Source organism: Odontesthes bonariensis, chromosome 12 (assembly GCF_027942865.1).
Source record: "Odontesthes bonariensis isolate fOdoBon6 chromosome 12, fOdoBon6.hap1, whole genome shotgun sequence".
Taxonomy (NCBI): Eukaryota; Metazoa; Chordata; class Actinopteri; order Atheriniformes; family Atherinopsidae; genus Odontesthes; species Odontesthes bonariensis.
The window spans coordinates 33,227,231-33,349,126 of record NC_134517.1 but is presented as its reverse complement, the minus strand read 5'-3'; the positions used below and the strand labels follow the sequence as shown (position 1 = coordinate 33,349,126).

Sequence of the window (121,896 nt, the reverse complement as noted above, 5' to 3'; positions counted from 1 at the left end):
ATATGCAGGGAGGACCCTTCTGCGAGTGGTGTGGGGGACGGACAGCGCGCCGACAACACCACCATCAACATCCGATATTCTATGCTTAGCACAGTGCAGTGTTGACTTAGTGCTGCATGCAGTCCAAAATGCTTTCAAACAAATCTCAAAGGCAGTCATGTTTCCTCAGTGCAGGCATGTCACTCTCCCACATTGTTTCTTGTTTTTTAGAGCAACTAAATAAAATCAAAAGGCAAACAAATCCTCCTGAGACAGAGGAGCAGAGAAAATAGTTGTGTCGGATACTTTTCTCATCAGCTTTCTTCAAAATTGCATTTACCATTCGAGCTGGAGACCAAAACTCTGGCAGGTTCTAATAGGCGGATGCATCTCTTAAGGGCTTACTGCCATCTGTTGGTACTGAGTGAAACTGATTATCAGTTGATAACGCCTTTAGTGCTCTGCAGTGCAGGTTTGTTTCTTTGTCATGTGGTGTTCCAAAAGCACAGTAACAAACAGAGAAAACAAAAACTACGAGGTGGGCATGATATATGAACTTGTTCAAACCTAACAACACCAAATCAATGTCGAATACTAATACTAAACGCTCCTTTCTTCTTAGGTGGGAAGGCGTCCAAATACTTTCAGGCTTTGTGAAATGCCTTTGCCCTAATGCATCTGTACCAACCTACGTTTTTTAATAGCATCTTGAATCACCATCTCTCTCTCATTTCTGCATGCTTGGCTGCACCATAATTACCATTTTAAGTGGGATAGGAGTGAAGTGACTGAGATGGCTGTTTGCAGCTCAGGTTACAAATGCCAGGCTGCTTGTGTTGATTGGATGATTAGCTGAATCAAAAGGAATGGAAACATTGTGAGGGAACACAGGTTCATCTGCAAGACAGCAGATGCATGACTATAATTTGTACAGATTCAACTTTTTCATACAATTGCCTGCTTATAGCGTCTTCTAATTGATCATGATGTACGTCTTTGGTGCGTTGACACTGAGATAGTCGTTTACCACACAAATGAACACAATGAATGAAAGTCATTACTTTCCATTTATTTTAAAATGTATGATAAAGGATAAAAACCCTACAAAGTCAGCATGATTCTATTACGTGTCATTTTCAGGAAAAAAAATCATTTTTAACGAGGCGGCATTACCACCATAACCGTTGCTGTTTTTCACGGCACAGCTTCGTTACCAAAGGTGGAGACGGATGCGGCAGGAAATCTCACACCGTCACAGAACTGGCAGATTTGCAAAATGAGGTCACAAACGTGGTTTTCTTTCAGACGACCAGCATATCGTGCTTACGCAGATGGACCTCCTGCAAATAAGAGTCCCAAGACTAAACACAGTAGCTGTGAAATCTGCTGTCAAACTGGCCAAATTTAAAGGGAACTGCCTTTCCAAAAACGTTCCTTTTTTTGTTACATTGTAGACGTTTATATCCATTTAGCGAGATGTGGCACTGAGACTGGCTCCTAAAGGAGCATAGAGAAATACAAGTATTGATTTAAACATAGAGTAAGTTCAAAGAATAGTACAGCCCTTCCATGACAGATGAACAAGATATGTGGAGGTAGGAAACAGACAAAGAGAAAACTGTACACAGACTTCTGTTTGACAGCATCTGGTGTTAAATTCATTCAAAGATGTGCATTTAGATGGTTGTTTAAACTGGAGATCCTCAGTCTGCATCCTCTTCCTCGGACTCAGACTCTGGAAGAAAACAGGAAAACAGTCAGTGGAGTTCTCAAGCATCTGTGCGCAGTAAACATGACCCCCCAATGGCACTACAACTTGGGAGGGAGTGAGGGCGATTACCTTCCTCTGCATTCTTGAGCCATTCCACAAAGGTTTTCATCTGTTCAAGGAACATGCTTTTTCCTTTGGCTAAATGGGCTTCGTTGTACCACTTCAGAATTGCCTCTTCACTCAAAACGTCCGCTTAAAAAAACAAAGAAAAAAAATATATAACCTCAAACAGGATAATACAAAAATTGAATTAAATAAAAATAAGGAAAAACTATTCAACATGATGCCAACATCACAGATGCATCCACAGGTGCTTTAAAAACACATGCTGCCAGGCAGGTTGATAACATCAATTAAGGCAAACTTTCTGGCAATAATCTACAACCATCTGGCATCATTCATGCATGGCAAAATGTGAAGACAGAAACATAAGCCAAACAGGCATCACTAACTCACATCGGTACAGCAGGACAACAATTTTCTGGAAGGCCTTCATGAAGTGGATGTTGTCATAACAGTATTCCTGGATCTTCAGCAGGAGGGTGTATTCCGAGAGGCCCTGGGACGTAAACGCCTTCAACAGTGGGCAGTATTGCTGAGAATGTGAAGCAGGGCAAATTAAGACTTATAACAGTTTTGAAGCCAATAGTTCCACACAACAGGTGGGTGGGAGGTTCAGATATCCCTCATATGTCTTACATATCCTTCACTTCCCTGGTGGAACTGCTTCAGGTCAACAGTAGCTTGGGCTTTCAAACTTCTCACAACTAAAGACTGATACATCACTTCCTGGAGAGAAAAAGGAACATCACAGCCATCTAACGGAGTCGTCACCTTTAAGTGTTTGATGGCTTGTTCTGTGACCAGCTCCTCCTTCTTATTCCACTCCACTGAGCTCATTACACTGGACCAAATTAGTCCGATTATCGTCTGCTCCGCGATGTTGTTCTTCTTGACTTCCTCTCGGATGTACGCTATAATCTGTAACACAAGTTGTTGACAATGCTCACAAACCGCAGCCCGCACATGCTGAAGCTTACTGCTAATCAAATGCTGAAGAGGTGAAGAGGAGGAGCACGACAACCCTGGCAGGAGACAGATATGGAAGTTTTTCTGTGCCATCAGTTTGAATACGAATTTCTAATATCGAATTTTTACAGCATCAAAATCAGACTCTGAATTTGAAAAACCAACAGTGGAAAAAAATTCAACTTCAAAAAATTCAGTGGAAAAAGAACCAGACTTAACATCCGGGTAAACAGGGAGAAGCAATTGATCCCCGTCTCAATTCATCCATCGGCAGCCAATCAAGTTACGCTCCATTGGACAGATCAGCCATGTCCACCAACGCGGGTGATGGTGCTTCGGTGAGTGAGTTTACTTTATTTGCCATTTGTGTGAATAAAATTGAGTAATAGATATTACTCAAGATCTACCGAGCTGATCTGATGAATTGAGACAGGGATCGATTGCTTCTCCCTGTTTACCCGGATGTTAAAGGGCGGTTTATGGTCGGAAACCAGGTCGTCTGCGTGTGTGTCGCAGTTAACGCAGACATACCCCTCCCCTCCTTACACAGACACTCTGGTGCACCTCCCCAAAATTGTAACTCACCGCAGACAGTGCCGCAGATATCGTCGCAGGGAGGAGAGAAAGGAGGCCTCTGATTGGTCAACTCTACATCCGCTCTACACTATGCGTATTTCCGGTTTGCTAACCGGCTAATGGTAGTGCTGGGCGGTATGACCAAAAATACATATCACGGTATTTTTTCACGTTATCACGGTTTCACGGTATATCACGGTATTTTTTTTTCATGCATAATTAGGTGTTCACAGCATTTTCTACAGATTGAGAACAGAATTAAAAATTTAAATAAAAATTCTTCAAAATAATTCCTTCGTTAATAATTGGTCACACAGAACTTTAATGTATTAATATTCACATTTTCATTGTAAACAACTTAATAACATTAATTACACTGGTCGGACTGTTCAGCTGTTTCAGACTGATACCTCCGGATCAGGCTGGTCCTCATCCTCAACACGCGTCTTTTTCAATCGCGGAAAATATTTTTCAATACTCATCTGGATTGAAGCAGCAAACATTCAGTTCAAGAGTTTAAAAAACCTACTTTATTTGATTCACAGCTGCTAGTGTTTAGACCTCGACAACCCAACTACATTTTGTTTTTTACGGCAAACTTGCGACTAGTTAACTTTATAAAGAAGGCGTAATCGCTTGTTTGCTATGGGACAGGACGGGACAACATCGTATTAAAAATATTTTTATAGGACTTTTTAATGTGTGACTTTATAAAGTTGCACCTGATACCAACCTTTTGTGAATTTCGCCAGCCGTCTTCTTTCGGTTGAGCTAATCTAACGCGACGCTGAAGCTAGCAAGCTTCCAGGCATGATCTCGCTGATGGAGACACACGCGGTGTGCACGGAGGGGAGGGGCTGTGTGTGTGTGAGTAGGCTATGCGAGAGAGACGCGTGACTGACAGAGACGGAGGGAGAGCAGGAAAAGGAAATGCAGCTTAATGAATACAAGTATTTTTTAAATAGCGTTAAAAATAGACAGTAAACATGCGTGTTTAGAAGCGCAACACTGAAAAGGGTCCCGTCTCAAACAATGTCGCGCGACGCAGCGTTCCCCCCGTTGTGTAATCAAATACACCGGTATGGCGGTATATTAAAAATTCATATCATAATGAAATTATAAACCGGTATTCGGTGTATTCCGCCCAGCACTAGCTAATGGTGACGCTAATCGTGACGATTCTTTCGCCTCTCTGCCAGCTCCAGTAGTAGCAATATTTCTTCTATTTCTAGATCGATCAGCTGCATCTCAATCAAAGTGCGCATTCGTCCAGTCACCATTGTTGTTGAATGACCTCCGTAACTGGAAGATAACCGGACGCCACCCACCACACCCACAATCCTAGCTTGTTCGTGATTGTCCCTCTTGCGTTGTGGCGTGGGATTAAAGGGGAAGTTCGCCATTTTGCACATTAAGCCCTGTTTTTAGGTAGTCTGGGGTGAATTATAGATGTTCTGATCACAATTTGGACATTTGGTGCTGAACGGAGCATTTAGGTATCCACTGCTGCAGCCCACCCACCTTTGCATTGAGTCAATGACCACTCAAGCAAACAATCATAAAACGGCATTAAACTTTCGTTTGCAGAGACATGAAACTCACCGTGTGGTCTGTGGTGGACAGCGATACGTTGGCTCGAAAATCACCGCGAAATACGCTTCCAGAGAAGTTATATTACCATTATTGTCCGTCTTCATTGATTTGTATTGTACACAAACAACGCACTATCGCCACCTAGTGGCTGGATGTCTTGCTGCTGCTATTCAACGGTGTCCGGAAAAATAGGTCCACCAAATGCTAAAACAACTGTTAGAAGGCACATTTCGCTGCGAAGGTGGCGATAGTGCGTTGTTTGTGTACAATACAAATCAATGAAGACGGACAATAATGGTAATATAACTTCTCTGGAAGCGTATTTCGCGGTGATTTTCGAGCCAACGTATCGCTGTCCACCACAGACCACACGGTGAGTTTCATGTCTCTGCAAACGAAAGTTTAATGCCGTTTTATGATTGTTTGCTTGAGTGGTCATTGACTCAATGCAAAGGTGGGGGGGCTGCAGCAGTGGATACCTAAATGCTCCGTTCAGCACCAAATGTCCAAATTGTGATCAGAACATCTATAATTCACCCCAGACTACCTAAAAACAGGGCTTAATGTGCAAAATGGCGAACTTCCCCTTTAACATAGCGCAGACAGCGCTTCAAAAGTGGGCATATATCAAAAATAACTGCGTCATGTCTGCGACAAGCTCACTGCGACACACTGCTGCGAGAGTATACACGGCCCTTTAGTCTGGTTCTTTTTCCACTGAATTTTTTGAAGTTGAATTTTTTTCCACTGAATTTTCTTTTTCCACTGTTGGTTTTTCAAATTCAGAATCTGATTTTGATGCTGTAAAAATTCAATATTAGAAATTCGTATTCAAACTCTGATGGCACAGAAAAACTTCCATAGACAGAGGCACGCAGGACCTGATAATAACGCCGAGGTGGAGAGTATTTTTTACTTCTTACGGATTATGTGCATTTGTTTCTCCACCATTCCTCAAGACAAAAGGAGGCAGAGGTCAAGGAGGAAGCAATCTTCAGTGCTACCCTCAGTGGCGTGCTAGAGGAAGGAACTTAATTTGAATAAAAGAAGCAGAAAGCTAATGGGACTTACATCCTGCAAGGGGTCCCCACACGACATCTGATCCTGAATCTCTTTCTGCAGCTCCTTGCGAGCACCTATAGACTCCTGGTTTTTGGCAAAGTCTGAGATCTCCTTAAGCCCGGCCTCGTTGAAGTATTTGGAGAATTGTTCACAACTGCGCTTGTTGGCAGGAAACAGTTCCTAAAAAATAACACAGAATCAAACAGTGAGGCCTACTCTGTTCAGTAAGCCAAGCAAGCATCTGCAATCAAGTAGCATTAGCTCGTTAACAGCCCTACTACTGAATGCCACAACAGTTTGCAACTTAAGATAACAGAGGTTATTAACTTTATTTCCTCAAATATTCATAAAGGAGTGCAGACTGTTAAGAGTCACTGCGCTGAGAAACAATGCTTCACATAAAAAATTGTGTAGTAAAGAACTCATTCTCACCAGAAGCCTGTTGTCCATACAAACTTTTCGAAGGCTGGCAGCAACTGAGCTTATGTCCTTCTCAGAAAGCCAGGATTTGAAGAGTTTTACGGCGAAACATGCCGAAACACCTGAACAAATGAATGATAATGTGAGACAGATGTTGCCAACAGAAGCGTTGGGATAAAGTCAGGCATCAGAAATACATTAGTGAATACAACTTGGCAGCTTTTCACTGGAACAAAGCCAACAAAAAAACAGTTGGGAGTTTGGTAGAGTAGAGATGCATCGATATATAAACAATGTATGAAAATGAGAAGCAAACATCAGCTCAGTCCAATCCATCATATCCGTCTCAGGGTCCCATGGCTATTAATGGGCAATGTTGGATTAATTGGAAATAGCCATCGGTTATTGTGTTTGTGGCAAATAATTTCCTCCGAAGCAAAAGACAAACAACTGATAGAGCTGAGTCAATGCCAGGGAAAAAAAAACTCTATCACCAGTACCATCTGCATCTTTTTATCAACAATTCATAATTGAGCCAATAATGAGAACACTTTTTCACCCATATGATATGCTGGTTCATTCTGACTTTACTCGAATGCTGTGTCATCACTGCCTCCAGACAACTGACAGCATAATATCCTAATTAACACAGAGTGAACAATTCTGTGGTTTGAGAACATATCATAAAGCTGATGAAGGCTTTTCTTGGGATCATTCTTATGAACAAATACAGGAAAAATATGCAAGACAAACAGTCAATTAGCTTCATTGGATCAGTTACAAAAGAAGACATCAAAACTCCTAAATTTCAGCAAGGCCTTAACAATTGCAGCAGTTCTTCAAATGTAACCGGACGTGTCACAGCCAAACTCCAGCTTCTGTCTTTGGAATCAGTCTTTTTGTTTGTTTACTAGCAACTAGGGCTGCACAATTAATCGAATTTTAATGAAAATCGCGATTTTGGCCACAACGATTATGAAAAATGAAAATCGCGATTTATTTACATTTATTTTCTTAATGCCGGTTCAGTTGCATTATACTTTAGCATGCAAGCATTTAACCAGTAGTCCGCCAACAACCATCGGGTGAACATGGACCTATTCCTTACGCCGCCTAACTGTTCCACAAGCAAGTTAAGCGCGCAGCTCCTCACTAGTGCAGCCAGCAGTGGTGTCAAGTTCAAGTGGTGAGAGCAGAGTAGTAGTGATATAAGGGAAGACAAAACTGGTGGTGAGGATGATTGAAATAACCGAGAGCCAAGCTGAAGCTGCGGCAGAAGGTAAGCCCACAGCCGGTCTCTCTGGTGAGAAGGACGAGCTCGTCCCTCGAAGGGGCTCAATTTCGGCTGTGTGGCTACTTCGGATTCAGGGCTAGCGATGTCCAACAAAAGCAGGTGTTGTGCAAAGACTGTGGAAGAGTTGTGTCGGCACCGCAAGGCAACACAACTAATCTGTATAACCATTTAAAGAAGAACCATGTTGAAAAATACAACGAATGCATGAAAAACAAAGTTTCACAAATGCCCCGTCCCCATGCCACTGCCCAGATGCAGACAACCATAAATGCCACCCTGCACCGTGCAACACCATATGCCCGGAAATAAATCGCAATTTATTTAGCAAAGCCATGGCTCCAATAAACACCGTTGACAATGTGGCATTCAAACAAATGATCAAAACGCTGGACAAAAGATATTTTGTTTATTCCTTACATACTACATTTGTAAGCCTGCCTAAGCGTCATGCTATTGCCTTTATGCAATAATAATTGCATTTCAGTTTTATTTTGTTTATTACTTACATAGTACATTCTTAGCTAGATTTCATTTCGTGATTTTAAATTACATTCTGCACTGAAAATTGTTTTTTATTTGGAAAGAAGTGCAATAAAATTCAGTTGTTTATCGTTGTTCCATAATCGTGATTAATAATCGTGATTTCAATTATGATCCAAATAATCGTGATTATGATTTTTTCCATAATCGTGCAGCCCTACTAGCAACTACAGCTGTTTATGGAGATTTCCCCAGATGTTTAGTTTTTGTAATCTCACAAAACACACTTGTTATCGGAAACGCAAAGCATGAGGTTCACTACGCTTCAGAAAAATACAGTAATCGAGCCGCATGTGGGGCTGGTTTTAGGCAAGTAATAAAAACAAGTCAGGCGTCATTAGACTCCACTTACAGTTGCAGTATTACTAACCATCATCTCCAAAAGAATCCTCAAGTTATGAGATTATTTAAACATAGGAGAAATAATTGATCTCCCTTCATTGAATGCATTTCCAGCCCTATTAAATGACACATAAAGCCTGAGATTTAAACAGCATTTCATACCCTTAATTAATCATTCTCAGCAAATGAGAAAAAGACACGACTGCAGGCATTTACAGTTTAAAATGAAGCATAAAACGAAAACTATCACACTCTCAGCACTTGTTTGTATGCTTGTCCATCCCTTACAGCTACTCCCGGCCCAATAACGGAAAGAGCATTTCAGCCGACTTAAGGAAGAATTATGACCCTATTCTTGAAATGTTTGATAATGATGGGGGGGTGGGGGGGGGGGACAAAACAATAAACACAACCTTGCACACAAATGAGGCATTAAGCTGGATACCTTCTTTGACCAGGTTCTCATTGAAGAGGCTGCTGAGAATGGATGCTGAGACATTGCCGTTGGCCAGCAGAATGCCTGCTAGCATGGCCAGCTTGTTACGCTCAGACTCTGTGAAGCCCTTGAGGAACAGCAGCAGCTGCCAAACAGTAACATATGAACATAATTCTGTAAGCTGAAGCTGAACCGAGTCACGCAGCATTTTCTTTTTTCTGTCAAATATTGTGTTGGAAAGAAGCCGTCCTGGGCTTGACTTTGGCAGGTAAGGCACGTATAAATGTCTACGATGCAAAACACACCTTTTTGATCTCCTCCTCAAACCCCTTTTCTAAGTATTTGTAGCGCCTGATGAGCTTGTTGAAGACCTAAAAACACAAAACATGTGTCACTGTTTGCACCAGCTCAGAAATGTGATCTTTAATGTGATAACAAAGCCGAGGGAGCAAGAATAAAACAGTACTCACCTGTGCATATGCCTGCATGGTCTCCATGTCCTCTTGTGCTTTGAAGAGACAGAATTCTGTGCAGGTCACGTCTTCAGACAGAGTTCCTCCCGGGGCTGAAAAAGGAACACATTTCTTAAAACCATCTCACCGATGAACTGATGAATGTGTCTTCAATACCATAAATCTTGTTAAACGTATACGTTTTTTTTGCAACATGCTTTACATCATCATTGACCCTGAATGGCATCGTTCTGATAAAGTAAACTGACGCAGGACCACTACAACGGTTAGACGAAATCTTCAGGCAATACAGGCCTATGAAAGACAAACTGGTGTCAGATATGATCCGATATGAAAAACACGGTCTGCAGAGCACACGTAGGAGAGGGTGCATCACAGCTGAGCAGACGACAGTGGAGTCAAGCTCTGTCTTCATGTTGCTACCAAGTTTGTCAAATATTGGCTGGAAAGTTAAAAAGTTAAAAAGCCCATAATGATTCACATCATTGCCAAATTTTTCCATGACAGGATGGTACCTCGTGGTTTTGAAATGACGTGCACAAGTTAAACATTGTCTTAAAGGATAAGACCGGTTTTTTGACATTGGGCCCTTGATTTCACATTATAACATGATGTTCTACTCACCCCTGCTTGTTGTTGGTCATTTGGAGCTGTTCCGAAGATATTCGCGAGGCGTCTGGCTGCTCTCTTGAGATATTCGGCCATGAAACGGTTTCCTATGGGCAAGTTTATACAGGCACAAACTATGCTGTTTATAATTTATTAATTACTGTACACTAGCACTGATAACGTGGAGGTGCGTCGCTTACTTAAAAAAATCCGGGTTACTAATTTTGAATTTTAGCCGAATGAATAAATAGGCAGCAGGTCTGTGGGCTGTCTGTGGTAGTAGCACGACGATGACGTCAGTAACACCCACTTTACGACAAAAATTCAAAATTACAGTAACCCGGATTTTTTTAAGTAAGCGACGCACCTCCACGTTATCAGTGCTAGTGTACAGTAATTAATAAATTATAAACAGCATAGTTTGTGCCTGTATAAACTTGCCCATAGGAAACCGTTTCATGGCCGAATATCTCAAGAGAGCAGCCAGACGCCTCTCGAATATCTTCGGAACAGCTCCAAATGACCAACAACAAGCAGGGGTGAGTAGAACATCATGTTATAATGTGAAATCAAGGGCCCAATGTCAAAAAACCGGTCTTATCCTTTAAGGATACCGATGACAACAGTTTTTATTGTGTGTGTTTTTTAGGGCTGACGGCAAATAATTGATTGGTCGTTGGTCGACCAAAAAAATTACCAGTCGACCAAATTCCATTGGTTGATTGGTCACAGGAAAAAAAAAGCCGCGTCTCGTCAAAGGGCTCCCGGGACTTTTAATTTGAAGGGCTTGACAAAGGAAGACGTCAAACAAATCAAAACGGTAAATTCGTGTCACAAGGACAGAACGATCAGTTAGCGCGTAACCCGTCCTGGGGTAACGGTCAAGGAGTTCGTTGCGCAGGGCACACTTTGCAGCTTTACATCAATGCGGCTCTTAAAAAAGATCCCATTTGCCGTGTCATAGCAGCTGCCAGACGTCTTATTGGACATTTTAAGAAAAGTGCCAAGGCTACAGCGTCTCTCACTGAAAAACAAATACACCAGGACGTCGTTGAACACAAACTCATCCAGGATGTCTCCACGAGATGGAACTCCACTCACTGCATGTTGGAGCGCCTTCTGGAACAGAGGTGGCCGGTCACCGCTGTACTTTCCGACCCCGTTACCACACACAGATCACGGCCGCGCTGTCATCCTCGCGCAGCAACAGGTGTCTTTTCATGTTTATGAGCATGGGCAGCGTATAGAGCTTAGATCGGGCCTAAAAAAAATAAATAAATCAAACCCGACCCTTTCCGAGCCCGTGCACATTGTGTCCGAGCCCGGCCCGGCACATTAACTGTAATTATGAGCCCGAGACCGCTTTAAACCCGACCATTTCTTAATATGTGGGCCGTTATAGCTGACGTTGTCAACTACAACTTCACAAAGCCGACACATACATTGTCACTACCCACGACTTGTTTAAAATATGTCCACACCTCCGACTTTCCTTCAAACTTGCTCACTTTTAATTCTCCCGTTTTTATTTTTTTCCTTTACTTCTTCAGGCTCCATGTTAGACGCCAGCCAATTCAGCACAGCAGGGCAGGCTCGGTGTTACGCTTGCCAGTGGAGGAAAACTGTGCATGACACATAGCCTTTTGCAATTTCGTAGTCTGACTTGTGCAACTTTGTATACATTAAGAATATTGTCTATATAGAATAGTTCGTCTAATTATTACATAATTTCGCCCGTACCAATTAAGCTAATAGTGATTTAAAAAAAAAAAAAAAAAAAAGCTTGCTCACGCCCGGTCTGGTCCGACCCGAGGATAGTGGCATGAAATATCGGACCGGGTCGGTTCAAGTTCGGGCTCGGGTGCGGGTAGAGAATCTAAACTCTAGCAGCGTGGCAGAGAGAGATGCATTAACATCTTGTGAAAGCAACTCGGTAAGTGTGACCATCGGCTTCAGCACCGACACTGTCTTCTGTTATCCTCCATTGCACCGTGGTGATAAGATCCAAATTGCAGTAAGAATGTTCAAAGTCCGTCTGTCTTTCTGATTATTTTTGTGACACATTCAGAATGTCAAAATTTGAAATAATTTGCCCGTGTAAAGAGAGGGCAGACTTGAAGCACCCGGCTTGTGCGCTTGTCAGCCAATGGTCACTAACGTCGGGTTTTTTCTCACTCTCCGACAGAAGAACTGAGCAGTCAATTGATTTTTGTGTAGGCTATAGGCCTAGTGTTTAGATGAACCAGGAAACATTTTGTTAGTCACACAAGGTTACTCCCGGCCTTAGTGGTAAATGCGCATTGATGCTACCCAGGCTCCGCCCTCGGAGTGACGTAACACCTTCGGCTCTGCTGCACTACCTCAGGCAAATTGCTTGTTCAGGTTGATTCGAGTTCCCCCTGGCAGGGGAAGCTCCACCCACTTTGTCGGGAAGCAATCAACTTTGAGCAGCGCCAACGGCCCAGGGTAGAGGCGTGTTCAAGGTAGTGATGTGGTTGAACTGCGACTCAACCCATGGATTGTACACAGAAGCGCTTCATTCAATATCAACATGGAGCAGCATCAAGCTTTTGACACTGCTGTAGATGCTGTAATGAAAGTGTTCGACGGGAGATTCTCGTTAAAAATCGAGCAAAGAACAGCTCTTGAATCATTTCTTGACAGGAAAGACGTTTTCGCCTTGCTCCCTACTGGCTTTGGTAAGAGTTTAATCTACCAGTTAGGCCCGCTGGTAGCTAAAGCTCTTCTTCCTGTTACTCAACCAGTTCCCGTAGCGTTACATACGTCAGAGGAAAGAGTGGTGTGATTGGCTTAAGCTTAGGCAAAACCTTTTCCGGCCTCAACCAGTAGCAACCCGAGGGAGGCGGGTTGACCAGGCCATTTCGAATCGTATTCGTTATTGTCTTGGTCAGACCAGAATCTCGAAGAGATTTGAAAGTCGATGTTAATCAGGCTACATAGATGCGGCAGCCGGGCATGAAAGGTAAATGTTTTTTTTTTGGGGGGGGGGGGGGGGGGGTCGATTAGTCGATTAATCGGAGTAAATGACTACCACTGGTCGACCAACAAAATCCTTGGTCGTGGACAGCCCTAGTGTTTTTACACTTCTTTGTATAAAATATCATGCCCGATATGATTCATACACTTATCAGAACAATGTACAAAATTGAAAACGACTTTTTTTTTAATGGCTTCACTTTTCACTTCACAAAGACTTTTGAGGGACTTCTCCAATCTTTTTTTTTAAGGTTGTAAGCCTTCCTTGCAATGACTCTGGTCAGCTGTTCCCTCTACAGATTCTAAGTAGGATTCACATCTGGACATGTGAATCCCACATATTGGACATATTTGCTGTGGAGGTCAAATCGCTGTGTTGGTGGAAGGTTCATTGGAGCACAAGGCCATATTTTTCTGCAGGCTCCCTGGTGTTTTTTCTCCAGAGTTTGAAACAACCAAAAATAATTTATGAGAACTGCTCCGCTGCTGTGATAAATAAAGGCTTTGCAATCTATTACTGAGAAAGTGTATGGGCATGGCATGGTTTAGGACATAATGTTCAAAGAAACTTATTGATAAAAATATGATGCTATAGGACTCTTACAAATCTTTGAGGGCATCTTAAATGCTGACTGAGAAAAGTACACACTTTTTAAACAACATTTGCTGCCAGGGTGATGGGCTCCGCTTATTTCAGCCCAACTCACTACAACAGAATGGATCTGCGGAAAGAATTCAATATGTCAAGCTGGCCTCCAACCAGTCCAGACCTGCCATTCACCAAAAATAGGGAAAAAACAAAACAAAACTGACAATGGAGGCTGAAAGATTGGCAATACATTTTAGTTTCAGAACTACTTACCTCAGATATTTCTTAAGAGAAGAGGCGATGCACAGCGGCAGTAAAAAACCTGTCCCGTCTTTTATGGACTGCATACCTGATCAGTTTAAACAACTAATATTCTATCTAAGCACTACTCTCAATCAAATAGAGGATTAAATCAATAGCAGATCACTTCAATTTCACTCAGTTGCACTGCCACCCCCAATGTGCATGATCAGACACCCTCTAAAGAAGGGGCGCTCAACTCTTGAGCAGACAGCCTTCACAGTCAAAGTGAAAATGCTACTTTTAAAATCCAGCATTTCATCTCACCCAGCATTCCACCGGCCACCAGGATGTCGAACAGAGTCTCAGCATATCGCCGGTAGTCAAGCTTGGCACCGGAGGCGTCAAGGAACTTTGCCACAGCTTCCAAATCAGTGCCACTTTGGTTCAGACCTTGTATGATGCTTTCCTGAAACTGGGAAGGGTCAAACCTCTCCTTTTCATCTGTGGGGGAAAAGAAAATTCATAAACAAAAAATAGATATTTGCTTGAGTCAAACCCTGTCAGTAACTTATAATCAGAGAGGAAATAAACCTTTTGACAGGTACATTTTCTAATTCACCATCCACTCGACTGTTAAAAGGACTTTATATCTTACTAGCCCATAGCTGCTGATCATTTCTGGGTTGATAAGAGACATCCATAGTTAAAATAATTGAATCAGAATTTATAGAACTGCATACGAGTCCAGCACATGTGTTCTATGCTAATGTGTTTCCTCAACGTTAGTTGCAGTTAATAAATAAACAAAATAGAAAGAAAAAAAATCAAACCATATGCCCAAGCATTTTAAGCACTCTTGAAGTGTACTAAATACTTAATCAGTGTACAACAAGCATTGTTTTTTTTTCATATTCTCCTCTGTGATCAGTACTGATAAGCAGTAGAAAAAGCTGTAAATCCTGAGAGTCCAGCTTCTTTTGAAGAAACAAAAACACGGCATCTTGTATGGGTTGCCTCAAAGTTTCTCACCTCTTTTTCTAGTTTTGAAACGCTGGCCTGTTAGCGTAGGCTTCTGCTGCCTTTGATTACTCATAAAAGACACTCTGGAAGACAAAACAGATGAGTCAGAACTAAAATAAATAAACGAATAAATAACAGCCTCGATCACGCAGTGACACACAAAGTGAATCGTGATCGATGGCAGGCTTTAGCCACCATCTTTGGCCGACTTTTAACGCTGAGGTTTTTGTAAGGCTAGAGCGCTGGGCGTAAATTACTCGTACCAACATTACTGTTACATCCCTGTTATTTTATGATATGTTTCAATGCAAACACGAATTTATTATTCCCTCTCGACGCACGTGAAGTAGGTCCATAAAAGAAAAAAAAGAAACTTTAAGCAGCAAGCAATACAAAATACTGGCTCAGCAGGAACTGACAAAAAACTGCAATGAGACACTCGGATATTAGCATCGTTGAAGATGACAAAACTCGGGAAATCTGACCTTACACGACACGACTAGTTGCTAGCTAGCTAAAAACTACCGTCCCTTTTAGCTCCATTTGTTTTTGTGACGCAGTGATATATTTATTTAGCTTAAACATGTGACCAGCGCTCGACACACGAAGCAAAAATCAACCAGACACTCACCGAAATCCTCTTATGGATCAAAAACAGCCCGTGGAAAAAAAAAGTGTGGTAGGCTACTATTTGTATTCCAGCACAATCTGATACGAGGAACAGGAAATGGTATGCGTAGGCGCGCATGCGTACTAACATCATCTATTTACGTCCACACAAACTAAAGTTGACAAAACACGATCGGTGTTAAATGCTACAAATATACGTTTTGTTTCAGTTTTTTGTTGTAGAATACAAAAAAAAAGTGACGGCGACGCTTGCAAATGAAACCCAAATGACTCCAGTCTTTAATGGAAGAAATTTAGACCAACAAAATATACCGCTAGAACTAGTCTCAGGGCCGAAAAAAAACTCATCCGTTGTCATTATACGGTCTTAAACAAATCGTTGCTATCTAAAATTAAGACGCAGGAGGGGGGTATTGTGCTTCGGGGTGGACGACGCATCTGTCCATATGGGATGAATGGAAACTTTCATGTCGCATTAACATGCATCTCGTACATCTGACTGCAATCCCAGTTGTTCTTTGATAGAACAAAAATGTTTAAGCTTATCAAAGACAAAAAAATAGAACTTAATGTGTATTATTAGGATATTTGATAACGGTTATAGTGTTTGAAACACCCCATCATAGCTTATCACTGGCACGCCTGTTTTTGAAGAGACAAAACAACGTCTCATTTTAAATCATAATATCATATCTTACTCAGAATAAAACACATTGCAATTGTAAATCACTTGCACCAACCAAAAAGAGACCCAGAGAGACTGAAAATAGTTAGAGGCCAACTCTAAACAACTCCAGGTGGGATACAATCAAATAAGGCCCCCAAAAGCTACAAAAATTGAAACAAATATAACAAGGAGCTACTCGGAAGAAGTTATTCTAAACAGTGGCAAAAAAAAATAAAAAATAAAACGTTTTAAATTTTTAAAACAACAAGATAAAGATGAGAACCAGCAAAAATGGATGCTAATGAAGGTGGGGAAATAAGGTCATGACAGAAAATAAATGGCAAAGAAACAGAAATAGATTCAAAGCCACCCAAAATGTGCACAGACACACAATGACCCAAAATTAAGAGATATAAACAGGTAAATATATTAATAAATAAATAATATCGCTGTTGGAGGATGCTTTTTTCAAGCCTTTTTCAAATCTGTGCCTGGGGCTCCAAATCCCTCTTTGATCCCACATCTCCTTCCCACATCCATAACTAGATGATTTTATAGTTCTCTTGGAAAGCCTATAGCCAATAAGACCTGTCTTTTTTCCCCCACACAAATAAGGCACGAGGTTTAAAACTTTGAACCTGCTCGTTACAGAATAGATTTGCTTTTCGCTTTGGATCCCCAGGTATTGGATTTCAAATGATGTATTTAGTGCTTAGGGGAAACTGAGCATCATTATTTCCGACAGCACATGAAGGCACCATATCCCCACCTCCCTGCAGCGCTGGAGGTGATTAAAGTCTGCCAGGGACGCTGCTCCAACCACTCCCTGCGCCCGGCAGACCCTGAGCTCTCACATCCATCCGGAGCTCCATTCAAAGTGTCCAGATCCGGATGAGAGCTTCGTTCAGCCTCAGCCAGCACAGCGGACACGAGTTACACCGAGGACAGCCGGAAAAGGGCTTCGGGAGCCGCTCCAGAGTTGGAGAATCTGACCGGGACCATACTTTTGTCCGGAGAGTGGATTTAGGACAAGAAGGAGCAACTCTTACAGTCATAAAGAGGCAAGTTGGAAGTTATTTTTGGCTTTTTTTTTTTTTTTGAAAAACGGCAAGTTTCCTTCTTTGTCAGTTTGGTTCATTTGTTACTTTGATGCATTCGCTGCAACTTTACAAAAGTTAACTTTTCATTGTCTGTCTGTAGCTTCCCCAGCTCCCCATCTCATTCATTTCTCCTCACGTCTTCTTTTTTTTTTTTTTTTTTCTTAAAGGGGGGGGGCTGTTTTTTCTTTCTTTTTTTTTCAATCTTTCTTTGTGCACAAACGTGGAATCTTTTAGAAGGAGGGAGAAAAAAAGCAAAGTGGGGAAAAAAACTGGATTGATTGATTGATAATCTGGATTGATTATGTGCTATCCGTGCCTTTCCTGATCCAAGTGCTCGCGCAGCAATGTTCGCGAACATCGTGGTCGCTAATTGCCTACATCTGCGATCAAGAACCATCTTTGAGTAGAGTCGAACCGCTGCAAACCTCGACACGGATGACAGCAGCTCGACTCTGCCCCACTCAGAGGGAACGCTGCAAAAACTATCATTGGGTTGCCATCATGTTTTCACACAATGTGCGCTATGATTTATGGATGGGCTCCACCTGGAGTTACGACGAACAGGCGCGTTGTCAGTTTAAATGAAAGATAAACCGACTAAAAGTGGGGTTTTACCCTCTGATCCACCCCTGGTTTTAAGAGATCCTGAGGCCGCTCACTGGAATAAATCACCGCTCAGCGTGGACTGCATGAATAAAACTATTCACCTCTGTACTGAGAGACATTCCAAAGATCCCCCTTGACAAGTTGACCTGCTTTACTTTCCTGCTGGGTTGTCCCGAGGGGTTTCAGTCTGCAACTCAGAAGAAAATGACGTGTGAGAGGAAAAACCATAGTAGCTTTGAGGGGTAATTTAAAAAACAAACAAACAAAAAAAAACCTAGTACCATGCAGTGTTCATTATTATCATTATCTGACAGGATGCCTCGGTCTGTCAGTCAGCCCTGTGCTGTGAGTTGTTTCTGTGCATAGGTTGTCTTTGAATCCTCCATCTGATCAACTCTTAACTTCTGTGGTGAACTTGAAATCAGAGGGGTTAGAGGATTAGATGAGACCCTTTTCTTTTTTTCTCCCCCATCTTTTTAGAAAATGAAAAGTATTTTTCTCTTTGTGGCCTTCCATAGACATGTCCCTCTTTTTGGCCAGCCTCCCAGCCGGGAAACCAGATGGGAACTTTATTACCCGCACTGATCAAACACGCAGTGACGTAAGTTGACTCTGAAAGGTAGTAAGCTTTTGGAGCTTTAGGGAGTCTGAAAGAAGCAAGTTGGCTCGCTTGAAAGACGGCAGCGTGTGGGACTTTTGGCCAGGATCTCTGCTCAGCGGGAGCTTGTCAGGCAGCATGCTTTAGCTTGCCACATTATTTTCAAACGTGCCAAAAACCCCTCTGGAACACTGTGGGGTGACATGCTGTCTAATGCAGGGACTATCCAGGACCAAAGTCCCTCCACCCAGTGCCATGGTGATGAATGGTGTTTGCACTTGTCTGCCTGTGTAGTGAGGCGTGCGCCTCGTGCTAGGCCTGCGTCAATAGAGATAGACGAGGGGGGGGGGGGCGCACACACACACACACACGTGCAGCTCTGCCGACGGCAAAGCCTTGAGCCGCCTCTTCAAAGCCAGGGAGCATCAGTAGGCCTAGTCCTCTCAGCAATCCCAGTTCAGCAGGTCATCTATATTCCAGTCTATCAGATCTCACAAAAAATGTAGACATTGGTTTCCAAGTTAACGGTCTCAACAAAGAACTTCTCTCTGTGCACTCTGAGTGTTTTTTTTTTTTTTTTTTTTTTTTTTTTAATGTCCACCAGTTGGGTTTAACTTCTTAAGCCTAACTTCCTTTACCTCCCCAAGGAGCCGCAGTAATAATACTGTACTTTGTGATTTCTCTCCCTGCTTTTGTCAAGTCCAGTACAGCTGCTTTCTTCATTCACTTATATCGACCCCAGCCAGAGCAGGCCTTTGAACGCCTCCTGTGCAGAAGAAAACTGAATGAAATGCAATGATCCCACACTCCTGTTCTGCATTTCTTTTGCATTTAACACCTCAGATGATGAGGATATAAGAGAGTGGAACAGTTTTTCTGGACTTTCAGGTGTTTTGCAGCTCTGCTTCGTTTAAAGCAGCCCACGCTAACTGTGCTGACAAATGCAAACATGTTCAGTGTTCCACTCTTTGCTAAAGTGATTTAATTTTTTTTTTTCCCCCCTGGTCAGTCCATTGTGTGAGAATCGTATTCGGTTCTTGGAGTGTTAAAAGCTACTAGAGGAAAGTTAAGTTTGCATACGGGATCTCCTGGCACACTTTAACAGTGCTGATAAGTGGGGGAAGAACAGAAATGTATCTCCCAACTGTAAGTCTGTCTTCATTAGCATTTCATATTTATGACAGAATGAGCTAAAAAGCTCTTGAATATCATTTATGTAGACCCAAACCTAAGCCGACCTCCAGGACCTGGACAGTGTGGCTGCTTTTTAACATATTTGATTAATGGTGGCCTGCCACCTGAAACGAACAACCCCTCAGCACTTCTCTGGAATTGTCACAGTTAGAGGTAGTAGGCTAACTCTTTGCAAACGTTTCACATCCAGGGTGCAGGCCTCATGAAGCGAGCAGTAGGCTAGCTCTGCTTCACTTTCACATCATGTGTTGGAGTATTCTGGGCAAACAAATTGTTTGTTTTGCTGGCGATTTATGAGATTAGAGTCTGTGGTACAACTGCATTTCACTACTAAATTAAGGACTGTCTGCCCATCAAATCTACTTATACTTTGTGTGATATGTTGCAGGGGACCATAGTAAGCCAAGTGGTGAGTCTGTGGTCCTTTTTAAAAATAAAAAGAAGGATCTTAATTTTAGGGCTCTACTGCTGTCAGGATGGAGCCTGAGTCACCCTCGTTGCTTGGCAACATTGTCAAAAGAACTCTGACATCATCTGTGAGGTTTAATTTCTATAGTTCCTTTAAAAAAAAATCAAATCTCACTGAGGTCAAAAATCCTTTCAGGGACTTAGTCCTCTGGAAATGTCAAAAATGCCTCTGTGTATCTGTTGTGTTCTTAAAACACCCACAATCCTTTGTGTGCATCTATGCTGCCATGCATTAAAATTTTTGGTTTTCACCTCATTTGTTGTCACTGAATAGTTGTTAAGTTCGTAATGTGTTCTGTCAAAAGACAGTATGAATGGCTGCTAGTTAAACAGCTGTTAGCGGGCGAACAGCGTCATTAGTTTTTCAGCTGTTTTGTGTGGAGTGAAATCGAGAGTTGTTGCACATTGCTGTGACGTATGTCCGCCTGCTGGGACTTTTTTATTCTGTGTCATCAGAATGTATGGAGCCTTTCCTAGCGTGAAAAGAATAGAACCTGGAAGGAACCCATCTTAGCGTGACTTCCAAGAAGTACCTGACAAGGATACAAAAAGGAAACCAAACTAGGGGAACAAAAAAAAAGAATCAAAAGAAAATGTCGGAAAGTTGGACAAAACTCAAAAATATCAGCTCTGAGAAAACAAAAAGGAGTGTCGTGATTATCACAAATACATCTATCTAACACATTAGCTTATCCACTTGAAATCAATAAGAAATGTAGAGAACAGAGTTAATGTGCTCGGCCAATTAACTTGGGTTATCGCATTGATTGTCAGCTATGGGCTCACACTTTGCCAATCTCCATGCACTTTGAGCTACTTTGTGACTAAAAGGAGTTTGTCTATGCTACAGATTTGTTTGACCTGCGGGGACTCTCGTGCTGTATCACAAATGTAACTTTTCATGTAACTAAAAGCAGAAGATAAAAGTCGAGTGCCAGCCTTGTCTGTGTCATGTATGCTCTGCCCTGCCCTGCTGTGCCCTGCTCTGCTGTACCCTGCTCTGCCCTGCCCTGCTCTGCTGTACCCTGCTCTGCCCTGCCCTGCTCTGCTGTGCCCTGCTCTGCTGTACCCTGCTCTGCTGTGCCCTGCTCTGCCCTGCCCTGCTCTGCTGTGCCCTGCTCTGCGCTGCCCTGCTCTGCTGTACCCTGCTCTGCCCTGCCCTGCTCTGCTGTGCCCTGCTCTGCTGTGCCCTGCTCTGCCCTGCCCTGCTCTGCTGTGCCCCTTGGCACTGCCCCACGCTCTGCTGCTGCTCTGTTAGACAGGGCTTTAATCTTCATCGCTGGCAGCTGCTCTGATGTTGTGACTCTTCTGCCTCCTGCACAAGGCCACACTGATCTGCGGTACGTTTGCAGAGTATTGTGCCGCATGATAGATTTTGTTACTAGTTGTTTTTACACCGACGCCACCGTATTCTCAAACAGCCGCTCCCAAGGCAGTGTGACCGCAGTCATCTCTCATTGTGTCTGGGCGCACCTCACACAGCTGCTTTTGTCCCGGATCACAATGAAAATATTGTTGATTTTTAAAAGATTGTTAGCCACTCGGAGCTGCTTTATATTTGATTAAGTACATGGGTCCTTCCGTGTAGCAGCTGATCTGCTGGCTCCACTTTTTGTCTTTCAGCTGCTCATGTGTTTTGCATCCATGTCAGTGGTTGCAAGGCTGTTAACCTTTGCTTTGAATTTTCCCCTTTTGTAAAGGACAGAAGAAAAACAAACACACGTTGGCCAAAGTCTAGGACCTGTTAATAATATATGTGCATTTAATCGTGTTTTTATTCATGCTCTCCTGCATAGCTGCATCTTTGCTGGGAAATGTGGGTCAGTGTTGCGGTCACGAAGCAAAGCTTGTCTCATATTACTGTGACGTGTTGAAATCCCAGCTCCAGTCCAGCCGTCACTATAAAATCTCACTCCCGCCTTATTTTCATGTTGAGCAACTTGCCGCCTCTAAATGTAGAGCTCTAATCTGTGTGAATTATGGATCAAATTCTGATTTATGAAGTAAATTCTTTGCTGTTTACATGTCATGTTATAGGATGACCCTTTGAGCCTTTGCGTGTTTGACATTATGTAGAGATAGTGGCGTACCCACCGGTATCACTCAAATGAAAATTAAAGGACATCTGTACCAGAGGGTCTTTGCAAAAAGTAATGTGGAGGGAAGTTGTAATCCTTTTTCAAGCCAGTTTTTTGCAATTACATGCAGCCATCACACTCGTTATAGAAGCAAAGGTACAGTTTAGTAATCTGTTCTGTCCAATCACACTGAATGATAAGAGTGCCGAGATGAAGACTAAATCCGTAGAAAAGTAATGAGAAAATGTACACGGAGATAAATTTAATACATGCATTTGGAGTTATAGTCATTCCTTTATTTATATATAAAACAGTTTTTACATTTTTTTTTTTTTTTTTTTTTTTTTTTTTTTTTTAATGAATCTTTATGTCAATGATCTTTTTCTTGTTCTATATTTTTCTTTAATTCTCTGTTTTCCTTTTTCTTTCTCCTTTTGGTTCTTCCATTTCTCATTCGTCTTTGCTTTTTTTTTTTTTTTTTTTTTTTTTTTTTTTTTTTTTTTTTCCAGCCAATCCTGTTCGAATATGAGTCTTCATTACTCTGCTCTTCATTACCTGTGTTTTTTTTTTTTTTCTCTCTCTTTTCTTTCTGTACATGAGGTCAGCGTTTCGGGTGCCAATAGTTAATGATGTGTGACTCACAGCATCTGCAGCACACAGACGCTCGCTGTGCCAGTCAGGGAATGGAGCACATTTAAATTGGGTGACACGCATGCACCCAGACTCCTGCCATTTGACCCAAGGTCTCGTCGCATCATTCCTTTGTGAGCTTCACTTTTTAAGATTAACGTCAGCTAAAGGATTTGATGTTTACCCCCCCAAACATGCTAAATGTAAAACGCTTCAGACAGACTCATCGAACTGGACGCTTCTAATCCGGTTTCTCTGAGTAATTTGCCAAAGGTTTAGACAATATCATTTAGATTCAGATCATGAATTGCATTACTTTTACTTCAAATTTACTTAAAAAATCTCAATCCCCAAAAATTGACGTTAGTGGCATTGACCTGTCGAGATCATGTCGCATTCCTCATCTCTGCACGACTCTGCAGTGAGGATAATCCCCCCCCAGTTTAATCAAGGCTGTTAGGGTTTGTTTTTTTTCCCCCTTATTCTCCCTTCTTTGGCTGCAGTAGAACATGTAGCAGCAGGGAGCAACTTTTATAAATGGGATTGTGACTGTGCCTGCCTGGAAACTGCTTTAAAATCTGGGGTAGTAGGTTATCAAGGGGGCGAAGGTGTTCCAGAAAGCGGACAGATGCGCCATGTTTTTGGTCAGAAAGGCGGGGGCACTCGGGGAAACATTTCCACTTTTTGTTCACCACCTGGTCAGCGAGAGGCTTCAGCATCTGGTTTCACTGAGGAGGGAGTTTGCTGTGCCCCTAAACACCTGCCTGTACCACAGACTCAACACTTTGTTTTAGATTAGACTGGGCAGTCAATTTGTAGTACATAAGGACTTAGCTGTTTTGTAGTAACTGATTAGCCTGATATCGATTGCTGGCAGCTAGTACAAACGTAATCTGATTCTCCGGTTAGTCAAGTGAGGTTATTTGACTTTATTTACATGTAGTGTAGTGATTGTACAGTATATGATAGACTGAAACTTGGGGAAACAACCAAAATTGCACTGTAATAACAGCACTAAAGGCTAAGATAGGAAAAATATATGCTGCTTCTTGTGAAGCTCAAATCATACACGCACACACACATAAAAGAACCCCCCCTCCCCCAAAAAAATAAACATTTAGTGACATCACAAAGCAGCTCAGTCGTTTCTTCCCTTCAGGGAATCATTGACTGTGTTTAAAGGAAATGGTCGGCTTTAATAAAATGAAAAAAAGGTTTACAGGAAACTTTCTGGATATAATTGGTGGGAACAAATTAGCGGACCATAACCAGCTGAAAAGTCGGCAAATATTTATCTCTCCTACTTGGATCTTTCTGAGCTTATCAAGCTTCGGACATCCTTAAAGGTGTTTTTAAATATGTTTGCAAACGTACATGACCCATTTGTACCAGTGTTCCTCGTTTTCCTCGGCCAATTATTGGCAAATGTTTGTTTTCATGGTTGGTGTGAATAAGCGGGTTAGGGAAATCGACTGCTGCCCATGAGTAGGAGCAGGGCAACTTCTTTATGGGCCAATCATGCTGTGCCCTGCGGGGGAACAGAGGCCAGGGGAAAAAGTGAAGCAGAAGTCTACAGAGAGAATCCATTTATTTCCAGAACGTCATGCTGTTCCGAAGCTGCTGCTGGAAGTCGACTGCTGAGATGGGGTTACAGCTCAAAAGCAAAGCATTTTTTGTTTGTTTGTTTGTTGTTTTTTTTTTTTTTGTTTCTTCATTGCTATAATGTTGGAGCTTTCTGTCTGTGCTGTGTTTTTGAATCCAGATGTGAAGTCATCAAGCTCGAGTCTTGACTTTATCAAATATTAGTGAGGGAATAATTTCGGGTCTGCTTTTAGTTAACACTTCCATCGCAACTTTATTCATTGATGTCTATAACACTAGACTGCATTGTGAAATATTTATTGTGGTCGTGTTTTAATTTGACTTCTGACCAGTCAAAGGAGTGCCCTTCTTGCCCAGCGGCAGCTGGGATGGATGATTGTATTTATTGCAAACCATCTGCCTGTGCAGAATGAGATGTTTGTACAATAAGATCAGTGGACGGAGGATGAGCACATTGCCTCATCTACTGGCCTTGTGTGGACAGTCCGTTACAAAAGCAGACTTTAGATTTTTGGTGTGGCAAAGCCCCGCATCAAGCCCTTGAATGTATCCTAGGCCTTTTTTTTTTTTTTTTTTTTATCTCCAGCCCTATAACAAAAGGATTATTGCTCTAAATGGAGATGGGCGGCAACACTGAACTAAAATCTGCAAACTCCAGCACTGTCTCTGTCACGGTGTACTCGAGCACAGATCCTCTGACAGCCCCAAACATTAGATTGCTGCAACAAGCAAGCCGTACAGGGGGATGCTTTGGGGTGCTGTTTCTTTGATTTATAAGACGTTCTCGGGGGGGCAAAGTTCTTTAGTTATGTAACTTCCTAGGACATTCTCGTGCGCCGCAGGGGACTGAGGTCACATAACCAATGGAGCAGCTCTACTTTTTCAAACCCTTGCTGTTCAAACTTTTTTATTTTTTATTTTTTTATTTATTTTTTTTTTTTGATCAAGTTTAGGGCTTTTAGTTAAGTTTTTTTGTATAAAGAAAACATGTATTCTTTTTCTTAACTCATGTTGTTATAGCGCTTTCCTTCTTTTTGCATGAATCAGAATCTAGGTTGTCCTTGCATATGTTGGAAAAGAAACAATAGCCCACAAATAAGAATGCATAGATGCATTTGTAAGGCAAAACTTAACTTGGTACATTTTATTGTTTTCATGTGTAATATATTCCTCACTATCTCCATGTTTCTGTGCAGGGGGGGGACGCCTACAGCCAAGATGGAGGTGAAGACGTCACTTCTAGACAACATGATTGGGGTTGGTGATATGGTCCTCCTCGAACCCCTCTCTGAAGATTCCTTTCTGGAGAACCTCAAGAACCGCTTTGACCACAATGAGATTTACGTGAGTATGCTTTTTTTTTTATTTTTTATTTTAAATTGGGTTAACTTGCTTTGAGGTCAGTTGCACCGTGACCAGACTTTGTCACGCACCACATCTCAAAGGCAAAAGCAAAAATGAATTGAATAGCTCTCCTTCCCTCACTTGTTACATTCATGGCTATAGTAGATGCCAACCAACCAATCAGTAAATCTGTGGAATGGTTCCTTCATGAGGCGTGAAATCCAGAGCTCAGTAACAAGCATGGACTGGCAGTTTGACTGGCTGCTTATCTTCAGAAGGGTCGGGGGTGTTGTTGAACTGTCATCTCTGCAACAGACAATTGGTTTTTGGCTTTGTGCTGAGGTACCCCGCGATTTCTCTGCTCTGCAGGTTGGCCGCTCCAGACATCAGCCAAGATGATTAGAATTCTGCTCTGGCTGCCGTCGGCTCACATGCACAGGGCTGATGTCACCACATTACCTTAGTGACGCACTCGATATTTTGTTGAGAAGCAGCTTGCATCCTGCTGAGTAATGGGGAATGATGTTTTCACGTCTCCAAAGCAATACTTTTCTGTATGGTGTGGAATTGATCTAACTGGTGAGACTCTTAAATGCCCTTTTTTTCTTTCCCCAAGAGATGCTTTCATTGCAGTTGTGCAAAATCTCAATATATTATTTTCCCAAACCGTATGTGAAGTGAGTGAAAAACGGACCGTTTATGGAAAGGTACACAGCATGGCTTTTTAGTTTTGGTAGCATGCGCTGCAGCTCGATAGCGCTGACCAGGAAAAGCACTGGACCCTATATTTATCCAATAAATCTGTGGTGTACAGTACTTGCCTGTGAATGTATTTTCCCCTCGTGGCATCATTCCTTACAAATGGCCCCATCCCCCCACACCAGACTATCATATGACAGCTCACAGTAGAAGAAAACATGGCTTTGTCTTTCAGGGGGACAGCACATGATGTATCCAATAACTTTGTAAAAAATCAAAGCGACTGAGAATCGTCCAGTTAAATGTTGGCCTGATTCTCGTGTCTGAGAAAAATTGGCTCACTCAGGGATTCATCTTGTTGGCCAAAGCGCATAATGTTCCTGTATTAAGTTCCAACTTATCATTGCAAGTTGTCCAATTGTGGTGCATCATCCTCTGTCCCTTGCTTAGGATTTGCTTGCATGCATTTGAAGTTGTTGGTGGAACATGGCTCAAGAGGGGTTCTCTGGGAAAATTTCTCTTAACACTGAGACTTGAGTAGGATGAATAATATCAGCTTCCTGCTTGGCATTTATTATTTTTACATTCAAAGGCGTGTTATCACTCAGTAAACAAATGTAAAGTTTTTTTCACCGATCAGCCATAGCATTATGGAAAAAGTCTCATTTTAAATTTGGCCATGAGTGTTTGTGTGTAGGGGGAGATTGAAGGAGTTGCATTACGCATGAAAGTGGGAGTATAAGTGCAGAAAAATATACAGAGCATCAATGGTGGGTGGCAGTGTCCATGACTGGTCTCAGATGTACATGGCACTCTTATTTTCACTTGTAATTTTAGACTAAAATGGCCACCTGAGCTTTCTGTTTTGCCTGCTTAGAGCACGCTTAGAAACTTCTGTGAAAAAGATTCTCTGTGAAAACAGTGAAACTTCAATAATGAACACCTATTTTCTGGTCTGCCAGAGGACTCAAGTGATCCACGTAGTCCACTGTAAATTGAGATTATTACTTTTTTTTTTTTTTTTTTTCTTCATGATTCACATTGAGCTCAAGAGTTTAGTATTTATTTTTTTTTCCCTTTTCTGTTTGTCAAGAGAGCCTCTCATTAACACGTGGATTCTTTGTTTACATTGCACACACTCCCTTTATACACAGCCTCCGCATTTTAAAAGGCTCCACTCTGCCTCTGCTGTGCGGTCGAACAAGAGGCTGTGGGAGGTTGTGGTGTTGCCACAGGGAAGGCCATGATCCACTCCTGTCAGAGTGGCTTATGCAACAGCCATTACCATGGAGAGCAAAGAGAATGTTTCAGGTTGATGCTTAAAAGTGCTATCTGAGCGCTGTGTGTTGTATGTGGGCGGATGGTGATGGCTGGTTGCATACCCTTTCAGATGTGTCTGTTAAGTGTTATTTGTTGATTAGGATCTGTTTGGATGTTATATAAAGGTGTTTTCTTATGTAAAATGTAAGTATATGTATTATTTAAAAAAAAAAAAAAAAAAACTGCCTACATTTTGGACTGTAATGACATATTTAACTGATGATACTATGATATTTTTTGGGGGGAATAAATGCACAACTGCTTAAACAGCAACTTGCAGGTTAGCATCCCAAATGACCCCAGCTGGCCACTGTTGGCTAACAGTTGTGTCCACATTAATTGAAGTTTGCCATCACATGTCAGATTATAAAACTACAAGCTGCTGTTTACCATTGGAGTATTACGCCTAGCCAAAATGGACCTAATACAATAATAAGGGTTAGCTGATAGGCTAAACTTCAACTTAAAATTACATTGCATTTCATGATCCCATGGAATATTGGGACTGAGAGAAAAGGAAGGTAAACGAAGAGGAAATTTAAAATAACTGTTAAAAATCAATAAATGGAGAAGATTTGCCACACAGTTAACATTATTGTTTAGCTGAAACTCCGACCAGGCTGTCCGTACCTGTTGTTGGTGCCAGTATCAGTGGCTGTTCCCAAGGTGGCAACAAATGGCTTTTTGTTTTTAAAAGAAAATTTCACCATTACACAGTATAATTAATTTTTTTCTCTTCTCTAAATGGTACTATTTAACTGATACTAATTTTTTGGTACTACTTCAGTCAAAGTTCAAAATGAGCTAAACGATGATGACTCTTCATCTGCTGATTGGATGGAGAATCGTTGGTTATTGTTACCCCGATTTATTTTTATTTTTTTTCATGGGAAGCCGAGGAACAAACCGGAGAAATCTTCAGTTAATCAAACAAAGTATTTATTATTGGTCACAGGTAAAGTGTGGCAGCGCTGGGCTCGGAGTGACAAAGCTCTCGCAGGAAATCCGTCAGCCCGAGTTCCGATATCCGGAAATAGTTCATATTCATCTTCTTGGGCTGGGCCAGCCCCGTACAGAAGTTGGACTTGCACACAACCGAATGTAATTGGCTAGTTATTAGTGACGTGAACAGGCCAACCACTGTCCATGTCATGTTCTTGGGATGTGATAAACAACGTGTGAGTGTTTTTCTTTTTAGGTGTGTATCTAATGTAATGGACCTGTCTGACAAGATGTAGAAGCTTCATCTGACCCAGTTATTTAGTCCAGATATGCCATCTTAAAGTCTTGGACCATTCAAGGACATACATTGCATAGTAAGAGCAGAGTGGAAAACATAGATTGTTTAGAAAAACACAGAATATGAATACAAAATGTTTAAGAACAAAGCAAATTACAGGCTAACACTTATGGATGTGACATACAAAGGCAGCACATTATATTTAATGTGATGGTGGCTATCAATCAGTCTTGTGGTTCTGGTTCTATCAGACACTCGGTTAATCTATTGATATAGCATTCCCCTGTCTAAAATGAGTGCCACACATGGTTTTATTTTTGGTTACAGAGAGGCTGGTGTAGTCTCAGGCAAAGCCAGCTTTGTCAGGGTTTTTAGGAGCACAGCTTTTAATGCTCTTTTTCTTGGATACTTTTAAGATCTAAATGTAGATTGTTGTTGGTCTTTTTTGCTAACAGTTCAAGTTGGTCTTAATTAAGCCCCCGTGAAAACATGCACACAACCTGCACATACACTCACTAAAACTTTCCCTCGGCACCGTGACCTGTGAACTCCCCTGTCCCACAACTTTACTGTTTTTACACGCCTTCACTTTGACTTAAGGCATTGCGTGCCTCAACATCACACAAGGAATTACTCAGCTGGGAAAAGCTTTGATTTACTTGCAGTCCAAATGGACAAAACAAAAGGGAAACTGGGTGGAAGTTCTTATGTTAAATAAGCAAATGCAGTTTGCAATCACACTAACTGTTTTCTTTTGTTCCTTCTCCCCCCTCAGACGTACATTGGCAGTGTGGTAATCTCGCTGAACCCTTATAGGTCCCTGCCCATCTACACGCCAGACAAAGTGGAGGAGTATCGCAACAGGAACTTCTATGAACTTAGTCCCCACATGTGAGTTCACCTCCCAGATCTTCTCTATAACAGCTAGTGTATATACATGTCATGCCCTGCTTAGGACTTAAGTACTTAAGATTTTGATGGTGTGATATTTAGATTATGCCTCCGCCTGTGAATTTGAGGATCTCTGTTGTTCTTAAAGGCTTTGTTCGTCCGAATGTGATTAAACTGTTCTGTCCATTGAGAATGCAGAGTATTACAAACCTTTGTTGAGATTAGCACTTTGACTTTGTTACTAATGCCAAAAGGTGTTGGAGGGGGGGGTGGCTCAGAGGGATACCATCTCTCGTAGGCAGTTATTGTGGCGCTTCTGCTAGCCACCGTGGCAAGCCATCTGTCCATGAGCACCATTAAATCAGGATTGTTGTGAGTCTGGCAAGACGAAAACAAAGCCCAGCACTCCTCAATTAGCCTGCCGTGACTCCTGGCTGCAGCAAAAGCCCTCTGAGACAAAGGCTGGAGGAGTGAGGGCCCACTTGTCCCAGAACAGACATAATCCCTGCATACAAAAGTGAACTGCTTTGCTTTCCTTTACAGTCATCTAAACTTTGACAGAGTTTCATGTTTTTTTTTTTTTGTCTTCTTCCATTTATGCTGTTCAGGCTCCGTCTCCTCGGCCTACACTGAGTGGATAAAAATGTTCTCTGTCAACGTCTCTTAAAATTTAGATGAACTGTCCGTCAAGCCAAACAACTATGGGGTTGGAAAACTGGTCAAAGGAAAAAAAAAAAGTTTAGTCTTTTTTTTATACTAAAAATTGGTTGGTGTCATCTTCATGAGAATGATTTATTTCTGTCTGAGCTGTATCAGCTGATCTGACTGCAACTTTGGAAAACAGGCAACGTCTCTAACTTACTTCAGAGTCAGACTGCTGGAGTCTAGTCGACTTTTTACTGTGGATCACAGCCAGAGGTCCAACTGAGAAGGGGCCAGGTAGTTATTGACATGTCTTTGCGCAATTTCCTCATGAAATGCTGCCTCTTTTCAAAGCTGAACCTGATCTCAAAGCAATTGTAAAATGTCAGAAACTCTAGCTCTGCACAAAATCACCCACTTTCTGCCTCTCAGGTAGATCAAAGCTAAAGGAATCAACTTAAATGTTAATGCTTTAAACAGGTTTAACATCACCTTACCGTTAGTCTTACAGTAAAGAAGATTTAGCCCCGTTTGTTAGGAGAGGCTCTTGTAGTGGAATGAAATGCCAGTCGGAGGCAGATTGTTTTAAAATGCTACGTAAATTGATCTTAATCCTCTGGTCAGACCATCTGGACGAAGCTTTGCGGCTTTGCATTGACCATTCTCAAGGTATGTTAAACCCCCAATGTGGATTGAGGCATTAAACCAGTTATTGTCAACTCTATTTAATTTTCCTGTTGCCTTTTTAATCTCAAATGCAAGAGCAACCCAAACAGTTACGTAGTTCCATCTCTGTGGCTCACAAAGGGGAAATGAATGTCCTACAACTCACACGAGTGAGAATAGTCTGTTTCTCCATGTAAGATTTGCCCTTTAACTGTTTAATACATAGATATGTTTCTTTCCAGCCTTTTTACTGCAAGTGCTGTGTGGAACCCTTTGCTTCTCACAGAAATTTCTCAAAATTGAAAACAAAACTTTAGGTTTTACTTTATTTGCATTAACATCTATTAGCTTAAAGGCGGCTGAATAGCTGCCGTTCAGAAACTCATTTGTAGATTATTTTAATAAATTTGACTGGACTATGTTCGAAGCAGAGCAGCTAGTGTTTCACAATCGCAAAGCAAATGTTGTTAGTCACACCAGAGTCCTGGAAACGGGAGGGAAAACAGTTCATACTTAGGGCCATTGGGAGTCAGCCACACTATACCTCCAAAATCTGGTCTTGTTTGTGTCTTCCAGCGATTTTTAAACCAATGGGAGCAGCTTGACTTTGACACTGTCTAGTGAGTCCAGAGGCTAGTCAGTCTTCAAATTATTTATGTTTCTAGATAAAATGATCCTAAATAAACCATGGCCCTTTTTGCATGGCTTAGCTTGCTCTGACTGTGGGTCTTTTCATCAGCTTCAGACATTTGCTGCAGTGTATGTAATGTGTAGATCTAAAGCAGACAAGGTCATCCCCGTGGAGTTGCCCTCATAGATGCTCTACTTACTATATGATGCCCCATTAATTAGTTTAATGGAGCAATTCTGTCTGTCAAGTCTATGTTCAAATAGTGGACAACTATGGGATTGTCATTTATTGAACATTATCATTAGTTATACTGAATTTAAAGATAAGTTCGTAAATATTAAAAGGGTAGAAAACTAAACGGGTATTTGAATGAGTTGGAGAAAACTTCATATACAAAATGAGTGGTGCCTTCTAGAAGGGTAATGGAATACATTTTAAGTCAGAACTGTTACAGGGACTAGGTTCAGCATGATGGGTTAGGGAACATCTCTGCTGAGCACACTGGATGCATTTGGCAGATAAATGTTGCCATTTGTACCCTTTTTTTTTATTTATTTATTTTTATTTTTTTTTTCCCTTCTCCCTTGGGTCATGATCTCAATGCGTGTCATGACACTGCAGGCTTGACTTAAATCCTCACTCTGCTGTCACTTCAGAGCTACTTGAGAGGAAATAAATAACAGCTAACTGATAATGGCTCAACCCTTCACTCAAATACAGACCTGCACACGGAGGAAATATCGCTTCTGTGTTGATCCGCAGCACCTATTAGGGGTTCAAGGACTGAGATTTGTCACACAAGTAGTGTGTGTGCTTGTGAATGTATCCTGGGCTACATTGAAGAACTTCTTGCCCACTTTATGTGCCATCATCCACTTTAAAAAAAAAAAAAAAAAGAAAAGAGAAAGAAGCAGATTTAACTGAGATTACTGAGAAACTGTGTCACAGTTTGGTTGCAGTACTTTACTCAGTAATGCTATGGCGCCAAGTTTTATGTTCATTGATAAACTTATATTAGACCATAACTTTTATCTTTCACTACTTTAGACTGAAAGTAAATGGCTGCTTTTTATTACTGCAATTGTACCCATTGCTTTAAACTGTGTATACCTAGTTCATGTTAGGCAATGCTGTAGAAAGAGTTTTTATGTGTGTGCGTGCGTGCATCAGCCTGTTCCCATCTGTGAAGTTATTACTGGACTAATTGCCAGCATTACATTTTGATCAAAGTTATTGCAGACATATCTTGGCTTATCGGCTGGCAGTATCAATCAGTTCAGGAAAAGCCTGTCAGCAGATATTTCAAATCGGATGCGGGGCAATATGATCTAAACTCCGGAAGATCAGAAGTGCTTGAATGTAAATTTACTTGAGCTCATTAATTTTTTCCAAAGAACCGTGCAGCCACACCCATCTCCAATAATCTATATGTGATTCCCTCTGCCAGCCAATTTGGCACAATGTTCTCTGCCCAGATGAGGCACCTCCATAATTAAAAGGCAGGTGTTTTCCTCTTTTCTAAACACAGGCGGCACTTTAGAGATTAACTAATCAGTGGCCTTTCTCCATGTGCTGCATCACAGATGGCCTGCGGTCCTCTTTTGTATGTTGCTTGCCACCCAAGCCAGACACGGATTGAGACTGTTTAATGAGGTATTGAGACCCCCAATGCTCTCAATACTTGCTCTCAATGCTGCAGAGAGACATCAGGACTGGCTAATCGCACAAAGAGGTCCTGTGCAAGGTGTACGTCAAGGCTTCAGTCTGTAAAATTAGTCTGTTGGGAAGGGGAAATAAAAACAACCTTCAATAAGATTAGTTTTCTTTTGAAAATATTAGATTATTTTACTGCTGATGGACATGTTTTAGCAGGCAACAATGAATAATTTTGTCATATCTCTAGAACAGCAAGTCTGATTTTGGAAATCCCATACAGCTTAGTCATAATAAATGCAGCATGAAGGAAATGAAAACATTTACACGTTCTTGGTGAAGAACATTAAAGCCTGATTAGATGAAGTCATTGACTGCTCTTTCTGCTGCATTTTTCAGGGTGAGATCTGTGCCCTCTGTGCCAGAAGCAGTGGCGTTTAGAGTTCACACGTGGGAGCAAACTAATTGTATTGATTGCTTTCCAGACAAACATCACATTGGATGCTGTCCCTCATTACGATCTGTACCTCTGTAAAGTGTGATACTTCTGAACATTTTTTCTAGCTTTCATTGGAGTCATCACACTTGGGTTTGCTTTTTCTGTGTCACCAGCTGTAACACAAAGGCCTCTGTGTCACTTAGAAAATTTACAGTGCTTATTTATTACCAGTGTAGATTAAACTGTTTTATTAGCTTGAAGTAACCACTGTGACGTCACTTCTGGTAGGCGAATTGCTCTTTTGAAGCCTTGAGCTTTGCAAGGGGGGGCTGTCCATGCCGTGGCTCTGCATTGTGCAGTTCTATTTTTTTTCTTCAAGCTTATGCCCATTATACACAGGTTTGGTGTTTATAAGACTGTTTGTTTTTGAGGAGGCCTCGATGCGGTACGGAACCTTTGCGTAGGTAGATGTAGTGGGCACTTCGTTGAAGTGGCATTTTGACACAGGTGGGCAGCTTCAGTCCTCCGCACCGTGTGTTGGCGTAATGGGGAGCTCTGTGAAACTAGTGAGAGGTGAAGGCACAGCGCTTGTTCCTTTTTCCCACCCACCTCTTCAACCTAAGAATAAAATGCAAATGGATTTTTATTGGACAGCAGAGTCACTTGTAACCAAATGATACATGTGTGCATGCCTGCAGGCAGTTCTCGATCCCTTGGTCGCTCTTTATGGCACAGTACATTTACACACACGCAGTCCTGGTTTCTTATAGTTCCCAAGCTGTAGTTGGTGTTAATTCTGGAAAGGCATTTCTTGACAGATATTCATCTGCACAGCAGAGGTGGTGTGATTTATTTGGTTTGCCTGTTTGTTGGCAGAGTGATGTGAAAAGCCAGAGATATATTTGCATGAAAGTTTTACCAGAGTTTGAATGGCCCAGCTCAGAAGCCATTAACTTTAGATTTCAGTTGGGATCTGAATGCAGCCTCGTCTCTGTCTCGTAGAGCTCTTACTAAGTCATAAACCAAACTTATTTTTCTGCCTGTGTTGGTAATGTCATTCCCTTGGCTCTTAGTTGAGCTCTCCAATACCTCACGCAGTAACCACAGTGCCTCTGGATTAAGTTTTGCGCCTCTATTTGCACGTTGCATGTCGGTACACTGACGTCACACTGTGAGACTGGGAGGAGGGAAGCAATAAAATGTGTGCTCTGTGTAAGTTGCAAGCTTGTAGTTGCTATATGGTTCTGATGCCTGTTAAGAAATATGTATTTAATCATTCTTAATATTAATTCTTTTTCCTTTTTTTTCTTTTTTTTTTCTTTTATTGATTGTTTCAACACTTCCTGTTTTTCCCATCTTATGCAAACAAGTGATAGCTAAAAATGCTTTCCACACTGGCAATGTTTAATAGAGAGAGGTTATGCATTCATCAACTGTTTTCAAAGATGACGCATCTAGCCTTTAACATGACACTCATTAAACATTGCCCGCCTTATTATTTATTGCCTCTGCAAGCATAATACCATATTTTATGGATTTTCTTTTGTCTGCCGTCATTGTAAATTCTTTTCTATTCAAAGTCTGAACAATTGGGACTGAGCTTTTATCTGTGTACACAGCTTGCATAACATGCGAGTATGATTTCAAAAAGGGGCATGGGCTGGAGAAGCTGTCCAGAATGTTGTTCTGCACTTTATATCTTCGGCAATAAAGATATTACAGTTGACCACAGTTGTATTCTATCTATATTTGAACTTCTTTCCATTTTTGGAGAGGGGTAAGAATTTGGAATATGAGCCTAAAATGCCTGTCTTTGATATACCTAAAGAATTATTTAAAGCTGTTCTGTTCTAAGTTGTTAAGCTATAAAGCAAGAAATCATTCCGGGTGATAAGTTTCTTATCTCTTTCTCATTTCAGTAAAATGGTACAAATTTAAGGCAAGATTGATGATTAGCATTTTATTATTATTATTTTTGAATTGATTCTGCCAGTTTATTTGGTCTCAGTATTGTTATGAGTCACATAAATCTAACCATAGAGATCTCTGCCTTCCAACTGTTTGTCACATGTGTATTTAATTATACGCAACAATGTAGGGAGCGAAACTTTGTAGAACACTGCTGACAGCCCACCAGCATTGTGTACATAACTGTTCTGTAACTGCATCCATCCAATGCAGAAACTGATGGCAGAGCTATTACATTGCCCTACCACTGCTTTCACTCTTTAGCCAGCCTTGTGGAACCAGCTTGTAGATGGTCAGAAGAAAATCAGTCAAGTTGTCAAGCAAATTCGCAGACTATTTGTGAGGACTGAGCATTTATTTTGCTTTGGAACTGGGAAGCTTGCATATTACACAAATTGCTAAGCTTGGGTCTATTGATGAGCTAGCTGTGTGCATGGGGTTTAAAACTGGACATTTTCGAAAGAAAACATTCATTTTGAGTATTCAGTCTAGAAATATAGGGAAAATGGGAAGGAGGAAAAGGGTTGTAATTACCAGGCCACTGCCTTGTTTTTGTTACCACTGCAGTCCTAAGAAGGTGGTGTGATCCACCAGTGTCTGGCAAAGCGCTGCCCCCTTGGTTGAGATGGTCACATGAACATCCTTGGGCTACTTTGAAACACAATCATTTGATTCGACTTCAAAGTCAGCTGGACAGCTCATTTCTGTGCAGCCTTTGTGCACAAGTGTGTAAACATGGTGTGTTGTGATCCCTGTATGGGGCAGGAAAATGGTAACATTTTTAGCCATGGCTATAGAGGTGGCAGTGTCTGTCGGATCAAAAATTATCCATGATTCCGCCACTTCAGTCCTGATTGGAAAAACTTCAGCAAATATTTGATGGATCCCCGATAAAATATAGTTGTCATCACTGTGATCTATACTGCTAAATTTATTCACCTGACTTTTGCTCTAGTAGTGGCACAAGATCAAAATAAGTTATGATTTAAAGAGCATCAGCATTAATGACAGATACCTAAAATGCTTTTCAACGCTAATGGCATTGAAAACTATCAAAACTTGGAATAATGTGCTGTTGAGATTTAATCCTTTGACAGCTATTGAGCAGAGTAACAACCATCTACCCATCTGCTGCTCCAACCAGAAACAAGACGGTCTTCCAGAACTCTTTCACGGCAACATGTAGTGCTTACCCAAGAGTTCAAGTTCCACAGGCTTTTCTTTGTTTATATAGTTTATCTGAAACCTTTTGTGTCAGTAGTATTGAGGTGTGTCTTTGCATTTTGAATCTCTGTGAGCCTAAAGTGACCAGAGACAATGGAATGAAGAAAGGAAGTTCTCAAACCTAACTTGACTTGTGCTTTCTTAGCTATAAAAAGATGTCTTGCTCTTCTTTTGCCGTCATTTAGTCTATGGTCATGTGTTATTTATATTTATATATATATATATTTTTTTTTTTTTTTCCCCCTAAAGTTTGTCTTTTTTTAAATGTTCTCTTGCTAAGGACAGCATTTAAGGTTCCACCCACAACCTTTACTTGTTATCTTAAAGGCTCAGGCAATTTGGTCAAATCCTTTAGCCCTTTTAACATGGGCTATCTGGGATTGATTAGGATTTTATGTTTTGTTTTCAACCTGTACTTTACAACGAATAAAGCTTACGAAGTGGCATGAACTTGCTTAAAGGGGCTCAGAGGAGAGTCTGTTGCTGCTTTGAGGATGTTTTGCTACCTTACTCAGCATGCTTATTTCCTGCTTTTCTAAGGATCACACAAACGGCTCGGGTCGGTGTTTTCCCCTCCTTATGTGGAACACTAAATTGCTGTGTAGTAAAGTGAATTAAAGCTCTGGACCCCCCTCAAAGTTTGAGGTATGGCTTGAGGAGTATCAGTGAGCAATTTAGCTGAAGTCGTAGACAACCTTGAGAGGATGTTGAATTAATTAGAGATCTCTGGCAGATGTACTTCTTTCTGAACTTTTAATTTAGAGACTTGTAGGTACTCTTTACTGCACCTTGCACCCTGGGTGCACTCCTTTGAACATAAAACTGTCATTATGATCGTGTGTCTTATTTGTTAGCTTCTTCTCGTCTTTGCTCTTCTTCCCCCTAGAACCTGCTTCACAGCAGAGATTTGTTCTAACGAGTGCACAGATGGTCAACATCTGTCAGAACCAGCTCCTTGTTTGTGTGTGTGTGTGCGCACATCCGCTACTTCCACAGCAAGCTGGTCTTTAAGCTGTCTGGTGCCACTGTATTCGTATGTGTGGGTTTTTTCTATAAGCCACCCCCTCTTCCACCTGGTCATCGGCATCAGGAAAAAGTTGTTTCCTTGGCTGCTCCTTCAAAGCCAGGCGGATTTCCTGAGGGCTCAGGAGGAACCAAGTCACACTGAGATCGGAGGCCACTGTGCTGCCCCTCATGCATACACGCACATAACAGAACCGTGCTTGTATTTAGCATCCAAAATCTGTTTCTATTAATGCACTTGAAGAGAAAGTGCACAAGCAAATCTGCTACGTGCCTTTAAGAAGACGTGCTCCTGAGGCAGATAATCATTGTTTTCCAAAGGCCTGTCATCTCCAAGTAGTTGGGCGGGCTTGTATCCAGCCCATACATTACAGCTTTATTAGCATCTACAAATTATTGCTTTAAAGTGTGCTGAATCTGCCCTCAAGGTACTCCACCCTTTTTAAAATTCAGGTCACAAAATGCAGACCCATCATCTTCTCCTGTGCCCCATTTACCAGGAGTTGGTGAGTAAAAAGAACTGACGGGACTATTTTCTACTGCTTACCTCATGCCAGTGTGGCTTTGTGCTCACCGCTGCCACGTGCAAGACCAAATTACAGCCTGCAGGCAGATGTGAAGGGGAGGTGCCAGGCAGCACTTGCAGTCCAAGGCCTTATCCCAACCTAACCCCCACACACCCAGCTATACATTCTGATCACAGATCTTTGGGCACAAAACTCTCTGCTTCCTCTAACTTTATAAAAGGAATTCTATGTGATGAAGCACCAACATTTCCTTTTGTCAGTCACTGTCCCAATTTTCTTTTTCAGGGGCCCTATGTGTGCATAAAACAGGGCTGTACATTGTTTACAATTATGAAAACTGTATTTCTTGCTTGTGTGCCCATTTAAGATAAAATACTGGTTAGTTTAACGATGAAGAGTCAGTGATAGTTTGGTTCTACTACTTTGTATCATTTCAAGATTTACAACCAAAAAAAATATCTTGCCTTGTGTAATCTCGCCAAGGCTTGTTTCTGTTGACCTCTATTCATAATCATGAGTGCTGCTTAGTGTGTGTGTGTCCCAAGCAAGGAACCTCCCACTCCTATTTGACAGCCCTGGCCCCTCATGTAGTACCCCCCTCCCTGACCAACTCTGACTGGCCCATAGGCCTCCTTTGGGGACGACATAATTGCATGATGGCCCGCTCATTGTCAGGATCAGGTCAGGCAACCGGAGTGTTTTCACAAAGCAGACATCTGCTGCGCTGTGCTGTGCTGCCCTTTTTAGCGGTGACGTAATGTCCTGTGGCAAGTCTCATCAATACAAAATTGGTGGCTTTGCGTACAGGAGAGGGCAGGGGCTCGGCTGTGATCAGAGATTGTGGGGGTGGGGATGCAACGAGAGGTTTATCCTCGCATAAACAGAAAAAAAGAGACCAAAAAAAGCACCAGATATTCACATTTTTCTCTCTGGAAGGAAGCGGGCCAAGGTCATCAGTTCGCTGTAAACATTTGATTTTATATTCAGCGTATGCGTTGTAATTTGAATTTGTATGACGCAGTTTATGCATGTCAAGCTTACATGCAGTGCCATATATTTAAAAACCTGCTTTCGAGACATTTTTAAAATGTACAAAGGCATTTGAAACTGTAAACACGGCCAGTCATTAATCTCTGATGTGAAAGATTTGACTGTGAAGGTTTTGTGATTTACCTAACGTTTTCCAGAACTTTGGAAAGCAACACATTGAGTAAAAATGTTTTTCTAAGTCAAGTTTCTGCCTGACAGGGCAGAGAGAGGTTGAGTTAATTGTGTGCTTGGTTTGAGTCTAGTTTGTGTAATTGTTTTTTTTTTTTGTTTTGTTTGTTTTTTTTTGGAGTTGGTAGGTATTATATTATGCTATAGAGAATAAACTAACAGGGACACAATGGCAAAAATGGTACATTTTAACTTCAGTGGTTTTAAAAAAAAAAAAAAAAAAAAACCTCATAAGCTACCTTTTTAAAAAAAAAAAAAAAAAAAAATACTTCATAAGTACATAAATGCACTGCACCAGCCTGAAAGAGGGAGAAGTTCTGCATTGGTGCACCCCTTTACATCAGGGATTGGTTGCAGGCTCACCCCAGGGGCTGATGAGGTAGTAGACTTGGTGGCGGCTGAATGGACCCTGATCCAAAACGGTGACTGATGCAGAACCCTAAGCTCCATTAGCCAGCCTCAGCTTAAACTTCGCATTGCGGTCTGGAATGCATTCATCTGGCGGTTCATCTCTGGCCCCTCTTTGTCATGGCCTCCTAGTAGCAATCAGCTACTTTACAAATCGGGGGTCAGTGTTAGTTCAGTATGTGATTATACGCTTCCATTTCTGGCTTCAGCAGCACTGACTTGACTAATATATTTATTGGTGTACCCTAAATAAGATTTCTACATGAGTTTCTTTTTCCACATCTTAGTGTGTTTAAGGAAGTCTGAGTTGATCATGAAGAAGTTGCACAGTGATTCTGCACAACCCTTTACGCAGATTCTAATGCAGACCGAACACTTCCCTTAGAAATCCCTGTGAACACTTTCCAACTAGTTATAGAGCCTGCTGGTTGGTGCCAGGCTGCATTTTTCCACTGTAGTGGAACCTGACAACAGTTTTGCCTTTCACAAGTAAATGCTATCTGCGCCTCCATGGATCAAATACTGTATCCCAAGTCACACCCAGCACTGATAGGCAGATCGGCATGAAAAATCCCTGTCGGCATCTGTGAATGTCAAACATTCCTTCCTGCACTCATGTCTAGTACACTTTGAGCATATAAATACTTAATTAATGATATTACGGAGACCTGGGAGATTTTAAGTGCTCCTACCCTCCAGGCAAGCAATAAGACCAAATTAGACACCAGGGAGAGACCATTTTGAAGCATTCCACCAAAATTACCGAAAGCTATATTTGCCCTGTATTCAATATTAAATGTAAGATGCTCGTCTCGGCCTGATACTTAAAAAGCAGCCTTTTGATGGTTTTGAAATTACCAGAATAGTCATACGGTGTTAACGCTTGTAATTTTTGCAGCTGTGGAACTGCTTGAGATTCACTGTCTTGCCAAGAAGCACTTCAACAGGGTGGAGAAATCCTTTCACCATGGGTTGTTTCTACATTTTCTGTCTGTTTCTGTTAAATCCTATAGCCTAGTTTACCACCCTCCATGCATTTATTGTCCAGATTAACTTAAAGAGACTCTCTTTAGCTGGCAGAGCTCACCAGGGAGGTCTTGGAAGATGCATTTCTTCAAGTCTACTGCATCTTGACTCATCAAAGGTGCATTGCATGTATCATCAAGCAAAAATAGCTTTATCGTAGACTTTACAGTCCGAGTTTAGCTCTTGCTCTTTTCCTAGCCTGAAATGACCATATTTGAAAAAATGTCAGGGATTAAAGTGACACTTGAATACTAATTGGACAAAAATATGTATTTTTGATGGCTATCTGATCTAAGAACTTCTGGTGGTTACACATAGGGGTGCAGCTTTTTACCATCGGGCATTTTATAGATTCCCCACTTGAAACCGCGTGTATACACCTAGTTTTCAGTACTGTTCATGAATTCTGGTTACTGGTTAGAACTGTATTGACAGGACTCTGCAGCATCTCTCTGGTTGTGGAAAACCAAAGCACTTCTTGTACTCAGTGATGGTACATAATGATGGGAATCTATCTAATCTGCTTCACATCTGGCATTAAATGACCATGTTTTTTTGTTTGTTTTTTCCCCTTTCAGGCTAAGAACATTTCACAAAATTTGAGTGCTGATTTAAAAACTTACGAGATACAAAGTCTACCAAATTGATATTTCATTTTGAGTCCTGATAAAGGGGAGAGAACATAGTTCTGGCTGCTGCATACACGACAGCTTGCCAAAGGGAGGCTACAAAAGCATTTTTTATTTGTTTGTTTCTTCTCTGCTTTGTGCTTCTTATTTATAGACCTATCATGATTAAAATTACAGACCAACATGCCACACAATATAAAAAGTCGTCATTGTGAGGTAGGCCTCTCATCATCCACACCCTGTTCTCAAATCATCATAAGGGTTTCTGCATAAAGAGAACAAATGAAATATTGTTCTGGTATTGAGTGGGAGTGATACTGCAATAATGAGTCCCATTTTCCCATTGTGCAAGTGCTCTGGAATGTATGACAATGGGCAATAGGTTTTATAAGATGCTCTCTCCTTTAATCATTCAATCATTCCACCTAGGGTTATTTACTTTGTCACTGATTAACTAAATTTTTCAGAAATCTACAAGGGTACCATTAAAGTAAAAAGAAACCCCAAAGTATGTACTTGGTTTTCCTGTTATTTTGATATTTATTTATACTGGGACAAATGTGCGTATTGTGAATCTGGGCCACATGCTAAAGCTTTCATGGGTCTTGTTTGACTAGGAGATTCAGTTGAGTAGTTACATTTCAGAAAGGCAGCAGGAAATGGTCAGGTAATGAAGCCAAATCCCAAATATGAACCAGCCAATGTTGCTAAATAAAGCTGCAAGTCGCTCCAGTCTTTTGAACGTCTTGCAGATTCAACACAATTTCCAATGAAGCTGCATGTTTTTCATTAGAGGAGACGCCATTTGGCCTGGTGCAAAAGTGTACTCTTCCTCTGAACCTATTTTACACTGTTAACATACATTTCCCCCAAAATATTCTTGAAAATGTGTTTATTTTGACAATTGAAGCATGAAAGCTTGCTTTAATGCTTTTTGCCATTTTGTGTTCCAGCTATGCTTTGGCAGATGAGGCCTACCGCTCTCTGAGGGACCAAGACAAGGACCAGTGCATCCTTATCACAGGAGAAAGTGGAGCTGGGAAAACCGGTGAGGGTTCCTTTTCTTTCGGCGCTTTGACACTTTGGCTTTTTTTGTCAGAATTTCTAAACATCCAGATAGATTTTTGGAAATAATGGACAGACTGGGAAGGGGGGGGGTCTAGTGAAATGCGACTCTTATCTTATTTCCTCATCGTCTCAGTCTTTATGCTCAAATTGGACTGCTGAACCAATTTGTGTGTCACAACAGTGATTGCAGTGAAGAGTGAAGTCAATTCTGCTACCAGAAAAAGGCTATGATGAGAACATAAAGATCAAAAGTCTGAGGACAGAAGGCAAAATAAATTGGGTTACAGACACTTTAGGGAGGGCTTTTACACAAGCAAAAGTAGAAGGAAGCTACCAATGGAAAGCTATGTCTTAAGTGTAGCTGTATAGCTGTTGATTCCTACATCATCACAGCAGCAACCTGTGTGTCTAAACACACAAATTGGATTCAGTAACTTGGAAATGACTTGCCCGAGGATCTGATTTGACATGAATCTGATTTGGGCACAGCCTGAGCAGAGGCTGTTTCTTTTTTTTTTTCCTTTTTTCTTTTTTCCCATATTTATGCTGAGAACAGCTGTTTTTCAAAAGCTTTGTAGCTATTGTCTATGAATCCCTGGAGGATAAAATATATACCTTGTTCTTTTTTGCAATGCTTTGTTCAAAGTGTAGACAAAACCTATTCCGGAAGAACGCTGAAGGATAAGGGTTGTTATGTATAAAGTCACATTACAGATTCAGATCAGGTGGAGCATAACAAGCTTGAGGCTAGTTCTGTTTGAGATCATCATGTTTGCACATGAAACATGATAACAACTCTGACCTGTAACGGGTGTGCTTGTGAAATGATAGAGGCAGACATATCAAAGTAGAGCAGCAGCATACTGTACAGATGGTTGCATGGTTCACTCCCACTTCTGTACATTAAAATCAAATGGACAGAACCCATACTTGGCAGTTGGAAAACTTAAACTTCCCCTGCTGGTATCCAACCAGAAATGCATCTCTGCTGGTGGAAGCTATGTTCGCATCCCCGGCTTGTTTATTTTTGTGGGGTTTTTGTTGTCGTCTGGCCATGTTTTGAAGCACATACCTAAGAGATGCCTAAAGGGAATGGTATTTCCTGATCTATGTCTGGTGCTACTTCACAGGTGATGGCAATATTGAGTTGGCAGCGCACACACACAGTGGGAATGCACTTCTAATCTACTCATAAGATATCTTCCTGCACAGTGCAAACACAAACCTTCATATTGTAAGAAATAAAAAAAAAGGAATTGCCCCCATTGGTCTCACGCCAAACGCTCCTGCACCACAACACCTGGTGGTAAAACTCCACTCTTTCACTCTTGGAGGAGGTTAATTTAGCTGTTGATTTTTGTGGAGAGGGAAAAAGACTAATGACACAAAAAGTGTGTTGAACATTCTGGCTCTGTACAACATACCTTCAAAAAGTTGTAGTAGTAAGTGTAACCTCACCTCCTCTGCCACCTCGCTTTCTTCTGTTTTAGATGTTGGGGAGGATTTTTGTTTGGCTTTACTGTATCCGCCCATTTCCTTCAGCCAGTTTCTTACATTTTGGTCACAAACATTGTCTATTATTTCTACCCATTTGTGTTTGATTTCTTTTGTTGTGCATTTCTTATTCTCTAGCATATTGCTTTGAATTGCCCTGATGCTTGGGCTTCCTCCTTGGGCTCCCTGTACGTTTCCCTTTTACAACCTTTCCGTTTTGTTTGTACTCCAAATTTTAGATGCAGCTGACTCGGAAGAAACATGTTTTGACACAATCTTAGTTAATTTGGCTTCTTGAGGGAGTTTTATTATCCTTTCCATTGTTTCCACTGACGGTTCTCATGTATGGAGCCATGATTCCTGCCAATCAGTCACAAACAACAGCTTGTTCATTTGCATTTTTAGACTGGTGCAGGTGTGTGTTTTTATTTTTATTTATTTTTTTAGAAATGAAAATCAAAATATTCACAACTCATTTGTTAACAACTATTTTATTGTTTATCTTACAAAGCCAGAAAATTCAACATTCAAATGAGATGTTTTGTGTCATGTCTGACTTTTGTTTTTATTTTTTTTTTATCTCTTTTCTTTTCTTTTCTACAAAACAAATGACCATCCTCCCGGAATAGTTATTCCATATTGTTTGCAGCTTTTTGTCTTTGGCTTTTGACTGAAATTTGACTTTTTCTAAAGTATTTTATCCTCTCCAGAAGCAATTACAGCAGCGCTGTGTTGGTGGAGATTTTGACTTCAGAGTCGGCAAAATCTAATCCACCATGCCAGATTTGCATATGTTTGTCTCGAGTGTGAGAAGGACTCAGAATTTATGTTCATTTGGTTGCAATTAAAATTCATCATGTGGTCTTAACAAAAGCTTGGCTGGATGGACAAAGTAAATGCATCAACAATAACTGCATCACAGCGTGAAGCTCTATAATGTCTTAACTGAGAATTTTAATTGCAGTATTTATTTTTTTTAATGAGATTATAAAGGATAATTAATGAGCCCTTTATTGAAAGTGCCAAAGTATTCATATCATCACATGAATGAGAACAAGGATGCATTTGTATACTGCATACCAAAAACGTCTTTGTGTTGTGAAGCTGTTAACAGTTTGAACTTTTGATCTCTGGCCGCAGCTCAGATTTTACAACATGGCTTCCCCTACAGCGCTTTGGAAGCAAACAGCAAAAGCCAGAAAGCCACAAATTTGTTTTAAACAAAAGCTACTTTTCACACTGCATAAAATCATTTGAATTTCTGAAGCGCTGTGATGCAACAGCAAAAAACGGCCAAAATAAATCAAGCGGGCACAGCTGAGTTTTGCAGAGAATATTTTGCGTGATGCACAAGCCTTCCTTTGGACTCTCAGCCTCTCATGTATATTAAAACCCCAACTCAAAGAAGCCGTTGCTGTGGTCCAGTCCAAGAGATGAATTTGGATTTGGTCTCATGTATCCTCGAGCTTTTTAAGTGGAACATGGCCATCAAAACCTACCCCACAGATATGGGTCATTGACATTCAAGTTTGAATGGGGGTTTTCTCATGTTCTGTTTCATTGTGGATTCTATAAAAGTGAGTAGCTGTGACCAGAATAATATTATTTTAGATGCCTTGTCCAGTTCAGAAGCCATAACACAGCTTTGCTGTCCACGAGACTTGACTAAAGAAGTTTATTTTGCTGCACTGAGAGATGAAGAAAAAATTTGCAGATTAAACTCCTTACACTGCGAATCATCAGCTTCATAGCTTTTTTTTTTTTTTTTTTTTTTTTTTTTTTTTTTTTTCCCTTCCTCCTTACTCTAGCCTAACAAAATGTATAAGCATGTCCAGAGCTGCTTGTATCCCAAACTCATCAGCAGCTTGTACCAAAAACTGCTGCTGGGCTCATTTTCTATCCACTTCTGGCACATATGGCACACCATCAGTTCTGGGTCACTGTCATTTCACCAATCACCAGAGATGATCCTGATGCCAGCAGTCATCCCATGAGGCATGTAAATGGTTCCAAACAGTACGGCTTGCTTTTGGACTCTGTTCGCTCCACTTACAAGTTGCTCTTAGAAGCAATTACGATTGAAGTTGGCTCGAACACTGGCTGTTCATGTCTAGATCCAGATAGTTTTTCCTGTGCTTTTCTTTCTTCCCAATGAAATCAGTGGTTTGGATGATGATATGATGATGAAATACTGGTCAACATCGAACTTCACAAAGTGGGCTTCTAAAACTGGGCCCCCTTTTTTTTTTCCCTGATGGGTGTCAAGGGGGTTGACATAATGGGAATTTTTCTGGGGAATGGTGCAATGGGTGGGTGTGTTTCACTTGTTCCTCTGTCATCTAATACTTATAATGTGTGTGTGTGTGTGTGTGTGTGTGTTCCAGAGGCCAGTAAGCTGGTGATGTCTTATGTGGCAGCGGTGTGTGGGAAGGGCCAGGAGGTGAATAAGGTCAAGGAACAGCTGCTTCAGTCCAATCCCGTGCTGGAGGGTGAGTGAAAACACTCGAGCCACATCTCAGTTCCAGAGCCGGATCGTCTGAACATCACATTTCGACAGAAATCTGTGTAAATGGGCTGCTCTGAATTAAAGTACAGCTGCTAAAAGCATTTAAAGTTATGAGGAAAATCAACAGACTTGTGCAAAAGTCTTGAGCCGTTCCTTATTTCTTTTAGAATTTGCTTCCCAGGAGCCAGGCTTCTTTGAAACCTTTGAAAGTGGCCCCAAATAGTTCTTGAGGTTTTCAAAAGGTCTTTGAAAGTTTTTCATTAGAAGTTGACTGCTTTTTCTCTCCTTTTAGTCCAGTTCTTGAACTCTTTTTAGAGAAATTAGTTTTTCAAGATTATATTTCTTGACTTTCAGGCTCATTAGAACTTTACAAACTCAGCTTCTGCCTTGTAAACGGTAGTTCTCTTCTGATAAAAGCTTCACCTGTTTCCCTTTTTCCTGGCATTCTATACAGAAGTGAGAGGTGGCTCAAGACTTTCACACAGTACTTAATGTTTATATCTCGGCTGACTTGTCGGCTCGTTTTCTTAAGTTAGCTGTTCAACAGAATTTCATGATGATTTTTGATATTTAGAGTTTACCTCCAAACACACAACACAGCGAAAATTAGACGTCATCTCTGCAAATCCTCATCACTGTTGGCTATCAAATATGCGCAAGTCACACAATACAATACTGTCACTGTAGCAGAAGTAACAATAATGTTTAGCACACTCTTTATTGCTTTGACTGCTCCGTACACTACACACTCTCTCGTAGTCATCCCCGCAAGTCAGTGCCGGCACAGAAATGGCTGTTTTTTTAATTGGGGGTAGCGGACAGGAAATGCCCATGAATGATGAAGCTGTACGACTGACTTGCTGTGGAAAACCCTGCACATCTGCAAGAGTTTAGCCCCTGCTGATCTAATTGCCCCAAAACTTAAAAAAAGTAAAGAATAAGAGGCAGCGAATTGGTGGGACCAATCTCATATAGAACAATGAATCTGTCATCATTGCTCTGTCACTCTGCTTCACTTTCTTTATTAATGTAATTTTTTGTCACCCTCTATTTCTTCACTTCTTGCTCTGTCTCTTTAGCTCTTGATCTACATCATCTCCTCTTATCTGCTCCCCCCCCCTGCAGTTGCCATTGTATCGGAAGAGCAACCTGCACATTCACATCTCCATACACTTATTAATCAGCTGTTATAGGCAATTATGCCGACAGCGTCATGATATGTGTCATATTATTAGCATTACTATGTTGAAAGCAATTTCAAAATCATGCAATTGAGAAATTTTGCAGAGAATCCTCTTCTAAAAAGATTGCTGAGGCATGAATTACAATGCATTTAACGTGCTCCAGAAAAGCAAAGCTGTGTTTCCCATTTTGTTTTGTTTATTTATAAGCGGGGGCACATATTGAAGCACTTTGGCTTGAATGTGCCGTGCCATCCAGGTTCAGTCCTTCCTAAGCCTGAAAAGCCCTGGTGCTTTGCTTAATCCATGCAGAATTATGGGGCTTCATCAGCACAAATGGCTTTGACATTCAGGCTTTTTATGATTGACAGCCGGCTGGATTGAGGCACAATGTCAGGGGTCATTACTACGGTTTGGAGTATTTGCAAACAGGCTCTTATGGGTTGACTGTAACTTTTTACTAGCCTGATTATCACAAACCTTATCTTTACTGATCTTTATTCACTGATATCTTTGTATTAATATTTTCACATCCCTTTTTTTTTTTTTTTTTTTTTTTTTTTTTTTTTTTTTTTTTTAAGCGTTTGGAAATGCCAAGACGGTACGAAACGACAACTCTTCGAGATTTGTAAGTATCTAGAACTTGAGCTTTTGTTATTTTGATGAGGCCATTGCTTCTCTTGCAAGCTTAATGTGCTGACTGTTGCACGCATCCAAAAGTGGGCACTATCTCGCAGATTTTCCCATATTTCTTTAAAATATCATTTTATTTTCCACTTCTTTATTGTGGTATACTTCATGCAATACTCTGGCTCTCGATAAATAATTCTTTATGGGATGTATGACCATGCATTTCCCTAGCTCCTGCTGTTGCTTTAGCAGGATCAGTGCTCATGACGATGTGTCATCACTTTTTAAATCGCACCATGGCACAAATACAGCTGTTGCTGATAAGTGAAGGCAGCATTTGCTACAGATTGATGGTTAAAGCAGTGGTCACCAGGTGTTCATATACATGTAAACGAGTGTGTTCACAATGTTTTGTGTATAGATACAAACACTTTAGAAGAGATGCCTGTTTTGAGTGGGCATTGGGGACTGAAAGCACAAACCGGTATTTATAAAGGCCTGTGACCATCTGTGTCCGTCTACCTTTGTGTGTTCATGTACCTTTCTTCTACCATGTAATTAGAAGACATTTATTGAATCTGCACATTATACGAGCCCACACAAAACTTCAGTTACTGCACTGCTTATGCGCTTGATATGTTAAACATTTTGCATGGTCTGAGTGAAAGGTCTTTGCAGTCAGTAAAGTGTGCAGTAAGAGGCCTTTTTACAGACTCTGCTGTTCAACCGTTGCACAATATCGCCTTAAATGCTGATGCGAATAAAACCACAAAAAAAAATCACATTTTTCTAATTTTCATTCATGCATATATTTCTATAATGTTCTCATCCCTCAAAATGTCCCAATCTTGGGTGGACTGAGAATGCAATGCTCATATCTATCACCGAGATAGCATCTTAAAAATGGTTCAGTGTCTACTTGGGTCTCAAATCCAGACAAGTTATTTCCAGGCAGTGGCATTATGAAAGGAGATGGGTGTGTTTTTTGCTTTTTGTTTTCCCAGGAGGGAATTCTCACCCTCCCCTCCTCGGTATTTTCAGGAAGGCCTGGCCCAGCAGCAACTGACAAGCTCACATCAGATAACACAACATACTTATGTTCATATTAATTTTGCTAACCCCTAGCCTCAATATTTTCAAAGACATTTTTGTCTATTTTAGGTCCCACCTGCCTGATGCCACAAAACTGAAGTTCAGTTTGTTTTCTTTTCTTTGTTTTCTTTTTTTCCCCCTCTTCTGCCTGAATTATAATTGAAACTGATTATTCCAGCAAGCACCAGCATGCAGGTAGTCCCCTATGAACCTATCCTGTCCCAGTTTTACCTGCTACACAATATTCAGTCATCTACCTACATCGATGGATACAAACATGTGCCAGCACTTGAACACGCAGTTGTAACAGAGAGCATTATAATGGATTATAACTGTTGATCTGGTTTTATTTAGGTGACCTTGGCATCATCCTCAAGGCACAAACCTTAGGCCTACTCGTCAAATAACACTTCATCAGAGCTGCTCCATTTTTTTTTTTATCAGAAAACCATGGATAGAAGCATCACTTCATTCTGCTGAGTGCAAAGGGCTTATTGAGTTTGGCCAGATTCCGCCGCTCACCAGTGGTGCTTTGCCTGATCTGAGGAATCCGTTTGCTATTAATACATCAGAGGAGAAAGGAAGAAAAAAAAAATCACACAAAACTTCCTTTTTTTTTCTTTTTTTTTTCCCCAAACAAAGAAGACTAAAACCATTAGAGTTAGTCCTGCAAAAAGAACTTTGGTGCTGTAGTTGTAACTTGATAGGGTTTGTGCAGAAAATCCTCTCTGTGAGCTGAACTTATGAACTGTTTGTTTTTAAGCCTCTTTTTAAAGTCGATGTAAGAATAAAAGACAAGTTCACATCTAACTTTTGCACTCTGACCCTCAGGGAAAGTACATGGACATTGAGTTTGACTTCAAAGGAGATCCACTGGGAGGAGTGATCAGCAACTGTGAGTAACATTTGAACAAAAACGCCGTCAAAATCGGGAGATGAGAAATGTTATAAATGTTGGGAGAAAATTCTCGCGCATTCTGTTAATCTTTGCTCCATTTTGAGATTATCTAGTTATCGCTTTCAACTCGCACTGCTTTGTAGACCCTTTGTCCAGATACACAGTTAATTCTATTATAAAGTGTCCACAGGTTTTAAGAATAATCCTTAATTATGCTCACACACATACATGATAAGCAGTCAGAGTTAACTCTTCTAAAACTGAACACTACTGGTCAAAATGCCTTTTTCTTAATGGATATATTTAGTATCCTTTATAAATACATGGTGGAAGATACCTCATCAGGCTATGTTTAATAAAACGCATATGTACCTCAAAAGGCTTTGGAGTGGGAACAGAATGGTTGTTTTTGCCCATTTCATGAAAGCTTTCTTGCATGATTGAAATCAGACTGAACAAATAGCAGAATTCCCATTATAGACTTTCTCCCGACACCTTTTTTTTCTTTTTTTTTCTTTCTTTCTTTCCCTCCCTTCTGTTTTGGTTTGAGCTGGCCTCAGTGTCTGTGACCTCTGGCGGAGAAGCCGGCACAGACAAAATATTGTGAACAATGACGAAAGCTGATGGCTGCGATACAAATGAACCTCTGTCTGCACGCCTGAGTCAGTCCAACACAAGGGACTGCCTGTGAAGAAGAGCCTCAGACCTCAGACTTGTGACTTGCTCAGTCAAAGTTGGCTGGTGAGCTGGCTGGCTAGACAGATGGATGTGGATGCTGTTGCAGGGTAGACCTGGACTGATTTTCCTTTGCTTCAAAGCTCATTATTCTTTCCATGTCTAAAGCCTTCGCACACCTGACAGAAGTTTACAATTTTTGACAAGGGACTACCTCATAGCTTTAATAGTTATGGTATAACATGTTTGGTAGACAATATCATATGATATTCACAGATTATGTGTATGTGTGTGTATGTGTATGTATATATATATATATATATATATATGAATGAGAAAACAAAACATTGTTCAGGTGGGAAACTGTGCAATTTAAAAGCAAATGCAAGATGACTACATCGTATGGCTGGACTTAGCTCAATCCGGGGCTCTCCCTCTCTCTTGTGTTTTCTGCCCGAGTGGTGTCAAAAGCTCTCTGCAGATTGTTGAGGAAAAGAAAGATGGCCTGAAATTTAAGAAGTGGCATTTCTATGCTCTTTTATCTTACTCCCTCAATCTTTGATCACAGTTTCACATCGCTGCAGCCATCTCCTCTGTCATAGATGTTGTATTATTGATGTGCTAGCTCCTAAGTGCCACTTACGTGATTCATGGCCAGTGGGTGTCACAGAATCACATTGGCTGGAGCCACAGTGAATCTGTGGGTACACTTCAAAATGGTACTTCTGTCCTCTCAGCGCCCACCAACTGGTGAGTCAGTTTAGTCTAAATATTAAGAAGGAAGTTGAGGAACATTTTGTGTCTGTGGCTTGAAGTTTGATCATGGTTACAATGGTGGGTCATGTGGGCATTCTCCAAAGCACTCCATGTAGAGTCATTTACATCCTAAAATATGATTTCTCATATTTAGCCAGACTCGCAGTGAGGAGGACTTCAAGAAGTCTTTCAGATCTGCAGTTGGTCTTTAATTAAATCATTTTCTGCCTTATGCGCTGAGCAGATGAGGTCCCTTTTTAATCAGATACTGTTGCACTTGGTCAGCAGCCCAGTAAAAAGGGCTGATGATTGACATTGTTGTTCCCTGAACACTTCCTGTGGCATTTAAACTCAGATGATTACCAGCATTGGCTCTTTTTGGCAACATAAATGTATCATTAGACTAGGAACTCCTTTGAGTTCTGATTTAAATATAGACTTGATACTGCAGGTGGGGTCAGCCTCATGTTTCCTACTCAGAGACCCCTGAGAGACTCCAGAGCAACTCTGCCTGTGAAGAATTTTGTGTTCATGTGTCATTGTTTCCTTTTGTTTTATTTTAGATCTGCTGGAGAAGTCACGTGTGGTGAAACAGCCAAGAGGAGAGAGGAACTTCCACATCTTTTATCAGCTCTTGTCTGGAGCCTCTGATGACACGCTCAGTAAGTTGTGGAAATCAAGAAACATTCATATGAAAGCTGAAAATTACCCTCAAGAGCTCAGACCACAAAGTGTGATTGGGATATATTTGGCACTACTTGCCAGGGATAATTTTAAGCATCAGATTATACTAATCTCTGTTTACAGGAGGCAATGGATCAATTTAAAGACTATCCTCTGACTAGTATTGTTTTGATATGGCTGTACATTTTGTTTAATCTGGACTCACCTTTGGTCTGTCGCTTGTGTTAAAATCTTATGTAAAAGCATCCTCCAGCCCAGCTACAGCTGCAGGAACACATGGCTTACACATTAATGACTCAATCTTCCTGCCTGACAAACATTATACAGAACAAAGCTTGGCAATGAAACCTGTCCCGATCTATTTACTTTTCTGTGGACAGAAGGCATTGTTTTATGTCCTGAACACAGATGAACAATATAATGGTCATCGACCCCTAGAGCCCACACATCAGAGGGGTTGGGTTTAGCTGTAGTTAATGCAGTCACTGATGAAATCTGACTCGTGCACCCACAAGAGGAATAGATTTTTTTGTTACTTCATAAAGGGGGGCTTAGAGTCTGCTATTTGAGCTTCAAGAACAATGTGCACAGCAGTAATTCAGATTTGTGCATACAGTGTGGGCAGTATATTCTGAAGGTTTTTGTTCCCTACTAAATCTAAACCAACAAGTATATTTCTTTAGATGGTAATTGGATATGGCAGCATTTCCCAGTCATGGGTGTGCAGGTGTGTAACTAAAGTGGATTAAATAGCAACCGCATTGTTTGTGTGTCACAGAGAAACTCAAGCTGGACCGAGATTTCAGCAAGTACAACTACCTGAGTCTGGACTCGGCTGCAGTCAGTGGGCTGGATGATGCAGCCAACTTCAGGACGGTCCGAGTGAGTACTACAAACCTATATTCTTCTTAATCTCAGTTGATATTTTGATAAGTTTTAGTTTCCCCATAGAAATACTATAAATCTTTTAAGAAAGGGGGAAAGACAAAAAAAAGGGGGGGGCAGGAACATGCCATGATCACACACAGCACCAAGTTCCAGTTGCTTTGACTTTCCTTTTGTTGGGTCATGCACAGTTAATATGAATCAAAGGGCAGAGGAGGGCATATTTATTTTTTCCTCCTTTATCTCCTTAACGGAGCAAACATTTAAGTGTATGAAAGTCACTATTCCTGATTGTGAAAACCCTTCGTACCAATCTTTTACCCACCTGTTGCAAAACCAGGTGAACTTTGAACTGAACCTCATCCTGATAGTAAACTAAAATGTGAATGGGGAGGTTTGTATTGATTAAACATGGAAAATTCCACGTGCATTTGCATTTACCAAACATTTCAGCTGTGGTTTCACAGCAGCTCCCTGGAGAAAACCACTGTGGAAAATGGCAGCTGCTTCCTTGTATTTAAGCATGTTTGTGCACATATTTAATATCCTGTGTTTGCATGTACAGTGCCACTTCTCATCCTTATTGAAGGGGACACACAGTATACTGTGTCCCTCTACTGCTCTGCATGCTCTTCTTGGGCCTTCGGAGTCTGTTCTGTCACAATCTTACTGTACTCATTCCCCTTCTTCTTACATCCTGCCTCTCATCAGCTCCCACAGCATTCCCCACACAGCTGCATCCCACCACCGGAAACGTGAGGGGACTGTCCTTCTAAACAATTGGTCCCACCACTTTAAATTCTCCGCAGCAGTGCTAGCTGGCCACTTGGCCAAAATGTTTAGAATTCTGACTTGATTATATTGTCACTGTTTTGTGAGCAATAAAAAAGGAAGTTGGCTTATTTGGATATTTGTAATGGAGAGGAATAGAGGTTTGTTAGTTTGTTCTTTTTTACAAAATAACTTCAATTACAAAAAGTTGGTATCCTTTGTCAAATATAAGTCGATACCAATATTCTATTTGCAATAGAACGTTAAGAAATGTTCCATCTTGAAAGTGAGTTGTTTTTCTTTTTGAGGAAAAACGTGATCTCATCTTGAATTTGATGGCAGCAACATCAAAAAAGGTTTTGGGCAGGGCCATGTTTACCACTGTGTAGCATCCCCTCTTTTTTTTATTATTATTATTTTTTTTGATAACAGCCTGTAAACATCTGGGACCTGAGAACACCAGTTGCTGAACCTTTGGGAGAGGAATGTTGTTCCATTCTTGTCGGATATGGCATTCGAGCCGTCTAAGAGTCTCCTGTGAAGCTGATTTTTGATAAATGCAGTTTAGTATTTTCTGAAATATACAAGGCCTTCCTTAAAAACATGAGGGCTGGATGGGCGCATGCGTTGCTCTAAAACCACTATATACCTTTTAGCATTAATGGTGCCTTTCCTGATGTGCAAGTTGTCAGTTTGCTTGACACCTATGCAACCCTATTCTATTAGAAATGTAGACTTTTGAACTGAGTGCTGATAATAAGCTGAATGGTCCCTCTCCTTTTTAGTCCCAAGGACTCATTTCATGTGGCTTCTTCTTTACATGATGGAGCTTTGACCTGCATTTGTGAATGGCACGGTGAACTGTGGTCGCAGACCACGATTTCTGGAACTGTGCCCATGCAGTTATTTCCATGGAAGTACCATGCTTGTTTTTAATGCTTTGCATGCCAATGACCTTTGGGCCCTCAGGCAGCATTGTTGTTGTTTTGTTTTTTTGTTCGTTTTATTTTAATTTTTTTAAACGTCCTTGCTAATTCAGATTTCTCCAGATTCTTTTGAAGATGTAATTTACTGTAGACTAGATTTACATTTTTCCACGGTGTTCCTACTCATTGGAAGTTTTACAGGTTAAGCTATCTGATGTAGTTTACTGGGTGAACAAATTCAGGTTTGAGTGGTGGTGTGGATAACAAGAATGTGTGCTTAAAAAAAAAAAAGGTATTTGTGCTGAATGCATAGCCTTGTTTGTCTAATTTGTGACACTGCACTCACAGGCTGTTGTGTAATCATTTAGTCTTATAGCAGTGGTGTGTTTGCAGTCACACATTGGGAAATGACAATATAACTTAATTTTCTGCACTGTTTGCATGTTGCATGCCCCCCCCCACCCCTCCCACAGAATGCAATGCAGATCGTGGGCTTCATGGAGGATGAGATGCAGTCGGTGCTGGAGCTAGTAGCTGCAGTGCTGAAGCTTGGCAACATTGAGTTCAAGCCAGAGTCGCGCTGCAATGGCATCGACGAGAGCCGCATCAAAGACAAAAATGGTGGGTTTGATCCTTATGCCTGTGATTACCAATTTATGTGAATTATTATCAGCATGATGTAGGGATGATAAACTGAGCTGCCTGTGTATAGTAATGATTAAACAAATCACATGAGCGGATATAATTTTTCATGCTCTTATTTCATTTTGATATTATACTCACTCAAACTTGTGACCCGCAGCTTGCCATAGGGCACTGCCCCCTGTTGGCTGGTAACGCCCTCTGTGATCCTGCTCACTCAATATGGGTTTTATGAAATGTGCTATGAGAAGTGTGTGTTAACTCCTGCAGTTGTAATATTGAAAGGTGTTTTTTTTTTTTTTTTTTTTTTTTTTTTTTTTTTTGCCAAGATTAATGTTTAGCTTTATGATAAAAAAGAAGGGATGTCAGTCTTACATACAGCTCTAATTCAGTATTTTATCTTGACAGAAGTCCTATTTTTGATTAAGCTTTCCTGTCTCTGTCTTTAGATTTGAAGGAGATGTGTGAGCTGCTGGGGACCGAACAATCAGTGCTGGAGAGAGCCTTCAGCTACCGAACAGTTGAGGCTAAGATGGAGAAAGTGTCCACCACCCTTAATGTGGCCCAGGTCAGATTCAAAGCTACATCTTTATGTCAAACTGGTATGAACCGGTCATCACTGTCCCACATGTGGTACAAAAACCTGCACGCACTCGATGCATAAAAAGATAAAGTGACGTTTTTTTCCCCCCGTCTTGACTCGCTCCACTGGCTGCCGACTCCGATCCATGTCAATGCTACATGAAAACCACTACATTATAAATGAGCTTTATTCCTCCTGGAAACTCAAATGTAGGTCATATTTGAGGGTTAGTAAGTTCACTTAGACTGATCATATAACATGGACACTGTAGACGTGGCCTTCGCAAAAGCTAAATTAACCTGACTTTTGTAAAGATTTTATTTGCTGTATCCTTTTGATCTGTTTTGCTTCTGCAAAAATGTAAATAAAATTAAATGATGCATTTTTTTCTCCAATGTTTCATTGCCATCATGAATAATGTATTTTTGTAGGCCTACTACGCCCGTGATGCCCTCGCTAAAAATCTCTACAGCCGCCTGTTCAGCTGGTTAGTTACCAGGATCAATGAAAGCATAAAAGTAAGTAAAGTCAACAAGATGTGTGATTCAAATGAATTAAACTACTTCAGTTTTGATATTAATGAGTAAGTAACGTCTGCATCACACTGTCATGCTGACTATATTGTCTTCCTGCAGGCACAAGCTAAAACTCGCCACAAAGTCATGGGCGTACTGGACATCTATGGCTTTGAGATATTTGAGGTAAGAGACATGGCAGATCAAACTGCCTCTTTACAGACAGACTATTGCAGACAGACCACCCAAACACAGAAAAGAATTTTGCTCCAGGCTGCTTCCGTGCTTTGCTACCTGTGTAGAGCTTATCGGCATCTCTGAGCTGATGAAACCACACTGACATCACATTAGTTAAGCTTCATTCCCCCAAGAGAGAAATTGTTTTGTTTTTTTTTCTTTATGGGGCAAATTTAGTAAAATGGCCCCAACATGAATATACTGGTCAGTGTACATGAAACGCAAATCTTCAACTCGTCGTATAAATGTTGTCAAATGTATCAAACGGTAAACAGCATGTTTTATGCATCTCATATGAGTAAGAACTTGTATGAGATTAAGCGCATGTAAACACGTGAGGCGAGTGCACTGTAAAATGGTTTAACATGTTTCACACTCTATTGCTTGATGCCTCCAGTCCCCCATCCCCCCCATATGTTCATGTCTTTTGCATTTCCCTGCTTGTTCATCCCACTCACACTCAAGTCCTTCCTCTCCTCTCACTGTTGTGTCTGGGTCACCAGGAAGGAGTAAGTAACGCCTGCACCGGCTTGTTTGCTGTGCCACTGAGCATGTCGTGATCCTCTAGACTTAATTCAGCTCCTCAAAGGGCTTCTGATGTGCGGCATAGCCGCGAGACTGAAAAGATGCTAAAGAAGCCTTTGCATCATTTGATTCATACAGTCAGTTGCCAGTTTACTCAGTGCACCTTGCTGAAACTAGTGCATTTTAATGCTACCAGCTTGCATTAAGAATACAGTAGAATTTTTTTTTTTTTAGCTTTTAGACGGCTTTTCTTGGCTGTAGTTTGTTGTGTTGTTAAACTGTGATGCATTATGAGGCATTTCTAATATTTCTATCCCATTCATATTGGTTGGTGTATAGTAACTTCTGGTCCAGGAGGATTTATTTTTTGGCACACTTTAAAGCAAGGTGCATTTACTAAAATGGCAGCTAAGTGTATTTTTGTAGCTTATATTTATGTTTTGGTTTGTGGTTGTGAAGAGTGGAGGAATTTTAAAAGCTAATTGTTTAGAAGAATAATTTCTTATTCTTGACATACAAACACACACACAAACATTCTTTTTTTTTTATGTACCCTAATTAATTTGGAGCAGAAGATCGAAACCACTCACATGCTTGATCAATAATTTGAAGCCATTGCTAACAGCCAGTTAGCTTTGATTAGCACACAGAGCGGGAATGCTCTATCGTAAACAAAAACAATTGCAAAAAAAAGTAATCTAACCCCTGTTAAACTGTAGCGTGTCAATTTTACTCTGAAGTTGTTATGCTGTGTATACAAACACAGACTAGCTGTTGATCTATTGATCTCACTGAAAAAACATTTGCAGATATTTTTCTTATACCATCACAGATGTGACCTCACTGACAAATATTTATGTGTAATAAGATGATATATTGAAGTGCCATTTTAATAGTTGTGGTGACTTAATATATATGATATTGAGTTTGATATCTGCTAGAAAGATGCACACAGATCTAGAAGAAGTCAACAGATACTCAAATCAAGAAAAACAAGCTTGTAGTGCACACTGTGAACCATTGCAAGCAACTCTACTTTCTGCCCTCTTTGAATTTAATTTGGAATGTATATTGTTCATTTTCTGGGGCTTTCCCCTTACCCTGGGGAAAGTGAACAATCACCTCTGTGAAATGAGGTCATTAGATTCAAATGCAGTTTTAACATGGTTGCTTCCTCAAGCTGCTTTTAACTGCTTGTCATAAATCAAAGTTTTAGCTGCAATACATACAGAATCTATTTTTTTATTTATTTATTTTTTTTTTAATTTTCCGGGTGGGAGTTTCCTTGACACATTTCAGTCTGGTATCTGGTGCCACTTGGGAAAAGACGCGTTTCAATTCACATGCGTGTGTGTGTGTGTGTGTGTGTGTGTGTGTGTGTGTGTGTTTAAGGGTGAAGAGGACCTTTTGGTTTCTCAGTTGAAGGAAATGGAGTTTTTAAATGAAAAACTATTCTCCCTGTAGGCTTTGTCCCATTTCCTGGTCACTAAGAAACTTTGTGTCCTTCACTCTAAGTGCTTAAATTAACTTGCTACAAAACTCTAACCATACTTGTGTCCTTGGCAAATGAATGTCAACCTTAACCCAGCATAACCTTCTGCCACAAAGTATGACTCACAACTCAATGGTCATAATTGACCATAATGACAATTGTGTGACAATTGAGTGATATGGGGAATAAAGGTGAATGAGGCTATTGAATTGTTAATAATTCATCTATGATCAAGTAAGTCTGACAACTTACAGGAACTTGCTCTGATAAAGGATTTACAGTCACGACTATCTAGATATGACTGTCCAGATGGATTAAATGTTTGCTCAGGGATGGTTGTCAGAGGGATGAGGCAGTAAATCCCACCTGCTGCAGCCTCTAGTTTGTTCAAAATAAACAGTGTACACAGTCACATGGGATTGAGTATTATTGAAAAAAAAATAATGAAGTGATGTTTGAGTCCATCCATGAATTGTCAGTTTTGAATTTTCAGATTCTGAAATGTCTGTGATTGGTGGTATTATTGTAGATGCAGTTGTCTGTTCTACAAACCTTGTTTTGTAATGAAAAAGTCCCTCTTTCTTAAGAAGATACTAAAGGGAACTGATGTAAAATAGCCAGCTGTTGGACTGTGAGGCAGAAATCAACATTGGATATACCCCTAGAAATATTTCACCTGGAAAAAGAAGAGTTTAAGATGGTCTTTGCACTTATCCTCCCACTTTTAAAATTTCCTAAAGAAATGAAAAAGACAAAAACAAAAAAAAAAACACAAAGCTTGGAGAAATTTCTTAAAATTCTGGACAAATGAAACAAACCCCTCGCGCAGGGCAAGTTGTGTTCCACCCCCTTCAGCATTGTGTTAATAGTTCCTGTTGCTGCTCATACAGGACAACAGCTTTGAGCAGTTCATTATCAACTACTGCAATGAGAAGCTGCAGCAGATCTTCATCGAGCTGACCTTGCGGGAGGAGCAGGAGGAGTATATCAGAGAGGTAAGTGTACACCTTCGACAAACTCCAGTCATGTAAAAGGTTGGAAATTGTTTGAATATTATTCTTTCTGATTCCAATATATCCCTAGATCAGACTCTGATGTTTTGTCATGCATCTTTCATGTACTCTGGTGTTTCTTTCACCTGAACATCATTCAAGATTTCAGTGCTCAATTTATTGTGTTGATAGTTCATCATGGCAGGCCCCCTCAGAATTGTCCCAACCTGGTCATGTCACTCATCTGTTTAACCCCTTCTGCTGTTTCACATAAATCCTACATTCTTGTCCTTGAAGCAAATGCATCTCTGCTTTGTTTATGTTTTCTATCTCATCTCTCCCGCCCTCCCCAACTTCTCCCTTCTCTGGACTCTCTGGGACGGAAATGATCCCTCACTTCATTGAGAGTAAACACTCCCCGTTGTGGGCCTTTAAGAGCTGTTTGTTTTCAAAGCTATGTGTATGAGTGCAGCAGTGGTGACCCCCACACCCCCTTTCCTACTAACGCCACAACCAATGATATTCTACCCCTGGCTTCTGTCCAGTATACTGCATGGGAAAATACCACAGAGCTGAAGAAAAGGGTAGGGGGGAGGCTACCAATCAGGAATGTGGCCAGTCACCCATCAGTTTAAGCCACACCTTCTTTTGCATCCTCCCCCTCAAAATGTCCGTCACTTTGCCTACATGGATGCATCTTCCCCACCCACTTATAGCTGTGAAGTTTGTGGGGCAAAAATGTGTTTTTCAGTGGCCATTAGCCTTTTTTAGAGGGCAGGATTTAAAGCGTACTGTTCCTCCTTTGTCTGTAGAGAATGAGGAGAGATTTGGAGGAGCGGACCTGTAAAACATAACATCTAAGCAGCAGAGACGGTCACACCTTTGAAGTTTCACAGATGTTTAGTAAATGCACATCAGTGCATTTCTTAAGTTTTAGATCAGAGAGAAGGACGTATTGGAGATGAATAACTGCAACTGTTATCAGCTGTCCAGATCCATTTGTTTTCTTTCTAGTTTTTTTTTTTTTTTTAAAAGAATTAAAAGGCAGTGCACAAAGCAGTCTTTCCCTTTATTTCCTTACCACAGAACTTTGTTAAAAGTTGTGAAGCTTTGCAGTTTGTGAAATCAAGGAACATTAAACCCTTCATTTGAAGCATTAAGCCACTACTAAATCCTCAAAGCAAAGCGTCACAAAACTATATTTCATGTTAAAAGATTATATTATGGGCACGGGTGTGTTAACAATGCAGTATAATGTATAAATTCTAACTGATAAACTGTGCAGAGTTGTCTGTAGATACCCACAGAGTCATAGCGGTACCAGCGTGGAAGAGGTGTCTGTCAAAGGGCCAAGTACTTGACCCGGTCCAGAGTGTTATTTCATGAGCCATTCAGCGCTGTAGAAGTCTGTCTGGTGTTGGAAAAATGAGCTCTCTGAAAAGATAGAAAAGCTATTGCACCCTTTGACCCTAATGTTTTATGTTGCAGGACATTGAGTGGACCAACATTGAGTATTTCAACAATGCCGTCATCTGCGACCTCATCGAGAATGTAAGTCGGCTTTCTTGGAGACCATAAAACCTTCACTCCGCTTGATTGTGTGCCTTAGAAAATACCGTAGTCTTGAATAAGTGTTTTAGCAAGGTCAGCCTTTTGTTTGGCAGAGTTTTGGAGCTCAAGACCAGCTAGAAATAAAACATGACATTTTCACCATCGACGGTTGTCTAAATTAGACCTGTGCTACATCTTATGCTTACAGAATCAAAATGGCATCATGGCCATGTTGGATGAGGAGTGCCTGAGGCCGGGGACAGTCACTGATGAGACTTTCTTGGACAAACTGAATACTATTTGTGCTGAACACCAACACTTTGAGAGTCGCCTGAGCAAAAATTCAAAGTTTCTCAATGACCACAGCCTGCCACATAACTGCTTCCGCATCCAGCACTACGCTGGCAAGGTACTGGAGACGCTGCACAGAACACCGATTTCTAAATGCAAATGAGTCAATTTTAGCAGGAACTTAAATTCATGATGCGATTAAATGTTTAAAGAGTTCTTGTAATTATGCCACGTTTTATGATGAAAGAAAGGGGGAAAACATTTAGTCACCTAGTGTCTTCTGTTTTTTCCACTTTGTGTCAAGGTGCTGTACCGTGTCGAAGGCTTCGTTGACAAGAACAATGATCTCTTGTACCGGGACCTGTCTCAGGCCATGTACAAGGCCAACCACAGCCTCATCAAACAGCTGTTCCCTGAAGGCAATCCTGCCAAAGTCAACCTAAAGAGACCACCGACTGCTGGATTCCAGTTCAAAGCATCTGTTGGCACGCTGATGAGTAACCTTCAGACCAAAAACCCAAACTACATCCGGTAAATTTGGTACCCTCATTTGTACAAAATTGTTATTGAAATCTGAACAGTTATGTCGCATTGGAAAATGTATGAATGTGTTCACTGGATAACAAGAATTACAGTTGGTTGGATAAATGGGAAGTATTTCTTTAAGGTCCCACTACGTTGCAGTATTTCCTCTGGTTTAAGCATTTGTCCTGACTTCCTCCTTCTTCTCAGGTGTATCAAGCCAAATGACAAGAAGGCATCCCACATCTTCACCGAGTCTCTGGTCCGCCATCAGGCGCGCTACCTGGGCTTGATGGAGAACGTCCGTGTGAGGAGAGCAGGCTATGCCTTCCGCCAGGCCTACGAGCCCTGCCTCGAACGCTACAAAATGCTCTGCAAAAAGACCTGGCCACACTGGAGAGGGCCTGCCAGGTAATTGGTGTGCTTATCCTGAGCCTGTGACATTAGGGGGCAGCTGGTTAGAGTGGTTGGGGGGGGGGTGATGCAAAGGGTCTTGTCACTGGAAGCTTTCCAAAACAAATTCCTCCAAGGTTTTGGTGAGAAAAATATGACCTTAGCTAAAGACACCTGGGAGCATTTCTAAATTCTTAGGTACTGAAATTCAGACTACTCCCAGCGGAGTGTATGTGACCAGTGTTAATAGGCTGTAGCTGCATTGGTCAGCTCCCAGGTGTGACTGGAGCTGTGACTGTGAGGCAATGATAATGAAGGAAAAGGGCTTATTTGGCATTCCCAAGATAAACAAAGCCTATAGGGGGAAACGATTAACTGAATCAACAGATTAGATTTGCTTTACAAGTGACTAATAGTCTAAAGTGAATGTAAACAAAACAAAAGTTTTTGAAAATGACAGCACACATATGCATTACTGAGAAAAACAGAGTTCAGGATAGTTACACATGTGAAAAGTTGTCCTCACAGAAACTAGCAGCAGGCGTGTCACATACCAGTTGTTCATCAGAAATGAATCATTGCCTCTCTGAACCACAACATGTGGAGACGTGTCATTCTTATCGGGCTCTTCCATTCCATATCGGCCAGACTTGCCTGCTTCATCCACTGCACTGGTAAAATCACTGATTCCTATCTGCGCTTCCCCACAATGGCATCTTGTTTTTCTGCCATCTCTAAGCTTTTTGAAAGGTTTTAGTCTTTGTCTCCCTTTTATATTTATCCAGGTATGTTGATATAATCAATCTCTGCCTCTCCCTCTTCATCCTCAAACCTGTTCTCCACACTATGTTAAGGGCCTCTCACTGCTTCTGTACCTTTTTTATTTTGTATGGCCACCCCCTACTTTCAAGTGTGCTTTGGATGAACCCTCTGATTCCACTTTCTTCCATTAGGGAAGGAGTGGAGGTGCTGATGGCTGACCTCCAGGTTCCAACAGAAGAATACTCTTATGGCCGTTCCAAGATCTTCATCAGGAACCCAAGAACGGTACAGGACATCCATTTTTAAATAGACTAAGCAGGCCTTTATCCCTTAATCTTGTGGTTTTCCCAGCTAGTTTTGACATCTGCTGGGTATTTCAGTAGAACAAGCTACGTTTCAGTCGAAAGGTTGAATCCAGTGTGCTCAACCACCTCATTTTCTCACAGTAAGATGTTTGTAAAGCCGGGTGGGCTGCACTTGAAGCCCCCCTAACACAGCAATTAGCATGCAAACCACCACTCTGAAAACACATGGTTTCAATTAGTTATCCTGTATAACATGGGAAATGAGTTACTCTCTGCTTGCAGGCTCCTTGACTGTTTGAGCCTGCAGGATTTGCATGCACCTTCTCTCCCACCAGAGAAAGCCCAAACAGAGGCTGAAACAACATGATCTCATGCTGGGAGAATTATTATTATTTTTTTTTTTTCATCTGAAATTGCTTGCTCCATCTGATCAGCTTATCTCCTTCTCATATCTGTAGCTGCAAAACGGCACACACAGAGTTAAGTAAAGCAGATTTTAACCCGGGGGGGAAGGGGGGGAGATTTACAGTCGCTCCACCAGGTGTTAGGCCACTACTGTGCCATGATATATCAATATTGCTTATTATTATGATAATCAACTGATAAACTGTAATATTACTGAATGCAGGTTGGTTTTTGAACAATATTTAATGCCCCTTAACTCCCATCTGTTTTATGTAATTTGATCACATCAATTAGTCTTATTGCACTTTATATATACATTTAATAATATATCATTATATTTCTGTAATGATATGAAGATAATTTCATTATCATACTTGTAGGAAAAAAAATCCGATATCATCACAGCCCTAATCCTGAAATAATATTTATGAGATTGTGTTGTTTTCCAATGTGGACTGAAGTGAACCGAAAGGCATTAAGTCCAAAGACGGACAAATACGGAGTTACAGCAGCCGATAAGTGCTATAGATCAGTCATATCAATCTCATGCTCATTCATTGTTTTCTGGCTGTAAGCCCAAACACTAAAGAGTTCTTTAATCTATAGATGGACTGGACTTTGTTCTTGTTATCGCGTCTTTGGTATTTGCTCAGATTGCAGGAAATATTTTTATTGATTGACGGGGACATTTTACGATCCAGAGGAGATATTAATAATCGACAGCTTTTCTCAACAGCCATTACACTGTATAAATGGTTCCTGTCTTGTGTACTTACTTTTTGTGTCTTCTCGTAGCTCTTTTTCCTGGAGGAGAGAAGAAGGCAGTGCCTGCAAAACCTTGCCACGCTCATTCAGAAGATCTACAGAGGCTGGAAGTGCCGCACTCATTTCCTGCTGCTGAAAAAGAGCCAGATAGTGGTGGCAGCCTGGTTCCGCCGATACACAGTGAGACCATTTTGTTAATTACACTCAAAACTTAAAGTCACATAAACACAGAGGAACACTTTGGTTCATAAAACGTCTGTTTTTTTTTTTTTCATGTGACAGCAACAAAAGAAGTACCAGCAGGTCAAGAGGGCCACCACTGTGGTGCAGTCCTACACCAGAGGCTGGCAGGTGCGCTGCTGGCTGTTGATTCACTCTTTTTGGAATGAAATTTAGCCACAAGGAAATTAGAACAAAGGCTAAATGAAAATGTTTGCTGGTTTCCCTCCAGGCCCGCAAAATTCTGAGAGAACTGAAATACCAGAAGAGATGCAAGGAGGCAGTGACCACCATCGCAGCCTACTGGCACGGCACACAGGTACGGTCTAAAGTACAGAGGGATGTCTGAGAGGGAGCATCGGCCTCTCTTTTTATCAAAACTGAAAAAAAAAATATGTATGTATTCTTCACCACATGGCTGTAAACACTTTCTTTTATTTTTTTTTCACTGTACAGCATTCCTGTCTAATGACACCTCAGTTTTGCAAGGATTTCATTCTTAAAGCTAACTTTAATGATTTTGCTGCTGTTTTTCTCTATAATCCTGCTTCTTTTGGTGATCGCACAACATTTATCTTTTGTTTCCCTACTCCTTTTCAACATTCCCTTCTCAATTTACCCCTTCACACATCTTCAACCTGTCTTACTTAACGCCCACCGCATCCCACCAGGCTCGGATGGAGCTGAGACGTCTAAAACAAGAAGTTCGGAATAAACATGCCGTGACAGTTATTTGGGCATACTGGCAGGGAACCAAGGTATTTCCACCCAGCCTTGGTGTGTTGCTGTCCCAGCTGTCTTGTCATCCCTGTTCACCACGTTCCATCTCATTCTTAGTATGAAACTGCCTAATAGCATAGCACAGCACTGCTGCTGAGTGAACCTTGGTCAGGTCACTGACCTGATATATCAGCCTTCCCGATCACTGTTTTCTGTGTTTTGGCTGTTTCATGTCAGATTGTCACTTAGGTGTCCCATTCTTATGCATAGTTCAATAATATATTGCCAATTGCACATATGAATTTGTGCCACAAACCCTTATGTAAAGACAGAATTAGTCATTTATACCAAAAATGTGACTGAAAAAGTATAAAGTCCACTCCAGATATTGAAACAGAACAAATACTATATGACTTGGTTTGAATTTGACACCAGCAGTGTGGTTCCAGACGTTTGGAACGGGTGCACCTTTACTTTTAACAGTGCTGTAAGCACTTTTCTGACAAAAGACCCACTACTGTAGTTTCTGATATTGAGTATAAGCCAGCTAGCACCTGGATTCTTTAATTATAGAGCTATGGTGTAGCAATCTGTGCACAGACAGTGTCTTGATGACATAAGTAAGACAGCTTGACTACAGCTTTTTCCCAGAAGCATATGTTGCTCGGAAACCTTTAAATATCATTCAGCATTAAATGTCCTTTGTAAATTGAAGTTGCTCATGACTATATTCGCTAATGCTTGCGCGAGAACAATTTGATTTGTCAGACCAAAATACAGTTTGTTCCTTTGAGTTTCTTGAGCCTGTTATTGTTTGTTTGTTTGTTTGTTTGTTTATTTATTTATTTATTTATTATTATTTTTTTATTAAACCCCTCTTTGTCTTTACCTCCTAGAAGATTCATCTTCTCTGGGATGCCCTTTTTATATCCTGTATACGTGCTAATTTGTTGTAAATCAGTCAAATTACTGATGAGCTCTTTTTTAGCAGATTATACCCCACGTATTGTGTTAAAAACTAAATCATCTGGGTCCTATTCCTACAAACAATTTCCCTGTTTAACCTCTGTTCCGTTAGATATAGGGTGTAAATGATTTGTAAACCGCAGCAAATCATTTGCAGTTTTTGTTCACATTTTTCACAACTTTGTTTGCAGACAGAGTGACAGCGACTTTGCTGTCAGAACTGACTAAACTACATGTTATTATCTTGCAAGATATAATTTGTTGTTGATAATCCACATTGTCTTCATATCATCATAAATGGTGTTTAAGATTGATCTGTTTTTGGTCAAAGTGTGAACCTTGCTCTTGCCAAACATGAAGCCTCGTCACTGGACAGCAGTTTTATGACACTGAAGATAACATTATCTATATACTAGGCAATTCCATTGTCGTATGTTTTCCTTTTCTTTTGAACATGGCCATAAACAGGGTTACAGAAGTGATTGTTGGGAATTCCCTCCCTTGACATCATTTCATGTTATCAGTCAGTGTTTCTTTATGATGCCTTGTCACACCAGCTCTCCTCAAACAATAAAGTTTTGACTGTCGCTGAAATAATCCTCACCCACAACCCACTTCTCATTAGGCTCGGAGAGAGCTGCGTCAGCTGAAGGAGGAGGCGAGGAATAAACATGCCGTGTCGGTCATTTGGGCCGGCTGGCAGGGCACCAAGGTATTTGGGATGCCTGTTGACTTGACTTGCAGTGACTCTCTGACTTGCCGCCTACCCCCCCTCGCCCCCCTTTCAACTCCCCATTCCACAAAAATACCTTAACATGTCCATCAGTCTGCTCGAGTCATTCCAAACATTTGTTTAGCGATATAAGCCACTTTACCATACATCTTCTCACATACTCGCTGCTAAAGTGATGAGGGGTCTTGCATATGGGACCGAAATGTTCATGGAAGCTTGTCTTTTCAGCTTTGATAGACATACAATACATCAGGGAGAGACGTGTTGTATTTTTAGCTTGTTTTCAGCTTCTTCCTCTGAGGTCCATGCCTGACTCCTGCACGCTGCCTGCTCTTTCTGCATGATTTCTTCTTCTTCTTGTGTATCTACTGCATGCTTTTGAGTTGACTTGTACTGCCTCCGTTGTGACTTTTGCGTGCTATGCAAAAAGGTTTCACTTAAAAGCACAAACTTTGTCTTTTTTACAGAAGTCTCCCTGATAAATGTCCATCTGACCAACAGTTTTCAGGAGCAGTAGCGAAGAACTTTTACTCTGTCAATGGCCACACAGGGCTTGTGTGTTTGTGTGTGTGCTTTTGACATTGCTGACCTCATTCAGAGAAGCGTTTGCCTCTTCTTCCTCTCATCTGCCGCCGCTTCATTTTTTTCCACTCTTTCTTCCCGCCCAACCCCTGAACAGGCTCGCAGGGAGCTCAGGAGACTGAAAGAAGAGGCCAGGCGTAAGAATGCTGTCGCTGTGATTTGGGCCTACTGGCAGGGACTGAAGGTACCTACCAGCCCCATGGCGCGGCCATCATCACAAAGTGTGCCACCTACTCCACACCTCTGACCCTCCTCATCCTCCTCAACCATCTTCACTGTAGTCTTAAGAAAGCCAGCCTCTGCCCAGTGTTGCAGCCTCACTTAATTCACTATTTTTGCCAAATTCTGAAACTTAGCTGCTTTATCCACACATCAGAAAGCAGCTATAAGAAGCAGATACGTACACTGTTACACTGACACAAAGATATTTGAAAATGCCTGCAATATTATTGAAAATGTTTTAATTTTGGTAGATTTATTTGAAATAAGGGAATCACCCTTATTTCACAGAAGTTAAGTTTTTATGCCGCAGATTCTCATGCAACATTTTTCTCTTCAAGACAATCATTGTCATAAAAACAGTCGTTTGAATTGGGATGATCAATTGTGGAACTTTTCTTTTCACTTGAAATGCTTTGCTGCAGATTTAAAGCAACAGAGTGCGGCAGAGGCTGTCTGCCACTCATCTGTACCCAACTTCTTACTGTCCGCGTCTCCCGTTTCTCTCTATCTAACCCACATACCTGCACTGTTTGTGTATCCAACAGTATTGGTGCTGCTAATTTCTTTGTCATCAGGTGTATGTCCTAGTTTTGGTGATTGTCTGGTTTTAGACGTAAAGGCTGCATATTGTTATGTATTTCAAAGTTAATCCTTTTCATCATAATTGACCATGTGCCTTACAGTGCACCCGTTTACAACTCAGTTTGGACCATGACGGGGAGCACGAGCGCTGTTCGTCATAACCATCATCACCTGTTCAGTAATTAATTTGAAGCAGTCCTAATTCAGATTAATTCCAGCAGAACGGAGTTCACTTTGTCTGTTCCAGTTTTTGTTGTTTGTGACTAACCAAATGTCTTGTTATTTGAATGTGCTGTTCATGTTGCTGTCATCCCTCCTTCAGTGTGCTCTTTTTCTTTCCCACTACATATGAAACTAAGAGGGGTCTTGAAGTGATTGACTGCTTATTTATTTTCATGCTTTTGCTCCAACAGGTCCGTCGAGAGTACAGAAAGTTCTTCAGGGCCAATGCAGGCAAGAAGATCTATGACTTCACCATCCAGAGAATAGTAAGCAGAGCTTGAGCATGTGCACTTTTGTAGTTATGCTTTTGTATGCATGTTTTAAGGTTTCAATGTATTGTAGAGAAATAAAAATGAATTTCTTTGTGCGTGTGTCCAGATGCAAAAATACTTCCTTGGCCTGAAGAGCAGCTTGCCCTCCATGTCTCCCATCGACAAGAGCTGGCCTGCCAGGCCTTACATCTTCTTGGATGGAGTCCACAATGAGCTCCGGAGAATCTTTCACCTCTGGAGGGTTTGTCTGACGCATTCAGCCACATTGTATTCTATTCTCGTTTTCTTGTAAACTGAGTGCAGCAGAATGTAGTCGGTATTCTTGACGCGTCAACTCTCGCAACAATGATCCTCTCAGCTAAGTTATAAAAGATGTGTAGGGAGGAGCATGTCATTACAGAACACAGTAAAAACCTGAGAAAAGAAGTGATGGATTTATACAGTTGTGAAAAAGACGGGACACCCTTTTACACAATTTTATTTATCAGATAAGAAGAAAATCTGTCCTTACAACTTATTAGAATAAAGTAGGAAAATAACCTCAGATGAATAACACATGACATATTACACTGTCATCATTTATTCAACAAAACTGAGCCAAAATGCGGAATGCGTAAAGAGGACACCCATGATTCAATAGTTTGTAGAACCTTTAGTAACAATAACTTGAGGTCATTCTTCACTTTTATATCGGCCTCTCACATCATTGTGGAGGAATTTTGGCCCTCTTTCTTTACAACTTTGCCTTAGTTTATCGACGTTTGCAGACATTAATTTATGCACAGCTCTCTTGAGGTTCCGTCACAGCATTTCAATCAGGTTGAGGGCTGGATTTGAAAAAAGAAATTAAAATGGTCCAGTCAGTCATTCTGTTGTGGATTTGCTGATGTGTTTTGTGGCTTGAGTTTTAGCCGTCGCATTGACTCTGTCCAATTTTACTGTCATAAACTTTAACATGTTAACAGAGGCCTGTAGTGTCTGAATTGTAGTTCTTGGGTTTGTTTGTGAGGTTTGTTTGATTGTTTTTTGCCATTTCTCTGAGCATTGCACAATAATATATTGGGGTGTACTTGGAGCTGGGGTGTTCACTACTAGTAAGGCTACCGTGAATGTTTTCCCACTTCTGAATAATCTTTCCCACTGCTGAATGATGGACTCCACATTGTATTAAGAATATCCTTATACCCCTTTCCAGATTGATTAGCAGCAACAATTGCTTCATTTCCATCATTGCTAATGTCTTTCCTCCTTGGCATCGTGTTGGTACACAATTGAATGCTCCAGACAAAACTTGCTCAGTTAATAATGTGCATCAGATTAGCTGCACCTGGCTTCTACTTACCCTCTTGATTCCTTTGGAAATGTCCTTAATTTTTTTCACAAACTGCTTCTGCATTTTTGGCTCATTTTAGGTCAATTGAATCTAGCATTCAAGTCACTAGTAAAGACCCAGTAAAGACAGTAGTCTCTTGTGTTTTCTTGTGATGTGTGCAGTGCAAGAAATACAGGAGCCAATTCACAGAAGAGAAGAAAACTGTCTACGAAGAGAAGCTGGAGGCAAGCGAGCTCTTCAAGGGTAAAAAGGCTCTCTACCCAAGCAGGTACCTTAAATTCACTCTTCATTCCTGCTCTTTCATTTCATCCAGTATTATATAAAAGTAACATCTATATACGTTTTGATGACTTATTGAGTGAGTTGTCTAATTCCACGTTCAGTGTAAAGCTTCAAACATCTCATGTTCCCTGTGATGCAACCATCTTTGGATGCCTTTGACTTTGTCTTTTGTCTCAGCGTGAGACAGCCTTTTAAAGGAGACTACTTGGAGATCAGCAAAAACCCGAAATATCAGAAACTCGGCAGCGCTGTGGAAGACAAGATTCTGCTGTCTGACGTGGTCAACAAGATTAACAGGGCTAATGGAAAGGTAAGGGAGCTCCAAAATATAACCCAGGGCTACAATGAGACTTTTCTGCACAGACATAGTGCATAATAATAATAATAATAACGTGTGTTTAACCAAGCTGCTCAGCAATCTGATGTTTTTTACATGTTAAGCTTATAGTCTTTTTATTCCAGTAGATGGCAGACTTTATGAATAGGTGGCTTTAATCAGAACGCTGTCCAATTTTCTAGCTCAAACATGCATTTAAAAAAGACACTTTAGTCTTATAATTTCTTCATGATGTTACCACATTGGATTGACAGATCATTTTACTCACACTTACAGTCTTCAGCCCGAATCTTCCTGCTAACCAAGAAGAACGTCATCTTGGCTGACCAGAAAACGGGCCAGTTGAAGGCCAGCGTCCCACTATCAGACCTCGCCAGTGTGTCCGTCAGCACACAAAGTGATGGCTTCTTTGCTCTTAGACTCAAAGAGGTGAGAGCGTAATTGTTTGTGTTACAGTCTTAGCAGAGTTTTATTTCTTTTTATCCAAGTTATTTCAGGAATTTGATTGCTCTGAATATAACTCTGCAAGTAAAGAAATGAATAATACCTCTTAGAGCTTGCTGAGATGATAAATTTACTATGAGCACATGAAGTCGAATTTATTTTTGCTTCAGGGGTCAACTTCAGCCATCAAAGGCGACTTCTTACTCAGCAGTGAGCACCTGATTGAAATAATCACCAAGCTGCACCGCATCGGGGCCACGGCTGCAGACAGGGAGCCGCTCAACATTGACATCTCAGACGAGTAGGAGCGCTGATATTTTGAAATACAGATCAAAGCGCTACATCTTCCTCCTGGATGATACTTCATGATTTGGCTTATGTCCCCTCTGTGACAGGTTCCTGGTGCAGTTTAAGCAGGACAAGGTATGCGTGAAATTCATCCAGGGGGTTCCAAAGAACGGCAACAGCGTTTCCTGCAAGCGCAAAAACAACCGCCTACTGGAGGTGGCTGTACCCACGACACCATAGTGCAGTCGCTCTTCTCTACTCCTGCTATTGTTCACCACTCCTCGGTCTAGGTGATGACTTGACACCAAACTCCAAAACTCTGGATTTGAAAATCGCCACACCGGTGCCCACCCTGAGTCCACAAATGTGCTGTTATTCGACCTGTTGAGTTGATTTCCTCAAGTCTTTTTTTTTCAGATTTACTATGACACCACTATAGCTGAAACCATGTGCCATTTCTTAAATTTTTTTTTGGCAGAGAAAGCCCCAAGGTGGGTTGCATGCCACAGAAATATGGTGTAAAGGTGATTTGGGTGCACAGGACTTTTGTATACCAGTGATGTTGCTAACGATTGTTCTGCCTGTATGGGAAGTAAGTTTTCAGAGAAAATTTAGTCTTTTTTTTTTTTTTTTTTTTCACAAGCTCCAGCGTCAACTAGTCTGGACTCATCTGCTTTTAAGCAGCTCTGGTTTTCAGCAAGAGGGCTTAAAATTTGAGATGAACCTTGACAGGAGATTTGGGCTTTGAGCCTGTCAGATTTTCTTCTCTGGCGAACTTGAATACTGCACTTGATTTTGCCTCCGTTTAACAAAAAGAGGATGACCTGAAAAAAAAAGAGAAAAAAAATGATTGTATGTTGTACTATTTTCTATTTTACTTGGATAAAAGCACAGTGGGCAGCTGGGGTAAATCAAAATTAAAGCATGATTGTTTTTTTAAGAGAAATTGTGAAACATTTTCATCCATTCTTATGTGCCATTGAACAGGACTTGTCATGTGTTGGTGCACAAATACAAACCATGTGGAGAACCATACAGGGGATTCATGATGTTAAATAACCAATTGATAATGATATTGATGCCAAAAAAAAATCCAAACCTGTGAATAAGAAGTGTATTAACCTTATGGCCACTGTTTGTATTTTTTGATTGCACTGAACATGTGATCAATGCTATTTCCTCCTCATAGTACTGATTGTTAAGAAAAAAAATGCCAAGCATTATTTCATCTACAGAGTAATTTTAAACTGAATTAGTATCTTAGATTTCCATGTACAAATTAAAGAAGAAAAGATGCTGACAAAGGCATTAGACCAAACACAGGAAACTGAGTTTCCCACATTAATTCTGCAATGTTTAGTAGGATTTAATGTTTTCTGACCACAAAGCGAAACCCTTGAAAGTCATATTTTGTGTGCAATACTGTCAATTGTTCTTTCTAGCAAAGCAGTAGTGAGGAACCCACAACAGTTGCCCCTCCTGTGCCATATGCTGTACATAGGCTCTGTAAGCTGTAGTCATGACACGAACAAAGGCTTGTTCAGCATCTTAGCTTTAATAGCCGTGTTTGTGAAATGGCTGTTTTTTTTTTTTAGTTTTTTTTTTTAGGTATCTTAGTGCTTGACCCACACTCTGACCTAATGCGTACTTTTCGAGGGGAAAGACCAAATATTAAGGGCAAAGGACTCTAGATTCCACATGTATCTGAAGAAATGGACCAGTTTTAACTTTTCCCACTTTCACTTCTGTAAAAAGCTCTTGGTATATTTACACAAGCCACATTTGACTATCAAAGAAGCAGGAATGCTTTATTCTCATGCATGTTGACTAGAATCTATATTCCGGTTGAGGTTTTTGTATTTTTGGTCACTGTTAGCGGGAATAATGTAACCAAACCTGGTCAAGTCATGGTTTGCAATCTGGGATATCTTGGTGTGTAACCTGATGTTTTCTTTTTTTAATGTAACGCACGACACGGGGGAAATCTAGTTGTTCCGTGCATGGAAATGAGCGAGCTGGATGGCAGTTTTGCCATTTCTTCTTGTGTGGCTGCTCTGTCTTGGTGCACTCTTGCTTGGGTAACATCTTCCTCCCAACTTTTTTTTTTTTTTTTTTTTCCCTGTTTTGTAGTTGAACAATGACTAAAACTGCAAAACATGATGTCTGCATTCTTGTGTGCCTAATGTTAATCTGTGCTAAGAGACAGAACACGGATATGTTTTAGTCGAGCTCATTGTAACATTTACAAGTATTCTTTTTTTTTTTTAAATTAAATAAAAATCAATAATAAATGTTATCCTGGATGTTTTGTGTTTTTATGCTCGAAGGACCCTATTTAGCCTCGTTGCATATCCAGCAGAGAAAGCCATATACATCACACTCTTAAACCTCAAATTCCCTCAACAGGCCATGATTGCTGTTTATCAGCATCAACAGGGGGGGTTGGTTAGAAGTCTTTTGGGGGTGAGTAGCTTTAGGGGCTGGATAGCCAAGCCTTGCATTCAAGCAGCTGGCCAGATGTTTTCCATCACATCTGGGGAGAGCTGTCCTAGGGTTAAATTCCGCGGCTTTGGGAGAGCTGCCGGCAACAGGTCTCCAGAGAGCAGCCCTCTGATTGCGCACAGAGTGGTAAAAAATAGCATACCATTTTGGGCTGCCCAGTACCCGGTTCCCACCACTCTGCAGGCTGGGAAAGGGAGGCGGAGTCTCGGCCTCCCAGTGGATATTATTCAACTCGCTGTGGGACTGTAAAGGAATTGGACAATGCAAAGTCCCATCCGATGTAAGGCCTGCAGTTTGCAAACAGTCGTGCATGAAACCAGTCAAACGGAAAGGCTGATTCAGACACAAACTTGCTTTAGTGGTGCATCCATGGCAAAACATTGCATCTTGATTACTTTTGCTATATCTTGCGTTAAATTTAACAAAGATTAAATTTGTGGTTTTACTTTAAATTTCTTTAAATCCCCCACAACAGCTTTAAGATGTATTCGTAAAAGATTGCAAAGACATTTACTGCATATGGCTGAAAGGTAGAAGAACACTATGGCCTCTGGTTTAAGCAAATAATGTGGTCAGTGCTTAATGGCACTTCAGGGATTGGGAGGTCTCTGGCGACATCTTATGGATATTATATGTAATTGCTGTTAAAGAGCAGCTGCGATTGCTGGTTTTTGTTTTAGATGCATAAAGCCTTAATAAATTGTTTTGCATTATAAAGCATTTGTTACAATCTTTACCACTTTCTTTGTGGTAAACCCATGATTGTGACTGGATTTTAGATAACCTAGTAGTTTCTTGCTTTTTCAGAAGTGACATGAAACCGATATGACAAACTTATAGGCTAAAGGGACAAACCTATTTCAATCACTCTAATTATGCTGAAAGGATAACTGAAGTTGAGCATTTTTACAAAGGACTAGTCATGCAGAAAATATTTTTCTGCGGTGCCTGTTTTAGTAAAATTTGTTGTGAAGTGATTGTTTATGTTTGTGTGTTTCAGAGCAAAATTTAAAACCAAACGGTAAAAAATGGCAACTGCAATCTACAGTACGCGCTCTCTCTTGTCTTAAATGACAGCATTTATAATTGCCCAAAGTTGAACAAATAGATAAATACATTTATGTGGTGTAATACTGGAATCATTATAGTATTAGAACAGAGTATGGTAACATACACTCTTTCAATAATTGGTTTCAGATGTTATTTATAAACTCTGCTATCCGAACCAGTGAAATTATCATGAGGTCAACAAAGGCTTGCAACATATTGTATGTGTGGTCATAATATTAGAAGTACCTGAAAATGAGACCATTGGTTTTAAGCTTGACTCTGCACTCTCGGAACACACCCACGAGGTTTGAAGTAGAGTGGACAAATGGTTGGAAAGAGCAAATAGATTCCATATCAAAAAAGTGGGACGATCTATGCTGTTGAACTGTGAGGCAAGCCTTTTTACATTTTTTTTTTTGTCTTAATGAAGTTAATTTAATTAACATTCAAGTTTTAAAACTGTACATCCCAGTTATGCCAGTAACCCCTAACATCTTAAAGGTATTTGTACAGCTTTTTTCAAACAGCAGTGCAACCCAATTTGTTTTATAGAGCAAAAGTAAAACTTAAAAGGACACAAGCATGGAGAGAAAAAAAAGAGAGAAAGAATAACTTTTAGAAAGGAACATTTACATAAAGCAGTAAAATAATGGCGAAATGGCATCAAAAACAGGCAAATTAGGGTTAAATATACAAAATACAAAAAAGGCATTTTAAAATAAGTAGTGTACAAAAACCAAACAAAGCTTTAAGCTTAGTCTTAAACGCAGATCGTGTGTAATGACCATGCAGATGGAGAAAGTAATAAATAACCAGATTTTTCTGTGTACTATGTGAGAATTTCAAAATTTGTGTAATAAGTCATTGGAACGGACAGAAGTTGCTTACTGAACTGGCATCTCTCCAAAGCTCCAGTGCGTTTAAGTGTGCTTACAGGAGTAAAAAATGGCACCAAATGTGACACAACCGTGAGTGTACAGAAGTGTGCTGCGGCATCTGATTTAATGACACCTTTTTCTGTTGGCAGGGTATTCACACACTCGTTTCCAACACTCCTACCAAATTGTCCGTGTTGAGCAAGTGGTAAAGCAAATGGTCATTGGACATCATCATCTTACTCTTTCATTCTCTCATGCACAGTGGCTGCTCGTTCCTGGCTTGCCATGGCCTGAGGATAAAATCTGTCTGAGAAATGGTTTGTGCTTTGATGCTAAGATAGAGCTTACCTAATGGTGGTGGTCAAGATGAATGGGAGGCCTGGGGGGACAATTGATACAACTGATAATGGTTTGTACTCTTTTCAGCCCCTTTTGTGGAGCTGATCCTCAAAGCATGGCGGATGGCCTCATAAATGGTGACTGGAGGGTGGGGGCTCTCATTGTTCCCAATGTCGGTTGTCGTTGCTCAGCGCACAGCTCGCTTTCTTGAGAGCAACAAAAAATAGTTTTTTTAAATTTTTTTTATCCCCCATAAACCTGTGATATAAGATATTGTTAAATCTTGGTATGTGTCATTCATCAAAAGTTGTTGCTCAGGTCTTTTGACCGGTATGACAGCAGGCACTTGCGGCCTCCCACTAAAGGAGTTGTGTAGCAGTACAGCTCAGACACTAGAGGACAGTCCAATCCCAGTCTCCAAGACATTCAGATCACCAACTTGTCCAGATCTGAACATTGAGCCCTTTGACATGAGTTTTGTTTTTTGTTTCTTCAAAGCTGATTTAAAATTGTTTCAGCAATCAGAATCAAGTTTTTTGTGTATGTGGATTTTGTGTATGTGGAAAAATGTGGATTTTTAATTTGACATTAAAGTGAGTTTGGGATGGAGGTATTGACATCCTATCATGCATGATAGTGCGCAGCTTATTATTGCTGTAGGTGCTAGAGGAGAAGCTTGTTTGAATATCTTACAGTTTCAAATACAGAGACACACTGAGTTTTGTTGAGTACCAATGAGTGGTTGCTCGCCGTAGCAGAGCGCTCCTACAGACTCAATGTTGAAAGTTTCTTAGAGGGCTGCCATGAGAAGTGATTTTTTTTTTTCTCTCTTTAAAATATCTCAAACCTCCAAAGGTTCACAGCACTTTGAGCAAATGCTACGCTGTAGATTTTACCTTGGGGTCAATTCATGTCACACAGTGTTGCAACCCAAACCATTTTGACATTCACTGCAGATGATCTTTCTACATGGATGCTTTGCAGTTGGAAAAGTGTGCCAAAGTAAACACCTGTCTGATAAGAAAGTGACAAGGTGTAAAATCCCCTAAATGGCTCACACTCAAACTGCTAAGAATATTTTGAGGTTGGAGTTGTTTTGAATGGCAAAACATTTGCTCCTTTCATGGCCTCCTTCTGGAGAATTTCTGCCTCTTTAAAGATTGCTATATATACACACACAACCCTACTTAAAGACAAAAAAAAATCCCTCAGAGTATTCTGTGTCTCACTTGCAGTAGACTGGAATCACAGGGCTCTCAGTTTGGAGAAACAGGGAGAATTAAGGTGGAGCTAAGCTAAAAGCTATTCAGAAAAGCAATTCATTTTTTTGGAATCTAAATCAACTCGGACCCCAAAAAAAAAAATAGTGAATAGTTTGATTGGCAGTTATTACTGTGGATCTTAACACAGCATGTATTCTGAGTTAGACAGTGTTTTACTTTCTAAGTGCATTGTCTCAACCGTTGAATATCCACGTAGCAACACCGTGTGGCAACGTGGAAAGTGTTACACAGACATAGTCCTAGTAACTGTCTGATGCAGTAGTAAAAATACACATATGCACTGCTTTGTGAATTTTGAGATTTGACTTGTTTTAGAGGTTGAAAAATTTGCTCTTCTCATGGCTCTATTTTGAGTAGGTTCCAGTAGGTAACGTCTGACAGCTCTCTACTTACAGTTTTTTTTTTTTATTGCTAACAAGCATTGTTCAATACTGAAACTACCTTTTCAAAACTCTTCACACAGTCTGCATTCAACACATGCATCTCAGCAAAACACTTCAGCTCTCCTCCAAAATGCTTTCTTAGCAACAAAACACATCATACATGTCTCAAAATGACAAAGATTTAAATGTGGCGAGCAGTAATAGTTATTTTTTTTCCTCATCATTCTGTTTTGATTGTGTTTTGTTGTGTTTTGAACAAAGTGTGTTAGCATTTGAAAAATATGCCACGAAAGTATAGTGTTTTGGAGGTGGTGCACTATGATTGAGATGCATTTTGTATGAAAGCAATGAAAAACGAATTCACAGTTTGCTCCATATAGACTACTGTTGTGCAGACTGTGTGAAGAGTTTTGAAAATGTAGTTTCAGTATGAACAATGCTTGTTAGCAATCGAAAAAAAAAATGTAAATGTAGCCAAGGACAGAGTACACCGCCTCTGCAATGTTGTGGACTGAAAGCTAAAAAAGGAGAAACTAAAGTAAATTAGTTACTTTCCTTCCCTGGACTTGTCATTTCATTTCAACCATGAAATACACCAAATTCAAATCTCATTTTGCTGTAAATACATCATGCAATTAAACTTAGTAAAAGCTAAAGAGTTCAATAAAATTTAACAGCAAGCTAATGATAGAGCCTCACCAGCTGTACACTGACAGCCAGGCATGGGGTTAATTGGTCTAATTTGCCTTAATTGGCTGCACTTGTGGAGGCATGCATAAAGCACCCTCCTTGTAGAATGTCAGTCAATGAGTCTTAACACTAGCTTTTTAAAAAGAATAAAATAAACCCTATATTTTTGTAAACCTGTGTGTTCAGTCTCTTTTTAAGCTATGGCCCAATGAGCCCGGTCATCACATACGACCTACGTCGCTCTTAATTTAAACACGGAGTGGACTCAATTTGAATATTAAGCAGCACCAATGTAAAAGAAAATGTGACCCGTAAACATGCTAAAAGACACGTGATGACAAATTAATTTGATACTAAAGTAAGCATGAGGGCTTCCTTCACACCTTCCTAACGTATCTGAAATAACATGAAAAGTGCTCAACCTTTACAGACCAGTCCCGTGGCAAAACAGGAAATAGTCAGGCAAAATTAATCTGCTGATTTGTGTCTATAGAGATGATTGAGTCCCATCCTGACCACTAGTGCCTTCAAGTCACTTTGTTTTGAAATGTCTTTTTTAGTTAGGTATTAAAGGTTAAGTAATAGAAACGAGATATCTAAGGTCCAAAATTGAGGTGGTTAGGGCTACAAAAACTTAACAAAACAAAAGCAACAACTACAACAAAAAAGGAATGTTGGATCAAAATATTATTTTCATGACTTAATGGCTGCCAAGTCCAGCCCTCAAAGTTTAACACAAAAAAAACGGCTAGACACACAAACCACAGCATGTCCTACTGATTTTTTAAATTTCTCCTAGATGTTTGTGATGGATTGTCTCTGTCAGCTCAAACTGACAGTTTTCTGTTGCATGAAAACAATGCATTAGTTTTTCTGTGAGACTGGGCCCACCAGATGTGTGTTATTCAAGATAGCTTCGTCATTGACTAAAAGAATAATAACTGATGAGAGACATGATTTTTGTCACAATCTTAGAAATATTTATTGAATGCTCATTTGAGATCATCTCAGAGTTTATATAACTGAAAAATGCATACATTAAATATGATGTTGCACCAGCCTCAACCAATTGTCCATCTGCTTTAACTTTGACATGCGAAAAGGACTGTGATTGCTTTGAGAACACAGAAAAGCATGAACTATGGACTAAGACATCAAAACTGTCCTTCGGCAAGTTTTTATTTCTTTTCTTTACTTGACATCTTAGAAACAACTTGTTTTTAGAAACTTGTTTTTAGGAAGCATTAAGCATATGACAAGTTGGAGTGAGAATGTGTTTCTTTTTCTTCCTTTTGACCTGGTGGCATCATCAGTGACGTTCTAAATTAAACATATGAGCACTAACTATGTCCTTTGCATAATGTTGCAACAAAGCTAATTTATCCTCCAGCCTAAATGTCAGCAACCCACTCAGCAGATCTGATGGATCTAATGAGCACTAGTTAGGAGGGGTGAATAATAGACTAACTGATGTAATGATACATTAGATTGCATGTTCCTTTAACAGGTTATCATGGCATGACTTGCTTCTCTGCCTGAAGGCTGCTGGCTGGACAGAATTGCCTATGTCTTAGTGACATAATGTAAACACACAGCTTCAAACATTTATAGCATTCAAATGTAGAAGTATTCGTTTGTATTCCTTTTGGACAATTAATACAGGGATTTTTCAAGTCCTTAATTTACTGCTACTCAGAGTCAGTAAGACCAAAGTGCAGTATAAACTAATGAGTCTCTAAATTCAACATGCAGCGCCCCTCCTACCTTTCTCCTTCTGCCAACCTTTATTTTTAGTGCCATTAATTTAACGTTCCATATTATTGGAGATGAAACCTGTGTAAGTAACCCTTTGCCTGAAATATGGGATCATGAAATATTGCCATATTGTACATTCACTGTTGAAATTCAATTAGCATATTGTCTGTTTGAAATACAATTCTAGAGCCATGGAATATGAAGCGTTTTCCTGATGGTGTTTCCCAGCACTTTAAAGCACATTGACTGACACATATCTTTACAGATGCATCTTTCTATTATAAAGATTAGTTAGCCAGTAATTTATTTATTTATTTCATTTAATTTTTTTCCTACAATCAGCACTGATGCATTTTCCCTATGTCTACTAGGAGTTAGTTAATCATATTGACTGAACTGAGGTGTCATGGCTGATTTATTATTAGGTGCAAGAGTTTTGGATGTAAATGTCAATGCACTGGCCGCCAACCTGCTGATTTACTTTGACATAAATCTATGCACTGATTTAAACGAAAGCAGTACTCAAGAAGGATAGTGAGTGGTTGTAATGAAATATTAAGTCTGTCTCTTTTTGAAGGTCATTCACTTGTTTTGTTCTCAACTCTTTCAGCTTGTGCCATAGCCGTCCAATAAGGCCCATACACAGGTGAACCTCATATCTTGGATGTACCAATGATATAATTATCTGATTTTGTCTATGGTCTGCAAAAGCAGTGTATTTCTAAGTTCTAAAAAAATCCTTGAAGCCCATTTCTTTCGAGGCATTACCTGTACAGAGCCTGCTGTGGTGTAGCTGATGCTGGCATAAAGAGCAGACATATGCAAAGTGAACAAGAGCACAGAAAATGAGGTCAAATACAGGTAGAAAAAGGGGAACACGCTCCGACCAGGACAGACCCAACAGATTACATTTCTGCCTCTGGCAGTCTGTCAGGCAGTCTGGAGGGAGGGACGGGGGCTGGAAGAGATCTGATTAATGAGTGTTACTGGGTGGTGGAGAGTTTGTGTCCCCACTCACCCTTGTGTCACCAGCACACTCAATGGCTTCATCAATTTGTAGCCATTATCACGTCAATGGACAAGAATGGAGGGAGGAGGGGGAGAACAGGTCGAGGGGGAGAACGGGCTTCTGCTGCACCATCTGTAGATGGCTCAACATGGCTGAGGATAAAAGTAATCACTTTGTTCTGTTTGAATATGTGTGTGTTGAATCTGACAGATAACATTATATCTAACAAACTTCAGGCAAGTGAGCCATCAGCCAAAGTTGCATGTGAAAAACGAGGGTGTTGAAAAAAATCAACAGGTTATTTGCCAGCATGAGTCATAAACTTAAAACATAAAACATACCATGGCTGTGAGTATTTTTGCAAGACTAATGTGGGTTATAAATGTATGTATATATGATCATTCACATGGCTATTGGGGTATTTATAAAACCTGTATAATATGAAAATAATAGTTCAGCAAAAAATATTTTTTTTTCATAAATAAATTATTTTGTAAATTTCTCAAATATATTTACATAAAATGTTAAAGAAAAACAGGATTATTTTCCTCTCTGTGGTGGGACTAGAGGCATGCAACAGGAGGCAGAAAGTATCTCACAGAAAGTAAGCATTATGATCCATTGAGTGTAATGGAAGTTTACACTGCGAGGACAGCTAAAGGAAACCCCATGCTCATCTGTGCAGTCAGCGGAAACTTTCTCTTGGGACCATGAATATCTGTAGAAAGTTTGGTATCCATCTTCTAGATGGAGCATTATTGTATTTCACAGTGAAAAAAAAGATTTTAGTCCGCAGAATATGGTTTCTGACCAACATCGATATAGCATATCAATGCTGCAGATATCATGGCATTCCACCCATTACCTGTTTGGATACTCATTGGATACTAAGTGTATTATCAATACATTATCAATACCATCAAAGTAACTGGTTCTCATTTAAAAGAATCCTATAGTAACAAAGATCTTGCTAATATCTTTTTTTTTTATAACATGTTTATTAGGCAAATCACAAAAGTAGAAGTCAAATATATAACACATTTACAAGCCATAGTTTTTTGTTTTTTTTGCCAAACAACTTAACCCACACACCCAAAACACCCGCCCTCCCCACCCCAACTCCACCCATGACATGAAAGTAACTTTATAATATATAATATATGGGAAGGGCAAGACGGCCTACACAAAATACATACAGGTACATTACAACATATTAGGATATATACACAAATATTGAAAAGAAACGGCATAAAATTAAAAACAAAATTAAATAAACATAAAACACAAAATAAAATAAATACATAAACACATTTTAATTATATCTATAAAAGGGGGGAGTGTCACTAATCTTCAGTGTCCGATTGTTGGTTGATATTTTGTGGATTATAGGAAAGAAGGGGGTCCCAAGTTTTATAGAATGTTTTCAAGGATCCTCTAACTGTATGCTTAATTTTCTCTAGGTGTAGGAAGGACATAAGCTCTCCAAACCAGGAACAAGAACCAGGTGGTTTAGGGCTCTTCCAGTGAAGAAGTATTTGGCGTTTGGCCATCAGTGCAGCAAATGCAATAACATCCGCTTGGTAACTGTTATATTTCCCTATAACAGGGGACACACCAAAAATTGCAATTAAAGGGGATGGGGAGATAGGAATATTCAGGACATCAGAAAGAGTGGTGAAGAAAGATGACCAGAAAGCATGTAGTTTGGAACAGGTGAAGAAAGTATGTGTATGGTCTGCTGGAGAGTGAGAGCACCTGATGCAGAGGTCATTCGCATCAGGGAACAGTTTTTTCAGCCTGGCCCTAGTATAATGAAGTCTGAAAACCACTTTGAACTGAATAAGACTCAATCGTGCACATATGCAGGTGGTGTTAATCCTGGCCAAAACATCTTGCTAATATCTGCTGAATGTACACTTTCTGCTGTAGGGACACTGCAAAGTTTCAGCAACGTAGAGTGATAAATTATTGCTATCTGTACGCTCACTGAACTAACAAAAGTGTATCTATTAATCATCTGAAAGCTGCATGTGAAAACAAGCAGCTGTGGAACTGATATGGATAAGCAAATGGCTGCACACACATCATTAGCTGCTCATTTACAGGCATTAAGCTAGACGACAGGTAGCTTTGGAAGTGAGCAAAAACATGTTTTGCCACCTCCTAAAAATATGTAGGAGCTTGCAACGCCACACATGAGGGTATAATTACAAAAGGACTGAACATGTATGACTTGTTTGGAAGGGCTGTCAGGAGAAAGAAACTTCTCTTTAAAGAACAGGCAGCATAGCTTAGATTTACAAGTTACATCTGAATAAACCACAAGACTTGTGGAACAATGTTCTTTAGACAGTGAAACCACACAGCACCACATTTGGCAAACACTAAATGCGACATGTCAGCGTAAACAGCTTGTACCAATTGTCATCCAATCATCCTGACACCACTGTGGTGGTTGTGGAGAAATTATCACATGAGCTTGTTCTGTAGCCAAATAACCTGGAGTCCTTGAAGACACTGAACAATGAGCTGTATAGCATTCTGGAGTTAAATGTGAGGCTATCTGTCTAACAGCTGAAACTTGGCTGAAACTGGGTCATGCAACAGGACGGCGATCCCAAACACAGCAAGATTACTACAAATTAATGGTTGAACAGAACAAAAATGTTGCAATGGTCACCTGATTGAAATGTTGTGGTGGGACCATAACAGAGCTGAAGAGAACAAAGGCCCACAAACCTCAAAAAACTGAAGCCACATTGTGATGAAGAATTTCACCGCAACGAGATGAGAGACTAATAAAGTCTGAATAAAAACAATTACCATAAGTTATTGCTGCTAAAGGTGGTTCTACAAGCTACTGAATAATGGACTATATACTAAGTTTATACACTTAGTATCTACTTTGTATCTTAGTCTGTTTCAAGATTCAAAGATTCAAAGTTTTATTTGTCACATGCATAGTTATACACGGTACAACATGCAGTGAAATGACCTTTGACCGCTGTCCACAAAATACAAACTATAAACTGCAAAATATAAACTAGGTAGCAAAGTAACATTAATATAAAGTTAAAGTGAAATTAAAAATTCCTAAATTAGAATAGTAGAATATCAAATAAAATATATAAAATATATAAGCAAGATTAAAATACAAAATAAGATTAAAAATATATACATATAGAATAAAATAGAGTACAAAATAAAGTAAAGTAAAGTAAATATATGTATGTGCACAGGTTAAAGTCCGAGATATGTACACCGTGTGTGCAAAACCGCAGATTTGTGCATGTGCGGGAGTGAGGTGTAAGCGAGAGAATGTGCAAAAATGTGCGAAAAATGCAGTCCGGTTGTGTGTGTGTGAGTGAGTGAGGTGGTGGACTAGTCTCTGTTCTCATTCAGGGCACGGACAGCTTGTGGGAAAATAAGAAATGACTCAGTGATATGTCATATGATGTTGTTCGTTTGAAGTTGTATGTACTTAATTTAAAGACCTGTTAAGGAGAAGATGATTTTTATTGTGTCCTGGCAGGTAAAACTTCAGAGCTTTTTCACATGTCTATATTATAAGATAGACTTTGTTGGCTGGCTGCTTATAGTAAAATAACAAGGTTAATGGCATTCCATCAAATAGTTCTAATGGCCCTTTAGTTAGTTTAACCAGTTCAACGCTGTTTTTTATTGCATATTACTAATTAATTTGTTCAGACTGCAATCAGGCAAGCAACATCTGTGGGGTGGAGGTGTGGGATGGTTTGGCACAGAAAGATGCAGGAGAAGGCTGAATGAAGTAATAACAAGAGAAAGAGTGATGCACGGGGCAAGGGATGAATTAGGGAAATGAGATCTCATGTTCAGTGTGGCATGACATACATCAAACAGTGACAGCCCCTCCTCTAAGCCTGTGTTGAAATGACCAGTTAAAAAAGCTAATTCCCCTTTTAATTCAGGGTGAGCTCTTTTAACACACCCTCCTCCTTTATGCAAAACTTGAAGATATGATAAAGGCTTAAACATCTGTGTATCTTAAAAAGAAGCCCAAAGCACACATAACTTTCAACGGACAGTCAAAAGCATGCCAAATATCTTCAACAAAATTTCACACAAAAGCATGCAATTTTAACAGTTAGATTTCACCAACATAAAAAACAAAGAATGGGAATCCCGCTTCACCTCTTTTAGCCAAATTACTTTCATGTCATATATCTTTAAGTAGATGATTTCAATCGTGAACAGACTGCAGTAACACCGTCACGGCCAGACAATCATTTCAGAAACATTAAACTCATTCCTGGAGTTACAAGCCTCATCTTACAATCTTTTTTTATTTTATCTTCCTGACTGAACAATAAAAGCATGTTTCATCATCAGTATATCAGCTGCTGCAGCAAATCAGAGCAGAGGAGGGAAAAAGAACGAGAGAAGAGCTGATGTGACAGTGTCAGGCGAGGTGAGGATAAAGAATTATGTCTTTCTCTTTATCACCGAACCCTAAACCTTTCACACAGCTACAGAGACATGCATGAAACTGATCTGATTAAACCCCATGAGCATGGATTGGTGGGAGTGTCTACAAACCACAAGGCTAATTGAACTGGTGAAAACATGCCTATGACAAAAGAAGAAGGGGATAAGAAATAAGAAAACAGGTTAATTTGTTGTTGAACATCAAAGAAGACAAAGACATAAAGGAAGTGATTGCTGATACAATCACCCTTCCACACAAACATCCTGTATCTCATTTTTCCCACCGAACTTTATGCTTTTAGATGAACATCACATATTTGCAAAAAAAATTCTGCAACATCAACACCATGCAACTGCAAAAAGAAAATCACAAAAAAAAACGAGTCAAACATTTACCCGAAAGAAAAATATTACTTTCTTTCTGTTTCAGAAAGGAAAAGAAAAAAAATCACACAAACACTCAATTGTCTCTGATGTTGACATTGACACAAATAACAAGCATCCACAGAAACTCTCCTTTTGCTTTTTGAGAGTAACATGTTAGTTCAAATGATGAAAGAAAATTGATGTGGTCCTTAACCTGATTTTGCTGCACCCCCTTTTGATGCAATCACCGCAGTCAAGTCCTTTCTTTGTACCTCCTGATTGCATTTTTCAAGTGGTAGTTTGGCCCCTTCCACTTGAGCGAACTGCTCCAATTCTCTCAGGTTTGACAGGTGCTTTTTCGCGACCCCTTCTGAATTAAGATCAGGGCTCACAGCAGCCTGTTCAATGAGGCAGCGATCATTTACTGTTTTCATGGTTTGATATTTTTAAGATGAACAATAAGGGCGACAAATTAAAGGAAAAATGAATGGGACATACTTTGATAAGGTCTTTGGCCAGCATGTTCTGACAGAAATATTGTCTATTTGTCATGAACAAACTCAACCAATTAGATGAACCTAGATAAATTACTCATAACCAGTCAGTGAATACTGACAACATGCTTGATTGTTGTGACATAACAATCAAACACCTTTGTATTTCAGCAACAAATCTCATGAGAATCTGGCTGCTATCCAAGGAAGCAGAACTACAGTGCACATGAGTATTGTTTCCACAACTATCTAGAATTCTCTGCTGGAGGGATTGCACACCATTCTTTCAAAAAAGATCCCCTCATTTAGTGTTTGAATGATTTATCCATTTTCTCCTGTACATGTATTACTGTGTTTGTCCCCCTATAATCTTAAATATGCATTTGCGTTCATCTGGTTTAATGCTCGATAAATTTAATGTGTCATTTCTCTAAGTTCAACCAGGAAGATCTGTGCCTCTGTGTCTTCTTGTTATATGGAGTTTTTTGGACTTTTTTATCCTGTTTTTCTTTGTTACTTTCTTTGTTACTTTCCAATGTAGATAACTGACCTCATTCTTGATTCTGTCATCACCACTCTGATCCAGTGATCTTCTTACCTGCCGTCTTTCTGATCCAGGATCTTTAAATATCTCTTCTGCCTAGTCCTTCTTGTCCAGGCTGACATTCAATGCCTGAGGAGCCTCATTAAAAGGCTCATCTATGTCCTATCTCTGCTCATCTACCACCAGCTTTTAGACTCTGGAGGGCTGTGTCCAATCTACTTCCTTCATTCATGTCACTGCTTCTCCGAGATGATCCATTTGAATCTAATCACCAAACAAAACAAACTCAACGCTTGTGCATCAATCATTTCAGCTGATCTCTGCCTATTGAACGACTGACTAATATCACTATCTTGAGGGGCATTCTAACTTGTCCTTCAGTTTTCAAGTCCAGTCCAAAGCAGATGTTTAGTCTTTCGCTTGTCTGCTTGTCACCAACTCATGCCTCATACAAGATTTATAGACAAGGTGAAACCCTAATTATACACCATCTCTGACACGTTTTGTTGACATGACAAACTTCCACAGCAATGTTGTGTGTCGGCCTAAATGTTCCAGTTGGATTTTTTGGGAGTCTATCTGGTGGTATGTTTTACCAGCCAAGCTGTCACAAACCAATTCAGCAAATGCATGAATGAGTCAATATAGCGCCAGGAGTTCCTGTTCTGTACGCACAAAAGAACAACATCGAGAATTAAGTACTGTACATTTGTATATGAATGCAGATGTATCAGTGTTTTCTTTCTTTTCTTTTTTTTCATGAATCAATTTCATTCATAAAATGGCATACAGTGTGACTCTGTTGATCCTTGACCTTGGATGTCAATTTAGACCAGTTTCTTTCCATCTCTTTTTCCACTTAAGCTATCCTTCTGAATCTGATCAATTTTCCTCTGGAATCTACTTTACATTCTAGGATTTTTGGCACAAATGTTTGGTACCTCAATTTTCCTAATAATATCAGTCATTTTTCTCAATTGTTGATGCTTGACAACTACTTTCTTCCTCATTTATCAGCTGACGATCGAAGTCAACTCTTTTCTCTTTTCCATCCTGAGGTGAGTGCCCCACATAATAATGCCGGACATATCAATTTTAATGTCTTTTGTCAAATTTGAAATTCCACTTCTCTCAACTTATTTATTACTGCTTCTGTGACGCAACAATCATTTCAGAGGATTGCTACACTGTTGTGTAGAAAGAAAAAAAAAACAATTTTTCCTTGTTTTAGACTATGAATAAACAAAAGTTATCCAAGTATGCATGACAGCCTTTCAGTGTTCACACTTTTCTAGATGAATGGAGCATTGTTTAGATGTACATATGTAAGAATACTGACACTTCTGACTTCATCTTTGTGCGATTTTACAGGCTTCAAAACAGTAAACTTTCATAAAAATCTGATCCCCGTTACCAGCCATGTGAATTCTTATTTCTGGTGTGATTGCTTTTGGAAGGCGGGGCTTGGCGTATTTTCAGGACATCATGCTTAGCGTTAAGGAAGATCTGTAAATAACAAAAGCTCTGTAGAAGCTCATGTCTTTTCTCACGTTTTAGTCTCACATATATTCAGAATTGACCTTTGATTAGCCTGTGTGAGTACAATACTCAAGCTATGCTCTCAACAACTAAATCTGGTGGTATTAAGACTATATGACTATACCATTAAGTCTATTTTAAGTGTATCAGAAATATAAGGAGTACACATTGACAAATTCTACTTATGTACAAGACCTACTTCTATTCAGTACAGCCTATATATTCTTGTGTTAAAGAACATATTTGGGTAATGAGCATTTTGGGAAAGTCACCCTGCAGAGCAGTCTAGGAATCCCACAGAGCAACAGATGTTTAACTACTCTCTCTTGCCACCCCTCTGCTGTCCTGTCACTACCCATGTCTTTGTGTGTTAACCAGCTCTACGTGTGTCTGTCTCCTCCTCTCATTCACTGACTCCTGTTTAGGACTAATTAGTGTTCCTCCTCTTCTCTCTCCCCTCCACGTCTGCTTCGAAGCCTCATCTTATTGTGCTGTCCACTCTGTTTGCAGTGCTAAGTAATAACCATCCAATCTCAACTCTCTTCCTCCCCTCCTCTTTCTCCTCCTCTGTTCCTCCCTCTTGTCTTCCTCATTATCTCCCAGTCTCAGTTGTGATGGCTGTCATCAATCAACTCCTTTTGACCGACGCTGAACTTTGCAACCCTCGACAACCACCCCTGCTCAACCAGGAAGTGTTCGATTCCCCTGCTGTCCATTAGGCCAATCAGAGCGAAACTGGAGTGTGACAATAGATACAATAGAAACCAAAAGCAGATATTAGACAAGACACAACAATGAGACATAGACAGCAGGAGAACAACAGGCTTTATTGTGCTGGATGTGTTGGGAATTTTAGGAGATTTTCCACTTGACCTAATGTCTCCTGGGATACGTAGTCATATTTTACCTTATTAGCACAGGAGCCTTCTTAATTGGTGTCAGAATCCTGTTTCTGCAAAGGAAGGTCACTGAAATCTTTTGTTTATCTGCAACATTTTGATATAGCCTATATATATATATATATATATATATATATATATGGCCTATATAGCAATCATATAATAGGGTGAAACATTTTCGCATTTTGAAACATTTTTTCAAAAAATAAAAAAATTCTCTCTTCCGGTGAATGTTTTTTGTTGTTACTGAAGCAAAGCTGGTGAGAAAATAGATTAAATTATCCTTCATTCTTTGAGTAGTTGCCATTTTGAGTCACTTTGTACACCAATGTTATATTACTGATGATTTCTCTAGAAAGGAAACCAAAAGGGCTACCTTTTGAGACATTTTTGCCGCTGCTAGTAGTATGATTCATGAAACACACTACTGGCATGAACATAATTAGTGTAATCCAATCCATTTTGACTCTTTTTGGTACAATCTTTTTGCCACTTCTCTGCAGAGCTTTGAATTAATCACCCACTGGGTTAACCTAGCTTACATTTGTGTATGAAAAGAGGCAACATGAATGGCTCCTTTACAGCCAAGGGTAGACAGAAGCAAAGGGCAGAATGGCTGCTCTGCTCTGTGGCTTGCTCTTGTGCATTTTTGACCCTGTGGTCTGCATTGTTGCTCTCGTCAGACCTCTGTGTACAGAATTCAACAACTGAAATGCAAAACAACCAAAAAAAGTGACCAAAAAATCTGATCAATAAAGGAGAGTTGTACTATTTTTGGCCTTATTTTGCTGGCATACCTGATGCACCTCCAATCTCAGCTATGAACTTGTATGGAATTTCAAACCAAGTCTTTAAAACAAAAATCACTTTAGTGGACTTAATCATCTTATTATTTTGATTTCCTTCAAACATTAAGAGTAAATAGACAGACAACATTGCTGATGGGAAAAAAAACATTTGGACATTAAATCATCGAGGCAATTTTTAATTCTGCATTCAAATGAGTTGGTACAAAAGGTAAAAAAGTTTTTTCTACATTTCACCTTGAATTACATGAATATCATCTCAAGATAAAGTACATTTTTGTCCTTCATATGAATTTAAGCCAAACTTTTCTGAAGACTGAAACTTATGAATACAAAACTGCAGGCCAGGTAAGATCATGATCCATGACTTCTACCATGGAGAATGCTATAGATGAAACATGTTTCCATTTCAATAATAAAACGGGTAGAGCTGTTCTTCTATACCTGATTCCTCCTTCCTCATGGCTGTATTACTGTAAAGTAAAGTATCAATTTATACTGCTATCTGTTAGTGAATAGATAAAGGCAAGGCAAGGCAATTTTATTTATAGAGCACAATTCATACACAGGGCAATTCAAAGTGCTTCACAGCTACATAAAATCACAAGAAGGCAATAAAACCATTAAAAAGGAATAAAAAAATGAAATAAAGAAATTAAAAAAGAAATAAATTTAAAATACATTAAAATAATCATTAATTAATTAAAAAGTGAAGAGTGCAGATAAAATACTTTCAGATGTCATATGCACAGCTAAATAGAACTGTTTTCAGCCTGGATTTAAACATTGTCAGAGTTGAGGCCTGTCTCACATCTTCTGGAAGACTGTTCCAGATGTTAGGAGCATAAAACTGAAACGCAGCCTCACCTTGTTTAGTCCTGACTCTGGGCCCCAGCAGGAGACCCCTCCCTGAGGTTCTCAGAGCCCGAGTTGGTTCATATGGCTCTAACATGTCAGAGATGCACTTTGGCGCTTGACCATGAAGAGACTTGTACACAAGCAGAGCTGTTTTAAAGTCTATTCTCTGAGCGACAGGAAGCCAGTGCAGAGACCTGAGCACTGGACTAATATGGTCGTATTTCCTGGTTCTGGTCAGGACTCGAGCAGCAGCGTTCTGGATGTTCTGCAGCCGTCTTACAGCCCGTTTAGAGAGCCCAGTGAGCAGGCCGTTACAGTAGTCTACAACCTGCTGGAGACAAACGCATGGATCAGTCTCTCTAAGTCTGGTTTAGACACTATTCCTTTGATTCTGGCAATGTTTTTTAGATGGTAAAAAGCTGCTGATGTTACACATTTAATGTGGCTGTTAAAGTTCAGGTCTGAATCCAATATTACCCCGAGATTTCTAACTTGATCGTTAGGTTTTAGAGAGAGAGTCTTAAGGTGACTGATAACACTTTCTCTTTGTTTCTGTGGGCCACAGACAATGATTTCAGTTTTGTCTGAGTTTAGCTGGAGGAAATTGTTTTGCATCCACACACTGATCTGTTCGATGCAGTGACACAGTGTATCTACAGGCCCGTGTTCTCCTGCTGTCAGTGACACGTAGATCTGAGTGTCATCTGCATAGTTGTGGTAGGACACATTATAGCTGCGTATTAGCTGGCCTAATGGAAGCATGTACAGATTGAACAATACGGGTCCCAGGATTGACCCCTCTGGAACCCCACAGGTCATAGCCATTTGGTCTGAGACACAGTTACCGATTTCAATAAAATATTTCCTGTCCTCCAGATATGACTTGAACCAGTCTAAAGCACGACCAGAGATTCCCACCCAGTCTTCTAACCTCTGTAATAAGGTCGCATGGTCAACTGTGTCAAAGGCAGCACTCAGGTCCAGCAGAACTAAGACTGTGACTCTACTTGCATCTGTGTTCAGGCGGATGTCATTTGTCACCTTGATCAGAGCTGTCTCAGTGCTGTGGTGTGGCCTAAAGCCTGATTGGAAAGTATCAAAAGCATTGTTAGACAGGAGAAAGTCACTAAGCTGTTGGTATACAACTTTTTCTAGGACTTTGCCTAAGAATGGCAGGTTTGATATGGGCCGGTAGTTGTTCAGTACTGTGGCATCAAGATTGCTCTTCTTTAGAAGAGGAGAGGAAATAAAACTATTAATTAAGAATGATTTGTTACTTAAAGATCTGACATTGAGTACTGCGTGTTTGAGATTAGTTATAGTTGAACTGGATGCTGTGTTCTTGCAAGGTATATGGATAAGATTTCTCTGATTGGACAGTCTGATTGTCCCTCTCTTCACTCCATCCTTGGACCTCTGGTTGAGATGGTGTTTACCAACACAGAGGCCCTTAGCGTCCTAGACAACAGCATTGACGCTGTTGGAAATGACAGCTGTGGGCACCGGTGGTGGGGGCCAAGCTGGGGGAGCTTTGGTCGATGGAGTAGGCTGGGGAGGGAGAGGGGCTCGATGATTCTTTGAGGATAGAATTCTTGATCTTGCCATGTTTGGCGTGAGAGGAACCATTTTAATCCCCGATTTCACCAAGCTTTCAAGGTGATCAGGCAATCTCCTGGGTGACGGTGGAGAAGAGAACGATGGTGAAACATCTCTGGAGGGTGTAGATGCAGCAGGTGGGTCCCAGGCCTGTGGTGAGGGCCGTGGTGAAGGCGATGGTGGAGCTGCTGAATATGCTGGAGGTGCTGCTGTGGCTGCTGTGGCTGAATCCTTTGCTGGGTCCTTGGGTGGCGAGGCAGGAGCTCTTCTCTGGCTCGTCTTCTCTCTTGGCGGCAGCACAGGACCCGGTCCTGGTCCTGGTCCTGGTCCTGGTCCTTGTCCTGGTCCTGGCCCCTTCTCATGCCTCAGAGCGTGGAGAAGATTATCCGTCAGTCGTCTCACTCCACCTCTGTTCAGGTGTGGGCCTTTTCTTTGAAAGAGATCATCTCTTTGCCAGAAAAGATTAAAGTTCTCAATGAAATGAGGTCCTCTGGACTCACAGACTTTGGACAGCCATGTGTTCAACTGAAGCAGCCGGCTGAATTTGTTGATCCTCCTGTCGATGTTTGGGAGAGGTCCACTTATGAATGTTGGTATTGTCACTTTATCAAGACTCTCAAACAGTTTCTCAAAGTCTTTTTTTAAGATTTCAGACTGATTCTCTCTGATGTCCACTGCACCAACGTGCACAATCAGTTGTTTCACCCCTTGGTGTTTTGCCAGTACCTCTGGTAGTAATCTTGTGATGTCAGAGACAGTGGCACTTGGATAGCTGCATGTAACCATTCTGTTTATGTTTATATTAGATATGGCTCCATCTCCAAGCACAAGAGTATCTTTGACCTTGACACTCGGCACAGTTTCTCTGTCCATCTGCTGCTTTGTACCGTCTCTCTGTCTGTTACACTCAGTCACATTTGGCTCTGACAGTGGTAAAAATCTGTTTGTTAAACTCTATGTGCATGGATTATCCAAACACAGACTATTTTGTTAAGGGTTATTACTGTAATGCAACAAACCAATCACCATAAATCTTAATATCATTTTATCACCACAAATATCACCCAGAGCTGTTGAATTTCAGATGTTGTGTCCTTAAATCTACATAACCTCAAATGATGTGACATTTGTGCTTTGATATCTGGACACGCTGTGCAAACTTTATAAACTGTGCATATATCCTTCTTGCTTGCTTATTTAATGTTTAACAGATCACAGAGTGTTAATTATTCCATAGCAGACTTTTACACCCTTAGCTCTATTTTACATCATACATAATTGTGGAAATCAAAGGCAGTGGGAAAGAATTATGTATCCTTTGATGTGAAATATTTAGTTTGTGATAAATGCCACAACATTTGACTGTTCAATCACTAATTCTTGGTAAAACGAAAGAGGAAAGATAAGAATAAGTTTCACATTAGTATCAGCTGCTTTTTGTACTCATGTACTTTTTTTTTTTTTTTTTAAAGGCTTGACGGTCTTTTTTATTAGGGACCGAGCAGTGAAACTGCAAGGACCCTATTGTATCTGTAAGGTTTATTATTATTCTTTCTTTCTTCTTTCTTTCTTTCTTTCTTTCTTATTCTTTGCAAAAGGTATGCGAAAACTCAGGAAATTTTGCGAGCGCCACGTGCCAGTCGACGACATGAAAGAATCTAAACATTATATCTTTGGGAGTCGCTCATTGGCTCTGTAGCGCCCCCTACGATGGTTAAAAATTGTCCCCGCAATAGGATTAGTTTCGCTTGGGATGACGAAATTCGGTACACTTGTTCATCATGCCAAGACGCACAAAAAAGTCTCAGGCCGCCATGGTCCCACGTACACAGGAAGGCGGCCATTTTGGATGGAAAGTGCGTTTTCGTGCCATTTTTGGCCGATTCCACGCCTTGCTTAAGATCGAACTTGTCCTACAGATTTCATGCTACAGACTTCAAACTTGGCCAGGTTACTCTTAAGACATGGGGGGGGAAATTCATGGAGAAACTTTTTCAAAACTTAAAGGGCGTGGGCGTGGCAACTCCTCAAAGTTCGATGACTCGCCATCACTCGCCACAACAAATTAAGTCGCTTATAACTCCCACATACATTATCCAATCTGTCCCAAACTTCATACGGTGAATGCTGGACCTAGCCTGAACGCATACATATTATCATAACGACATCCACCTATAGCGCCACCTGCTGGTGGTCGGAAACATCTCTTTTTTTCCACATCTCGCATTTGATCGAACTCGTCCTACAGATTTAATGCTACAAGCTTTAAACTTGGCCAGATTACTCTTAAGACATGGGGGGAAAGAGTCATGGAGAAACTTTTTCAAACCTCAAAGGGCGTGGTCGTGGCGACGCCTCAAAGTTATGACTCGCCATGAAGAATTAAGTCGCTTATAACTTCCACACTCATTATCCAATCTGTCCCAAACTTCACACGGTGAATGCTGGACTCAGCCTGAACGCGTACATATTATCATAGTGACATCCTCCTATAGCGCCACCTGCTGGTGGTCGGAAATGTCATTTTTTGCCACACCTCACATTTTATAAAACTCCTCCTACAGATTTAATGCTACAAGCTTCAAACTTAGCCAGGTTACTCTTAAGACATGGGGGCAAATATTCATGGAGAAACTTTTCCAAACTCTGAACAATTCGGGCGTGGTCAGGCGGTGAAAAACGTGTGATGGTGTTTGTGATTTGAAAGCCTTATCATCATCACAACGTCATGAAACTTGGCACACACGTCCATCCTGAACACCTCGTACGTATGTGAAGGGTATCGTGTGTGGGCGGAGCAAAGTGGCTCAGTGGCGCCCCCTAGGGTACTTAAAAATGGTCCACACATTGGGGTTAGTTTTGCGTGGGACGACGAAATTCGGTACACTCATTCATCATGCCCAGACGCACAAAAAAGTCTCATGCCGCCATGGTCCCACGTCCACAGCAAGTCGGCCATTTTGGATGGAAAGTGCGTTTTCGTGCCATTTTTGACCGATTCTACACCTTGTATAAGATCGAACTTGTCCTACAGATTTCATGCTACAGACTTCAAACTTGGCCAGGCTACTCTTAAGACATGGGGGGAAAAATTCATGGAGAAACTTTTTCAAACCTCAAAGGGCGTGGGCGTGGCGACGCCTCAAAGTTCTATGACTCGCCATCACTCGCCACAACAAATTAAGTTGCTTATAACTCCCACATACATTATCCAATCTGTCCCAAACTTCATACGGTGAATGCTGGACCCAGCCTGAACGCGTACATATTATCATAGTGACATCCACCCATAGCGCCACCTGCTGGTGGTTGGAAACATCTTTTTTTTTCACACCTCGCATTTGATCAAACTCCTCCTACATATTTAATGCTAAAATCTTCAAACTTGGCCAGGTTACTCTTAAGCTAGGGGGGAAGAAAACTCTTGAGAAGCTTTTCCAAACTCTGAACGGTGTGGGCGTGGCCAGGCGGTGACAATCGTGTGATGGCGTTTGTGATTTGAAAGCCTTATCATCATCGCAACTTAATGAAACTTGGCACACACGTCCACCCTGATGACCTCGTTCGTATGTGAAGGGTATCGTGTGTGGGCTGAGCAAAATGGCTCAGTGGCGCCCCCTAGAAATTTTCAAAAACCCCTCCGCATTGGAGTTATTATGTGCTCGTACGTACGCAGAGGGTATCGTGTGTGTGGGCAGAGCTGCGGCTCCAGCGTCCAGCGCATGCCCCAACGTGCGCACATCCCAACGTACGCACACCTCGGTCCCGCTCACAGCTGCTTGCAGCTTTCTAGTTTTATTTATTTTTTATTTTTTTTATTATACAATATGTTACAGTTACATTTTATACACCACCCCTTTTACCGTGAAGACAATAAATGCTATTGTTTCAATCTTGCATGACATGTGCACGCCGTGAATTAGAAAACAGATATCCTCTTGAGAACTGTGTCCTCATATGAGTCATGAAATGATCCCAGGGTGCCCATATGAGGACAATTTTTTTCTCAAAAACTGCTTCCTGTTCAAAGACAGCGCTTATATTTTGGTTCTGTTCATTCACGACAGCCTGGAGAAATTACGAATGCATGCTAAAATCAAAGCTTGCGTCTTGGAAGGTGAAAGTTTGGGTGCAGTGAATTGTCGTAATGTACACTTTTATACATGTTTCTATTTGGATTTGGATTAAAGGGGCATGTGAAAACGCCTGTGTGTGATCGAAAGAGGCTGCTGATACTTTAAAGGGAAAGGTCTATTTTTTTAAACCTGGACCTTATTTCTTGCTGGATATATGTTCATTTACTCATTGATAACATTTTGGTGTCACCCGGAGTCGTTCGGAAGCTATTTAGAAAATATATCTGCGTATATTATAACGGGAGTGAACGGGGCAAGGCCAATGCAGCCTCTCAATAAGGAACGAAACTCCTTCATTTCACCATTTCACCAGAAATAAGGTCCAGGTTTAAAAAATGGAACTTTCCCTTTAACAGAATGTATGAGCTCTTTGGACTAGTTCAGTCTCCAGCTATCTGATATGTACAGATATAACAATTTAAACTAATATGATTTCTTCTCTGAACTAATGGACTTGGTGGAGACATACATATATGCAGTATACCACATGCCGGCACACACTTTGCAGCTTGAAGCACATGGGCTGTTTAGTTTTTAGGTGATGTAGGACAGTTCAGCAGGTGCTGGCGTGTTTGTCTTTGACATGAGGAGGTTTGTTTTCCCAGGTATATGACCTGCTCTTATCAGTCCTGTACAGTCCAGCAGGAAATCACCACTGTTGACTGCGGTGAAAGTCTACATCAATGGAGAGTGAATCCTGTGAGTGAAATTTGATAACTCTATCTAAACCTTTGATTGAGGTACTTTTTCCAGAGCAGATGTTGTTTGTGTTGACAGGAAGATGCTTTCCTTCCAGTGTAACATGTATCTGGCTTTTTAGTGAGAGAACAAACATCAGGGTTTCGTCACCTTTCCATACTTTGTGTGCGGCTGTGGCCTGCAAGGAGAGAAAATAAGTTTGCTTTCTTACAGTTTACAACCCATTTATATGCTTCATGGTGTGGTGATGACTGGTAATCACAGAGGCAACTGCTGATAAGAACGGCTGTGTTGATGTCAGGTAATAAAGTTTAATGAAGAATTAGCTGTAAAAAGATTAATTTAGTCCTGGAGATTGCAGCAATAGTTTTCTAGAGTGTTTGAGTGCCTTGCAAGCTGGATGTGCAATATAACACGTAAGTGTGAGATAGTGTGTGAGAAAACCACACATCAACCTTACCTGAAGCAGGGATCAAATAAGAGGTGAAATATGGCAAACATAGATAGAGATAAACAAAGAGAGTGGAAGGTGGAAAGGCTAAAGGACACACTAACTTTCTTGTAGGAATCAAATGTGATAAAAAGGAAAAAACTGCACAACTGAACAGTATTTGAAATGATCAGAACTTAAATGCTTGAGGGGTATTTCCAACATCCAACGCTTAGATACACACTGAAACTCTTAATCCAATGTAACTATTCAAAGGAGTGCTTGAAGAGGTGGCCATTTAACCCATTAGTGTTTGAATATCCCGTCCCCGTGTTGCAGAGCTCTGGCCAATCACAGCTGAGCAGATTTTATGGTGCCATTGGGTGCCAGTAATTTTAAAGCTCACTGCAGGGGTGGCTGAAGTAGTGGCTGAAATTTCCTTCAGAAGAAAGAATGACTGTAGGCTATAAGAGTTTGCGTTTTGTTTGACGGCTTACATAATATGTTTAGAAAATAGAGTCAAGTTTAAAGTTAAGCTATTACAAAAAGTTTATTATCAAGTTTACTTTAGACATCTGGATTTAAGTGCGCTTTTCTATATTACAGTTCGCTGTTTATAGGGTGCGTTTTGGGTCAGAATGACTGCCACGATTGAGAAATCCAAGAACTTTCGCATTGATGCACTTCTGGCGCATGGCGTGGAACAGAGGACGGACAGCAACGGTGCGTCTCCGGGACTGTTTTACAGCGGGAGCCCGGATGAGAGTCCAGTGACGACCCGCGACTCAGAGTCACCCTCCCCTCATTCAAACCCTACAAACCCATCTCTTGCCCCGCCAGGGGTCCTTTCCAAATCCCATTTCTTCAACCTATCCCAGTCAGGGTTCGCTGCTCTGCATCAAGTGGGTCTCATCGGAGTGCACCCAGGATCCATATACCCTTTGGCGGCCCTCGGAGGGCAGCATCCCGCCTTCATGTGTACTGGCTTCGGACAGCTGGTTCAGCCATACACGGAGCAAATGAAAGGGGGAAGCATGGCCTCATCGCTGCCCCCGGAGGCGTGGATCAGGGCAGGAATGATAATGCCCAGACTGGAATATGGCGGTGAGTGCTTTTGAAAACCTACTTTTTACTTGCAATAATTGAAGGTGACAACATCTAACCAGTTTGGTGTCTCTCGAACTCAGAATATGTCGAGTAAAGTTATTGCAAAATGATGAAAATGGGTTTAATGAGTCCATTCTTGTTTTTTTTTTTTTTTTTTTTTTAAGGATAAATAATTACAATAGTAATACTAATAACTGTAATAATAATAATATGTGATCTCATTTTATATTTTGATTTAAAAGCTTTGTTGGCATTAGTTTTGACATTGACATTCTGTCACTTTTGGACAATTAGTCATATAGATAAGATGCAACTTTTACATGACGGTAACACCTGAGTTCTTTCACTTAATCAATTGATAATATTTATAGTTTTTTCATTAAGGTAATGGACCTCTGTTATTGTTTATTACCCTCCTCCAAAGCAATTCCCTTATGGCAATAAATGTTAAGGGACACTATGATGTACAGGCAGGTTGGTCTGTGGTGTCCAAATACTCATCTGGGCACTTTAGGATTTGGCTCTCTCTCTGTCTTTCTTTAATTGTTTAGATTCTCTGTCTATGTCTAAGAGTAGGCCTTTTACTCACAGGTAGGTCACAATGGTGACAATATTTGTTTTTGTTCAAATACATGTATTGAGATGTCTATTTTATGAACAATTTGATGTTTCTATTCTCCCCCCTCTCAGCTCCGGGTCAGGCAGCTCTGCTTGGGAAGTGTCGGAGGCCCAGGACAGCTTTCACTAGTCAGCAGCTCCTGGAACTGGAAAACCAGTTTAAGCTAAGCAAGTACCTATCCAGGCCAAAACGCTTTGAAGTGGCAACCTTGCTCATGCTAACAGAGACTCAGGTTAGAAAAAAACTAAAGAAAAAAAAAGCAGTTTACTATATTATTGCATTTTTGTTATCTCACTACCTGCCCTGTGGTACTTAAAAGAATAGTGATTTGAAATAAGTTTACCTGTAATTCAGCCAGTCAGTGTATACAACATTTTTAAAAAACAACAGAGAATTAGAAATTGATTTTCTATTATTTATCCCACCGCTTTTCATTTCTAACAGGATAGCATACTTTCAAATATTTTACTCTTATTCTCTTAAATATTTCATTTATTCTTTTAATTCAATTCTTAGGTGAAGATCTGGTTCCAGAACAGACGTATGAAGTGGAAGAGAAGTCGCAAAGCCAAGGAACAAATAGCTGCAACCTCACTGATGGACGCAGAAAGAACCAGGGTGGATATACAGAGTATCAAGCCTCATGGTGACTCTCACAGCTCGGGCCTGGAGGATGAAGAGGAGATAGAGGGAGAGGATGCGTATGAAAAAGAGGAGATAGGGGATCTGAGGGGTGGCTCCTTGAGCTCTGTTGGCTTGACAAGGCATGCAGGAGGAGGATTGAGGAGTTACAGCGCTTACACAGAAGAGGCGATGGAGAAAAGAGCTCCTGGAAAAAGGAGTGGAGTTTTTCCTTAGTTGCAAACTTAAGCATGCTCTTATTAAATGTAGTTGTGTTTATTATGTATGAAATTACAACACACAGTGCAAGGAGGTGCAAAAATATTATGGCGTATTTTCCATCACCTTGACCTCCCACATTAATGTGTTCTGACTTCTGCTCTCTGGACTGCATGATTATTTGATAAAACCAGGATAGTGCCATCTTTTTCTACCCGGACATTTAATTATATGATAACAATCCATCCTTGCCTTATGACCTTTTAATCAGTTCTGGCTTATGTATAAATTATCTGTGATTTACTTATGATTGTGACAGAGAAACAAAATAGTTGTAAATGAGTAAATGTGGTGCAGTGGTTCACACAGCTGCCCCACAGCGAGTAGGTTCCTTGTTGGAGCTGTTTTTGGAGTTTTAATGTTCACCCTGTACTTGTGTGACTTTTCTCCTAAAGTTTAAAATACACGCATGCTACATAAGGTGGGATGGTGATTGTAAGATGGCCATATATGTGTGTAGGAATATGCATGGTTGTGTGTTTATCTGGCTTGACCCTTTGAATGACTGGCAACCTGTCCAATCAGGGTGTTCCTCCACCTTCAGCCCAGTTGAAGCTGGGAGTTCAGTGTTGCCCTCTACAGGATAAAACAGGAACTGTATAGTAAATGAATGGATTCATGTACATGCACTTAAATTAATAAATTGATTTAATTTCTCCAAGGTGATGCACAAACAGATTAAAATGAATGAATAAAAAATACTTGGACACAGTTGTTGTCAAAAGAGCCATTATCCACACTTCTTGGTCTTTTACAAAGTGCTCGCCATATGAATAAGGAAATTTGGACTGTTGGATGCTGTTTTGCTTTATCATCTTATCGGTACTGTATGGTATATTTAATTCGAGCCATTGAAATTCTGCACACATAGTATTTACGTTTGCTGTTAACATGTTTTTTTATTATTTTTTTTATAGGCTACATATAATTTAATATATTTTCTCTTAAAAGTGACATTAGAAATTTGTGGACGGGTAGTTTTAAAAGAATAAATAAAGCTGAATTCATGAGTGTGTGTTGAGCAAATTTTATTCGAACTGAAAGTATGAATGGACGTATGAAATTTTTCACTGAAAGGGCAATATTTTACTGATTTCGTTGTAGGGTGGAATGTGTTTGTCTGTTTTTTAAATTACTTCCTGTTTTCTAATTCTAAATTGTCCCCCGCTGGTTGCTGTCATTTCTATGACGACCCAAACAATGGCGGGTTACCATGGAGACGCAGTAACTGACAAACTTCACTCAGTGGTGTTTTCGTTACTCCAATGAAATAAAATCCAGTAGCTGAGGTGTTTGTTTTTCACCGAAGGTAAGGATGCTGTTAGAGTGTAATTACACCAATGCGTTGAAGCAGAACACTATGTGTAGTCGTAGGGTTTCTACACTATGAGTGAGTAAGTTAGCCGTGTAATACCCGAATGTAAAACTGTCGGTTTGAAAACACTCTTCAAGCTTAATATTAGGTTTCATTAGGTAGGACTGCTAGCTCTTCGAGGGAGAACGTAATAGTGTAAAATTACACAGTCTTAACGTAGAAAACTTCTTGCAAAAGCCTGTCTGCACTATATACTTTGTAGATGTGAAATGCCTTCCTGTTTTTCCCCAGTCATGTTAGCTGGCGCACGAGGTCCTGAGCCTTTTGGGTCAGTAGCTCCATGGATGTCCTCCGCCTCAGGAAAAGACAACAAAGTAATGTCTAAATAATGTGTTATTGGCCTCTGTAATGACTTGTGACTCCTGCTTCTGAGTTACGTTTAAGTTGGAATGGCACTCTCATTAAGTAATAAAGTAGTATTATCATATCTAAAGCTATCATTGTCTTTATTGTTTATTTCATTTGGCCTCAAAAAGGGGCATATTACTTGCCTCGTCTGTTCAATAGCTGTTCTGACATACATACAGCTGTGTACAAAACTGAATTATGAGTCCATTCTAGTCAGTCAAATATTTATTTGAGTAAAACAATGGATGTGGAAGCACCGCATTGTCCTTATAGTGATAGATGCTCTTTTGATTCTTCAGGGTTTTTTTTTTTTGCAAATTGAATTTAGAGGGTTACTTTTCATTTTTGTTGGCCACTTGTTTTGTAATAAGTTCAAGTGTTACCTGAAAATAACTTTCCCTTTTTTGAAGTACCTATTGGTTAATGATTATTTCAGTCCAGTATAAGCATTTAATCTTGATAGATATATTTCTCATTTAAAATAAAAGAATTTTACTAAAACTTTATTAAAAACAATTTTTTACATCACCCCACCTTACAGAACCCAGGGATTCAACCCAGACGACAGGGTGGGAAGTACCAAACACAAGCCACGGGCCGGAGAAGCTGCTTCTTAGGTGTGGAAACTAGGCCAGAGCTGATATGGGATGACTGGGACCTGGGAAGAGAGTTCACCAAGACACTGGTGTTAAAGAATATTCATCTCAAGCTGCAGAAACTGCACATAAGGTCTTATAAATGCACAAACATACTCAGTCACAAGCTAAACACTCGGGATCCACAAGGTAACATTGCCCCTCTTTCTACCTTACAGACCTCCAGGGTCCAAATTTTTCTCAACCTCAATTTCTCAGATAGTTGTTCTCAGCCCAGGGACTTCTTTCTCCATGCTGGTCACCTTTAGACCACTCCAAAGGGTAACACATTCTAGTACTAAATGGAATAACAGATTGTCCCTCTAGGATGCAAAAATGAAATATGACCATTTACATAAATAGAAAGTAATCCACTTCTCTTGTTTCATGTTATCTGCCAATGTAACGCTTTGTGTGTCTATCTGACCGCGTGGGACAGTGTGAATATGAGGACAGCATTGAGTTTCACAGTAAGGAGGGCAGCTTTCAAGTATGCCTCCGTGCCATCCTCCCTCATCATACCCTGGAGACGCCTGAATCTGTGATGCTCCCGCTCTGTGCTGTTCAGCACTCATCGCAAATTAATTTCCTGCTAAAAAACATTAGGTACCTCTAAATCTTGTTACTGTATATTTGTATGTCTTTACTTATGTATATCCACATTTTGTGGTGTGCAGCAAGAAAGTTATTTCCAGTTAATATGTATAGGCCTTTTTAATTTTTTTCTGTTTCTGCAAATTTTACTCCCACAGTAAACTCGAGACGTCATTCCAGTGGGATTGTCCAGCGCCGTTCCAGCTGAGACCAGAGCAAGGCGTGCTGAAACCCAGACAGGAGTGTCACATCACGGCGGTCTTTCTGCCACAAGAAGCGCGGGTGTACCAGCAGCAGGCACATTGCAGATTTGGAGAGGAAGGGAACGAGGCGGAAAGCTGCTGCACTGTGATTTTACAGGGACTAGGTACGAGTGAGACCGAACATGAATAAGTAGTTAACAAGAGTAGAATTCTGACATCTTGAGCAGACATACACTTTGATTGCTACAATAGACAGTATGATCAGTACCTCCACAGTTACTCTCGTGGGCACAGTTTGCAGTTCAAGTGTAAATTGTGGTGTGCTTGTGGTCATATGTTAAACCCCACTTCTCTCCTTAGTTACATATATCAATATGCATTATGTCTACATGTAAATCATAAAACAAGTGCTTAATTTGAAAAAAACAAAAAACAAAAACTAAATTACAGATTTTTCTGTGTGTGCAAATGTGAACAAAGATGCATTTTTTCATATTCGTGTGAAGTGCAGCTTTTTTTTAATGTATCAAAAATGGGGGTCTGTGTTATGGATTGAACCAAATTATATTGGTATATTCTTAATCTCAGAAAACTATGCGTAAGGATGTGAGGATCCCAACAACTTTAACTTGCTATATTTTCAGCGAAATACCCATATCTTCAGATAAGAAATCCCACGAGCAAAGATGAGGAGGACTATCCGGTGCTGCACTTTGGGTCTGTGGCAGTCGGTCAGAGTTTACGTAAACATTTTGACCTCTTCAACCCATCTCCTGTGGGTAATACAGATACATACACAGACTCAAATGTACACTCTTCGCTTTCTTCTCTCACATCTCTCCTTTCACTCATCTCCATCAGGTAAATGTGTTTTTTTCTCTGTCACGTCTGCCCGGTGTGGCAGCCATGTTGGAGTCAGAATTCAGCTGTGATGTCACTAAGGGTGAGGTGGCTCCTGGTGGATCACTACGGGCCACGGCCACTTATTCTCCTGCTGTGGTGGACACTTTCTCTGTTGAGTACTTGACTCTAAAATATAGAGGGGCACTCAATGAAACTCAGCTCAAACTTATTGGAAATTGTAGAGGTAAAAAGGACGTGCACACAACTTAAAAATCCAATGTTTATTTTTATTCTTACAAAATGAAGTGTATGCTCCTCTGACATAGTGAAAAAAATCTATTTCTACTAAGGTCCCAAAGTTTCCTTGTCCTCCTCTGTGGTGGACTTTGGATGTGTTGAAGAAAGAGGACCAGTAGTACAGACAGTGAAGCTGGTTAATTCTTCCACTGTTGAGGCTATCTACCAATGGGATATTGACTGTGGGAACAGTGTATTCAGCATTCTACCAGCAAGTGGCACTGTGCCCCCACAGAGTCATACCACACTGAGGGCAGTTTATAGACCCACACACCCTATGGCACACTACAGGAGAGTGACATGCCTCATACTGCACAAGGTATGATATGCAACTCCGTATACACTCATAAAAAGTAGACAAACATAGTTAAGACAATCGACCATCTTACTTATTCATCCTTTTAGGATCCATTATTTCTGGACCTGATTGGGACCTGTTACTCGGAGCTCCTGAAACCAGCCATTCTGAAACCTGAACACTTGGTTCTGTACAAGCTTCACTGGTACCGCAGACAGGACTCATCAGACTCTGCCAGTGTCCAACATCAAGACTGTGATACACACATAGACCAGCAGGGGACGCACTTCTGCACAGAGGAGGTATTTTTTCCCCAAAAAAAGTATTTCCCTGTTCAATTTAAAAAAAAAAACTTTTAGTCACATGTAAACAGCAGCTGTTTTTGATTAAGGACAAAGTATTGTCTTTTTTTATTTGTCATTGTCTAGCAGTCAAATCAAAAGCCAAGCAGTGCCGCTGTCATGTCGACCACACCCATGGAGGAATTTTACCAAACATGCATGGGATATAAGGACCCTCTCTCTTCAAGCTGTTCTTCATCTCCACATGTGTCTGTGGTGCCAAATGAACTGTGGTTTAATCACAAAATGGCATCCTCTTTGTATACTTCATCTGCTTTCTCACAGTCTGTTTCCATTACAAACCACACCAGAGGGAAACTCAGGTAGCTCTGCTTGTCATGGATCTTGGTTTCTGACAGCTGCATTTTAAACATTTTTTTTTTCCTTATTGAAATTTAAGAGTTAGATTTGTTCTTCACTGATAAGGCCTACATTACATGGGATTCTGTTCTAGCCTGGTGTGGACTCTTCTCCAAGACTCTCCATTCTCTATCTGTCCCTCATCGTGTGACCTCGCCCCACTGAAGTCCACCTCATTCCGTGTGACATATGACCCCAAGAAGCTCAATACCCTGCATGGAGCACAACTTGAGTGCTTTGCACAGCACAAGGTAGTATTCTTTGCCAACCTACTATAAGCAGTCTGTAACAGTGAGCAATAGTTATTCTCCTATTTGAGTTAAAATTGCAGAGAATTGTCTTTCATCCATGTTGTAAGAAGTAAACAGAGTGAAGTTTTGGTGCTGTTGTGCAGTTATTATAAACCTCTCTGCTGCAGGACAGTCCTGACTTAAGACGGCGACTGTTGTGTCCTCCCTGGTGTGTGACTGTCAGAGTCATCGGCCACTCCTTTCAGCCAGGCAAAGAGCACTTTATCCCAAACTGCTCCCTGAATCCTCCTCTAGTGGTGAGACACAAGTACATCCAAAAATACCTGTTTCACCATTATTATTAGATCCCTGACTAAAGTAAAAGAAAGTAAAAGCACTGATATAGCAATGTGAAAATATTCCATCACAAATGAAACTCTTCAATGAAAAATAAGTAGCTAAATGTGACTAAAGTAATAAAGTAAAAGTACTGGTTTGTTCTCTTTGGGTGTGATATATCTTATGAAATTATTAGGTTATTAGTTCTGAAATAATATGTAAGCAGCATATGACTGTTGCAGTTGCTAGAGAAAGTGCAAGTTTGAATTACTTTGAATACAGTTTTATTTACAGCTACACCAAATCAATCTGAGACCCTGTGAGATGAGTAATGGGAAGCTTAAGAGGGGAAAATCAACAACAACAAATCAACAAAAAAAGAAGCTGTGACGCCATATACTTTTTTCATAATTTTTCTTTTGTATGGAGATATTCAAACATTTAGAAAAATAAACCATTTGACAAGCTAAGAAGGATGGATCACCATTTGGTGGAGCTGTTAACTCGTACACGATATCTCGATTATCAGAGGCTACAAAGGTTTGAAACCTCAGAAAGTGCAAGTATGTCACTAAATGAAATGTATTTAGTTCCATTCCTTCATTTACTTAGTTCTCAATATATGAAGGGTTAGGGTTTTCTTTTAACCTACTGCGTCCTGTTGTCTGTCTCAAGAAACACATCAACACATTGTTAAAGTAAAAATTGTTTATTTGAAAACTCTGTTAAACACCACATCCTTACGCAATGAAAATGATTCTGTATTTACTCTGTCACCTTGTTCTTGATAGGTGTTTCCAGCACTTGGTGCCATTTCCTATCGGACAGTGCTACTGCAAAATGATGGAGACCTGCCCGTCACTTTCTGCTTGGACCACAGATCAAACTGTCCTTTGGCAGAATCGGTGTGTTTACAGCCAAGCTGTGGTTTGATCCAGCCAGAGGATCACCAAATCCTCACCATTAGAAGAATTCCTACAGAGGACAGTCCCAAACAGGGCTTCAACTTATCCTTACAGCTCAATTCAGCTAAATTCAAAAGGGTACCACACTACACAAAGACATTAGACATTCAAACTCATTCACATTGTTCATGCTTTTTTACTTTGCAAATATGTCTCTTTCTTTTAGGAATTGACTGTTGTGAGTTTGATGGAAAAGCCGTGTATGTCTTTGGAAAGTGGCAGCGATTTGTATTTCCGTCCAACAGCTGTGGGTTCACAAACCCAGCGCACCCATCGCATCAGGAACTTAAGCCACCTTCCTATGCGGTTGCTTGCTTTTATTTTCTTCCGTTGTTATTCTGGTCCTGTTTTCTGACATTTTCGGTGTATTATTTGTTGTTCTGACTTATCTCAGCATCATTCATTTTATTTGTGGTTTCCTGTGATTGTTCTCCATGATAGCTTTCAGTGGAACATTCCAGAGCCAGACCATGACCTTATCTTTGTCAAACCAGATGCTGGTGAACTGCATCCAAATGACAGCTCAGTGAGAGACTATGAGAATATCACATGCCACACATTAATGACTCATTAAAATGGTTTACTAAGCAGTTTACTTTATTTTTATTACAGGTCCAGATATGGTCCTTCAGTCCTCAAGCAGAGAAAACATACATATTCAAACCAACTCTCACCTTCTGGCCACTTCAGAGTGATATATCAAAGAAGTCACACCTTACCCTTGAAGTTTTTGGAATGGGTTCCAAGGGCTTCTTAGAGGTGAGACTGTAATTGTGTTTGCAGAGAACTGTATAATATGCTGGTGTGTAGATGCTTATATAATCAGTTTCCACCAATTAAAATGAATGTTCCACACATTTGAAGATGTGTGCTTCTTTTTGTCTTTCTCAGGCAGAGAAAGCAGATCTGGACATGGGGGAGACTCTTGTTGGAAGCTGTTACTCAGTTGAGGTTCCTCTTGTGAACAACAGCCCCTGTCCTGTTTCTTTTTGTCTCTCTGTACAGGAGACACTTCAAGAAAATCACCCTTCTTCTGACTCTGAAGCAGGGCAGAGTGGTAATAGCTTTTGTGGCCTTTCTCATCATTGTTTTACTCTAATTGTGATGTTGATCAGTTCTGTAAATTTGCATGTGCATCTTATATTCTGGTCAGGACGTAGTTTGCACACTGGTAGACTAATTTTGTCCCATTTGGCCATTTAAGCCCTGCAACTTGACTGTGAAAGGGGAACCATCGCCTCACACTCCACAATGCTAATCCGATCCACTTTCAGACCATGCAGACAAGCCCAGTACCTCTGGACCATCAGCTACCAGATTCTAAATTCTAATGGTAAACAGAGGATTAATGTACACAACATAGCTTGATATATTCTACTATTCAATTCTCAATACTTTCAGCTCTCTGTATCCGTCTGTATCTGTCTGTCTCTTTGCAGGGTTTGCATCAGGCCCTTCTGAGGCACTGTGTGAAGTGCGAGCTAAGGGAGTGTTTCCCACCTTACAGGTGATTGATGGATGTTCTGGTGGGAGTGTGGGCAAGCTAAGCAAGCTGCATTTGTGGAAACTCTTCTCACTGGACAGCCTAAATCAGCGCCTGCTCTCCACCCCCTCCCCCGCAGAACTGACTTTTAGATCTCCCATCAAGCACAAGTTAGTTTGATGCAAAATGTACAATTCAAGATTCATTATACATGAAAATTGAATAATTAGTCCCATAATTTATTGGCTCTCATCAGGAATAGTGATATTGCTCATGCAGGGTGTGTGCATGACAGTGTCCTCTCTTTCTGTCTCTGGTCTCCACAGTTGTTCAGTTTTCACCAAAGCCCTGTTGGATTTCAACTTCAGTTCTGCTCCTCTGAATTCAGACCCCTCAAATTTTGTGTTGATGTTTCATAACCCGGGTTCTAACCCTGTGGACTGGTATGTAAACAACAGACTGCAGAAAACATAGTAAAGTCATACCATAGAACGGACAAGAGACCAGACTGATGTGTGCAGTTCCTCATTTGAACTTTGATTTTAGGGCTTTCTTATTTCCAGAGGACCAACAGATAGAGCTAGAGTACTGGGCAGTAACAGGGGAGTTCAGCAGCACAGAGCTGTCCCAGATGAAGGTCATACATTTCCTTTCAATTAAAAAAAAATCAAGAATTATTTTCTTTTAGGATAAATTGGGATAGGAAATATTCAGGATTCAGAACATATTAAATAAAACATTTTTTTTTTTTTATTAACAGGTTCAAGACAATCAACTATTCAGGGTTTCCCCTCGCTCTGGAAGTTTACTGCCTGGTCAGAGGAGTGCAGTGCACTTCAGATACAGGTCGGAGATTATTACACCGTGTATGGCGCAAACGCACATATAAGTCAAGTTTAAGTTTAAGATTTTATGTTTGAAATTTTCTGACAATGAATGTTTTGAATACAAATGACGTGTCTTGTACAAAGCTGCTCTTATATGGATAAGAATACACTCATTATTTTATATAATGCTTTTCCTTCACAGTCATGACTTTGTTGGAACAAATCGGCTCCCTGTTGTGTTCAAACTCTCTTACGGCAGAGAGATCATGGTGAGGTTTTATATCCGGCATGCATTTATTCAGTTCTGGCAACACAATTATAAAAATGTACTTGCGAATTCCTGCAGAATCAAAATTTAAACAGAATCAGCCTCTTTGCTGTTATTTGCAGTTGTTCCCTTCAGGAGTGCTATTCAAATATTCTCTCTTTAATTTGCTGTATCTTAATATTTTCTTCAACCATGTGATGTTTTTTCTGTGTGCAGCTGAACTTTCAAGGTGTGACTGTGGAAAGGGATAAACCATATCTCCACTTTGCCTCCAATCAACATGTCTTCACCTCTGTAACTATTGGGGACTGCAGTCCTCCAAGGCAGGTGTGTGCTTGATTCTCTGATATTTAACTAAAAGCACATTTTTTTTGCACTCTATACTGTATGTTTAAAACACCATGACAGCTTGAGGTCGTACGAAGTTCCTGACAAAATGTCTCAATATTTGTCTGAATTTATTCACTGTGCAGATGTATGAATTGCACAATGGTGGGGCAGTGCCAGTCCGTTATGAAGTAGACACAGCTGTGTTGTCACAGCTTCAGCTAGACAACTTTAACCATCCGGTACTGGGTTGCCTCAATCCAGAAGGAGAAGTCCTTCCAGGAAAAACCATCGTGCTTGAATGGATCTTCGCTCCACTGGAGGCTAAGATGTACCATGTATGAACTGAGCTATATTCTCTATACCTTATGCAAGCTTTTGAGAATTGTCCTTCCACATCATTTATTCTGTTAGGTACAATGCTTCACAAAGTGTTTTTCTCTATTACATTGTTATCATTAAGCTCATATGATTGATTAAGCCTAAAATTGATTTCTAAATTGCTAACAATGATGTGATGATTTTTGTCTGCAATCTGTGATTTACTCTTTTTCCATCTTTTCATTTCCCCAGATGGATGTTCCGATCCACATTCAGAATGGAGAGTCGACATTGGTGAGGTTTGAAGGATGTGGGGTTGATGCTCCAACACTGAGCTCCTCAGAAACCTGTACATGCAGTGATAGTAAGGCTCCTATTCACCGTGTTCAGAGGGTGCCCTTTCCTGGACAGGTAAGTTCACATGTGAATAAACAGAGTTTAGGAAAACAAATGCACGTTCCTTGTCTTTGCCGTATCATTCGTGTACTATTTTTATTATAATTTAAGAAGACTTTTTTAATCTTTTTGGAATACCAGCAGCCCATGAAAGTTTCTCTGTGTGTGCAGGTGTTATTCCTATCTGAAGACAGTGTTTTTCTTGGTGATATCGCTGTTTCCTCGCAATCTCCAAGTATCCTCTTCCTCACCAATGTGTCCTTAACAGACACTGTTCAGTATATGTGGGAGCTGCCACAGCAGAGCAACCAGCAGGTTAAGTTTTCCTCTTGAATCAGTTCAAACTTGGAGCTAAAAGTATTATACCCTTTCTGACCAGCTTCGCTTGTGCACATGTCTTATGTCAGGTGGTGCAGATGCATCCGGAGCGAGGCTGTCTTGGTCCCGGGGACTTTGCTCTTTGTGTTCTTAACTTCACTCCTACAGATTACCCCACCGTTTATATGCTTGATTTGGTCTGTCAGGTACCACAGATGTGCCATTGTATAATTAAGGCTGTAATAAATGGCAGATGGTCGTACTTTCTGTTAAATTATACTTCGGGTTTGACAGACAATTTTTTCACATAATGTTACATTCCTCCCCTCTCTTCTCCAGGTTACTCAGGAAGCTGCGCTTGCTGAATATCGTGAAGCTTTGCAGCGCTGGGAAGATGAAAGAGAAAGACAGCGAGATGAATTCATAATCACAGACAAAAATGTCCCAGAGAGACAAATACTTTTGATTGATAAGGTTTGATCATTTGTTTACAATTTGAAAATTTTAAAATGATGTAACTTTTTCTTTTCTTTTTTTTCAATGTATTCAACTTGTATTTCATTCTGGATACAGGAACCTTTAGCAGCACCTGCAAGAAAAGGGCCGCCACTCAGAAAATACAAGGTTGCTTTTATTTCCAGTCATTATTATCCTTCTAACTTTTAAATGTGATGTAAAAACCTAAACTTTAGAGGGCATAATTTGTGTGATCTACCTCTCTATTTCCCCTCTAGACCCTTCCTCCCATTGGTGCGAGCAGTAGTTGGGAAACAGTTGGCAGCCTTTGTGTTAAACAAACAAGAGCTGAGCGGCGAATGATGCGAGAAAAAGCAAAAGTATGGAAGCGACCTGTTCCCCCCAAACCTGCTCTGCTGCAGCTGAGTGTTACAGCACACTCCCATGGGCTTCTGGAGTACTGCAGACACTTTCCTCATCAGTACAATAGGCTCTGCAGGTAACATCTTTTACACACTTAATATAGCTGAGCAAATAACCTGACTTTGCAGTTATTGAAATGTTATGCTTCTAAAAGAAAAGTTCACAGAAATATAGATCTGCTTGCTATCATGTAGCTGAAACAGTCATTTTTTTTACCTCCTTTTTTCTTTCAGGTACCTTCAGCAGAATAAGGTCCAGACACCTGTAAGCCGTTCTGAAGACCCATCCCTCCCTGCTGGTCCGTTTACACCTCCACATGGCCCTGAGAGAGAGCTTGTTGTGAACATACTATCCCCTTTTCTAAGGTAACACCCAAATTATATTCTGCAAGGGTTCACACACATATCGTGGCTGACTTTTTACCTCACATAAACTTAGCTGTTTGATATGAAATGACAATTTCATGACAGTTTGATTTACAGAGAAGAGCTTTGTAACAAGTAATGATCATCTCTGTCATTTCAGGGACATACTTGATGATTCAGCCTTCATCCAGTCTCTGATTGCTTTATCCTCCAAGCCTAGTATTTACAAGCCTACAGAAATATCTCCCACTCTGTACCCATGGGTTCCATCGCTGCCCTGCCCCGCTACACGTGTAACCTCTTCTTCTCCCTCTACACCTCAACCTCCCTTTCTGTTGAATGGGACAATTGACAGGAAGGGGACGGGAGAAAGTTCTGAAAACAGGCCTCAAATGCAGTCTACACTACAGTCTCAGCATGCTCCTGCTCATGTGACTGAGGCTATTTTGATGAACACTCTGCAGAACCTGATGATGGAAGTCATCAGAGGAGAACTCGTCTTAACAGCACACCCCCGCTCCATTAGCCTGCCGCCATTTTCAAGGAGGTAAATACAAGCCCAACTTTCACACACACTGACAGTGACTCTAGCTGTGCTATCTGCTTTTTCTCTTTGTTATGCAAGAGATGAGCTTGTTCTGTGCTCCAGTAGAAGCAGACAGATGTCCGGAGCCATGGCTGAGGAGGACCAGTAGATACTGAAGTGTCATCATCTGCCCAATTCCCAAAGGTCTGCCTCCCTCTTCTACGCTGATTAAAATCCAAGCCACGTTATTCAACTTGACACATGTATCCCACCCAAAGTCTTCCATCTTTTTTCCTCCTCCATCCCACCAGCGTTTTTTTAAATTCTTTTTTGTATGGGGCCCTCCCCTTCATAAATATCTCCATAAAAATGTGACTAAAGGCATGAATGCTTCATGAATAACAGCGATAACTCTTATTTCTTTTGGGGGCTTTCCGAGATTAAGAATGTTTATCTGGGTATGGAAAAATGACAACTTAATTTTTTTAATCACTTAGCATTAACTAATAGTAGAGCAAAAAAAATCATGGGGGAGGGGTTTCAGCTGGTATTCAGTGGGTGTAAAATTAAGATCAATTCTGTTATTTCTTTAAATCTATAAAATATATCGCATCTACATTTCTTCTTAAACTGAAATTAAACTAAATCTGTCAATTCCTTGTGTTTTTAGTTATAAAGAATCCCCTCTGACACATCACAGAGTTTGAGGTAAATTATGATAGATTTATTCAACAAAAAAAGACATTTCAATTCATTTACATCTCATTTAGTCATCCGTGATAATAGATCTTTTATAATTCGATACATTTTATTTACATGTACTGTATTTTGTGCTCATATTGATCACATAAATTTAATAGCTACATTGAGCTACAATCAAAATGTCCATCATTATAAATATCAATATTTATAAAAGGCCAAGTTCAAGTATACAATGTATAGTCAAACAAATAGATAGGGTAATGTTTACCCCTCTCTTGCAAAGGCATTTTATGCACCTTGGTAACAAACAAAAAAGAGCTCCACAGGCATCTCTCTTTCATTAAGAGGCAGCTTTGATGGCACCTTGGCGAAACTGTTAGATGGAATTTGATGATATATTTCTGGTGAACATAAGGCAGGTTGTTTAATAGAACTATTGTCACAAAAAAAGCCAAAAAAAGAACAACAGTGCAAGAGGTATTTGTTGCTTATTGGGCACTGAAACGGCTTATTCCTGTCACCCGACAGCATGATATATCAGTGAGCAGATAATCAAGTATTAAAAGATGGTTTATGTAACTGATCCAACAGATTTTTGGCTTGACACAGTTTTAAGACGTTAGTTGATTATGTCTGAACTTGGAGAGAGTGGGGGAAATCTTGTCATGAAGATATTGGACCTGTTCCTCCTGAGTTCTCAGCTTCTCAAATTCAAAATAAGGGATCTGTAAGAGAGGGAGGAGACGTGTTTTTGAGAATCAAAACAATTAAATCCAATTGTTAAGATTCTTTCTTCAAACAAATATAATATAAATGATAAATCTCTTATTTTTATGATTGACCAACTCTTATTTACATATAATGTCAAAAGTGTTATAATCAGAGAAGGGCAGGAAAGTTGAGTCAAATTACATCACAGCATATGTGGAAAATGTGCAAAATAAAATAAATAATAAGAAAAAAAGAATGTACACGAAGTGACTTTAATGACAGTGAACTCATCAAAAATTATCCATATACACCATAACAAACAAACATGTAACTGCAGGTTAATTATATGTTAACTTACTGAGAGGAAGCTGCAAATGAGCAACCTCCAAATCTTTGATATCTTGTTTCAGCAATCTACTCTCATCACGTTTGCCAGTTTTGAAAAGCCTACCTGCACCACCTCATATCCAATCCTGCGGAGGTGTCGCCTCTTTGTGACTTCCTTCCCCAGCAGATGCTGTGTGTTGCTGCAGAAGCGGTTTTGACCATCCAAACATAGTGCAATCCTATTCAAGACACGATGAAAGATTAAAACATTTCATTAAGACTTTGTGCAAAAGTCACGCCAAGCCGACTTCCAAATCTAAGGCTACATATGTTGATATGGTTCAAAGAATTATCTATCCGGCATTTCTAAATATTGTGCATCTTCTACCTTCTACAGAAACACTTTAAACTACTGTCAGAATGCTGAGGTGAATCTAGCTCCAATAAACAAAACAGGGTTTACCTTCTGGAAGTTTGTTCCCACTGAGGCAGGGGCAGGACAAATCCATTCTCATCCAGGCATAATTCCACATCTGGATATAAAACAGAGGCAAAACAACAACTGTCTATCAGTACAGCTGAAGCAACAACACAAGCATGGCTTTGGTGAGCCACTTTTGGAAATTTGAAGGAGAAAACCATAAATTGTCCCCATACAATATATCTTAGGAAGCTAAATGTACATTTTACATATTAATGTAGAATTACTGACATGCAGCTGTATGTTAATCACACATTTTTCTGATATGGTTGTTGCTTACCAATGGTATATCCAACTTGGGTAAAGATTCTGGTGGAGAAAAACTTCCCCCCTAGCAGCACTTCAAGTGGACCTTTGACCTGTCTGTACAGCAGGCTCTCCACAGGTGTCTCAAAGGCTTGGTCCATGGAGGAAAACTTCTTTACACGGAGAAAAAAGGGCAATCTGGGACCCTGACAGGGAAGGCATGAATAAAAACATATTAACCATCATCAGTTACTGTTATTGTGTCAGTCAAGATCCTTATCAGGCAAAATTAAAAAGGATCTAACAATAAGTTAATTTACTATAAACTGTATGTCGTGTGAAGCTCACCCAGTAGTATGTGCACTCTAGTGAGGTAGAGAGATGGAGCTGTGTCAGTTGTCCCAAAGCGTTCTTGTCCACTGGCTCCCCCTGTGCTGTAGGACAAACAAGGACACCTTATATCAGAGATATTATGTAACCCACTGCATACATACAACAGTCACTGCCATGTCATGCCTCTGTGTACTGGTAAGAAGTACAACAGTCAATTGAACAACTATTCACTAAAAGAACAGTTCCTTCTGCATAGAAAAAAGAAGTTTTACATGAAAGTCTCTTTAAATGAGCAGCTGTTACCGTCTGTATACACACGAGGTGAAAGCAACAAGTTCACCGTGAAACGTCACACTGACACGAGAAACATAAGAAAAGCTGTGACTGATTTAGATTGTTGCACATACCTTCCAGCTTCTGTAGGAAATATGGGCTGAACACTTTTTTTATGTAGTTGAGTGGGAACCGTTCAAGGTGAACGCAGGCGTGCAGCATGTCTATGAGCGAGCGAGGCTGGAACTGGGAAAACCTTGATGACAAAATGCTCTCCAGCTTTTTAAACATCTGACCGGAGCACTGAGAGGTAAAAGAGAGCAGACAGAAAGAAAACCAAACAGATTAGCGTACTGTCAAGCAACTGCAATTTCCTTCATGAAGAAAAAGCAAAGCCCGTACATGCTTATCTGCGTTTTAGTCCCAATGCAAAGTTAGCTCATGGCTGTAGTAAGACTGTTTCAAATAAACGCAAATAATGCAATGATTCTGCAAACTATTTAAACCCCAAAATTACTTTCAAATACAAAAAAACACAACGTATCGGATGCTAAAACAGAGAAGTCTTGTGAAATGATATGCTCACTTGTTGTTTGCAACAGGGTTCAAAGAGCTGAGGCGAAAGGCTAATGTTTGATGTCAGCTCCAATGTCGTTAATTGTCAACAGGTCAGTAACATGATTGGATATAAAAGGAGCAATTGAGCGAAGATGTTGAAGGGCTCAAGACTCTTTAAAAATACATTTGTAAATAGTAAATAATGTAAGATTAGCCTCTCATTTTATAATTGCAAAGGATTTGGGGGTTTCACCACCTACAGTACACTATCATCAACAGATTTAGAGAATCTGGAGATATTTCTGAATGCAAAAAATAAAGTACTTCAATGTCTGTGAGCTTTATTCACTGAAGCACCATTGTTTTAAAAACTTCTGTTTCTGTGGCAGAGGTCACTGGATGCCATCTGGAACTCTTTTAAAAAGCATCGTCTGTGAACATAATCCAGTTTTGTATCCATATCGAAGTTAAAATTCTACCATACAAAGACAAATGTACAGAAATGCCTCCGTCTTCTCTGAACCCGGGCTCACTTGAAGTAGTCTTAGGTGGAGGGGAAAACTAATCCTTTAGTCAGACAAATTAACACAGGAAATTCTTTTTGGAATTCACTGAAACGGCATCCTCCAGACTAAAAAAAATGAGAAAACCCTGCATTGACCATGTTTTAGGTGTGCATTTGAGTATATGGCATAGCTAAGTTGCACTTCTGTAAGGCACCATGAATGCTTTACACATGCCGCAATCCAGATCCAGATCTTGGCAAGATTTTCTTGCTAAGAATGACAGATCACATTTACATTAAATGATGTGACAAGACAAGAAACAGTCTCACCTGTGGCAGGTAATTGAGTCTCCCCATGGCGACTACCTGTTTGGCTATCTGAAGGTTGCTGTGTCTCTCAGCGCTGCACACAAAGTTCTCAGCCACAGCCTCGAATATTGGCTCAGAGCGGCACCTCATTTGCAGACAGTACTCCATGACAGTACTGATCAGCTCTGGATCACACTTTCCCATCCTCTCTGACACACAAAACCAGATTTAGTGATTCTCTTTTACCATCTTTACCTTTTTACCACAGAACTGGACACAAACAGAAATAAGACAAAACACAAAGAATGAAATCTAACCTGACTAGTTATACGTTACAGACAGCTAGGATTACCTCAGGCCATTTAAGGCACAAATTGAGTCAATAGGAAAAGAGAACACACCTGGCAAGTGTTTCTCCATTGCAGCCAGCAGCTCTTCATCATGCTGTCCCAGAACCATAAGCGCAGAAAGCACCTTAGTTATGTCATCATCACTGAAAGCTTTAAAGACACGAGATGCCCTGTTGCTCAGCCTCAGCACCAGGGCGATGGCCTGTGAAACAAAACAGAGAAATGTATTCAAGGCGTTCTTTTTAACTCAAACAGACAGATGAACTCAATTGTCATCACAGAACAGCAGAGTTGTGGCTGTGCCTACCTGTCTCTGCTGTAACCTCAGGAGGGACTGCAGAATATCACTAACTTGATGGGCTTTCAGCCGGTGGACCAGCCTTTGTGTTTGTCTGTGCAAAGCAGAGAGCATCAGTGTTTGCTGCTGGCTGCCTGGGTCATACAACACAGTCAGCAGGGAGTAGACCGCTACAGCCTCGCTGGGGGAGACCATGTCATCTTCTACAGCTGTGCTGATAGAGTTTATGACTTCTGTCCCCATGGGGCACTGGCGACCTTCTAGGGCGCACGCCACCTTCCCCAGGTGGCAGAGCTGTGCCACCCCGATGTCCCTTTTGGAAAGGAGCTCCAGGCTCTCTTTCACCAGTATGAGGACAGGAGGGCTGTGGGCTTCCAAGCCAAACTCAACACAAGCTCCAAGTAAAGTGGCCAGTCCCTCTGCTCTGTCATTGCTGGGGAAGTCTGCCAGCTTGGAGCACAACCCAGCGATGACATCCTCCTCAAAGAGCGACTGAATATTGACCAGTTCAGCGACATTGCTCTGTGCTTTGGCATACGGGGTGTATGGAGAGAGATGCGGGACTGCTCTTGTCGCCCCTTTATGCGCCATCCGCATTCCAGAGTGGTACATGGTCAGTTCATTGTCTCTCCTCTCGGGTGTTCTGGGAAGAGGGGCTGCGCTCCCAACGCCAGCTGTTTCGTTGCGCGTCCTTTCTCTTTGGAAACATCGCACGTCGGTTATGCACGGTTGCTGCGCAATTACAGTTTTGCTAGCCAAATCCACGTTTGCGCATCTTCCAGCGGAACTGCACAGACTGAACCCACGAGGAACCCATAGAGGAAAACAAGCCGATGTGCTGCTCTGACATGCTGCCCTGAGTGACGCCGAGATACATACGATAGACTTCATTGTTTTGTCTCAGAGATGCTCCTTCCTGTTTCAGAATGGAACAGACACGTTCCCGTCAGTACAGAACATTGCCTCATTCAGACAAACAGAAATGTCAAACGTGACCAAGTATAAGCTGAAGATCTACTGCAAGTAAAACAAACGGAAACTAACAACAGCTACTTTAAAGTAAGAATATAAATAACCCACAGATATATTGGCGTTATACAAAGCAACCCAACTCAAATCTCAGCACTAAGCAACTACTGGCTTTTCCAAAGAAAATAGTCGACTCACCCTCAATGAGACACTGTGAACTTGTAAGGCTGCAGCACATTACATACAGAACTCGCCTTCACTGTTTTGTAATGAAGTTGTGTAAGATCACATGTGTTTGCATGTGCTGCCACTCTGTGGCCAAAACATATATTGCAGGCTGGCTGCGTATTATATACTCACAGCACTGTGGATTGGTTGAAACTGCTGGCGGGAGGGAGTGGTAATGGGAGGGAGAAGAAACAGGAGGAGCCGTGTCATCCAGAGGGGGGGACACGTCCGGCTTTGCTGCCATGTGTGCTGATCGTCTGTCATAGACGAGACTGAACAGGTTCATGACGTAACAGTTTCAAGTATTCTGCATTTTATTCAGGGTGGGGAGTTGTAACATGTTTCTATAAGATCTATTGATTTTTCTTCAGTCGCATTTCTTTTTTTTAAAAGTTTTTCTGTAACTAATGACAATGCAACCATGCAATTTCTCTTAGGGAAATAGAAGAGTATCATTCTATTCTAAAATACATATCTGAGTCCATGGTTTGTGAATGAAGGAGTAACCTCTGAACTGAAAGCCTCACTCATATTTATGCAGTTGTATTATTGCTACTACTGACATGCATCACTGTGCAGTGACTGCACAGTCAAACAGACAGTGAAGGTTGTTTCAAGTATCAAGTCTTTTATCAGGGGTGCAAACGGCGCGCCTTTTGGCGGATGCCGCCTTTTTCACAGCTGTCTGGGGGACTTGTGTGAATCGTGCAGATCCGATGAGTTTTTTTTTTTAGGGGGGGTGGTGGTGTTGTTGTAATGTCTGATTATAATTTCATCAAAGTTCAGCCCCGAATCTCTCTGGACTGACATAGAGACCAATAAAAGAAGCGGGAGAGTATTTATTTTATGTTTGCATCGGTAAAGTTTAATGTTCCTG

The 121,896-nt window shown here is 40.5% G+C and overlaps 5 protein-coding genes across 9 annotated transcripts; 3 read left to right on the top strand and 2 right to left on the bottom strand.

The window, feature by feature from the left end:
- Positions 1 to 1,027: 1,027 nt before the first annotated feature.
- Positions 1,028 to 15,722, bottom strand: LOC142396940 (eIF5-mimic protein 2-A-like). Its single transcript, XM_075480192.1, has 12 exons — positions 15,605 to 15,722; positions 14,983 to 15,056; positions 14,278 to 14,454; positions 9,513 to 9,607; positions 9,348 to 9,413; positions 9,052 to 9,187; positions 6,443 to 6,552; positions 6,020 to 6,190; positions 2,585 to 2,731; positions 2,207 to 2,345; positions 1,820 to 1,942; positions 1,028 to 1,714 (listed from the first exon to the last, which is right to left on the bottom strand). The coding sequence occupies exons 2-12, from the start codon at positions 15,044 to 15,046 to the stop codon at positions 1,683 to 1,685; spliced, it is 1,260 nt and encodes a 419-aa protein (XP_075336307.1). The 5' UTR covers positions 15,047 to 15,056; positions 15,605 to 15,722; the 3' UTR covers positions 1,028 to 1,682.
- A 1,249-nt stretch (positions 15,723 to 16,971) lies between these two features.
- On the top strand, positions 16,972 to 73,648 carry myo1b (myosin IB). 4 transcript variants are annotated; one of them, XM_075480187.1, is made up of 32 exons: positions 16,972 to 17,331; positions 25,743 to 25,890; positions 29,925 to 30,040; positions 43,048 to 43,142; positions 47,041 to 47,145; positions 48,925 to 48,971; positions 50,897 to 50,960; positions 52,958 to 53,056; positions 53,857 to 53,960; positions 56,134 to 56,281; positions 56,752 to 56,870; positions 57,317 to 57,403; positions 57,521 to 57,586; positions 60,545 to 60,649; positions 62,135 to 62,197; positions 62,406 to 62,606; positions 62,793 to 63,019; positions 63,221 to 63,421; positions 64,357 to 64,450; positions 65,671 to 65,820; positions 65,923 to 65,991; positions 66,092 to 66,178; positions 66,531 to 66,617; positions 68,171 to 68,257; positions 68,958 to 69,044; positions 70,078 to 70,152; positions 70,265 to 70,399; positions 71,653 to 71,759; positions 71,951 to 72,083; positions 72,387 to 72,539; positions 72,725 to 72,855; positions 72,950 to 73,648. In XM_075480187.1, exons 1-32 carry the CDS (start codon positions 17,162 to 17,164, stop codon positions 73,080 to 73,082), a joined length of 3,693 nt encoding a protein of 1,230 aa, XP_075336302.1. In that variant the 5' UTR covers positions 16,972 to 17,161; the 3' UTR covers positions 73,083 to 73,648. The 4 variants fall into 4 exon arrangements, with proteins under 4 accessions (XP_075336302.1, XP_075336303.1, XP_075336304.1 ...); XM_075480188.1 differs by lacking the exon at positions 66,531 to 66,617; XM_075480189.1 differs by lacking the exons at positions 66,531 to 66,617; positions 68,171 to 68,257.
- A 26,555-nt stretch (positions 73,649 to 100,203) lies between these two features.
- Positions 100,204 to 102,149, top strand: LOC142396262 (uncharacterized). Its single transcript, XM_075478816.1, has 3 exons — positions 100,204 to 100,669; positions 101,363 to 101,523; positions 101,808 to 102,149. Exons 1-3 carry the CDS (start codon positions 100,204 to 100,206, stop codon positions 102,147 to 102,149), a joined length of 969 nt encoding a protein of 322 aa, XP_075334931.1.
- Positions 102,150 to 103,446: 1,297 nt separating this feature from the next.
- On the top strand, positions 103,447 to 115,270 carry cfap65 (cilia and flagella associated protein 65). 2 transcript variants are annotated; one of them, XM_075478814.1, is made up of 35 exons: positions 103,447 to 103,500; positions 103,798 to 103,880; positions 104,456 to 104,643; positions 104,729 to 104,831; positions 104,989 to 105,155; positions 105,302 to 105,510; positions 105,991 to 106,121; positions 106,208 to 106,433; positions 106,540 to 106,805; positions 106,892 to 107,086; positions 107,213 to 107,448; positions 107,580 to 107,736; positions 107,904 to 108,032; positions 108,846 to 109,097; positions 109,186 to 109,325; positions 109,461 to 109,545; positions 109,632 to 109,778; positions 109,911 to 110,076; positions 110,224 to 110,352; positions 110,459 to 110,672; positions 110,829 to 110,945; positions 111,049 to 111,139; positions 111,263 to 111,348; positions 111,532 to 111,598; positions 111,814 to 111,924; positions 112,071 to 112,262; positions 112,498 to 112,656; positions 112,813 to 112,956; positions 113,049 to 113,165; positions 113,299 to 113,433; positions 113,533 to 113,583; positions 113,694 to 113,914; positions 114,072 to 114,203; positions 114,364 to 114,750; positions 114,856 to 115,270. In XM_075478814.1, exons 2-35 carry the CDS (start codon positions 103,800 to 103,802, stop codon positions 114,896 to 114,898), a joined length of 5,274 nt encoding a protein of 1,757 aa, XP_075334929.1. In that variant the 5' UTR covers positions 103,447 to 103,500; positions 103,798 to 103,799; the 3' UTR covers positions 114,899 to 115,270. The 2 variants fall into 2 exon arrangements, with proteins under 2 accessions (XP_075334929.1, XP_075334928.1); XM_075478813.1 differs by having other exon boundaries at positions 114,853 to 115,270.
- A 161-nt stretch (positions 115,271 to 115,431) lies between these two features.
- LOC142396260 (FAST kinase domain-containing protein 3, mitochondrial-like) lies at positions 115,432 to 121,057 on the bottom strand. Its single transcript, XM_075478812.1, has 10 exons — positions 120,990 to 121,057; positions 119,832 to 120,738; positions 119,576 to 119,726; positions 119,196 to 119,383; positions 117,937 to 118,105; positions 117,545 to 117,630; positions 117,231 to 117,402; positions 116,933 to 117,002; positions 116,594 to 116,708; positions 115,432 to 116,156 (listed from the first exon to the last, which is right to left on the bottom strand). Exons 2-10 carry the CDS (start codon positions 120,711 to 120,713, stop codon positions 116,043 to 116,045), a joined length of 1,947 nt encoding a protein of 648 aa, XP_075334927.1. The 5' UTR covers positions 120,714 to 120,738; positions 120,990 to 121,057; the 3' UTR covers positions 115,432 to 116,042.
- Between the last annotated feature and the right edge of the window lie 839 nt (positions 121,058 to 121,896).

What these genes read in the sequence shown, in the direction of transcription:
- LOC142396260 (XM_075478812.1), bottom strand. Translation starts at nt 120,713, where the DNA reads ATGAAGTCTATCGTATGTATCTCGGCGTCACTCAGGGCAGCATGTCAG. An exon ending in CCAAGTTGGATATACCATTG is followed by an intron (nt 117,003 to 117,230) that starts GTAAGCAACAAC and finishes TTTTATATCCAG; the next exon opens with ATGTGGAATTATGCCTGGAT. An exon ending in TGGGAACAAACTTCCAGAAG is followed by an intron (nt 116,709 to 116,932) that starts GTAAACCCTGTT and finishes TGTCTTGAATAG; the next exon opens with GATTGCACTATGTTTGGATG.
- myo1b (XM_075480187.1), top strand. Translation starts at nt 17,162, where the DNA reads ATGAGAGCTTCGTTCAGCCTCAGCCAGCACAGCGGACACGAGTTACAC. An exon ending in AAGTGGAGCTGGGAAAACCG is followed by an intron (nt 43,143 to 47,040) that starts GTGAGGGTTCCT and finishes TGTGTGTTCCAG; the next exon opens with AGGCCAGTAAGCTGGTGATG. An exon ending in CCGCATCAAAGACAAAAATG is followed by an intron (nt 56,282 to 56,751) that starts GTGGGTTTGATC and finishes CTCTGTCTTTAG; the next exon opens with ATTTGAAGGAGATGTGTGAG.
- LOC142396262 (XM_075478816.1), top strand. Translation starts at nt 100,204, where the DNA reads ATGACTGCCACGATTGAGAAATCCAAGAACTTTCGCATTGATGCACTT. An exon ending in GCCCAGACTGGAATATGGCG is followed by an intron (nt 100,670 to 101,362) that starts GTGAGTGCTTTT and finishes CCCCCCTCTCAG; the next exon opens with CTCCGGGTCAGGCAGCTCTG. An exon ending in TCATGCTAACAGAGACTCAG is followed by an intron (nt 101,524 to 101,807) that starts GTTAGAAAAAAA and finishes TTCAATTCTTAG; the next exon opens with GTGAAGATCTGGTTCCAGAA.
- LOC142396940 (XM_075480192.1), bottom strand. Translation starts at nt 15,046, where the DNA reads ATGAGTAATCAAAGGCAGCAGAAGCCTACGCTAACAGGCCAGCGTTTC. An exon ending in TTTCAAAACTAGAAAAAGAG is followed by an intron (nt 14,455 to 14,982) that starts GTGAGAAACTTT and finishes TTTCCCCCACAG; the next exon opens with ATGAAAAGGAGAGGTTTGAC. An exon ending in TGAGAACCTGGTCAAAGAAG is followed by an intron (nt 6,553 to 9,051) that starts GTATCCAGCTTA and finishes TCATTTGTTCAG; the next exon opens with GTGTTTCGGCATGTTTCGCC.
- cfap65 (XM_075478813.1), top strand. Translation starts at nt 103,800, where the DNA reads ATGTTAGCTGGCGCACGAGGTCCTGAGCCTTTTGGGTCAGTAGCTCCA. An exon ending in CAGTACAATAGGCTCTGCAG is followed by an intron (nt 113,915 to 114,071) that starts GTAACATCTTTT and finishes TTTTTCTTTCAG; the next exon opens with GTACCTTCAGCAGAATAAGG. An exon ending in ATACTATCCCCTTTTCTAAG is followed by an intron (nt 114,204 to 114,363) that starts GTAACACCCAAA and finishes CTGTCATTTCAG; the next exon opens with GGACATACTTGATGATTCAG.